The 129,458-nt window shown below is 37.5% G+C and overlaps 19 protein-coding genes across 28 annotated transcripts; 11 read left to right on the top strand and 8 right to left on the bottom strand.

Moving 5' to 3' along the window:
* Window positions 1-8,903: 8,903 nt before the first annotated feature.
* LOC117627984 (mitochondrial phosphate carrier protein 2, mitochondrial-like) lies at window positions 8,904-11,848 on the bottom strand. Its single transcript, XM_034360317.1, has 6 exons — window positions 11,511-11,848; window positions 9,911-10,272; window positions 9,784-9,827; window positions 9,482-9,696; window positions 9,254-9,378; window positions 8,904-9,154 (listed from the first exon to the last, which is right to left on the bottom strand). Exons 1-6 carry the CDS (start codon window positions 11,769-11,771, stop codon window positions 9,103-9,105), a joined length of 1,059 nt encoding a protein of 352 aa, XP_034216208.1. The 5' UTR covers window positions 11,772-11,848; the 3' UTR covers window positions 8,904-9,102.
* A 647-nt stretch (window positions 11,849-12,495) lies between these two features.
* LOC117627985 (acyl carrier protein 1, chloroplastic) lies at window positions 12,496-13,659 on the top strand. Its single transcript, XM_034360318.1, has 4 exons — window positions 12,496-12,648; window positions 12,905-13,003; window positions 13,116-13,238; window positions 13,367-13,659. The coding sequence occupies exons 1-4, from the start codon at window positions 12,574-12,576 to the stop codon at window positions 13,496-13,498; spliced, it is 429 nt and encodes a 142-aa protein (XP_034216209.1). The 5' UTR covers window positions 12,496-12,573; the 3' UTR covers window positions 13,499-13,659.
* An 814-nt stretch (window positions 13,660-14,473) lies between these two features.
* LOC117627075 (coiled-coil domain-containing protein SCD2-like) lies at window positions 14,474-19,947 on the top strand. 3 transcript variants are annotated; one of them, XM_034358980.1, is made up of 17 exons: window positions 14,474-15,087; window positions 15,509-15,678; window positions 15,793-15,868; window positions 16,036-16,077; window positions 16,209-16,271; window positions 16,467-16,516; window positions 16,595-16,622; window positions 16,752-16,826; window positions 16,904-17,014; window positions 17,093-17,153; window positions 17,424-17,540; window positions 17,637-17,755; window positions 17,886-17,955; window positions 18,265-18,386; window positions 18,983-19,023; window positions 19,168-19,294; window positions 19,569-19,947. In XM_034358980.1, exons 1-16 carry the CDS (start codon window positions 14,722-14,724, stop codon window positions 19,250-19,252), a joined length of 1,596 nt encoding a protein of 531 aa, XP_034214871.1. In that variant the 5' UTR covers window positions 14,474-14,721; the 3' UTR covers window positions 19,253-19,294; window positions 19,569-19,947. The 3 variants fall into 3 exon arrangements, with proteins under 3 accessions (XP_034214871.1, XP_034214869.1, XP_034214870.1); XM_034358978.1 differs by having other exon boundaries at window positions 18,345-18,386; window positions 19,569-19,763; XM_034358979.1 differs by lacking the exon at window positions 18,265-18,386.
* Window positions 19,948-24,994: 5,047 nt separating this feature from the next.
* Window positions 24,995-28,281, top strand: LOC117627076 (serine carboxypeptidase-like 45). The gene is made up of 10 exons (XM_034358981.1): window positions 24,995-25,601; window positions 25,719-25,820; window positions 25,931-26,026; window positions 26,377-26,469; window positions 26,573-26,652; window positions 26,741-27,022; window positions 27,118-27,242; window positions 27,401-27,493; window positions 27,612-27,729; window positions 27,924-28,281. The coding sequence occupies exons 1-10, from the start codon at window positions 25,331-25,333 to the stop codon at window positions 28,071-28,073; spliced, it is 1,410 nt and encodes a 469-aa protein (XP_034214872.1). The 5' UTR covers window positions 24,995-25,330; the 3' UTR covers window positions 28,074-28,281.
* Window positions 28,282-29,359: 1,078 nt separating this feature from the next.
* Window positions 29,360-34,430, top strand: LOC117628654 (dual specificity protein phosphatase PHS1). The gene is made up of 11 exons (XM_034361149.1): window positions 29,360-29,719; window positions 29,917-29,994; window positions 30,198-30,340; window positions 30,451-30,655; window positions 30,771-30,947; window positions 31,080-31,240; window positions 31,760-32,834; window positions 32,944-33,090; window positions 33,176-33,403; window positions 33,586-33,743; window positions 33,866-34,430. The coding sequence occupies exons 1-11, from the start codon at window positions 29,666-29,668 to the stop codon at window positions 34,224-34,226; spliced, it is 2,787 nt and encodes a 928-aa protein (XP_034217040.1). The 5' UTR covers window positions 29,360-29,665; the 3' UTR covers window positions 34,227-34,430.
* Window positions 34,431-34,541: 111 nt separating this feature from the next.
* Window positions 34,542-40,441, bottom strand: LOC117628357 (ATP-dependent Clp protease ATP-binding subunit ClpA homolog CD4B, chloroplastic). The gene is made up of 10 exons (XM_034360785.1): window positions 40,063-40,441; window positions 38,716-39,294; window positions 38,099-38,214; window positions 37,889-38,011; window positions 37,597-37,782; window positions 37,198-37,413; window positions 36,800-37,017; window positions 36,439-36,514; window positions 36,256-36,345; window positions 34,542-36,024 (listed from the first exon to the last, which is right to left on the bottom strand). Exons 2-10 carry the CDS (start codon window positions 39,275-39,277, stop codon window positions 34,846-34,848), a joined length of 2,766 nt encoding a protein of 921 aa, XP_034216676.1. The 5' UTR covers window positions 39,278-39,294; window positions 40,063-40,441; the 3' UTR covers window positions 34,542-34,845.
* Window positions 40,442-45,632: 5,191 nt separating this feature from the next.
* On the top strand, window positions 45,633-49,038 carry LOC117628526 (transcription factor ICE1). Its single transcript, XM_034361004.1, has 4 exons — window positions 45,633-47,110; window positions 47,766-47,993; window positions 48,266-48,436; window positions 48,695-49,038. Exons 1-4 carry the CDS (start codon window positions 45,995-45,997, stop codon window positions 48,776-48,778), a joined length of 1,599 nt encoding a protein of 532 aa, XP_034216895.1. The 5' UTR covers window positions 45,633-45,994; the 3' UTR covers window positions 48,779-49,038.
* Window positions 49,039-50,400: 1,362 nt separating this feature from the next.
* On the bottom strand, window positions 50,401-55,658 carry LOC117627136 (auxin response factor 2). 2 transcript variants are annotated; one of them, XR_004585732.1, is made up of 15 exons: window positions 54,979-55,658; window positions 54,754-54,866; window positions 54,331-54,426; window positions 54,134-54,190; window positions 53,883-54,038; window positions 53,702-53,786; window positions 53,371-53,461; window positions 53,120-53,284; window positions 52,864-52,983; window positions 52,705-52,780; window positions 52,458-52,626; window positions 51,485-52,359; window positions 51,185-51,375; window positions 50,881-51,095; window positions 50,401-50,796 (listed from the first exon to the last, which is right to left on the bottom strand). XR_004585732.1 is itself a non-coding variant. In XM_034359064.1 (14 exons), exons 1-14 carry the CDS (start codon window positions 55,121-55,123, stop codon window positions 50,939-50,941), a joined length of 2,496 nt encoding a protein of 831 aa, XP_034214955.1. In that variant the 5' UTR covers window positions 55,124-55,658; the 3' UTR covers window positions 50,401-50,938. The 2 variants fall into 2 exon arrangements, 1 of the variants encoding a protein (XP_034214955.1); XM_034359064.1 differs by having other exon boundaries at window positions 50,401-51,095.
* Window positions 55,659-65,655: 9,997 nt separating this feature from the next.
* LOC117626912 lies at window positions 65,656-68,319 on the bottom strand. Its single transcript, XM_034358712.1, has 3 exons — window positions 67,953-68,319; window positions 67,124-67,312; window positions 65,656-66,197 (listed from the first exon to the last, which is right to left on the bottom strand). The coding sequence occupies exons 1-3, from the start codon at window positions 68,199-68,201 to the stop codon at window positions 66,114-66,116; spliced, it is 522 nt and encodes a 173-aa protein (XP_034214603.1). The 5' UTR covers window positions 68,202-68,319; the 3' UTR covers window positions 65,656-66,113.
* Window positions 68,320-68,509: 190 nt separating this feature from the next.
* LOC117628750 (pentatricopeptide repeat-containing protein At5g61990, mitochondrial) lies at window positions 68,510-72,483 on the top strand. 2 transcript variants are annotated; one of them, XM_034361264.1, is made up of 3 exons: window positions 68,521-68,838; window positions 68,953-71,869; window positions 72,052-72,483. In XM_034361264.1, the coding sequence occupies exons 1-2, from the start codon at window positions 68,584-68,586 to the stop codon at window positions 71,641-71,643; spliced, it is 2,946 nt and encodes a 981-aa protein (XP_034217155.1). In that variant the 5' UTR covers window positions 68,521-68,583; the 3' UTR covers window positions 71,644-71,869; window positions 72,052-72,483. The 2 variants fall into 2 exon arrangements, with proteins under 2 accessions (XP_034217154.1, XP_034217155.1); XM_034361263.1 differs by having other exon boundaries at window positions 68,510-71,869.
* A 330-nt stretch (window positions 72,484-72,813) lies between these two features.
* LOC117627511 (ADP-ribosylation factor GTPase-activating protein AGD1-like) lies at window positions 72,814-79,695 on the bottom strand. The gene is made up of 20 exons (XM_034359632.1): window positions 79,453-79,695; window positions 78,907-78,983; window positions 78,706-78,806; window positions 78,235-78,305; window positions 78,090-78,152; window positions 77,698-77,742; window positions 77,195-77,260; window positions 77,029-77,076; window positions 76,839-76,934; window positions 76,690-76,731; window positions 75,765-75,980; window positions 75,521-75,652; window positions 75,206-75,430; window positions 74,983-75,069; window positions 74,566-74,898; window positions 74,246-74,391; window positions 74,071-74,164; window positions 73,719-73,887; window positions 73,391-73,640; window positions 72,814-73,280 (listed from the first exon to the last, which is right to left on the bottom strand). Exons 1-20 carry the CDS (start codon window positions 79,495-79,497, stop codon window positions 73,166-73,168), a joined length of 2,421 nt encoding a protein of 806 aa, XP_034215523.1. The 5' UTR covers window positions 79,498-79,695; the 3' UTR covers window positions 72,814-73,165.
* Window positions 79,696-80,919: 1,224 nt separating this feature from the next.
* On the bottom strand, window positions 80,920-85,971 carry LOC117628722 (signal recognition particle subunit SRP68). The gene is made up of 14 exons (XM_034361227.1): window positions 85,836-85,971; window positions 85,643-85,746; window positions 85,491-85,557; window positions 85,292-85,402; window positions 84,909-85,104; window positions 84,582-84,667; window positions 84,024-84,219; window positions 83,801-83,912; window positions 83,502-83,629; window positions 83,164-83,370; window positions 82,912-83,021; window positions 82,333-82,462; window positions 81,889-82,038; window positions 80,920-81,345 (listed from the first exon to the last, which is right to left on the bottom strand). Exons 2-14 carry the CDS (start codon window positions 85,734-85,736, stop codon window positions 81,124-81,126), a joined length of 1,809 nt encoding a protein of 602 aa, XP_034217118.1. The 5' UTR covers window positions 85,737-85,746; window positions 85,836-85,971; the 3' UTR covers window positions 80,920-81,123.
* A 1,231-nt stretch (window positions 85,972-87,202) lies between these two features.
* Window positions 87,203-94,493, bottom strand: LOC117627599 (probable alpha-mannosidase At5g13980). 2 transcript variants are annotated; one of them, XM_034359757.1, is made up of 29 exons: window positions 93,988-94,493; window positions 93,828-93,911; window positions 93,628-93,716; window positions 93,281-93,455; window positions 93,029-93,148; window positions 92,792-92,878; window positions 92,620-92,691; window positions 92,364-92,477; window positions 92,144-92,244; window positions 91,960-92,053; window positions 91,682-91,849; window positions 91,523-91,612; window positions 91,336-91,401; window positions 91,191-91,247; window positions 90,721-90,940; window positions 90,460-90,599; window positions 90,276-90,341; window positions 90,113-90,172; window positions 89,951-90,022; window positions 89,729-89,776; window positions 89,504-89,623; window positions 89,273-89,338; window positions 88,895-89,007; window positions 88,615-88,699; window positions 88,409-88,519; window positions 88,233-88,328; window positions 88,018-88,065; window positions 87,860-87,928; window positions 87,203-87,773 (listed from the first exon to the last, which is right to left on the bottom strand). In XM_034359757.1, exons 1-29 carry the CDS (start codon window positions 94,186-94,188, stop codon window positions 87,561-87,563), a joined length of 3,045 nt encoding a protein of 1,014 aa, XP_034215648.1. In that variant the 5' UTR covers window positions 94,189-94,493; the 3' UTR covers window positions 87,203-87,560. The 2 variants fall into 2 exon arrangements, with proteins under 2 accessions (XP_034215648.1, XP_034215647.1); XM_034359756.1 differs by having other exon boundaries at window positions 89,951-90,031; window positions 93,988-94,316.
* Window positions 94,494-95,009: 516 nt separating this feature from the next.
* Window positions 95,010-96,721, top strand: LOC117628795 (magnesium protoporphyrin IX methyltransferase, chloroplastic). The gene is made up of 2 exons (XM_034361319.1): window positions 95,010-95,785; window positions 96,085-96,721. The coding sequence occupies exons 1-2, from the start codon at window positions 95,225-95,227 to the stop codon at window positions 96,493-96,495; spliced, it is 972 nt and encodes a 323-aa protein (XP_034217210.1). The 5' UTR covers window positions 95,010-95,224; the 3' UTR covers window positions 96,496-96,721.
* A 391-nt stretch (window positions 96,722-97,112) lies between these two features.
* On the bottom strand, window positions 97,113-98,367 carry LOC117628796 (trihelix transcription factor ASR3-like). The gene is made up of 2 exons (XM_034361320.1): window positions 97,638-98,367; window positions 97,113-97,399 (listed from the first exon to the last, which is right to left on the bottom strand). Exons 1-2 carry the CDS (start codon window positions 98,365-98,367, stop codon window positions 97,113-97,115), a joined length of 1,017 nt encoding a protein of 338 aa, XP_034217211.1.
* A 1,323-nt stretch (window positions 98,368-99,690) lies between these two features.
* LOC117628270 (protein MHF1 homolog) lies at window positions 99,691-101,318 on the top strand. Its single transcript, XM_034360687.1, has 4 exons — window positions 99,691-99,968; window positions 100,069-100,140; window positions 100,762-100,842; window positions 101,010-101,318. Exons 1-4 carry the CDS (start codon window positions 99,884-99,886, stop codon window positions 101,156-101,158), a joined length of 387 nt encoding a protein of 128 aa, XP_034216578.1. The 5' UTR covers window positions 99,691-99,883; the 3' UTR covers window positions 101,159-101,318.
* Window positions 101,319-108,795: 7,477 nt separating this feature from the next.
* On the top strand, window positions 108,796-117,668 carry LOC117627008 (protein MEI2-like 1). Of its 3 annotated transcripts, XM_034358871.1 has the most exons (15): window positions 108,796-109,622; window positions 110,339-110,526; window positions 110,732-110,777; window positions 111,405-111,740; window positions 112,288-112,712; window positions 112,851-113,009; window positions 113,139-113,255; window positions 113,361-113,512; window positions 113,791-113,873; window positions 113,954-114,376; window positions 115,101-115,752; window positions 116,433-116,517; window positions 116,605-116,673; window positions 116,794-116,973; window positions 117,069-117,668. In XM_034358871.1, the coding sequence occupies exons 2-15, from the start codon at window positions 110,449-110,451 to the stop codon at window positions 117,231-117,233; spliced, it is 2,970 nt and encodes a 989-aa protein (XP_034214762.1). In that variant the 5' UTR covers window positions 108,796-109,622; window positions 110,339-110,448; the 3' UTR covers window positions 117,234-117,668. The 3 variants fall into 3 exon arrangements, with proteins under 3 accessions (XP_034214762.1, XP_034214764.1, XP_034214763.1); XM_034358873.1 differs by lacking the exon at window positions 110,339-110,526 and having other exon boundaries at window positions 108,797-109,622; XM_034358872.1 differs by lacking the exon at window positions 108,796-109,622 and having other exon boundaries at window positions 109,653-110,526.
* Window positions 117,669-119,035: 1,367 nt separating this feature from the next.
* Window positions 119,036-123,356, top strand: LOC117629398. 3 transcript variants are annotated; one of them, XM_034361977.1, is made up of 8 exons: window positions 119,036-119,368; window positions 120,030-120,186; window positions 120,274-120,432; window positions 120,604-120,760; window positions 121,287-121,331; window positions 121,724-121,889; window positions 122,061-122,431; window positions 122,743-123,356. In XM_034361977.1, the coding sequence occupies exons 1-8, from the start codon at window positions 119,144-119,146 to the stop codon at window positions 123,059-123,061; spliced, it is 1,599 nt and encodes a 532-aa protein (XP_034217868.1). In that variant the 5' UTR covers window positions 119,036-119,143; the 3' UTR covers window positions 123,062-123,356. The 3 variants fall into 3 exon arrangements, with proteins under 3 accessions (XP_034217868.1, XP_034217867.1, XP_034217869.1); XM_034361976.1 differs by having other exon boundaries at window positions 120,030-120,432; XM_034361978.1 differs by having other exon boundaries at window positions 119,257-119,368; window positions 120,022-120,432.
* A 2,277-nt stretch (window positions 123,357-125,633) lies between these two features.
* Window positions 125,634-128,786, top strand: LOC117629399. The gene is made up of 5 exons (XM_034361979.1): window positions 125,634-125,733; window positions 126,494-126,921; window positions 127,021-127,140; window positions 127,245-127,798; window positions 128,211-128,786. The coding sequence occupies exons 2-5, from the start codon at window positions 126,502-126,504 to the stop codon at window positions 128,485-128,487; spliced, it is 1,371 nt and encodes a 456-aa protein (XP_034217870.1). The 5' UTR covers window positions 125,634-125,733; window positions 126,494-126,501; the 3' UTR covers window positions 128,488-128,786.
* Window positions 128,787-129,458: the final 672 nt, after the last annotated feature.

Genomic DNA, 129,458 nt, shown 5'->3' with positions numbered 1-129,458 from the left:
CGAAAGCCTTGTCGGTAAGGAGGGGCGTAACCAGTTTTGTTTTTTCCCCCCGGGGGAAAAAAAAAAAAAAAAAAAAAAAGAAAAGAAGAATCTTCTTCCTCCCAGTACTCTAATAATTATGAAGGCAAAAAATCATCTTCGGCTCTTGTGGTTTGTCTGATTTTTCACTTTTGTTTATGCGGTTTTTATTCTGACAATTTAACTCCTGTAGTTCAAAAGTATGTTTAAATTTCTGTTTTATTATGTGACATAATAAGTACATGTCGATGATATTAAAGGGTATTTTGAACGAAATTAAAAGAAATTTGACATAATTTATAAGGTGTCTTTGAATATGCAGAAGATTTATAATTACAATGACAAAATGAACAAAATGAACAAAATTAAAACTAATTGAGAAAACAGACAAACTACATGGATGGATGGTCTAGTTGTTAATTTGTCCCATCTGGCAACTTGTACCTGAATTCCAAGGGCCCACTCATAATTTCCAAGAGTAATGCTATTTAGACACACAACATTGATCACCTTAACTGACCACCTTATGTGGCAACTGATGTGTCATTCCATGTCAATTAATGAATGTCGCCATGTCAATTAAAAAACAAATTAAAAAACCCTAGCATTCTTAGTGAGTGGCCTCATGGCAACATTCATTAATTGACATGGTATGACACATCAGTTTTGGATAATGGTTCACCATCAGATTTGCTAAGCTTGCTAGAATAGGCCATTGGTGTATCAATAGGCTTGATGTCGGCCAAATGGGATCGCTTTAGAAGATCAATGATGTATTTGCGCTGAGAAAGGATTAATCCACCAGAATGTGGTACCACCTCAATGCCCAAAAAATAATGAAGTATACCAAGATCTTTCAAAGCAAATGTGAATCTAAAGCAGAGATGACTTTTCCAATGGCAGCACTATTATTTCCTGTGATGATTATGTCATCAACATACACAAGAACATAAATAATCGTAGTTCGATCATTAAAAACAAACAATGAACTATCCATCTTAGAGCCAACAAATTGAAGTTGTAAAAGGGAAGAACTTAAACACTGAAACCATGCCCGTGGTGCTTGTTTTAAGCCATAGAGGGACCGATGAAGTCTACAAACATGATGCGGTTGAGAGGAATCAAGAAAACCCAGCGATTGAGTCATGTAAACCTCTTCTTTAAGATGACCATGGAGAAAAGCATTACTTACGTCCAACTGACGAGCTTCCCAACCATTGCTGACAGCAAGTGACAAAACTGTGCGAATAGTGGTGGCTTTGACAACGGGACTAAACGTCTCAGTGTAATCAACTCCCTCTTGTTGATGAAATCCCTTTGCAACTAAACGTGCTTTGTACCTATCAAGTGTACCATCAGCCTTGCGCTTGACACAAAACACCCACTTACACCCAACAACATTCATGGAAGGATCATAGGGAACAAGTGACCAGGTGCCATTCTTTATGAGGGCATTCAATTCTTCAGTCATTGCAACATGCCAGTGGTGTTGTTTGTTAGCATCAGAGAAACAAGTTGGCTCATGTTGGGTGTCAGCTTTAGTCAAAAGTGCATGAGGAAGAGTGTATTTGGGATTGGGGGTTGGTCTCGGGCGAAGAGAGTATCTAGCATTTTGACGCCCGACTTGGGTTTTTTCCTTGAGTGCCTGCCAAAACTATAGCTAATTCCTGACCATTGGAGTTAGTAACAGTAGGATCAATATTTTCATGTTGGGAAGGAATCATAGATGAATTATCATTATGAGAGATGTTGTGAGGAGATAATGCAAGATTTGAAGCTGTAGTGGAATTTGAATTTAAATGCACATTTGGTGAGCTAGGAGAAGCATTAGAATTTAATGGAGATGAAAGAGGAGAGGAGGAATTACCAAATGAGGACACCCTTGCTGCACGTGCTGAACTTGGGAACTCTATAGGCAACAAAAAAGGATCAGATGATGGGTCATTTGGAGCTTATAACACAGAAGTTGGAGAAACAGAAAATGAAAAGGTGTGTTCATGAAAATGTGCATGTCTAGAAATATATATCCTGCCTGTTTGGGGATTTAAGCAGTGGTAACCATGGTGATTTGGACTATATCCCAAGAAAATACACAGAAGAGAATGAAAATCAAATTTATTTTTATTGTAAGGATGAAGATATGGGAAAACTAAGCAGCCAAAAACTATGAGAAAACAATAATCAGGAGATTGATTAAAGAGAACTTGGAAAGGAAATTGATCATGAAGGACTGAAGTAGGCATTCTATTTATCAAATAAACAGAAGTGTCAAATGCAAAATGCCAATATTTTTTTGGTATAGATCCATGGGCAAGGAGAGTGAGACCTGTCTCTGTAATATGACGTATTTTTCTTTCAGCAGATCCATTTTGCTCATGAGTGTGTGGACAAGCAATTCGATGAGTGATCCCACATTTTTCAAAGTGAGAAGAGAGCTTACGATACTCTCCCCCCCAATCTGATTGGAAATTGCGGATCTTGGTATTAAACAAGCGTTCTGCTTTGACTTGAAATTTAAGAAATATGTCACACACATCAGATTTACGGACTAAAGGGAAAAACCATACATATTTGGAAAAATCATCAACAAACAAAACGAAGTAACGATGTCCTTCAATGGATGGAATTGGGGAAGGCCCCCATACATCACTGAAAATAAGTTCTAATGGATGAGAGCTAACAGAAGGAGTGGGAGGTAAAGAAAATTTAGGCATCTTTCCCAAACAACAAGTGGTACAAGGAGGTAGGTCATTTGAAAGAGAATGAAGATTATTGCCATTTATTACTTGACGAAGAACACGTGGATGTGGATGACCCAAGCGTGCATGCCAACAAGAGAAATTGGCACGTTCGCTTAAGAAAGCCATGGGACCGTCATTTTTATTGGAGATGGCAATGTTACTAAGCTTATAGAGGCCACCTTCATTCAGCCCGTGAAGTAGAGGTTTCCCCGTGTGCTGGTCCTTCACAACAAAGAAAGTGGGGTGAAACTCAAAAAAACAATTATTAACTTTGGAGAATTGATGAACAGAAAGAAGTTTCTTTGTGATATCAGGAACATGTAAGATATGAGATAGATTAAAAGAACGAGTGGCATTAGAAAAGGTAGATGTCCCAACATGAGAAATATTTAGCCCATTACCATTACCAACTTTCAATTGATCTGGACCATTGTAGTTATTAGCGATGGAGAGATTAGCAAGATCCGGAGTGATGTGATGAGTTGCGCCAGTGTCAGGAAACCATGTGTTAAAATCACTATTTGAATATGCTGGAAGGGATGCAATGTGAGCAGAAGCATCATTAGGCCTATTATAGTGATATCGACATGTAGCAGCCAAATGATTTGTTCGATTACAAATCTAACATCTTGCTGTATTTGAAGGATTTGGTGGGGTTGGGAGTAATCCACGGTGCTAAGAATTGGATCTGGTATGAAAAGACCTGTGGTTGTTTTGATGTGATCTGTTGTTGAAATTTGATTGACTTCGATGATTGTGGAAATTTGGAGATGCTGGAGCCCAAGTGTTATTGGAATTTTGTCCTTTGTACACCATATTAGCAGAAGGAAGAATGGTGGAGTAAGTTGCCTGCTCTTGAAGACGAATTTCATGACTCACAAATAGGCTATGGAGTTCTGAATAAGATATGGGACTGAGTCTGGTAGACATGGCATTGACCATATCATTGTAATCGCTGCCTAGATTGCGGAAGATAATAGCATTGAACTCATTGGTATCAAGGGGTTTTCCTGCTGATGCAAGTTGATCGGCTATGAGTTTGGCCTTTTGAAGATAAGTCGCTACTGGTAGATCTCTTTTGAGAAATTTTGAAGTTGAGTATGTAACTGAAGGAGTCGGTTATTCGTAGGAGATCCAAAAGCTTGTGTGAGAGCTTTCCAGGCTTGAAAGGAGGTGGAGGTGCCTACTATGTGAGGCATAACATCTTCAGTTAAGGATGCAATAATCCAGCTGCGAAGCATTTGGTCACGTTTGCGCTAAGAAATAAACTCTGGGTTGGACTGAGAGGTATTGCCCGCACCTACTGTAGATGATGGTGCAGTGTCAGTTCCATTAATGAGACCTTCAAGGTCATGAGAAATTAGAATTGGCTCAAATTGTGTCTTCCACAAAAGAAAATTGGTGGGGGTGAGCTTAAGGGAAAGAAAGTGTGAAGGATTAGGCATTGGCATTGTTTGATTGAGAGTGAGTGTGGAAGTGGGATTGATGGTTGTATCTTGATTAGGTTGAGATGCAGCATTTGATGTAGCCATAGGAATAGAAAAGAAAAGAAAATAATAATGATAGAGATCAGAAGATAAGAAAAAGGAATAGGATCAGTAAAGCTCTGATACCATATAAAGTTTAGATTTCCTCACAGCAAATAGTGTTGAGATTTTCTATATTTATACACAGTATGAATCAGTTACAGAAATTCAAAAGAGCTGATATCAAGGAGGCGTTACACTTGCTATGATCAAGGAAAGATTACAAAATAATTACAAGATTCTTAGGAAGGAGAGACTACAGCTGGTGCTAATATCATGGGTGATCTGCAGCTGTTACTTACAGCTGCATTTGTAATGGTTGAAGGTGCAAACTAATAAGCGCATACCCGTGATGGGTCCCAGGGGTCGGGCCCATGAGGAGAAATGACAATATTATGCTGGAATGTTCGGGATCTGAGCAACCCACGAACATTCCGTGCTATGAGATTCCTTCTCAGAGATAAAAAGCCTCGTATCATCTTTTTGTCGGGGACCAAAAAGACGATACGCCAGATGGAGGGTGTGCAACGGCAGCTGGGTATGATGGGGTGTTTTAGTGTTGGTAGAAAAGGTTTGTCAGGGGGGTTAGCTTTATTATGGCATCATGGAGTGGAAGTAACTATTCTATCTTTTTCTCCAGGGCATATTGACCTATTTTACAGGGAGTGGATATGGAGACTTTCCGTTTTACTGGGTTTTATGGTAATCCTGAAGTGAGGTTACGTTGGGGCTCTTGGGATTTGATAAGACGAATTAATTGCAGGGACTGTCATGGGCCATGGATTGTAGGAGAGGATTTCAACGAAATACTTGAGGCTCATGAGTACTTTGGTCGACGATTTCGACCCATGTCACAGATGAGGGCCTTTCGGGAAGCTTTGGAGGATTGCGGTTTGACAACTATCGGGTTTAAGGGGTATAAATTTACATGGTCTAACAGATGGCAAGGTGATGGGAATGTAAAGCTTAGGCTGGATAGAATGGTGGCTAATGGTGACTTTTTTAGGACCTTTCCTGAGGTAACAACGCATCATCTGAATTCTATTGTGTCTGACCATCTTCCTTTGTTGTCGTATTTGAGACCAAGTACTTGGGAGAGGAAGCATAAGCGGTTCTTGTTCGAGGAAATGTGGACTACTGTTGAGGGTTGCAAAGACGTCATTATGCATGCTTGGGAGTCTGAGACTGGTACTGTAGTAGAGAAATTGAAGGCATGTCAAGGGACTCTGCGGACGTGGAATAATGACCAAGTTGGCCGAATACCCACAAAGCTCTAAAGCTTGCAGCGGAAATTAGATGACATCCAAAGTAGAAGTTATATATTCTCTAGTAGTTGAGTTTCAACAGAAAAATATATGTAGGGAAATGGATGTGTTACTGGAAAGAGAAGAAATGTTGTGGAGGCAGAGATCGCGGGTCTCATGGATGAAATATGGGGACAAAAACACTAGATTTTTCCATGAACATGCAAAAATGCGGGGACAGCAGAATATGATTAAGGCTATTGTAGAAGATCAGGGAATTTGGCATACATCTACTGAAAGTATTGGCATTGTTTTCTGTGATTATTTTCAAGGCTTGTTTGCTTCCAATGGACTACATGAGGCCGGGGCAGTCACCGAGGTGGTTAAGCCGATACTCACTCCATCTCAAATTTTGTGCCTAAATCAAGTTTTCTTAAGGGAGCAAATCGAAACTTCTTTGGGTCAAATGTTTCCTACCAAGTCCCCAGGAGTGGATGGTATGTCGGCATTGTTTTATCAGAAGTATTGGGGGGTGGTAGGTGATGACGTGGTTGGGTTCTGCCTTAATGTCTTGAATGGGGGTGCCAGTGTAAAAGAAATTAATCACACACTTTTGACGCTCATTCCTAAGGTAGATAAACCAACAAAAGTTACTGAATTCCGGCCGATTAGTTTGTGTACGGTGATCTATAAGATGATTTCCAAGACTATAGTTAACAGGTTGAAGCCTATTATGCCTCTTATCATCTCTGAGTTCCAGAGCGCGTTTGTCCCTACAAGGCTGATTACGGATAACATCATTGCTGCTTTTGAAAGCATACATGCTATTAAACGGCGTGGTGGGAGTAAGCTGAAGAAAATGGTATTAAAGCTTGATATGTCTAAAGCTTATGACAGAGTGGAATGGACCTTTATTGAGGCTATGCTTAAGCGCTTGGGCTTTAACGACAAATGGGTTGAGCTAATCATGGATTGTATATCCACTGTTACATACTCTGTCCAAGTTCGGGGGGTGGCTTCGGGAATGATTGTGCCATCAAGGGGGATGCGCCAAGGAGATCGTCTTTCTCCATATATGTTTTTAATCTGTGCGGAGGGACTGTCTGCTTTGCTTTCTAACGCACTCAGAATCAAGCGTATCAGCGGCATTTCCGTGGCTCAGGGAGCACTTACTATTTCTCATTTATTTTTTGCAGATGATAGTTTACTTTTTTGTAATGCCCATCTAGCTGATTGTGCTCATTTGCTTCAGATTCTGAGCATGTATGAAAGAGCATCTGGTCAGAAATTAATTTTGATAAGTCTGCAGCATGTTTTAGCCCCAACACTGATCCGGTGATGAAGCAACTGATTTCCGAAATGCTTGGAGTGCGAATTGTTACATGTCATGAACGCTACCTTGGTTTGCCTACCTTAGCTCAACGCAGCAAATCCCGGATGTTTAATCATGTGCGAGACCAAGTGTGGCGAAAGCTCAATACTTGGGATACGAAGTTGCTGTCTACGGCGGGCACGGAAGTCTTAGTTAAGGCGGTTGGTCAGGCCCTACCTACTTATACAATGGGTGGGAGTATTTAAATTGCCACAATCTTTGTGCCAGGAATTGTCTGCTATGATTGCAAGGTACTGGTGGGGGAGGAGTGGCAGGAAAGGAATTCATTGGTTGAGTTGGAGGAAATTGTGTAAGCCAAAATGTTTGGGAGGCCTTGGCTTCAGAAACTTTGAAGCTTTTAATAAAGCCATGGTAGCAAAACAGGCTTGGCATATTTTAGAGAAACCCACCTCTCTGGTGGCTAAGATACTTAAAGCCCGATATTTTCCGCATGGTGATTTTATGCAGGCTAGTTTGGGAAGCTCACCTTCAATGATATGGAAATCTATTTTGTGGGGTCGTGTGGTTATTGAGGATGGTCTGATTTGGAGGGTGGGCAATGGAGCTTCTATCCGTGTTTTCCAAGATAGGTGGATTCCAAAACCATTTACTTTCAAGCCGTTGTTGGCTAGAGGGCTGGATTAGAATACTACAGTCTCTGACCTTCTAACTGCTTCTGGTTCATTGGATTTACCTTTGTTAGAGCAACATTTTAGCTTGGAAGATCAAGATATTATTTCTGGCATCGCCTTGGGATCAAGCTCACAGCGGGGGGATAGCAAATATTGGTTTTTCTCAAAGAACGGGAAATATACCGTTAATACTGGGTATCGTGTCGCGGTAAGGCAGTGTGATGAGGATTTTGGAGTGGGGGGATCGGATTAGAGTGCTCAGGAAGGTTTTTGGATGCGAATTTGGAAGCTTGCAGTCCCCAACAAAATTAAAATGCTAATTTGGAGGGCAAGTTCTGAAATTCTATCAACTGCAGTCAATTTATTTAAGAGAAGGGTGCTTACATCTCATGTGTGCTCAAGGTGTGGGAAATATCCTGAATATGCCTACCACGCTCTGTGGTCTTGTAAAATGAGTCAAATTTTTTGGAAGTGTACCTATTTTATCCGGCGAATTACTATGGCTGTTGGCACTTTTGCTGATGTTTTTGAGGCTGTGGCTTCAATGATGTCGAAAGCTGACTTAGAGCGCTTTGCTTGTTGTGTGTGGAGTGCGTGGAAGCTACGTAATGACTCTTTGCATGGGAAACAGATTACACGGTTGGATAACATGGTGGAAAACACGATGGAAATGCTGGCAGTGTTCAAATCTTGTGAGGAGCGGTCCAAGGTCCCCTTTGTACCTCAACAGGTCCATTGGTTGAAACCACGGGTAAATACTTTTACTCTTAACTGTGATAGGACTGTGGGTCGTGGGCAAAGTGGTAGGGGTCTGGGGGGCTGCTGTCGTGATCATGACGGAAACTTTATCTGTGGATTTGCTTCTTTTGGTCCACCTGGTCTGGAGGTTTTGGGCATTGCGTTGGCGGCTGTCCGGGAAGGTTTATTGATGATGGGATACATGGGTTTTACTTGGTTTACCATTGGTCTTGACTCTCAAGAAGCTGTTTCTATTCTCAAAAATGGGTTGGATTGGTGGAGTAATATTGGTAATGTGGTGGAGGATGTTCGTCTGTTAATGGTTGATCGAGAGGTGGCTGGATTGCTCTATCAACATTGGAAAGGCAATGGGGTGGCACATGGCCTAGCCCAGCATGGATTGAGAGCGAGGTCTCGACATTTCTGGACAGACAGTGTTCCTTCTTGGCTAAGCATTCTGTTAGATGAGGATAGAACTATGGAGTAGATCTTTGTTTGCATTTTTGAGTTGCGGTGGTACTCTTTTTTCTTGACCAGATTTTCCTTCATTGGGGGTTTTTGATGGCAAGGTTTTAATGAGGCCACACTAACGCCCTCCGTTCATTTGTAAACTTTTATCGTTTGTCTGGTGCTAGTGATGAATGAAATTTTCTATTTGATCAAAAAAAGATACAAGCAGTTGGAATTTTTTATTTTTATGTTACATATTCCTCCGTGGGGAACTTTACCCCAAACATCGCCCTTTCAATCAAACCGGGCAGAAAATGGCATGAAGAAAAAGTATACAAACAAAATTTGTACGGTATAATATACGAACCATCAGCTTCAATTTCAAGCCTTGGCAAGCTCAGTGGCGGCGGGAGCAGGACCACCGGTAGTTGGCCTGGGAAAACAGAACAGTTTGCAGAACATGGATAAGTATGAAGCTTCCAAGCATAGGATATGGAAAATCACAAGGAAAATGAAGGGAGCATAGACTTACATCCCAAGCAAAACTTTGAAAGCGTCATAGAGAGCCCATTGGCCTCCACTGAGGGTTCCAATCATGAATATTCGAAGAGGAAGACCACGAGTGAAAAGACCTAATAACCCTAGCTTCTTCACAGCCTGCAAGACATCGGCAATGAAAACAAAAAACTGAGCATAGAGAAAGAAAGAAAGAAAGAAAAAAAAGGGTTTATGTTCTGCATGCATATATATAAAAACTCACATCACCAACAGTTGCTCCCTTGGCATTGTTGAGGAAAGAGACCAAGTTGTCAGCTGGGTGTGAGACAACAGCACAGAATACACCAGCAATGTATCCACTGGCAAAGCTCACCCCCAGCTGCAAAGATTTGCTGCATTGCTCTTTAGGTGTTGGGATGACATGCTTGTACATCAGCTCGATTGTATTCTCGAACAACGCAAATTTCATCATAGTATCTGCAGAAATCAAATCCCAAAATGTTAAAATTTGATTTCAGCGCATCAAGATATCCAAATGAGATGAGGAAAACCTTTCAAACTTACAAGGAACCTGACGTCCCCAAAGAGGAACAAGCCCCTTGTACAACCTGCAACACAGTGAAAGTAATCATCAAACCAAAGTTCTTCAAACACAAGAACCAAAAGAATATGAAAGGATTCGAATTCAAACCCGAGACCGCCTTCGGATTTGATGATCTTTGGAAGCCCATCAGCCAAGCCTCTGGCAAAGCCGGGCTGAGTTTGGACACGAACTTTGACAGCTTCCATGGGACAGAGGGCAACATCAGCAATGACTTCAGCTGATGCAGAGCCTGCAAGGTAGATCAAGGTCTTGTACTTGGCTGCATACTCTGGCCCTGCAATGTCTGTGTAGTACTTCTTGAAAAACTCATAGAGGCCATACTTTCCAGCACCCTGGGCGCTGTAGCCGATCAAGGTGGGCGCCCAGCCCTTGAACAAACCTCTGATGCCCTGCTCCTTCAACAGAACTCCAAATCCGGATGTGACGCTCTTGTACTTAATTGGGTCAATCTGAATTGTTAATATCAGCAACATAATTTTTGTCAAGACTTTCTATAGAAAATAAAATGAAGAACAAAACTGGGGCATGATAGATTGAATGAGTTCAGAAACAACATAAGTAATGCTACGACATTTCTACAGACATAACTTGGTAATAGCTTGGTCAATTTAATTGATGTAATAGATACATATTAGGCCTTCTTAGATGTATGTTCAAAACGATTAACTGTCATTGGGTTTAGTCCACTCGTTTTTTGTTTTAGATGTAGGTCCTTTGACATTTATTACTTCTTTTTTTGTGTTGATTTTACCCTTTGATGTAAATAAGCAAAACACATTAAAAATATAAATTAAATGCATTATTTCCTTGTAATTGCATTTCAGAATTTAAATTTTGAATTATATCCTTGATAAATCGTGTTACCTATAAGTTAGGAACATAAATTACAAGACTACCTATAAATTAGGAATATAAATTAGAAGACTACCTATAAGTCAGATACAAAAATAGACAAATAAAATTTTATGTTACCTATAAAAATTACACATTGTCGAAAATATGAAGAAAAAAAAAAACACATATATACCTATGCAATAGGACATTGTAAACAAATGCATTTTTTCCTTTGTCAAAACATTTAGAGTTCGAAGGAGTATGATTGTAGGTAAAAATGTGATTTTTGGGATATGTTTGCTATATTTTCCTTTTCTATTCAATGCCAAATGTTGTAAACAACTAATTATAATGACATAAATGACTATTACCCGATTCAAGTTATAAGGGGCAACATTAGAACAAAAATAATTTTAAAAATAAATAAGAAAAAAAATTATATCAGAAATATATTTAAAAAGGAATGTAATCCTATATGGCACAAAAGTCAAAGAACTTAGATCAAAGTCACAAAATCCGAGGATTAAACCCAACTCCTCAATAGAAATTTGGATCTATATCAACTTTTCTATACATATTAACTACTCAATCATTTGTGTGATCGACTAATGTGATCAGAAAATGTAACACTAAGGTTAGATAAGTTGGCCAAGGGAGTGAGTTTTCGCCCCTTACACACAAGTTTGAATCCCTTTTTTTCGTAGAATAGATGAATTTAGAGTAGTTTATATTATCGCTTGTATGAAAGAAAAATGTATTTAAAAAATATTAAACAACTTCTTTTTTTTTTGGCTGCATATTTTGAAAAAACAAAAAACAAAACAAAACAAAAGGAAAAGAAAGAAAGCTTGACCTGCATATTACACTTGACGACATCCATAGGAGTGACGGCCATATGGGTTGGGCCAGTGGCCAGCATACCTGCAACTCCACACGCAACATAGTACCCAGCAGAGTACATCTCCACCTTCTCTCTAGGCGCGGCAATCACCACCCTTGATGACGGTGCTGATGATGCATAACCTGAAGCCACCATTGAAGAAGATGAAGAGTAGAGGAAGCTTGGGAGGAGAGAGTGGCGAGAGTTTTTGTTGTTGTTGAGTGGATCCGCCATTATCGATTGATTAAAGTCTCTCCCTGTAATTTTGGAATGCTCTGCCTTTTGATGGAATTACACGTCGAAAAATATCTGCGTGGCGCGCTATTTATATTGAAGCTTTTCTTGAGGCCGTCAACTCACGGCGTTGACCAATCATTCAAAACTTATGAATCAAAGACCTTGTCAAATACTCAAGGTAAGACGTAACCGGTTTCGTTTCTTCTTCTGTTTCTACACGTTCAAAGAAGAAGTTTCATCCCCATACTCTAATAAATATGAAGGCAAAAGATCTTCGGCTCCTGTGGTTTGTCGGATTTTTCACTGTAGTTTAAAAGTATATTTAAATTTCTGTTTTATTATGTGACACAATAAGTACGTGTCGATGACAATAAATAATATTTTAAATGAAATTGAAAGAAATTTGATATAATTTTACAACGTGACTTTGAATTGTGAGAGACTTAAAACTATAGAGACAAGATTAACAAAATTAAAACTAATTGAGAAAACAGACAAATTACATGGACAAAAAAATTGACCTTTTGCTAATTATGAAACACATTCCAGACGACATGTCGTTTGTGTAGTAATGGCCGCCGGCCGGTGGGGAGATGGATGGTCTAGTTGTTAATTTGTCCCATCTGGCAACTTGTACCTGAATTCCAAGGGCCCACCCATGGCTTCCAATCTCTGCCACGTAAGTAGAAGATAGGGCAGCTCTGTTCCAATAGGGCACAACTTTACCTCACCCTCACCATATCTCTCTGTTTGTTTTGAGTAACAAAGTTTTTGCGGTTTGGTTTCTTGAGCAGCTTCAATGGCTTCTGCTTCAGCTACTTCTCTTTGCAGGTTCCAGCCCTTTCAAAACCAGCCAACCAAGACTTCTGGCCTGGTACTAGTAACTAGCATGTAACCTAATTTCTCTGTCTTTTTCTTCCTTCTTTTATTCATTTGGGTTGTCTTCTAAATTTTGGGTTTACCTTATCTATGGATTAAATGTTGCCATCATTTGTTTTTTTTTATTTAATTTTTTTAATTGAATTATTGCCCAATTAAAGGTTTTTCAGACCAATAAGTAAATGTGATTAAACTGAAAGTATAAATATGAGCCAATATCTGCTTTTGATGCTTATGAACTAATAATGTAGGTAACAAAAACAAGTTCAAGTTTACAATTGGTTTCTAATGGATGGGCTAAGACTGGCTTCTCTTCTCTGAGAAGCTCTCGTCTCCAAATCTGTTGCGCTGTAAGTTGTTCAACTCGAAAAATTATTGTGTGCATCTGATACACGGCGATATATTTCACCCGTAACAAATTATATATTGAAAACCACATAATGAAAATTGAAAAATGGACAGGCCAAACCTGAGACAGTGCAAAAGGTTGTGGAGATTGTGAGGAAGCAACTGGCTTTGCCTCCAGAGTCTGAGGTCACTCCTGACTCCAAGTTTGCATCCCTTGGCGCCGACTCTCTTGACACAGTATGCCCTGCTGCCATTATTTTCTACTCCAATTGATTATCAAATTCTATTTATGCATATGGTTTTTAAATTAAATATTATATATAATTTATTGGTGGATAAAAATAAGATTGGATGATCTGTTGCAGGTGGAGATAGTGATGGGTTTGGAGGAAGAATTTGACATAAGCGTTGAAGAGGAGAGCTCTCAGAACATAAGCACGGTCCAAGAAGCAGCTGATTTGATAGAGAAGCTCGTTGAGAAGAAAGCAGCTGCTTAATTAGAATTAACTTGAGTTTATAATTAAGTTTGATTGGTTATGTGCCTAATTAAATTGTGACCTTTTCTTGATTTGATTTGGTGAGGTTGGTTGGTTGGTTTTGCAGGTTCTCGAATTTGTATGACTTTGATTTGATTAATGATTTTCGTCAAGTTGCCTTACTTTCTGTGTGATAATATATGCTCTAGTCTAGAGGTGCATGTTATTTGCCCTTCTTTTGTGTGCATTAGATTAGGATATATTTCATGCCTCGTAACAACGGACGTAATGTATCAACAAACAACAATTATTTACACGAACACAGTTGATACAAAACATGCATAATTCTAAATTTTCAAACAATCAAAGATTGTGAATGTAAAAGATAATGTGTACAGTTGATTAAATTACACTTTTCATCCTCATACTTTAGACCATTTTCAGCTTATTAAGGCCACGTTTACAATTTCTGCTCTAACCTTGAGTGTTTTGCATAAATATTAAATTTTGATAGATGCAATTCTCTCGTGTACGATATAATTAAATCACCCGTATGTGTGCGATTGTGAATTAATGGTCGATAAATTTAACGTATCAAATTTTACCCCATTAACAATCTACAAATCATCCATACATCATCATTTTCCTTGAGGCATATTGATACTTCGATATGCAATTCTCTATCTCATGCACCAACTGTTGGCGGGAGAATGCCACAGGGATATAGTAAGAGTAAGAGAAAATTTTACAAAATTTATTTTCTAGGAACTCATTGTCCAAAGCTCTCTGCTACACGAAAATGTCGACGTTTTGTTCATTGACCTCCTCCCTATGTGTATCTGTCTTCGCTCCGCAGCCAATAGTCTACGTGTCCGAAATCACTAACGAAATGAACACGTCGACATAATTTGCCGAAACATTTGGCATCTGCCTGCCGCCACCAAAGTTTCGGGCCCACACCTACTCATTTGACACGTCACGACCCGCTTTCACTCATCCTCTCCCGCGAAACGTGCATCAACGTCAATCCAACCTGGAACGGCACCGTTTGGCCTCAACATTCCATTTCAACCCCCGCACAACCTGTCCTTGACCCAAAACTGAAGGGGAAAAGGCCCCTCTTCTTCTTCCCTCTCCAGTCCTTCTCAGTCCACCCTCCGATTTCACTTCGATTTTGTCGAGAAGAATCTCAGCTCCATTTCAGAGCAACACACATATTTATATACCCGCATACACACATATTGATGGATCGGAGGAGACCTGCGAGTCCGGTGTACTCGCGGCAGTGGAGCGGAGGTTCGAGCAGCCCGGGGTCTTCTCCGGCGATGTCTCCGGCGCACCCTCACTCTCGTCTTAATCCGTCCGTCACCGGAATCTCCACTGTCAAGCGAAATCAAAACGTCGCTGCCAAAGCAGCGGCACAGCGGCTGGCTCAGGTCATGGCTTCTCGGGCCACCGGCGATGACGACGACGACGACGACGATCTCGGGTTTCGGTTTGCTCAGCCGCCTCATGCACCTTCTTCTCTGTCCGGCAATGGTTTTAATAACGGTGCAAAGGCTCTTCCTGCGATTTCGGTGACTCGGCCTAATAGATCTCCGTCTCCTGCGGTAATTCAGAATCTATGCTAATTATTATGCTGTTTTTGAATCTGATGTAGTCTTGTTTTGATGTTATGGGATTGAATTGCTTGGAAACGGACCTTTCTTGAGATTTTTTTTGTTCAGTTTCGGTGCTGTTGTTTTGAGATCTGAATTGTGGCTACTTCGTTGTGTTTTCAGTTCGTTTATGAATGTATTAGAGTGAACCAGCTCAAGTTGACTCATAATTTTATGAGCTTCAGTTAAATTGGAGTCTATTTGATTGAACCTTTATATATATATATATATATATATTTTTTTTTTTGTGCTAGAGTTATTACTGTTGGTTTATTCTTAATTAATGTTACTTTTAGTTAACAGTCTATTGGGAAACTTGTAAATTCTGAACGTGGTGATCTTATGGCTGATTGGATTCTGGTATTTTAATTAGTTAGGTCGGAACTTTGTAGAGCATACAACCTCAGTTCGTTCCACATCAGCAGGAAGACCCTCTATGTCGGTTCGTTCATCGACGGTAGTGCCACCCAGCAAATCCTCGGTTAGAACTCCAGTAGCCATACCTCCAATTGATCCTCCTTCTAATAGAAACAGAGATAAAAGGCAAGTTCATAAGATAGCTGTCTTTTGCTTGCATTCTTGTAGCTTGTTGATGTTATCGAAGCTTATGACGCATGTATGATGTATAGCTATAAATATAATATGTTCTTGGGGCAGGTTTATGCCAGATATTGGACAGTTCAACTCAATAGCCCCAGGAGATGAGCGTGAAGCTTCTGACCTTCGTGATCGAGTATGTCATTTGCAGCCATCAATTTTTGTCTTCATAACAGATGCAGATAACCTTTAAATGTATTTAGGGATATGCTTTATTACTTGAATTTAAGATTGGTATTTGTAAAATCTTAAGTGTAATTTTTGAATCAATAGTCTTGATACTAACATGTACTGTAAATGCAGCTTGATATGCTACAAGAAGATCATGAGATTGCACTTGAGAAGGTGTGCTCTTCTATATTCTAATACAGACATGCACATGCATTTATTATACATACTAGGAGACACACACACACACACAGGTATATGACTGTTATATTTTGTGTGTAATATTTATGCATAAGCATGTATGACAGCTTCGCCTTGCTGAAGAAAGACATGCGCAAGCAGAGGCCAGAGCTAAGGAGCTTGAGAAACAGGTGAATCCTTTTATTCATATTTATTTAGCTGCATAGTTTGAAATCAGGAATCATTGAGGTTCAGAACTTAGTGTCTCTTTTTATCATGCCTTATACATTCCTTCATAGTTCTGACAATATTAGCACAATTTTGTCACCAAGAAGGTAGTGCTGCTTCTTATTCAGCTATTTTTATGTTCAATTCTTCATTCACAGGTTGCTAACCTTGGAGAAGGTGTAAGCATGGAAGCTAAATTGTTAAGCAGGTAAAGTTGAGTCATTTTGCATCTTTTCTACCTTTATTTGGTATCCTGGTTTTGATTATTCAAATGATCCATCTGCAGGAAGGAAGCAGCTTTGCGTTCAAGAGAGGTATGCTGGGAGGGTAAATTAGATGTGGCGTATACATTGACTAATGATAATAGTACTGATTGAAACCTTTTATGTTAAAATGAGATTATCTCTGGCCGTTTTTAGACTGAAAAACATTGATTGTTACAGGCTGCTCTCATCGCTGCGAAACAGAACAAGGATGGGAAAGATGAGGAAATTGCAACTCTTCGTTCAGAAATTGAGGTAAACTCTTTAGATCTCAATCAAGTGTTTCTGATTTATGTGATAGCTTCATGAGTTTATTCTTTTGTAAAAATCAGAACTTAAAAGATGGTGCTGCAGCAGCGGTCGAGCATCTCCGAGAAGCAGAATCTGAAGCAAAGTCTCTTCGCTCAAAGACACAAAGAATGATTTTAACGCAAGAAGAGATGGTTTGTCTTCTGATACTCAAGTGTGATTTACTTTTACCGTTTCACACTCTTAAGTTTACTTCTGTATCTGTCTTTTAGGAGGAAGTTGTTCTGAAGAGATGTTGGCTTGCTCGCTATTGGGGTTTAGCAGTGCAGTATGGTATTCAATTCCCTACCATCTTCCCCTTCTTGAATAAGGATATAGATTGCTGCTTAAATCTGATATCGCAGCTTGATGATTTTCTCTGTATTGGGTATTTGAATTTCAACATTGTGTATCCCGTTTTAGTTATAACATCAAGAAGGTGTCCTATGAAGTATGTTTAGATTTATGTATATCTGAATTTGGATTTGAATGAATGGAGACTTAGATTTATAATTCATTTGCAAACATTTTACTTTATATGCTGTTTGCTTTGCTGCTTTTTAGGCATATGCGCAGATATAGCCTTGTCGAAGCATGAGCATTGGTCATCTTTAGCTCCTCTTCCGTTTGAAGTTGTCATTTCTGCTGGACAAAAGGCAAAGGAAGATTCTTGGGATAGAGGTATATCAAAGACGATGATGTTGTTATCTCTTTATCTGATTTTATTTTTCATTTCATGCACTCAATTAAGCTTTTGTCTTGTTTGACGTCTACCAGGTAGTGACGACCCAGATAGAAGTAAGATAGTTCGGGATTTAAGCGACCTCACTGGCGAAGGAAATATTGAGAGTATGCTTTCAGTGGAGATGGGTTTGAGGGAATTAGCTTCTCTAAAGGTCTGTTCCTAATGTTTGACATATTAATATTTTTATTTCTCTTCAAAATATATATATTTATATGAAATTCTGTTTGACTTTATCCTGTTTTTGACTTCTAATTTTTGCACTGTATCACTGTTCTGTTTAGGTTGAGGATGCTGTTGCGCTTGCATTGGCCCAACATAGACGTCCAAATTCTGTTCGGCAGTCTGGTTTAGGTATTTTTTCTTTATTGTGTCTTGTTATTCTAGAGTTTTCATGCCCGGTAATGTATTTTCGATGTGAAAATCTGCATCGAACTAGATGTTACCTTCTTCATATGATGACTTGAAGATGTTATGGAGGAAATGGCTTTACTTAATTGATTCTCTGTACTTATTTCTTTTCATTTTCTAGATTATAAACTGTAACAATTCCCTGACATTATAATTAATTGGTCTTCAATATCACTATGGTATTTTGGTAAGATCTTATGATAGTTGCATCCATATGCTTACTATCAAACTTTTTCATGCTGGTTATCCTAGAGTTGTGCAAGGTTTTTGTTAAGGACTGGAGCGGAAAGAATTTCACAACAATGCTTACCGTCTCGTTGTTTGAATTTCAGATTCCAAATCACCTGGTGACCCAAAATTTATGGAGGCATTTGGTAAGAGAGATACTTTGATCTGTTAGACGATGTATCGCTAAGATTAAGGAATATCAATGCACACAATCATTAATCATATGAAAAACTAATTGTATTAGTATTCAGAAAGCATCCATCTTTCAGGACAACTTTCCTTGTAACTTGTGATTTGCATAATTGTGTGCATTTTGTTTTTGGGATGGGTTTAGGTCAAGGCATATGGTTGACTAGGAAATGTGACCCTGACTTTAAGTCAAAATTTGTTAGTGGAACTTTTTTTTTCAATTTTTTCTTTTAGAATTCCAATAATTTTTGGTATAGGAAAATAAATGGGGAAAGTTTTCTTACGGAATACTATTGCATGTGAGAATGGTTTATAATATTATGAGACCTTTTATATTATTCAACCTGCCCTACCCAAAAGTGATGTAAAGCACACTGTATTTGGGTGGATATATAGGACCAGACAAATAGTTCAAAAACGTTGTGAAGTTAGTTCATGCAGTAGAATCACACAGTTATGTAGCATTCTTGACACACCAAGTTTTAAGGATAGATTTGAAGCGATGATATAAGTTAATGTGGTAATCTTATATTCCTTTTTTTCTTTCTTACAGATCTTAGTGAAGAAGAGGTTGAAGATATTTCTTTCAAAGTGGTCAGTTGCTTTGCCTCCTTCAATATACAAAAAGCCACATCTTGTCCCTTTCTGTTATGATATCTATTATTTGTACTAAAAGTAGAAACAAGATATTAAACAATGTCAGTCCACATGTTCTTCAACACTCTATTGATATTGCAGGCTTGGCTCACTTACTTTTGGAGAAGAGCTAAAGAACATGGTGTGGAGGAGGACATCGGCGAAGACAGGCTTCATCTTTGGATAAGCCGCGGTGCACAGACACCAACTTGCCACGATGCCGTGGATGGTAAGCTTCATCGTAATCAACAGTGCCACTCATAAGGCCAGCTTGGCCACTATTTGCTTTCAATTGTAGGCACATTCTTCTTAATGTTGGTCTACCAACGAAGCCATTAATTTTGTGCATGCATATGCTACGCCCTTGATAACCTTATCAGTCGGTAGAGAATTGGGTGATGCCATGACCTTGATTGGCAACAGGAGGAGAAATAAAAATAGATTAATTCTGTCCTTAATTTTAAGTTTTCTTTAATGTGGTTACTGGTCTGAACATGTGGCAGTGGAGCGTGGTTTATATGAGCTGAGGAAGCTGGGGATAGAACAGCAACTTTGGGAAGCATCCCGTAAGGAGATCGATCAGCCCATCTCAGTTTCTAGTAATCATAAATCTGCTGCAGATTTTGACACCTCTTCATGATAGATGCTGCCTTCAGATTGTTGCTTACATTATATATCAATTCTTTTTTTCTTTTTTATACTCCATTTCTTTACATGAAATTCTAGTGCAAACTCTAGAATCTCTCTCTCTTCTCTCTCTCTGTGTCTGAAGAACTAGAATCCGCTGTATAATTAAAGTGAGCTGGGATTGTATTACAGATATCACTCCATTTTTTCGTGTAATCAAATCCACTTCTTTTTCTCCTTGTGAGGGTTTGCAAATCGAGAGTTAGTAATTTCCCCTCCTCTGCCCTTATTATTTTGTCATAATTACATTTGCTGTTTCATACCCTTGTCGTGCCAATGAGAGCTTAAATGAGGGGCTATATTGAAGGGTTGATGTGGCCCAACATTGGGCTGAAATGCCGATATTAGTCCATCGTTTGGTTCATAATCTACAAATTAAAATGAAAATAACTGAACTATGGGTTCCTCTCAGTCTCAGTGGGTAGTGTAAAAAATAATAAATTTGTTTGAAAAAGAAAAGAGAAAAGGAAATCGTCAAAGAGAAAACAACATGAGCATCTCCACATGCCAAGCTGCTTTGTAACCCCTAAATTGAGGATCATGAGAGAGAGAGAGAGAGAGAGAGAGAGAGAGAGAGAGAGAGAGATAATGGATAGACAAACAAGAGAAGTAAGTCGTAAGCTTCTCTTCTAGTTAAAGCCAACCTAATTTATGGACGGAGTTTGTGATTTCTCATGCCCTTAAAAAGAAGCTATTTAACTACAAAAAAAGTTGATAAGCTTTTCTCTCCACTATGTATATTAAAATGTTTCACCAAAAGGGAATAACATATAAAAATAAATAAATAAAGTGAAACTTCGCTTTCATGCCAAGGGTTTATGATAATAAAGCCTGCATATCTTTGGCCTTCCTAATCCTACCTGGACACATTTTCCAACTGCGATGCTCCCAACTACTTCACTTCTCTTTTTTTCTTTTTTCCTTTTTCCCTTTTCTTTCCCATTCCTTTGGCTAGTCAGGCTTGGAAACAATGGAATTTTGGAAGGAAAAAAACTAAAATATTTCCAAGAATAATTGTATTTTTTTATTATAAAAAGAGCCTTGAGGTTAGTCCAAGTGACGAGGAATGATCAGATATTGAGTTAGAATTAGGATAAGCGCAGGTTCAACTACCTTTGTATTTCTTATTTAAGGCCAAATTTTGATTTAAAATCCGAGAAAGGGTTCAAGTAATGATGAAGAAGATCAGCCACATTCATGAAATGTATATATCGTTGGGTCCATATTTCTCTGCCATAACCAAAGCATGGGATAGGAATGTGATTTGTCGGTTCGTACCCTGGACCATTGATGACCATTACTAATCCATGATAATTGATATTCTATTTTTGACCTTGGAAATCTGAGAGATGAGATAATATCATAATGCAGCCGCACTCTGCATTCTCTCTCTATATATATTTTTCATATGACCGCATCATCGTCATGTGATTTATTAATATTAATTTTTCGTTCACTCATATTATAACACGCGGCTGTTCATTTAGTTTAGACTAAAAAGTATAAAGGTGAAAATTAGAAGTAGATGGCAAGCTATAAAGAAAGTTTGTGACTGAAGGAAGGGCGGGCGTGACCATTTTAGTCTGTGGTCATTGGATGACCTGCTGCAAATGAGTTGTTAGAAATGGCACGCACTGTTAGGTCTCTGAGTTAGAGAAGAAAGCAGAAAGCAGGCCCCATTAGAAGCAATTACTTGTTCTTCTTGTTCTGAAGCTATGATGGGGAACATGTGTTGCCTTGTGGACCTGCCTCATGAAAATATACATGAAAAAGTGAATGAAAACATTAGAAAAGTTAAAACAATACGATTATTATAAGAGAATCCTTTTGGACAAAAAGGTCAAAGAGAACAAATTCATCTCCAAAAATACATAAACAAAATGCTCAAGAGCTCTTGCGAATTCAATCTCCACTCAAACTTGTCAAAATTTCTGTATCCATCCATCCAACACAGCTTGATTACAGATGATCATGTTGCTGGTGCAAATTTGATCATCTAACAAAATGCAGGGTTTTGTTTTTCTTTCTAATAGTAAACAGTCAGTCTATCAATTTACATAAATGTTCAGCATGTCTTGAATTTAGATGCAAAAGCATTACATTTTCCAGAAGTCGAAGGGATGGGAACACACATGGAACTAAAACGGAAACAGAGACGAAATGAACCATTCAAATACTTGATTTCTTCTTCTTGTTTTGGCTGCTACTTCATGCAAGACAAAAGTTCTCTCTGGGTTCATAATCCTGGCAATGACTGAGACATAATAATAATAAACCATATATATTAGGGTTTTGTTACATACAATATGTAATAGAGTAATTTATGATATTGATTAAAAAAAAAATACAAGAAACGTGAAGGAAACTTACGTTGTGAAGCATAACTGGAGCCGTGAACTAATCATGGCCCTTGATATTTACATAACGAAGTGTTGAATGCAGAGTCTTGATCAAATGTGTTCCTCCTTCTCCAACAACAATTCAAAATGTGGTCATACAAAGATACTGAACCTCGCGTGGTGCAATATTGCAACTTCCAGTCATGATGACATTAAAAAAGTCAAGCTTCCCTAAATTAACCAAATACTCTGTAATAAGATCATAAAATGGCAACGGCGAACGGGCAATCTTTAGGCCTTGCTATTGAAACAATTTGCTTATTGAATATGCAACACCACCGTCATCATCTTTATGCATTCTAAAGGAGTATGCTATAATCTCCTCAATGCTAAGCCCATGTAAAGCATATATAGTCTTGCATGAAATCACTGCCCTCCCTTTGAAAGGAGCATAAGTAGAAGTGTCAACTTTCACTTGATTCCCCTCTTTTCCCTTTCTACTCTCATGAAAAGCAAAGAGTGTGTAATTCTTGGGGTTGCAAAATGAAAACAAAATAACACCATAACAAACGGCATAACCAATTATTTCCATGAAGGAGAGTAGTGTGTCATCATAAAATGGAAATGGAGGCTTTGGCTCCCAAACCTTCTGATTGGAATCATTTTTTGCATGGAGATGCAAGATAATACAATTTGTCATAAGCAGACACAACAGTTGCAAATGCCTTAGATGATACGGGAGGAGGAATGCATGATATGGTGGGTAGGACTGTCGTTCACAGTCATCTTTCTAATAATGCAGGCCAACATAGAAGGGCTGGATTGCTATGGTGCTCAGAATCTAAAACATAAAACTGCAAATAACTGAGCTATGGGGTTCTTCAGTAGGTAATGTAATTATTTTTATATTAAAAAATTAGTAAAATGAATTGAATTATTTGGAAAAAGGAAATCGCCAAAGAGAAAACAACATAAGCAACTCTGCATGCCGACTTGCTTTGTGACCCCCGAAATTGAGGATCATGAATCATGATAGATGGTAGACAGCAAAGAGAAGTAAGTCGTAAGCTTGTTTGCTCTTCAAGTTCAAAGTCAACCTGCTTTATGGATGGAGCTTGTGAGTTGTGGCACTTCCTATTCCTACATACATGATACATGAACTTAAAAGAAGGAAATTAAAAAAATAATTTTTTTTTAAAAAGAAGCTATTTAACTACAAAAAAAAAAAGTTGATGAGCTTTTCTCCACTACGTGTATTAAAAAGTTTCACCAAAAGGGAATAACATATAAAAATAAAATAAAATAAGTGAAACTTTGCTTTCATGCCAAGGGTTTATAAATAATAAAGCCTGCATATCTTAAGCCTTCCTACCTAGGGACACATTTTCCAACTGCGATGCTCCCAACCACTTCCCATTGTTCATTTCTTAGGCTTGGAAAACAATGGAATTTTGGAAGGAAAAAAAAAGAAGAAATATTTCCAAGAATAATTACATTCTTTTAAAAAGACGCTTGAGGTTAGTCCAAGTGACGAGGAATGGTCGAGTATTGGGTCAGGATTAGGTTGTGCAGGTTCGAATTCCTTTGTATTATTTGAGGCTAAATTTTGATTAAAAATGCGAGACAGGGTTCAAGTAATGATGAAGAAGATCAGCCACATTCATGAAATGTATACATCGCTGGGTCCATATTTCTCTTCTGCCATAACCAAAGCATGCGATAGGAATGTGATTTGTCTGGTAGTACCCTGGACCATTCATCAACGGTGTCATCTTGCCATTACCCATTGACCATTACCAATCCATGATAATTGCTCTTTCATTTTTCACCGTGGAAATCTGAGAGATAATGCAGTCGCGCTTTGCATTCTGCATATTTTTTCGTATCTCGTATTATTGTCATGTGATGTTATCGTAATTTATTAATAGTACTCTTCCATTCATTCATATTATAACACATGGAGAGACAAAACTATCAACCAACTCCCTCTTTAGACTAAAAAATATAAAGGTGAAAATGAGAAGTAGATGCCAAGTTATAAAGACTGTCCGTGACTGAAGGGCCTGACCATTTTAGTCTGTGGTGACCTGCTGCAAATCAGTCTTTAGAAATGGCACGCACTGCTAGGTGTCTCTAGGCTTTTACAATTGAGTTAGAGAAGGGAAAGCAGGCCCTATTAGAAGCAATTACTTGTTGTTCTTGTTCTGAAGCTATGATGGGGAACATGTGTTGTGTTGCCTTGTGGACCTGCCTTCTGAGAAATATAAATATCAATATATATGAAAAGTAAATGAAAACATTAGAAAAGTGAAAACAATATGATTATTATAAGAAAACCCTTTTTGACAAAAAGGTCAAAGAGAACAAATTCATCTCCAGATAAATACATAAAGAAAATGTTTAAGAGCTCTTGCTAATTAAATCTCCACTCAAAATTTTTAAAATTTCTGTATCCATCCAACACAGCTTGATTACAGATGATCATGTTGCGGGTGTAAATTTTAAAAAAGATTTGCCAGTCAAAACCAATATGCAGGGTTTTGTTTTCTAATAGTAAACAGTCAGTCTATCAATTTCCAGATCTTCTATGAATTATAAAACTAGATATGGGATTGTACTTGGAGATCAAGAAAAGTTAATCAATCAAGCCATTTTTGGGAAAACCATCAAGCCATTTTTGGGAAAACCAAAAAGGAACTGCAAAGCTCAACTGCCAATACCCCTCATGAATCATGATGATGCTGTCAAAGAAAGACTTATACTAATATCAGGAATATGCAGAAGTGAAATTAGATAAATAAAAATAGATGCCATTTCCACGCAATTTCTGAGATGGAAAGTAATCTTTGTAAAAGCCACTTTCCACGGATCATGTTCAAATTTGTTACTTTGTTGAAAAGGAAGCATACTACAGAAACAACAAAACTGAAATTTCTAAGAATTAATTCAAAGCTCTAATAAAGCAACCCTTGTGCTGTTGACTCAGCCAGCCCAAATAGGCGCACACCAGACTCACTATAGTCATTGTGTCTCTCATCCATATTTTTCAACACCATTTTCAGGCCTGCAAGCAAAAAGCTAGAATGGTAATGATAATAAAAAACAAGGTATGCCATTGATATAGTGCCCTACTCTCTCCCTCTCCATGCCCTCCACTGAGCAACATTTAAGCAAGGCTCTCTTTCTCTCCAAGTGCCTTGTCTAGTTGTATTCATCTTCCCCTCCTCACTTCTGAAACCATGTATTCTTCTCGAACATGGAAGACCATGGCAATGGCTGCAGTAGTTGTGCTTCATCTCTGGTTTTCCATGGAGGTTGAGTCTTCTTCTTCTTCTTCTCATCATCCTGATCACAACATAACTAGGCTTCCAGGCCAACCCCATGTGGGCTTTCAACATTTCTCAGGTTATATTACTGTGGATGATCAGAAGCATAAAGCTCTATTTTACTACTTTGTTGAAGCAGAAATAAATCCAGCTTCAAAGCCTTTGGTCCTCTGGTTGAATGGAGGTCTGTTAACTCCCCTTAATTGCTTCAATGTAAATCAAATAGATATATGTATGTGAGAAATGTAGGAAAGAACTGAGAAGCATCATCAATTGATGTGTAATTTTCTGTTTCATGTAGGACCTGGTTGTTCTTCTCTTGGGGTAGGGGCATTTTCTGAAAATGGACCTTTTAGACCAGATGGTGAGGTCCTGGTTAGGAATGAGTACAGCTGGAACAGAGGTAATGCCATAAATATATTAGCTGTGGTCACTGGCCAGCCAAAAAAGAAAAAGAAAATAGTTGCTGCATGATTTGGCAATTTATATTTTCATTTTCATTTGATATTGCAGAGGCAAATATGTTGTATTTAGAGACACCAGTTGGAGTGGGGTTCTCTTATTCTAAATCAAGCTCCTCCTATGTGTCAGTGGATGATGAAGCAACAGGTATATATATTTATGTTCTCATCAGTTCCAAATACATGTTCATCCTTTTGTTTCTTGCTTTCTACTTTTCTCCCTTTTGAAAAATTATGGTTTGCCCAGTGGACTACATATTAAAGTTTGCTTAGACTTTTCAAGAAGTGACATTTAAGCAGTGTTTCATTTTTCACACTACAACAGTGTAACTTTTGTTTTGCACTTCCAAAGTTCCAATGGAGGGTTCAAAACTATTAACAGTCACCAGTATATTAACAAGCGCTTTTTAATCTCTCTTCTTTTTCTTTTTTTTCCTAAATTCTGAATTTAGAACTTATGGAATATTTGAATTTTGTGTCTGCATTTGATTTCTTAAGCAAGGGACAATCTTGTGTTCTTGCAACGCTGGTTCAACAAGTTCCCCCAGTACAAGCACAGGGATTTGTTTCTAACAGGAGAAAGTTATGCAGGTACCTTTGTAAATATAAGTTGACTGGTTGAGAAATGCTTTTTAATTTCCTGTTTCATCCTTTTTCTTATTATCATTTTGTTGCTGCTTATTATTAATTCCAGGTCACTACATTCCACAACTTGCAAATCTTATGGTTGAAATTAACAGAAAGGAAAAGTTGTTCAGTCTAAAAGGAATTGCTGTGAGTAGAACTTTAATAAAGTTTGGATTTTGACTGACCAAAAAAACATAAAAGGAAAATATTTTATATGTATTCTCTCTCACTGCAGCTGGGAAATCCTGTTCTAGAATTTTCCACTGACTTCAACTCAAGAGCTGAGTTCTTCTGGTCTCATGGACTAATATCAGATTCAACATACAACATGTTCACTTCTGTTTGTAACTATTCGCGATATGTGAGTGAGTACTATAGAGACTCAGTTTCGCCTTCTTGTTCAAAAGTTATGAGCCAAGTGAGCAGAGAAACCAGTAAATTTGTGGACAAGTATGATGTTACACTTGATGTCTGCATTTCATCTGTGCTCTCACAATCAAAGGTTATAAGCCCCAATGTAAGTAAGCCTTCTCTTCCCTTTAACTTATGGTATGCCTTTTCTTTTTTTCGTTTTTTGGTGTTACATATCTGAACTCTTCATATATGTGACAGCAAATGACTGAGAGGATAGATGTATGTGTTGAAGACAAAATTGTGAATTATTTGAACCGGAAAGACGTGCAAAAGGCTCTACATGCTAGGCTTGTCGGAGTTCGCAGATGGGATGTTTGCAGCAAGTAATTATTTTCTTTCTGAAGATTAAATACATATGAAGCAATGCTTGTTTAGAACAATAAGAACCAACTTATCAAAAGTGATATGTGGGTCTATTATTTAAAATTTATAAAATATACAATCTTTTCAGTCACTAACTGAAATTTCATGTTGATACTAGCATTTTGGACTATCAAGTGCTCAACCTGGAAATACCTACAATCTCATTAGTTGGATCACTTGTCAAGGCCGGAATCCCGGTGTTAGTTTACAGGTACTTGTAACTGGAAATACACTTCTTGCATGATCTCAAATCAAATTATTATTCTTGAATGATATATAGATACTTGTAACTGGTATAAAAGTAAAACTCATAAAATTTCTCAATTCAGTGGAGATCAGGATTCTGTAATTCCATTGACGGGAAGCCGCACCTTGGTCTATAGATTGGCAAGGGAGTTGGGATTGAACACCACTGTCCCTTACAGAGTTTGGTTCGAGGGAAAGCAGGTATATTGCAATGCTTAATGATTATGCATAGCACATTCATTTCATATCTTTATCTTTAAATTTCTGATCAGCCTTTTCTTTTCCTTTCTTTTTTTCTCATTCTAAGATTTTATTTGTGATGAGTTTGTCTGCCATTAGATGGAGAGATATAAACTTAAATCTGGTTTCATATGATTTCTATTGGTTCTGTCCAGGTTGGTGGGTGGACCCAAGTGTATGGTAACATACTTTCATTTGCCACCATCAGAGGTGCCTCTCATGAAGCTCCTTTCTCACAGCCTGAGAGATCACTCAGGCTTTTCAAGTCATTTCTGGAAGGCAGGCCTCTGCCTGAAGTTTTCTGATACATTCTTTAGGTCCATAGTGATTGAGTTTGCAAGTAAATATGCTGTGCCATACATGGCTGCTGAAGAGTTTCTTTCAATTTGCAAGAAGAAAAAGAGGGAGTTTTGTGTGTGTGTGTGTGTGTTTTGTTTTCTGGCTTTTGTAAATGTAAAAGACTCTTCGGGTTGGAAATTTTTTGTAAAGTTCAAAGGCTTCTTGTTTCTCCAATTGATTTGACTGAATCATTGATTCACAAAAACTCTTTTCTGACCTTGACTTAGGAGAGGATATACTAAATGCAAGCTCTAATCACTGCCATACAGACAATTTTCAACATGTTTTTCTGGTAAAGATGTTTAACATCAATTTTAACACAACATTAATCATCCGTCCAAACTTGTTTATTGGGTATAACCATTTTTCTTTCTTCTTGTTTGGTCCCAAGACCACCCCACCACTTCAATGACAAGTTTTCCTCAGAAAATTAAACTCATTTCTTTTTCAATTAGTGCTTCCCAAAAAGAAAACACCCGTTGGAGATCTAGACAAACAAAGTACACATAATAATTAAATAGTGCTGTTAAACGAACCTTAAAATTAACTGAGTACATCTTACTATAAAAGTATATATTGAATTACTGATTTACCCTAATATAAAATGACCAAAAAGGATATATGGAATTGTGAAATAAATATAATTTTAATAAGTACACCATACTAACCATATTCAACCCTAATCAAGAGATTCCTTGTCTTATTGTGTTTTTAACGAAAGATGTGGTGATTGCAAGAACTTGGAATTGCAAAAAAAGTGTCAACAGTTTTAGTAGAAGCATAAATCCAAATGAAAAGGCAAAGATTTATAAACACTATTAAAAAAATCAAGCTGAAAATCAACTATAAAATAATGCTACAAGTATTAGGGTATACCAAGAGTATTTTTGGTAGTTTTATAGGGTGTACTTAGTTAATTTTATATTTTAATTAAAATATTATGATGTACTTAAATCATAGAGTGTATTCAGTTAATTTTAAAGTTCGTTTAACAGCACTCTAACTAAATTATCAAACAATCAGTGGATCTCTTCAGGAAAAAAAAATTTAAAATATCAGTGGGTCTCAAGCGTTATACAATTATTATATACTTATATAAACAGAGTCTGATTAAACAAAAGAAAGCCAAAGCAAAAGAGAGTGATTCTCATCCTCATCATCATCATTATAGCTTGAATTGAAGCAACAACAACAACAACCAATTCCCAAAGCCCCATCGTTCAGTTTCAGACCAAAAACCAGCAACCTCCATTTCATAACAAGTTTTAGGCCCGAAAAAAGGACCCCCACTTGCCTACCTACCCACTACTATATCTCTACACCGTATAGTTTTCAGTTTTCAAAAGAGCAAAACTGAATAGGCGCCAACTTCCAACTCTCTCGCACTTTCTTTGTTCCTTAAAAAAGTGAACTGCTTTTTATATTTTTGAGTTTATATACTTAGCCTGTACAGTTTTTTCTCTCTCCCTCCAACTGGCTTTGAGGACAGACAGAGAGTGGTACCCTCCCATTATTTTTATTTTTCTAAAGAAACCCCAACATCCCAAAAATAAACATTATGGCAAAAGAGCAAAGCCAGGAGCCTGCCATCATCAACCCTCTGCAGGTCCAGGTATTGTCCTCCGTTCCCTTTAATTGTTTTTCCTTCTTGTTTAAACCCAAATAATTAAAATCTCATGCATTTTTCAGCTTTTGGGATCTGGGTTTTCTTTGCGTTACATAAATTAAGCAGCTTTTATTGACTTTTGAACAAGTGAAACAGATTGGGGTATCTGATTTCATATTGTTGTTTATATGTTGAAATTGCAGGACAAAGGGGAAGACAAGGAGTTGGACCCTGGATCTGACGAGCCTGAGGCCCCTTTGCCTCTCACAGTCACTTCCCGGGTTAGTAACTTTTATATGATTTTGATTCTTTCTTTAAAACCAGAAAGAGGAAAGAACAAATGGGCATTATGTTTTTGTATAGTTAGGTTCCTTGGAATGCGGGTGTTTTGTATTAATTTTCCACAGAAAGACAGATAGTGACTGTATTTTTTTAGACAAACAAAGATGAAACTAAACATGGATAGGGTGTATTGGCAATGCAGGTCTTGTATATGTTGGGTGACATTGCCGCAGGGCCTGCGTATAGAATCACGCAATGGCTGGAATTGGTTCGTAAGCGGAGTTCCCGATATCATTCCTCTGGCTTCCCCCACAGCCTTCCGAGGTTTAACAGTATGCCTTTTAGGTTTGTTTCAACTTTTTGTTATCTTGTGTTTATGTGCATTGAAATGTGGTTAAATTGCTGTAAGAGGAAATTTTCGATGTTGCATTGTAGTCATCATGGTTGCTATTCAGTGCAGGAGAATCTGTTGGTGACTGGGCAGATCATCTGCCTACCGAGCAAACCACAGAAGTCAATCTCTGGGAAAGACTTGGTAAAGCTGCTACATTGGACATTGAGTCAAGTTCTTTCTCCTGGGATAGACTTTCTTCGCTTCATCACACTGAACATAGTAGCAGCAATGACAATTCTGAGGATGAAATGAATAAAGCACTTGAGGTGTGCAATCTCCTTTAAATATAGTACATGGAATATCATGCAAAGAAGAAATACATGCATCATTGATTATATTCTTATCTGCTGCCTCGTCATCTCTTCAGTTGTGTGCATATAGGTCACTGTGAATTCGGGGGGAGTTGTCTTCTTTGCCCTATTCAACCAGCCAGGGATTGAAGATGCTATTCCTAAGGAAGCGGTAGCTGTTATAAAGATATCGTCGTCAAGGATGGCCACACAATCTGAACGTCTTGGTTATGAATTTGCAAAGTGCCTTGGAGTTCGAATTCCACAGGTTGTAACTTGTCACTCCTGCAATCATATTATAACTTGTCCTGTTCGTTAGGCTTTCTAGCGCTTGATGTGGAGTCATTTTCCACTCTTGCCAACACCATAATATGTATATTTTGTCTGTTGGGTATTGTAGGCCAGAGTCATTCATAATTGTAGCTCGGAGTGGCTCCAGATGAAGGAAGCTGCAGAGAAGGCAAGAGATGTAGCAAGTTCAGAAGGGGATGAATGTGGCGAAATGACATGTTCAGAACTTTTGGAAGCTCTTGAACTTAGCCGATGCCTTTTGCTTATGAGGTCTAACTACAATCTTAGTGTTTCTGTTTTTTCAATGTAAATGAGTTAATCCTGCAGCATAAAATATACTGGCTTCTTTCACCATTTAGTGCCTAATTTTTTTATGGCGTAGGGATAGACTAGTCAATTTTCATATCATCTTTTATATGTTATTCTACTATATCGGCCTGCATAAATGATAAGGGTATTTTGCTGGAGCTTATTTGCCTTATCCACTATTGTTGAGAAGTACATGGTCATTTGACTCAGTATTTCCGTAGGCTCTACCAGATTGTTACCTACATGCACATGACTAGTTAGAGCATGTAAAGAAGTTTCTATTGATTGCTGGTCATAACACATGAAGTTAAAATGTTACCCTGATATTCTAGAACATGTTCAATGGCCCCTTCCACAATACTCATAATAGCAAATTAATGAGCATGATGTTCCATCATGTGCAGCACTAGAAAATGCTTCCCAGTAGATAACTGAATCTTTTATATGGTGTTACTGAAACCAAAACTTTTATCTTTGTAGCTATGTTCATGGATCTCCTTTACTTGAAAGCTCAAATGTATTTGAGTCAAAGGAAACTGCGGAAAAAACAGCAGCTGCTCTTGGTAGGATCCTGATGTTGGATCTTGTCATCAGAAATGAAGATAGGCTTCCTTGCCGTCAGCTCAGATGGCGTGGAAATTCTGCAAATCTATTGTTGGCTGACAAAACGACTTTTGCAAACATGGACAGATTGGAGGAAGCCTTCGATTCTGCAATCAAGCGATACAAACCAAGAGTGATCAGAGGTCTTCATAAGGATAGAAGGGCAACTTCAGTAGATAGCAAACTGAGTGCCCATAATTCAGGACTGGTATCACAGACCTCTGATCTTTCAGATATTATAGAGTCACCAAGATCCATAAAGAGTCAACTATCAGATGATTCAATTTTATCTGATTTTCCAATTGTGGCTATTGACTCTGGTGTTCCCCGTCGGCCTCCTGCTGGAAAACGTGCAAATGACCAGGAAATTTATCCTAGGCTGGTTGAGTTACTACTCAATAGTTCCGAGTACTCCTCTAATGTGTTACATGACATAACATTAGGGAAACTAGGACGTCCTCCTTTACAAGACATTGATGCATCTGATACACGAGCAGTTTATGAAAGGACTTCAGTTGTTCAAGAGTTCCGTAATGGATTCCGAACTGCTCTTAGGGACCTACAAGGCTTCCATATATTCTTACTCACGCTTCACCAAAAACTGGAGAACTTGCTACGAATATTTTTTAATATTATAGATAAAATATCTTCAGGGGAGTCTGACAAAGAGGATTTGGCAGTTCCTGAGTCGCCCTCGCTTGCTTCTGGAAGTGTTAATTTCTCTTTTTCACCAAGCAAGGACCGACTTATCAATGAGAACCATCCAGATAGTGATTCTGAATTGCAGAGAACTGCTCCAAGGTCTTCATATTCGGGAAATAAAGAAAGCTCCGACTTGTGCTCTCCCATGTCACGGGATAGTTGGCATGGGAGGTTCTCTAAAGGGAGTGCAGAGCCCCTCCGTAGTCTGCGTTTGACAGCAAAGCTCCGGGACTTCCATAAATATGCCAAGGTTAGAAATTTACTTAAACAAAAACTTTGTGTTATACTGCAGATGATGAGACAGAAAGTCCTTTTTTTAATGCATAATTCTTCTTAAACTTTAACATTACAATGCTCAGGTCGATGCAGAATCAAACAAAGAATTGGAACAGTGGAATGAAATGTTAAAGAGCGATGCTATCAAACTCTGCCAGGAGAACAATTTTAATGCTGGGTTTTTTGAGGGTAGTGACAATAACGGTGTTGTTGATGCTTATGAATTGAAGGTAATCTTTGCATTCCACTCTCTGTGTGTGTCTGTCTCCTTTCCTTTTCTCTTCCTTTAACCATCATTGTATCTACAAATAACAGGTCAGACTTGAGCACATACTTGAGAGGATTGCATTGATATCTGGGGCTGCAAACACAGAGAGGCCATCTCCAATCACAAGTTGCCTGTTCATCGGCGGGGCCCTGGCTGCACGATCTGTATTCACCCTGCAACGCTTAGGAATTACTCATATATTGTGTTTGTGTTCCAATGAAATTGGACAATCAGATTCACAGTTTCCTGATCTATTCGAGTACAAAAACTTTTCTGTGAGTTTCTTTCTCATATGTGAACATATTTCATCTATGTTCTTAATGCACGCATCTCCAACCACCTCCATTAAGATGAAAGTCTTTGTTGAACATGGATCCCCAACTCTCCATGTATTGTTTTCGTCATATTTTTTTGCACCTGCATTGTCCTGATTAAACTACCCATTCCCTTTGAACAGATATGCGACAATGACGATTCAAACATCAGCGGCATCTTTGATGAAGCTATCAGTTTTATTGATCATGTTGAACAAATAGGAGGGAAGGTTCTGGTCCATTGCTTCGAGGGGAGAAGCAGAAGTGCCACGCTGGTGCTTGCATACCTAATGCTCAGAAAGTAAGTAGAATCCACAACCTCTGGCATCAGCCAACCTTGGATATTCTTTTTCTTCTGTGAAATGTGATTTCAACAAGATTACTTTAGGAAATATTTTGGTAAATAATCTTTCTATGGTGCAGGAACCGCACTCTATTAGAAGCATGGAATTCTCTAAAACAAGTTCATCGCCGAGCGCAACCCAATGATGGTTTTGCAAAAGTCCTATTGGATCTGGACAAGAAACTTCATGGGAAAGTTTCCATGGAATGGCAACAGCGGAAGCCAACGATGAAAGTTTGCCCTATCTGTGGGGTGAATGCAGGTCTGAGTAGCAGTTCACTTAAGCTTCATTTGCAGAAATCACACAAGAAACTATCATCAGGTAGCGTGGATAGTGCAATGACAATGGAAATACAAAAGGCTTTGACTGCATTAAAAATGAGTCGAGGTGGAAGCGTCAGCCCTAAACAGAGGCATTCTCATTCAGATGTGGAAGATTAGAGATGTCCAAGCTGCTTTTTTATTTCTATAAGGTGGACTATTAGTTTCAGAATGTGGTCGATCAATCTTGTAGATACATAGAGAGATTGTAGAAGTGTCTTGTAATCAAGGAATTGTGCGGTGGGTTTTTGCACATCCGGGCTTCAAGTTTAAATGTATCATAAATAGATTCTCAGAATTTAGAGATATAAAGTTAATTTGCCATGCCCTTTTTGTCAAAAATGACTTCGTTAATAACTGATGTTAAACATGAGCTACTATATGACTAATGAACAGCATAGAACTTAAGAACAACCCAAGGATAAAATTATAGAGTTAAAACAACATGAATGTGTTAAAATTCTTTATTAGAAATACTAGCATTCCCAACACTAATTTCACCACAGGAGGGATCTAAAAGAAAAAAGTACTAACCCTACCATTTGTGACTGAACTATGCATGCTATTCTTCTGTATAAACTGGTACAGCCTTGAACAGTCAAGTCAACCATTAAACAAACAGCTTTCAATTACCGCTACCAACTAGTCCTTTTTGGAGTAGACTGTTCAATTGCAAAGCGCAAATGAAAAAAATACAAACATATTGGCAGAAGATTAACAAAAGCGGCTATGTTAACTTTCAAACTGGGATTGCCTCGGGCAAAGACTCGGGAGAACCACTGCTACCATTGAGCACAGTCACATTGCCATCAGAATCGACATCCACGATAACCGAGTCGCCTTCTTTGATCTCCCTTGCAAGCATCTTCTCAGCCATGCTGTCCTCCAAAAGTCTCATTATGGCTCTTCTTAGAGGCCTTGCTCCATAACTTGGGTTGTATCCTTCGTCAACCACTCTATCCCTAAACCTCTCTGTCACTTGAAGCTCTATCTCTTTAACCCTCAACCTCTCAAAAACCTCCTTGAGCATTATATCTGCTATTTCCTTTACCTCCAGCTTAGTGAGCTGTCGGAAGACAATCATTTCGTCCAACCTATTCAAGAACTCTGGTCTAAAGTACTGTTTCAGTTCCTCTGTCACCAAGCTCTTAATTCTATTGTAACTGCTATCCTTCTCATCGTAATCAAGGTCAAATCCTATACGACGGCCTCCTTTCTCAATTACACTGCTTCCAACATTAGACGTCATTATCAGAAGTGTATTCTTGAAATCCACAGTTCTGCCCTTGCTGTCAGTCAATCTTCCATCCTCAAGTATTTGAAGCATCATGTTGAAGACATCGGGATGAGCCTTCTCAATCTCATCAAAAAGCACCACTGTGTAAGGACGTCGTCGAACGGCTTCAGTCAGCTGACCTCCCTCAGTGTAACCAACATAACCTGGGGGAGAACCAATGAGCTTGGAAACAGTGTGTCTTTCCATGAACTCACTCATATCAAGCCGAATCATGGCTTCTTCAGAACCAAAGTAGTAAGCAGCCAAAGCTTTTGCAAGCTCAGATTTCCCAACACCAGTTGGACCAGAAAAGATGAAACTAGCAATAGGACGATTAGGATTCTTCAGTCCAACACGAGCGCGGCGAATAGCACGACTAATAGCCTTGACTGCTTCATCCTGACCAATGACTCGCGTATGGAGGGTTTCTTCCATCTTGAGGAGGCGGTCCGATTCATCAGTTGACACCTTCTCAACTGGAATGCCAGTCCAGGAGGACACAATATGTTGAATATCCACTTCAGTCACGAGAGGACCTACATCTCCTGCCTCACTCTCTGCCTTACTCATCTCCTTGCCTTTATCAACAACAGCTGAGATCTGTGCCGAAAGGTCCTTTTCTCTGTCACGTAATTCCCCAGCCTGTCCAAAATTTTCTGTTAGCTTAATTGATGAAAGCTTTCATACTAACATAAGACATTATTTGACAGTCTACTCATTAACTCTGATATCAATTTCACTCTAGAAAGCACCTGAAATTTTATAAAATATTTCTAGTAGCAACTTCTATTGACAACCCTAACATTTGATTTGGTTGTTTAGAAATCTAGCATGCATACCAATGCAAAGCGCTTCAGCAACAGAATTGTGTACCTTTTCAAAGTCTTGGCTTCTAACAGCCTCATCCTTCTCCTTAGTGATCTGCCTCCGTTCTTTCTCAAGCTCTCTAGCTTCTTCAGGTAGCTGCATAGAACATAAAGTATTCCCCAGTCAACACCAGAAATCCCAGGGATTAAAAAGACAAGTGGCTATCCAAACCAGAAAGTGAGGTCATACCTGTGCATGACGAAGACGAACTCGAGAACCAGCTTCATCAATCAAGTCAATTGCTTTATCAGGCAGAAAGCGATCACTGAAGTATACACAGCCATCAATGAGAACAACATTATTCAATTATAACGCATAAGGAAACAAACAGGTCGCCAGCACCATTAGAAAAACAAAAACAAAAAATTTATAATAAAAAAAGTAAAAAGTAAATAATTTCCATAAATGGACATCAGCCATTATCCAGAGGAAGGAAAGCAATAACCAAAGGACATTTTCATTCATCAAAACACTACCAACATTTAACCATTTTGAATAAACAGCAGCATCCATCCAGCATTACATTGAACACAGAAGGAGGGATGCCTACCTGATATACTGGTATGATAGCTGTGCAGCAGATACCAGGGCTTCATCAGTGTAGCGGAGCTTGTGGTGAATCTCGTATCGCTCTCGAAGTCCTCTCAAAATCTGAATGGTTTCATCCACAGTTGGTTCAGGAACTTTGACTGGTTGGAAACGCCTTTCCAAGGCTGGATCTTTCTCTATGTGCTTTCTGTATTCATCAAGAGTTGTGGCACCAATGCACTACACCAATAAAAATTAAACTAACTAGTTGGATCCAAATGTAAAGAGCAGTAAGCTATTCTAATGTGGCTCCACATATATAATATTTTATAATTTACAATAGCGCAGCCAAATTGATTTCAGTTCATAACAAAAATAGAAACAATGGTTATATTCTTTCTATCACTTTTTCAAAATTACCTGCAGTTCACCTCTTGCAAGAGCTGGTTTTAATATATTTGCGGCATCAATTGCCCCTTCTGCTGCTCCCGCTCCAATTAAAGTGTGCACCTCATCAATAAACAAAATTATCTCGTCACTTTGTTTAATTTCCTCCATGAGCTTCTTTAATCTTTCCTCAAACTCTCCACGGTACTTTGTACCAGCAACAAGAAGACCCATATCCAGTGTTATAACCTAAAGAGTGGCAAGGTGGGGAAAAGGTCAAATGTATTATTGCATTGTTTTCCAAAATGTAACTAGAGGCATTGAAATAGAGGAAACTTTCCAAACAAGGCGACCATATTAAGCCTGGATGTTATGCACACACATAATGTTACATATAATATTGCTGAAAATTACAAATAAACTCTCACGCACCTTCTTTCCCTCTATGGTTTCAGGAACATCACCAGTTGCAATCCGTTGAGCAAGGCCTTCTGCAATTGCAGTCTTCCCAACACCAGGTTCTCCAATAAGGCAGGGATTATTCTTAGTCCGCCTACCCAAAATTTGCACAACACGTTCAATTTGTGGTTGTCTTCCAACAACGGGATCCAACTTACCCTGTGAATTTAAGAAAAAATATCTTAAAAACAGGCCTTCAAACAAAAAAAAAATCGGAGCACATGCTACTACATAAAATAAGGGATCTCGGGAAGTTCAAACTCACCTCCTCTGCTAGCTTAGTTAAATTGGTCCCATATTCTTCTAGAGTCGGCATCTTATTACCACTGCTTCCTCCTCCAACACCGGCACCAACAGCCTCTGTGCTCTCACCCACCATACGGATAACCTGCCCACACCAACAAAGTTTTTCATGGTTACTTTCTGATGATGAATTTATTCAAGAAGAATAACCAAAGAAGGATGACATGCTTGCCTGTGTGCGAATGTTACTAGGGTCAGCACCTAAATTTTCAAGAACACGAGCTGCTACACCCTCACCCTCCCGAAGTAAGCCCAGAAGCAAGTGCTCGGATCCAATATAGTTATGGCCTGAAATTTATCATTTATTGTCCCTTTAGTTAACACAAAAATGAATGTAAACTGTTACAGAGAAGTAAACACTTATCAATTTGCATAGAGATAAAAAAGGGTGACCAAGAAACAGGGAATACATAGGAAAGAAAGAAAAGAACCTAAACGCACAATGAATTCAAAAGGGGTTGCATGGATTCATCCAGTCAACCAAGTCTATGCTACTAATATTCAAATGTATTCATATCTTGCAATGTTTCTTTCAATAACACTACATTTGTCTTCAATTTCATGCAAGGACCCTTTAAATATTGGTTAACTCCACAAGGATATTAATGTTTAATACCAAACAGTCCATATACATTGCCACATCTACTAAGGTATACACGTCAGAGTTACCCCACAAACCCAGTACATAAAAATAAGATGCCTTTCAACGAGAAAATAGATGTTTTCTTATTAGTTTCTATCTATGTTCTCAAGGCATTTAGAGAATATGAGAAGGAGAAAGAAAGTTACCAAGTTGGCGAGCTTCCTCCAGTGACAGCTCCAAAACTCGCTTCGCACGAGGAGTGAATGGAATTTCAACTGCAACAAATCCACTACCCCTTCCAATTATCTTCTCCACTTCAACACGTGCATCTTTAAGATTAATTCCCATGGACTTAAGGACCTTGGCAGCAATGCCAGTTCCTTCACCGATAAGACCCAAAAGTATCTGCTCTGTGCCAACAAAATTGTGACCAAGTCGCCTTGCTTCCTCTTGTGCAAGCATAATTACTTTAATTGCTTTTTCTGTGAAGCGCTCAAACATGGCTTTAGGCACACATCTGCTAGCCTTTCGACGGGAAGTGATTGCAACTCCCATCCTGGAATAAAAGTCTTGCCCAGGTTTCGCCATAATATCTAAAGCATTAACACTACGGAGTCCTGAGAAACTGCTTATTCTCAATCCAGGTGCTCGTAAAGTACAACACATCTTGACTGTCCTTTTGGCATTTCCCGACCCTTTAGATTGACCAAGCCTTCTCCCAGCAACCACACCAGGAATATTAGTTGACTGAACCAGAACTCTAGCCATGATATCAACTTAGCAGTCTGCATTCAGCAACAATCAAACTTATTTAGTTGCCAATTCGAATATTCAGAGTGATAAAAAATCAAGAAAAAAAATTCACCAATAACTTAGCAGTTAGTTTCAATACAAACATCATGGTACTCAAATGTATACATCAATATTCAGCCAGCAACAAGTGTATGACTCCCATCAACATAGAACATACAGTACAAACTTCCTCAATAATAATTATAAAAATGTGAAATCCTTTCCCACTCTTATCTCTCGCTATCAAGAAAACATAAATTGTGTTTTTTGCCTCCCAAAACCAGCATAGAAATGATTAAGCAAGCACAAAAATCAATCCAACAACAGTTAGAAGTAGTTATCGAAGAGCTTATATTGGCAAACTACGTAACTTAGAAAATTTCAGAAACAAAGCAACCATTAAATATCAAATAAACTACAAGCCCTATATAGACCACCAAAAACACAGATTAAACCAGACCAACAAAGCTCTGAGACACAACCTTTAACATTAGATACCCAGATTATAGGGAGCAAAGAGTTAAACGCAAGCTCAAAGTCAAAATAACATATCAATTTTATAAACCCAGCAATCATCACAATAACATCAACAAATTCGAAACTTGCGAATCAATAACAATTCCATTCGATAAAGGTAAGAACAACCGATTAGAAAGGGGAAAACCCAGAATCCAAAAAGGCAGAAGCAAAAGTAAAAACCCTAACTTTTGTACGCAGAAGCAACCAAATCAAAAGGGTGACAAATTGAAATGAAAGCTCACCTAAAACCCCTTATTTGGATAAACTTTCAATTAAATAAAATGAAATTTTCAGAAAGAGAGACAGGGTCTTTCTTCAGAGAGAAGAGAGAGACCCTATTCTTAGTATTCTATGGTCGGCCGAAGAGGAAGAGATAGGTGTGGTCTTAAGAGAAGCTCTCTCTCTCTCTCTCTCTCTCTTTCTTTCTCGCCCTCTCTATAAATCGATAAATCTATCTCTTAGCCTTTTCTCTTCCGTATGAGGCTCCATCACCGTTCATGCACCGTCCCGTACATGATTAGCTACAAGACACCGCTTCCTACATCCGCGATTGATCAACGGCAATATATTACGACACGTAGTCTAAAGTGTGAGATTATGGCTCCGACCGGACCCACCGGTCTTATCTGTATGTCAATGTGAATGTTAGCGCAGTCCATATCTTGCCCCGGAGATATTTCGCTGGATGACAATTTTACCCCTACTACGCTGCCTCTTCATTCGCCATAAATATTGCGGGTGCGTGAATATGTTTTATGAATACGTCTCTATTGTAAGTTGCAACACAGCCGTACACGAGAACAATTGCTCAAATGTTTTTCTCTCTTTCTTTTTTTCTTTTTGTCGCAATGTAATTTACACTCCAATTTTTTTTTTAATGTAATATGGTTTTTTATTTTTTTATTTTTAATATTGGGAATTAAGTAGGGAGGTTTACACAAATATTCACTCGGTGTTTAGGAGGTTCATACCTCTGTCTAAATAGACGAAAATGAAAGAGCTCAACCAACTAAGCTTTATACCTCACTGACAATATAATTTTCTTTAATAAACATTCAAAATTGAGTCTAAATTACTCTAATTAATCTACAAATAAGGGGGGATTTGAACATGGATGTAAGGGGACAACCCACTGCCTTGACTAACTAGATTCAAACTTGAGATATCTTTTAATTTCGAAGAGAAAAAGTTCAAATGTCAAGAGTTAGATGGTGTTAGACAAATCTCATATTCATGTAGGTTGTGACAAATCGATATCAAAATTGCAAGTGTAATGTTTGAAATTGAGTTTAAAGTTGAGAATGTTTGAAAACTTTATTATTTTCTATGAATTTAAATATAAATAGGGTAAATATTGCAATGGAAAATTAGAATTTTTAAATTTAAAAGGGGGAATTTGGAGGGCCTCTCTTTGACAAAGTCCTATGATTAGGATGGGTTTGATTGTTTGTACATGTAAAAATATCAGGCAGTGCAGTGTTAGGCCTTTTGGGTCGGCAGCCTTTAGTTTTGGCCTTGTTGTCAATCCAATGACCATAATTTTAATTTGTTTTTCCAGTTTATTTCTTCCTTTTGTTTTACTAACTTCTCCTTCATGGACAAAATTTCTTCTTTGCTCTTCTTTTGTAGGCTTTTATGGGTGGAGTATTTTGGGCTAATTGGACTTTCGAATCTTCTCCAGCCCAAGATTTAAAAAGGCTTTTATTGAGGACTTAAATCAATTCATATGATTGAACAAAGGAGGGTCGGCCCACTTTGTCATTCATGGACTGCATTAATAGGTTTTTCTTACTTCTCCAATGTCAAATTATAGTTCATATAAAATTCATAAATTTATATTCAAACAAAAATTCATCTAGTAAAGGTTTCAAAGTAACGGTCTTGCTACAACATAACGTGTCAGATTGTTTTACAAAAAATTACTTCATTTGTAGTAGTAATAGGTCTTTATCATGTGAAAGTTTATCTTCGTTTATTCGGATTAGCTTATTTGAGCTTGGGCCTTTGTCAATGGGCTTCAACATTTTCAAGATCCCCAAAGTAGTTGTTCGACACTTTGAAGGAAGGCCAGGCTGGGTGGCTCAGCCCATTTCAACCTTCAGAGCCTCATATAACACACAACGCGCAAAAGATAAAAAATAAAAAACAAAATAATAAAGGGAACTTCTACAATGAGAAGTTTAGAGTGGGGAGCTTATTTGAGGGGTTCAATCCAACCATCAAACTATTTTAAAATGTTTAAATCCATTGATTTCCTCACATTTGTTGATGGTGAGATTGAACCCCTCAAATAAGCTTCTCATTCTAAACTCCTCATTATGCCTTTCCGAAGAAGGGATGGAAGCAACACAATACAACATGTCAATTAACAATCGAAGGAAGGCCGGGATGAGTGGCTCAGCCCATTTCAACCTTCGGAGCCCCGTGTAACACACAACGCGCAAAAGACCAAAAAAACATAAAGCAAAAGAATGGAAGCAACACAATACAATCAATTAACAATCTTCAACTGCAGCAAAAGTTGATTATTTTTCCATCTTTAAAGGAATAGGACATGGAGCGTCCGTGTAAATGTAATTTTAAGCCAAGGGGTACACAAAAAAGTTGATAATGTTCTGAGTTGTTGTGATGTGATAGTAAAAAAGAACTTTTCCCTTGCAAGTAATAAGAGTGTGGGGTAACCTAAAACTCAAGGGCAGCCTTTTATTTTATGCCAATATGACAATATGTCCATTGCTCACGGGGATAGTCCAGGAATATTAAAGGCAGCTTTCCTTTCCAAATGCCATAGGAGCCAGCCAGCTGAGCTGCAACTTAATTAAAATTCTTGTCGCCCTTTCTTTGCACTTTGGCATCTGTTTACATTTAACATTGATTACACTTTCAATGTGGTCCATATTTCCCACTAGCCCTATGTTTATTTGTATAGATTTAGTGGGTCCCCATGATAAATAAGGTTCCAGTTTTGGTACATTTGTGTATATGTGTGGTATTCTTTCACTCGGGGGGCCATGGGAAATGAATATAGCCTATGCTATGCTATTACTTCACAAGTATTTGGATCTAAGATTCAAAATATAGAGCTCGATTGTATGAATTTGAAGTATCAAGTTATAAATTCAAGTTTGGGATTAGAGTTGGAGTCTAAGATGAGAATTCGGACAAATTCAGGTGAATTTCAACAACGTAATTTTCAAATTAAACTCAACTTTGATTTGATCGAATTAGTAGTTTCTTAACTCGGGTCAAACATGTTCAAATTGATCCATCCAATCCAGGTTACACCTCTCATGAGTTTTAAGTAGGAAAATGTAAATGGATGAGATTTTCCTAAACTAATATTCATAACATTTGAGCCATATTGGAAAGAGTTTGGTTTGGTTAGGGCACACACACACTAGACGAAGGGGCAAGGGCAAAGAGAAATGAGAGATGGGGGAAGTAACCGTTGAGCAACCACAGATCTTTGAAAAGGAAAAAAGGTGAAAGAGAAAGAGAGGTTTCATTGGGTAGTAGGTGCGGTGAATAGAAAGAGCCTCACGAGATGCTTGGGGTTTCCTTCTATTACATCAATTATCAATATTCAATATCAATCCATCCCCTCTGAATATTATTCCCTCCCTGTCTCTCTCTGCCCTGCCAGAACTCCTTCCTGGCTACTTTCTCTATATGCAAATCCCATCCCATCTCTCTTTACTCTTTACTTTTTGAATCAAACTCCTGTTGGCGAGTACTCCTACACTCCTACTCTTCCTATTTAATTGTGTTTCAACCATAATACTTGAACTTTGTAGAACTTTGAAGTTCAAGGTCAAATAAGGCTGCCTCTTGGGAGTTTTGATTATCATTAATACTTCAACGACTGTGATCTAGTGATGAAAGAATGAGTATGAGACAAGTTGTAAACTTAAACAAACACTTGAGCGGTAAATGAATGAGCATGAGACGAGCGGTAAACTTAAACAAATAGTTGAGCCGCAAAGAATGAGCATGAGATGAGTTGTAAATTTAAAGATACATCAAACTTTTGAAAGGATAAAAACATCGTCTGAGTGGTAAAAGAATAAGCATGAGTAAAGATATTCGAATTTACCAATATGGATGTACATGTTAAAAGGATATTACGAGTAAAAGATGAAAGGAAACAAATAGTTGGTGAAATTGCACCATCTTCATTACCATTTGTGATTACACTCAAGACACCCTATTTTTGGTTATAATAGTTCCCTTGTTGAAGTAGAGGGGAATTACAAGGCAGCACAGTGAAAAAAAGGGCTCTGCTTTTCTGTGATTAGCTTACCAAATCAGCTTGCAGACACTGCAATTAAAATTTCTGAAATCTGCAATGCTCATTCTAATTTTATTTTTTCAATACTTTTAAAGCACATTTCGTGCAACATGTAGTGTTCATATATACTGGGGCCTGTAGCTCCCAACAACACGTTCTTTGCTCATGGCCAAATGCAAGAAAAGAAAAAACCCCAGAAAAAAAAAACAACTGGAAAAATTGTTGAAGAAAAACAGCTTATCATCATGTTGTGAATGAGACAGGTAGCCCATTGGGACCACTGACCACACAGTACACACCTTAAATATCATTCAGTCTATCCTCCAATTGCTCATACCAGGACATTGGCTTTTATTGACACATAAATTTTGAAGTAAAGGGATAGAAACTATGAATATTTTCCTTTAATTGACTGCAATAATGCCCTTCCATTACATGCTTTCAGTAATTTATACTTGAAAACAAGATGCTTATAAAACCCTAATTGGTTTCTGGACTAGTTTGAATCCAAAATCATTTTGACATCTATGTTGATCAGATTTAACATGTATGTCTTATGAACACTTTCGGGATAAGTACCTAAATGAATTCTTACACTCATTACATTATGAACCTCCAAGGGATTTGAAGCACTAACGTTTTAAGAATTAGGGTCTATCGAATCATAAGATGCAATTGGAAGGTATGGTTAGTAAAATCTACTAATGACCTTGGCTTAATACACGTGCAAGGCGTGTGTAACGTATAAGAATTAAAGGTAGAAAAGTATTATGAATTACTTAAGAGATAAGTGATTTGGATGGAAAAAGAGGTACCATTGGGAAGGATAGTGCAAGATGTAGTCAATATCAAGTTAAGGAAACTACGTTAATAGCCATGACTAGAAGTCCAACGCTCTAACGACATGGCCTTAACCCACATGTAAGGCGTGTGTAACGTAAAAGAGTCAAGTGTACAAAAATATTATAAATTACTTAAAAGCAAGAAATTTATATGAAACAATAATAAATAAATAACAAACAATTGTAAAGGATAGTGTAAGATGTAGCCAATATAAAGTTTAGGAAACAATGTTAGTAACCATGATAGTTTGAACACATTAATGACGTAATTTAACACACATGGAAAGCGTGCGTAATGCATAAGAGAATATCATGAATTGAATAAATTAAACACTAAAAAAACTGAAATTACTCAGAAAATGGTTGAAGTGCATCAACATTTCATTTCTTCCAGCAAAAATAAAATATCCTGAAATTGAATACACCCTTAATAAATCTTTTATATTATTAGTGTGTGTTTCAAAGTTTCAAATGTGTGACAAGAAGGAAGCAATATTCATCTTTGAAAAAAACAAAAACTGCATTGAAGCACTAAAAACAAAATTTAAATTGGGAACCCCCTTTCTCCCTTACACGTGTAAATTACGTTAATCTGTAATTATGGTTTCATAATTTTCCTGTAGTATTAGATGCTGGGATTAGAGGGCTCATATAAATCTCATATGAACCTCACATTATCCACAGCCCAAAACCAGCTGAGATTTATTCTGCAAGATTTACAGGAATGCAGAAAAACCATGTTCTCAAATGCAGCAGAGGCACTGTGTAAGAAAAGCGAAGTTCGGTTACTAAACGCAATCATCATATAAATCCAAATGGTGATAAGGTGGATTAGTCTGTAACGTTTTCAAGGCTAGCGTGTCAAGAAATTGCCATAAAGCTCTGCCCTTTTTCTTCTGCAACGTCCATTTCTTCCTCCCTTAAAAGCTCTCTCTCTCTCTCTCTCTCGCTTTTCTTAGCTCAGCAGCTCAATTAACCCATTCAGTTTCTGCTGAGTCAGTCACTTTCCTTCAGTTCCCCGAGAAAAAATCCAGAAAAGAGAAAATGCTGCCTAGGCTGAACGGTGCCGTTTGGATGGGTGATAGAGAGGACAGAGACTCTGCTTCATGGAATAGAACCGCCGCCGCCGCCACCAACAACAGCAATTGTGGTGTTGTGGAGAGCAAGGACGAGTTGGGCTCTCTGTCTACCTTCAAATCCATGCTTGATGTTGATGATGATTGGTATCTGCCCAATAATAGCATTCAGAGCCATTCAGATGTCCGAGACATAGCCTTCTCGCCGAGCTTTGCTGACCCAGAAAGCTTGCTGCTCAACCCAGTGGACTCTTCCTCTTCTTGCTCACCGTCTTCCTCGGTTTTCAACAATCTTGACCCAAATCAGGTTCATTACTATTTGCCTCAAAATTCCACCTTGTCTTCTCTCCTTAATGTTGTTCCTAATAACCCTTTGGAGCATGGCTTCGATTTGGGCTGTGATATTGGGTTTCTTGACACTCAAGCATCGAGTGGTTCAAGTTTAATGAACAGGGGAGGTGGGGTTTTAACTGGGTTCAGTGGTTTGAGCTCAAATAACCCGATGAATGCTCAGGATTTGTGTTCAAATTTGCAATTTTCAACTACCCGTCTGCCTCAATTGCTTGAAAATAGTTCAAATTTTTCGGGCTTTCGGGGTTTTGAGGATACTTCAGCGAATGCTTTGTTTCCCAATAGGCCTAAATTATTGAGACCCCTTGACTCCGTTCCTGATGTGGGAGCACCGCCCACTCTTTTTCAGAAAAGAGTTCAGAAGAACTTAGCTGATAATGGAGGAAATTTGGGTGTTTTAGGCTCAGAAGGGGGCCTGGTTTTGAATCATATGGGTGAGGAGAATGAGAGGAAGAGGAAATTGAGCGGGGGAGATGATTTTGAAGATGTGAGTATCGATGGTTCGGGTTTGAACTATGATTCAGATGACTTTACTGAAAACACTAAGATGGATGACGGTGCTAAGAATGGTGGTAATAGCTCGAATGCGAATAGTACTGTTACTGGCGGAGGGGATCATAAGGGGAAGAAGAAAGGGTTGCCTGCTAAGAATTTGATGGCTGAGAGGCGCCGCCGGAAGAAGCTCAATGATAGGCTGTATATGCTTAGATCCGTTGTTCCAAAGATCAGCAAAGTAAGAATTTATTTTACAGTACACCATTTTCTCGTGAATTTGAGTATGCACTGATGGTATGTTTTAGGTGATTAGGTCCTCAAGATACATAAGAAATTTGTTTTTAGGCTTTTGTTGAAAGAATTGCACCTTTTACCGGGTTCCAAAATGCTTCAGTTCAATTGAAGATGGTATTGATTTCTCTCACATGGACTCTGGTAGCATGCCCTTAAATTTTCTACATTTCAAAATACTACCTTGTTGTTCAACATCAAACAGTTAGTGCAGACTAAAACACTTTTTTATAAAGGATTTTTGTTTCTTTAACAGGTGAGTTCAAAATTGAATTTCATTTCTCACTACAATTGACATCAAAGTTACAGGAAATATGTAGTTGGAAGTTGGAAAGAAATAACCACCACTCTCAGTTATTGTTTATGTCCAATTGCTTTGAAGTTCATTTAGTGAAGTTATAGTAACTCAAGTAATATTTACTGTTATTTGCTATTTGAATTTTGAAGTGCAATACGTACTTGTTCAAACTTTTAACCAACTAAAATGAAAGATAAGTCAGTAAGTCACCATTGGGAGGAGCTACAAAAAAAGCTCTTAAAGCTTTGTTTTGTGCTTCATGAAAATCATATGATTCAAATGACATTCCGTTTTGTGATATCAGATGGACAGGGCATCAATCCTTGGGGATGCAATTGAGTACTTGAAGGAACTTCTGCAGAAGATCAACAACCTCCATAATGAATTGGAGTCAATCCCTCCTGGGTCTTCATTGACGCCTACCGGAAGTACTTTCCACCCTTTGACACCCACTCCAGCTACCCTGCCAAGTCGTATCAAGGAAGAACTTTGCCCCAGCTCATTACCTAGCCCAAACGGCCAACCTGCAAGGGTACACCCTCTATGCTTGAAAATTGATTTTTGAGCATCTTCAATCCAGTAGTCTACTTTAGATTTTCCTCTTATAATCCTGAAACTTTTCTAGTGAGAAATAAATGATTGATGCATTCTCTTCTTTAACTTCAAGTGATTTTACTTTTTTCTAAAAAGCAAAAGGGAGTTATTCACTCTGTTAGTTTAGATCTTTCTTTATCCTAGAACCTTTGTGCCACTGTCTTAGCAAATGTTTCACTATAGTGTTCTGATGTTGATGATTATGCATAGGTTGAAGTTAGGCTACGAGAAGGAAGAGCAGTGAATATCCACATGTTTTGTGGGCGCAGACCTGGTCTCTTGCTCTCGACCATGAGAACTTTAGATAGCCTTGGGCTAGACATCCAGCAAGCTGTCATTAGCTGTTTCAATGGTTTTGCTATGGATGTCTTCCGTGCTGAGGTATTATTCCCTACAGTCATCAGTTCTTTACATATACAACGTTGGACTAATGTTATCATTGATATACGTTTTGTTATCAGAGATTTGTCTCACACATTCAAATAAGAATCCACGCAATCTATGTTTAGATTGACAGTCAATGTAAACATGTTAAGACTGTTTGACGAAGAAATATGGAAATATTTCGTTGTCGAGGACTGCTTGTACTTATACTATTACTAAAAACCAATGCTACAGCTAACTTCCCTCTATTTTCAGCAATGCAAGGAAGGTCAAGACGTCCACCCGGATCAGATAAAAGCAGTACTTTTGGAGTCAGTCGGGTTCCATGGCTTGATATAGATTGCAGCAAAACAACAAACTGAAGTTGCTTTAACCAAAGACAGGAGCCGTCATGCAATTTGTATATGTTTTGCTTTGCCATAGCTCAATTGTGTCGTGCATCAAATTTGAATTAGCAGCTTTTGAAGAAACTTTGTAGGTTTGCTTTGTGTCATCAGAAAATTCAGCGTCAGTCAGACCTGGATTGACTGAAAGAAAAAAAATTTAATTCTCACCCCTTATCTTTTCAAGTTCTTAAATAAATTGGCCCTTTAGAACAACCATTGTTTTTATCTAGTGGTGATTGTGTTTCATTTCCTCTCTGGGGTGATTGATTGAACCCAAAAACTATGTTCCATACTAACGAGCTTCTATAATGAGGGGGCTAAGTTGAGGGGTTCCAGTCCAGTCATCCAATAATAGCTATGTCATTGATTGGATGGCTATTAAAAAGAATCCCTCGTTACAGTGTTTTTTGTACTGGAATTGCAAATGTTTGTAAAACTTGGAAAGCGATTCCAAGTTCGAATCTCTTAAAATTAAAATTAATATAATAAATAAAAAAAACTGGATTTGAAAGGAAATTAGTAGACTTGGGCTTCATCCTGGGCTTGCCCATAACATAATGCATTTGTGATTTATGAGAAGAAAATGAAAGCAGAAAGAAAGGGACCCAATGGTCCCAACCTAAATATCCAGATCCCTGTGGGGTGTGTGGTGTGTGGTGTGTGGTGTTGGAGAGGTGCTTCTGTTGTTTGCATATGCTTTTGCCTGTCGTGGGTCATCGTGAATATTAGAATTCCACGACTTGCAGTTCACGAAAACGGTATCGTATAGTATATATGGCTTGCATCGTCTTATTATGTGCTGATGAGAATTTTCGTAGAGTGGAGAGTCCTTTTTAACATCACAGTCAACACACTGACTTTGGGACACCCGGGAGAAAACGTTGTCGGTGACAACGTCATGTGTCCAGTGTCTCTCAACTGTTCCAAGTTTGTTCACGTTCAGTTGAGGCCTAAAAAGTCTGCCAAAAAGATCAGTTGATGTCTAAACAGCACTATCAATGAAACCAACACCCCCAACAAGGAAATAAACCCTAGCATTGGAACTCTGTATTTTAGTAAATATTCCTAATTTTCGTCAACGGGTCAATTAAATTACATAAATTGACAGGTTCATTTATATACCAATTCAAGGGAACTTGTGGTTCAGAAATTTTCTGTTTGGGCCAGTTTTGAGTCTATAAGATGTGGTCAGGAGGCGGCTTCCTCTTCTCTAATAAACAATGACATCTTATTTTCAGGCTAGAAATCAATGATCAGAAACAATTAATTTTTAGGTTATCTTCCAAGAATTATTCATGCAAAAAATCAGCTACATCAGAAATTGTTTAGCCGTTTGATGATGTTTGATGACCCAAGACGTATACGATCCTGATCATTGAACACCATACGTGACTTTTCAGCAACAAGACGTATACGTATACGATTCTGATCATTGAACACCATACATCCGACTTTTTGAGCAACAAAATCCAATGGTTACTTGCAAATTACAATCATTCATTGCACAAATATCTACAACAATGCCAGACAATGCTCAATATTTTATGATTTTGAAAAAGAAGAGCAGCAAAACAATAAACTAAAATCATTAAGTAATTTCCTTCTTAACCCAAAACGCATAACATTAGGCAATCTGTGCACTTACATTACAAGGTCGGGAAAAACAGGTAAAACAGGTATGTACAAGGTGGAATTGTTTGAAAGAGCTTAGGCCACATCGCCTTACTCGAAACAAAGGGTAGTATATATATATCTATATCTATATATAACCGGACACTTGAAAATAAACTAACTCCAGAACATGTCCAAAACTGAATAAAACCACATGTGCCGTCATCTATCTTGGACTTCTCAGATGAAGTTAAAAGTCCAACGGAGAAACAGCTTACATCCATCTCTGTTACTCCATATATCCGAATAGCTTAATAGAACACTCACAAATGCACCGTCACTAATCTTCCCCCCCAAACTCTACAGATTTCCAGTAAGAAAGCATGATCAAAATGGCTAAAACGGGCATAAATGGCCAACAAAAGCATCTTTAATTATATATACCTAGTCATATACCTACAAATCTTCGGACCCAGGCCTAACATTTTCTGGGAGTAGATGCTTAAGTAAGTAGCTGAGACTTCCCCTCTCTTGCATCTGCACCCTCCGCAACCAATGATAAATTCTCCTCCCCATGTGAATTTAGAGTCCCAGGGTTCATCTTTTGAACCTCCTCTCTGGTGTAGATGAAAATCTTCCGGACTATGCCACAAAATTCCCTGAAACACACATATAAGCAATGTAACTTTATTAGACTTGCAAATACGAAGAGAATCAGTTTTCAGATTAAAAAAAGATAAATACTTACTGCCAGGGATCATCTCCAACAAGCATCATATCACCCTCATCATCAGTGTACACAATCAACCAATTCTTTTTCGGGGCCACCAGCTCACCGTCAAATTCAAACAATTGATCCAATGCAGCAATCAGTTCCTCGTAGTTATTGAACTTCGTAAGATCAACAGACCTACCAAGTGCAATACCTTGTTTGTGAACCTGAAACCAAAAGCAACAATTAAGTACTGCTTCCGATACACTTTCATATTGTCAACAGAGTTCCAAATAAAGCCTAAGAAAACACAATGTCAGGACGAGGAATACATACCTTGGTACAACTCCTAGTTGAACCTCCCTGTGGTTTACCCTGACCATCTCTGACATGTTGCTGAGAAGTTTGTAACAGTTTATCCGGCTCACCAACAGCTAAGGGATTCTCCACTGATTTTGAGCCCCTTGATTTATCAGACTTCTGGTCAGACTCAAAAGTATGAACTTGGTTATGGTGAGGCGACCCAATCATCGCATTTCTGTGTGACAATGCAGCCTCTGGTGCTATGAGAGGAATACCAAAGAGCTTGTACTCCTGTTTCTGTAGTGACGCATGTTGTGGCATGGCCTCCCTTGCATTCGCAGGATTCTCGAAATGTGATGGGGGTGGAGGCATTAACCAATTTCCTTGTGGGTGGTCAACTCTATGACCGTTCAGAACAGAATAGTCACTAAATCCACCATATCTAGCATTCCCGTGCGCTTGGTAAGCCATATTGGCAATGGGAGGACCCTTAAGATTAGAGTCCAAGCTAAGGGACAGAGATGAGGGCAACATGGACCATGACTGCAAGTTAAACTTGCCTTCCTGATCTAATGAATGCTTTCTCATTGAATTACCAACAGCTTGATCAACAAAAGGTGGACAGATACCACGCGAAGAATCAACATTAGTCCCAAAGCCTGACAACAGATCTGTGTAAGTCGGTTCATGCCTCCCTGAGGGCATCCAGTTCTCTGAACCATATCTTCTTGAAGCAGAAACCACGTCAATCTTCTCATCATCTACCGAAGGCGTCCATGCAAGAGACTTTTCAGCAGTATCAGACTCGCTATCCACAAAATTGCCTCTCAAGGTCGAGAATTCTTGACCTTGCAAGACCCTTGAAAACCCACCTGGCATTGCAGGGTCTGCAGTTACTTTTGAGGCACCTATGAAAGAAACAAAGAAGGATAATTTTAGTTCCTTTGGGTAGCAAGAACACTACAAATCTTCTGGATAAAAAACTTTCAGGTTTCTAAAACTGTACCTTCCCTGGTGAGAATAGAGTCTGGAGACGAGGGTACCATGTTTGACCGAGGCCTTTTTGGCCGAGGCATCGGGAGGGGATTCAGTGCTGGAGGAGCAAGAGCAGGCTCTATTTTCCAAGGTGAAACTCTGTCTGGACGAGGTATGGTTGAAGTCTCATCCCATCTCACCTTTATGAAACATAAGAATGTTAGCTTTAGCATACAAAATAACTAACAGCACATGGCGTCATAAGGAACTGATACTACCTTAAGGGATCTCCATTTGGAATCTCGCCATCTGTTGGTGTCAGCGTCTTCAATTCCAATTATGGTACCAGTAAACCTACAAAAAGATAAAAGTCTTTACAAACTTTCTGGTTGAAGGGAGAGGAAGCATAACATAAAATCAGCATCCATCAACCATACCTCTGCTCCGGAGCTTCTTCACCTTCGAACCTCATCTTGAACCTCATACCTATAGAATAGTTGTTCTTAACAGACTCCATGTACTGGTCAAATGGAACAATGAATTCAGCAGGGCTTGTTCTGTAAACAAACATTTACACAAGCAATTAGAAAAAATTCAAGCCTGAACAAATCATCAGGAGCAAATGTTTCAAATATCATCTCATAATAAGAGCTCAAACCAAATGCTTAAAAATTCAAAGAAAACAAACCACACCTTGGCTTGTAGTACACAGTGAACATCGTCCCTGTTAAGATGGCGTGCCATGCGGTAGCAAGGACACCTAGGTGCATACTGTGACTAGATATCACTGAAGATGGGGCGCTGCCTTGCTGTCTCATTGCACGTCTAACACCAACACGGAGCTCCCCGTTTTCACCCCTAGATGTTTACATGATGGTCCCATATAACACAAGAAATCCAATTTAAAAAACCAATACATGGAAGCTCAAGTATGTAAGACTAACCTTAAAAATATAAATGCATCTCCTGCAACAAGCCTCTTGGAGCTAACGAAAACACTCCAACCACTTTGAAGCAAATGCCTCCGGGGTTGACCTGCCATTCCCAATATAATGTTAATTAAACGATACAAAGCTATAAAACATGTACAACTTACTAGTCGCCAACAAAGCAAACCAAACTAAAACACAAAAAAATCACCCAAATATTAGTACAATCATCAACCTTGTTTCACCAGTATCATTAACAATGGTCCCCAGACAGAGATTGGGTAACACAGCAAATCCACAGGAGAGTGATGAACTTAATAGTTAATATCAAATACATAGAAGTTACCTCGGAAGATATGGCGAAAGCGCCACTCATTTGCATGCAAATCTTTTGCAACCAACTCCTGGGTTGGAGGCTGGCGAGACATGTCCTACCAAAGAACAAGCCAAAAACAGCCACAAATAAGCTAATTTCCAGGGGGGGAAAACAAGGGAATGCATCAAACTACAAGGTCACAAAAACCAACCAGTTGTGGAAGGCATTCATCTGCGTGCCGCCTCAGCACTGAAAATCCACCATGAGTGCTTGTATCCGAAGCAGTTAGAGTCTTACAAAATGAATGTACTTGAAATCGCGGTGGTGGAGGGGGAGGAGGTTCCTTCTCTACCGCATTCTCATCTTGCTAAAATTTTAAAAGAACATCAAACCATCAGAATCTCAACCATAATCAATTTCCCTCAAATAGTCATAAACTATTAACCTTGAGAGGAAACTTACACTTGGCTCGGGAAGTAAAGTGACTTGTGCAAATACCTCATCAGTGTCCGGTTCAGCCTACAATTCAATAGCAAGAAACTTATCAATTTGTTTCAAAGCTAAAGGTCTGACGTACATAAGAAGTTGCAAATGAATTAAAATTCATAGACTTCAAAGCCTAAATTCTTAATTTCTTTATGAGATCGGACAGTCACTACCTTCAGTTGTACATGGATAACCCGGCAAAGGATCTTTGAGGGAAGATTATACACAGGCATCTGTTGGTCAGCCACCTGATTAGTTGACGCCTCCACCTAATCAGGACCCAGAAAACACCATTGATTATTAGTAACGAACAAATATTCAAAAACAGAAACACTCCAGAAATGCTAGTTTAAAAAAAAAAAATCTCAAATGCCTAAACAAACAAAATTCCCCTTCGAAATCGCATCAGTTTACATCTATAATGAATGAACATGTATTGAACAAAAAAAAAAAAACAATTGATTACTCATCAACCTCATTAAAAGCACCAGCACTCTAAGGAAGAGCCATGAAAAATGGAAGAAAATGAAAGAATTTGAAACTATGTGAGCTGAAGCCAAAACATCGTTGGTAGAATAAAGAATTTGAAAGCCAACCTGCTCGATGTGTCCCTGAGGGAAGTAAAAGACACGTTCCCGTTCACGCGGCACAGTCACGAGCGGCCCAGCGCAGGCGTGCCAAAGCTCCGTGTAAAGTGCAGTCTCAGCATCTACATATAAATCAAAAGAATAGAAAACCACAACAATCAGAACCAATAGCACATGGAAACTCGAGAATCCACAACTTGTCGGCAGAAATGAAACCAAATTCGCCGGAATTACCTCTACCGGCGGCGGAAACAGTGGGATGACTGTTTTGCCCCTCTAAGTTATTCCTAGCATCGTTATGGTCACTGAAACCGGACGAGAAGCTATCTCCCCTCTGGTTCCCGCAATTGTCCTTTATCGAAACCTCCGATGACGTCATTTCTACAAAAGCTCAGAGCAGATCTCTCATCTGAAACTCTCAGCTGTGCAATTTCTAAACTTTCACCCCCACCCCAAGATCCAAACACCCAAAACCCCTAGTCTTCAAACCACCACAAAAATCTATATATTCACCTCTGTTTCTCTCTCTCTCGTATACCTCAATTGAAACCCTAACTCAAAGCTCAAACCAGAAGCTGTATCTACCAATCTCCACCTATAGACCACTCTCTATCGCTCTGCTCGTACACTGGCTCGATGAAACCCCTCGGTTTCAGACCTCACAGCGAAGCTCTCTCAATTCTCAACCAATTCTATCGATTCGACCATCAATGTCCGGCTCTTCCTCTTCTCTATCTCTCTCTGCAGCTCACGGTCTCTCTCTCTGCTTATCTCCCTCTCTTCACCTTGGCTCTGCATGCAGTAAGCAGCTCCAAGCTTTTGTTCTCTCTCTCTCTCTCTCTTTCCCTTTCTCTGAGTCTCTGAGTGTCTGAAAAAATGGAAGAGGCTTAACCCTGAGTGGTCAAAACAGCGTGCAATGATTTCAACCGCGGTCAATTTCTAACCAAGTCTACCGCGACTCTCATTCGCCGGTCACCGAGCCCTTTTGCAACCGGTTATACCCGGTGGACAGGTCACCAAGCCCCATACAGCGACCGCCCGCTTACGTGTCCATTAGTAAAGGCGGCTCGGAGACAGTAGAAACGACGCTCCACTCCGCCGTTCGTAGGTGTCGTTTCCTGATTCGCGCGCCCCAGTGGGTAGCGTGTAACGGCATCCATGACGGCTTCCAGGTGTCGCAGCGTGAGTGTGCAGTAGGTGGGAGGAGCAGGTAACGGCGTTAAGTGGGAAAAGTTGTTGAGTTTTTATTGGGAAGTGGCGTTGTCGTGCTATTAACGGGCAGGCTTGGATGGATGTAGGAGAGTAGGAGGGGTCGTACTTAATACACTCCCTTTTCGAGTGTGCGAATCGTAACCATGGTTACTTTTTTATTATTTTTTTTTTCTTTTTCTTTTTTTTCTTGGCTTTGTGCCCTTCAACTGAACTCCTACATTATATAATTTATTTATTTTTTATTTAATGATGTACAAATTGACATGTAAATAATTGTATATACTTTTTTAGAATATTCATTTTGTTTTTAAAGTGGAAAATATTATAGACAACAAAGTTTTGAATTTAATATTTCCTTTCAACAATATTCATAATCTCGGGTCCATACAATTAGGTTAATTTGGGATTAGTCTATTGATTTGCCCCTCCTGCCTTGCGTTCATATAAGGACTTGCAACCATTTTTCCTTATTTAAGGAGGTAGCCCATAGATTAGGAAGACACCAAATTTGGATTAGGATCAACACGTACCTATTTATAGCTAACTAACCCTTTTGATAAACTTCTTATTGTGGTCTCCTACTCAAATGGAATCAACAAAACTTGGTACCCAAGCTTGAACTTGAATGACAGTAACTTTTAAATAATGTTAGGCATTGACTGTGACATTCTAAGCTTGTATTTAAAGATAATTTAAGTGTTTGACGTATGAAATCAAATGCGATACATCTTAACTCTTCGTCACACTCTAATGTCAAACCCGTAAGTTCTCAAGTTAAGTTATTTCAACTTAAAAATTGATGGGAAAATAAAACCTAACGATAAAATTCATATAAACTTAGTTTGCGTAACGCAATTCCTAATGACCTACAAGTTGTATTACCAAATGACAGCGTTGATTTAGAAGTAATCCTAATTGTTGTCACATCATGTGCTAACATTTCCATATATGTTTGGACCATCTAGAACATTAGCCTTTCTATTTGTTCATTAGTTTTCGCTTGTTGCAATAAATTCAAGCAAAGGTCCTTTTTTATTTATAGGTTATACTTTTACATTCATATCACTTCTTAAAATTTACAGCCACAAAAATCATCAACTATAAGGGTAAATATAAATAATTTCAGCATAAAAGTCGCATAACTAAACAAACCAAACATGAATCGCAACGCCTAAATCTACCAATACAACAACTTTTAACTCTCACAAATACAAAATACAAATAGAGACTATAAAACAATCAAATACATAACTCACAATAAATTAAAAACAATTAAAGTTTCTTATTTCAACAACCCTCGCAAACAAAATTAGGTTCCACTAGTATAAAACTTGGTGTAGACCCTTAGAAATGAGGGGTAAAATGAAGAAACTATTTCCTATCTAGGGTACCCTAGTTAGTAGGCTAGTAATTGGACCAAAATAAATACCTCATTTTAAACGTGCCATATATGTATCCCATTTGTCAAGATACTAAGATAAGGACTGTGTGAAAAGACCAACAACAAAAAAAGAAAAAGAAAAAGAAAAAAAAGGGACAATGTGATATTGAATGTAAGTAAAATTAAATTAAGGGTTGTTTAGCTCAATAATTAATTTGTATAATCTTATTCTGGGTTGAAAATGAAAGGGGAAATAAAATGAAACTAGGGAGGGCAAGTCACGTGTGTTGTCCAATAGCAGGTGTGTATGGTCTAAAGCAACAAATGGAGGAATCTCAATCTCTGTCCCGGAAAAAGGTAATATCCTCGTAATCCTGTTTAATATTAATTAATTAAAAATTAAACAATTTTTACTCTTTATTTTAACTTTACACTGTTAAAGTATCTCTCTTTTCAAACATGAAACTGTTGTTTTCCGCACAATTCACAAATGCTGAAAGACACAAGAAGCTCACAAAGCAAAGGTTCTTCTTGACATTCCCTCCCTTCACCCTTTTTTATGGAACATAAATTTTGGGCTATTTAGGTGTGGCCACTAGGTGTGGACTCGATAGGTTAACAAAACTTCCTTATTTTCGTTGACATATTTTCTCTTTATATTTAAGTTGTTCAAGTATTTCGTAGTATTGATTAGGTATAATCTTTCGATGTACACTCGATAAGTCTTTTTTTTTTTTTTTTCCTTGTTTTGTCACCTTTTTTCTTTGTCTCTATCATCACGTGACCGTTACATGAGGATCAAAAACCCAAGAGATATGAATGCCATGAAAGAAATGCAAGATCCGAATTATGTTGTCCTTGTAGTGAAAAAAAGTTTGCATGATTTGAGAACCTTGCTTGTTTTGTATACTAACCTATTAAAACAACCACACACGGTTTTTATATAGTCACATATAATAAAAACAAAACAAGGTACAAGTTTTTTCTGGTGTATTGTCTCTTCGATTATCTTTTCGTATTTTCTTTTTATTTTATACCTAAATAAAATAATTGCAACTCACATAAAACTCAACTGGTCTCCATTTTACTTATGAATTTGTTTAAAATGTTATTTTCATTGCTTCTATTTATCAAATCAAATGCTAACTATATAAATCGTACCGAAAATAATAGAATATATATTTCTAGGACACAAAATAAAACAAAATATTGTTAATATAATATCAATTTTTTATACCATGAAATTGAAAAAAAAAAGGATGAGAAAATATAAAGTTGCAATAATTTTTTTTTTTAAAAAAAACTTAACTCAAATTTATACGCGTGACATACTATTAGAACCTTAATGTGCGTATGTTCGAGGACCCAACCTTGTATAATTGTGGAGAGCACTGTGACAAGTCACCCTTCGAAATAAAAAGCAAGAAAAGTGAATAAAACGTGCGTATTTTGGTTCCCACTAAAAACCAAGCAAAGCCTCCTTTACCTAACTTGCAGTGAGGCTATTTTGGGACCAACATATACCATAGTGAAGTGGTGGTTCACTTGCCCATTTGAAATTGATGTACCATTATTTTGTGTGGTGTCATCGGACTCAATTTGTATTGGATCATCCCAAAACTTATCACATAAGGTTGTTCAATCAAGACATGGGTGTATCGTGAAAGAGAATGGCCTTATCTTCTTTGCGATATTTTCTAGAATTGTATTATAGTTGTTCACGAGTGATTTTCAATCGTTTATACATGCATTGTATATGTCTCATCACTCGTGATAATTCATCAATGCATACGCGGTGAGTTAATTTTAGCAAAATCTCCTTTCCTGTGTAAAGGACACATGATATTTTCATCTCAACAAAACCTATATAAATTACTACAAAAGTAGTTTTATGAATTATGCTGCAATTTCCCATATAGTTTTGATTATTTAATGGGACGTAGAGTGAGAGATGTTTGACTGACTGGTGAAGCTGGAGAAATCGGCCTGCTGTTTTTTATTTTTTAACAGTAAATAAAGTGGGTCCCGCAGCACAAGGTGTCTCCTAATTAGCTTGCAATTAATCCAACGGGTGGGCCCAGGCTTCCTCTGCCTCCTCCCCGCTTAGCAGTTTGGGCACTCCCCTAATCCCTCTCTCCTGACCCCTAACCCACAGACCAAACCCAGTCATGTCTTTCTCAGCTCAATTAACCTTTTTAAGTTTTTTCATGTAAAAGTTTTTCCTTATTTATTTCGAATTTTTTTGCTTAATTTGCTAATCTCACCGGGGAGAGTTCAATCGTCTGTGTCACAGCCAACGTCAGCATTACGGATCACACATCCAATGACAGGTTACGGGCCTGAAACGGTGGTTTGCGGAACTCAATTCGGTATTGAATTCAGTTAGGAAATTCATGGGACAACTGACCTCTTTTTAAGAGCTAATAAGGATTCGCCACGTGGAATTGATGTCATCTTGGTGACGCGTGGACCTCGCTGATAAATCCTATAACGAACAAACGTTTATACGGTATCTGAGAATTTGGTTGCGTCCTAGGACCTGCACGGGGTTTGTGTGACTATGGTTAGGTAGTGATGGAACACGTTACGGGGTGACGTCATAATTCCAGTGCAACCCATATTACAAATTAAAAATAGTCAAAATGAGTTTGAACAGAAGTAGTACTAGCCCCTTGGCCCGTAAGCGTGTGCCAATTGATTTTATTTTTTTTATTTTTTTATTTAAAAAATAAAATGGATAATTGTATTATATAAAAATAAGATTAAATTTTTTAAATAAATATGAAAATATATAAATTTATCATATTATTTTTATTTAATTAATAATTTTACTTCTTAATATTTGCTTTAATTAATGGGCAGTTTCCAGCTTACATATAAAATATAAAATTCTAATTTAATAAGACAAGTGCTTGAATGTTTCACATGAATTTGGAAAGAAAAAAATAAATTGTTTCACATGAAAAATGTAAGCTTAGGTTGTAAATCGGTCAACTCTACTTGGTAAATTATAAAATGCGCTGATTCTTCCACTCCTCTTTTGTTTATAAATACTTTAATTATTATTAAAAAAAAAAAAAAAAAGAGGAGTGTAAATGAACAAAAAATGAGTGAGAACATATAATTTTGTTATAAAAAAAATGTAAGTAGACAAAAAAGAAGAAGGGAAAATAAGCTCTCATTATAAAAACCCTACGAGAGCAACATGGATCAATATGAGGATTTCAATTCCCATTGTGTTTGCTTTTTGTGTGCTCAGCAGCATTGTTGTTCAATGTAGGGTTCGGGAGACTCAACCCTGCCAATGAGATTATGAGACACCCAAAACCCATGTGATCATGTGCCACACCCAAAGACTGTCTCACGACTTTGGTTTTTCCTTGGGCAGTCTTTGACACCAGCACCAGCACCAACAGTCCCGAAACCGTCGTCGCAACCACAAGTTATGACACCGCCAAAATACAAAGATTATGAAAAACGATGGTCATCACTAACTGCCATAGACTGATTATTGCGCTACCATTATATGAATATTAGACCAATTCAGCAAAAGATATTATGTTCTCACCGCTCTCCGCCCAAGGCCCCTTCCAAAGCTTAATTATTATTTATTTGAATTAGTTGATCATAGATCATCTGGCTAGATATTTTTAATAATTCTTTTATGTTTTAGGTAGGTTTTAAGGTTTTGTTGTGGGTAGATTTTTTTGTTTGTCTTCTTCATTTGGAGGCATGTTTTTTTCGTTTCTTCATTTGGGTGTCTGAGACTATGAGTATTAAATATTTACTCACATGAGTGGAGGTAGAAGAATTCAACTGGGTGAACTATACCTTACTGTCAATTATGAAATTAATTTGTTAACGTAATTGATGGGAGTGAAAAGTCAGACATGTAGGGTTAATTACTAAATTCAACAAAATTGACAAGCAGAAGTTTGGACTTAGCGACAAAACAATGTGAAAAAATGGAGAAAGTCCAAGTGAAATTTTGGAGAATCAAATTCAACCCTAGTTGGTGGTGAGGAAAAGCAACAGAAACAAAACAAGAGGACCAGAGGAGGAGGGCCATGGGCCTGATGGGGGATAGATAGAGGACAAGGCACTAATCTTAATTAATTATATCATGATCTGGGGTCCACTTACTAATTATTCCTTAGTTCTCATGTGATCAGGAGGAGATAAACATTAAGCAACAAATAATTATAAAAATGGAAAGCTTGTACCTCTAGTTTTATGTTGTAGGAGGATAATAAAATGAAACTTGATGCATATCCCTTTCTCTTCTAGTGGGTGGTCACTGCCACTGGTCTAGTGGGGAAGGACTATGCCACAAAGATTTGAGGAAATTCTGTGCCATGGACCCTACATGCCCTTCTGGCTTATCTTGTGGGGCTTCAGCTTAAATGAAGGGTGTGTTTGGAAGTATATTTCTATTAGCAATGTTAAAAGTGCTTTCAAACATCCAAAAACTAGTACTTTTGTTAGGGCTTCCTAGATTAGCATAGCATGGGCACTTCTTTAAAGAAATTGTGTGTTTTAATAAAAACGTTTCATATAGAAGCACTCAATAGATCTGGATTTTCTAACTTCTTTTGTTCTCATGCGCAAGATATTTGTGTGTGGGTAATGCTATAGAGAGTCGTACATATGCTATTCATGTAAGTTAATTTACCATATATTAATGACTGACAACGGCCGAAATGTGTGTGGATAATTTTCACTAGGACAATTCATTCATGTACATATACCAACCAACTCCTATGTTGTTCATATTCCATCTTTGACATTATGTCACAGTAAGTGTGACAGTTTTTTCTTGGTCACCATTGGGTCTAAGTCAATTGCCGAACTTGGGTAAATATCACTATTGAATTCCAAAACTGCCCTTCAGGTTGTCAGAAACATTAAAGTTAAAAATGTAGAGACTAAATATTAAAAGAAAGGGAAACTTTTGACCCAAAAAAAAAAGAGGAAAAAAAAAGGTGCCAATATAAAAACCACCGCCCATGAAAGCAGGTGGCAAGAAAAACTGGGATTGATGGTTTTTGTCTTGCCCTTATTTTTTATTATCATTAACCTCTAAACCCCCATTATTATACAAATGGTCTGTGATTAGCGGCACAATACCCCAACTAATTAAATACAAATTAGCAAGAAAAAAAATCCATTAACCACTACAAGGTGTGCTGGTACAAAACCAACATAATTGAGTTCAACATTTGAAACAAATAATTTAAAATATTAATATGTAATTCATATCGTGCTAATGTTTAAGTCGGGGCGGTTTGTTTCTAAATCGCTGTCTTTCATGGATAAAAACTTGTTTATTAATTTTGCTGATAAAATAATGTGCAGATAGATATTTGAACAATCGACTTTGAGACTAATATAATATAATTAGAGATTAGATAATATAAAAACAAGGTGCAAGAGTTCCAATAATTCTTCAAGTTTTTCTTGCTTGCACGTACGGATGCAACAGCTCAAATATTTGACACCATAGGGTTAAATTCAACTAAGTATTTTTGTTTAAGGGTATAAAGTATTAATATTTTGTATTAGACGTATACGCTTTCTTCTCATAATTACTCAATCAAACAAACAAGACGTATACAATAGTTTTACTTTATAATTTTTTTCTCACGAGACGTGATGATGTGTATAGTAGTAAATTATTTGTTTTCAAACTTGTTGACTGAAAAATCAAATTATTACATATTGAATTGGACCCATTAAAAAGTGAACAATAAGATTTGACATATCGCATGTATATGCGTGGAATATACTAATAGCTTAGATGCAATGCATATACATGCTTGGAAAATCTTAGCAAGAAATGGATTTAAAAAACCAAAAACGTGGTTGGGAAAAGTAAAACCAGACCACACGTGGATGCATCCCTAGTCAACAATATTGTAACTTTGTTTCTTATTTTAGAACATTGGATTTTTCCCAGAAGAAAAGAAAACAAATCAGCTAGGATTATTCTTCACAGTTATGACCTCTATCTATGGTTTTAAGTAACATGGAGATGGAGGCCAAGGTCAAAGAAGAAAAGCATCAAATTGCAGGCTTTTTGTTTGTTCATATTTGAAGTGTTAAACGTGCCTTGACCCTTTCTAATTCAACATGGGGACATACTGCATACACTGAATGATGCTTTCCAACATTCAATCAATTCCATTTCTGGATTAACATTTTGGTTAGCATAGTCAATTTTGAATCTTAATTTAGCAAAATGCAACCCAAGTCAAGGTTACGGGCTTTAAAACGTGGTTACACGTTGTGTTGAACTCTAATATGATGATGAGTGTATAAAGACAAAATGGAAATGTGAATTACTACCCAAATACGATGAAATTTACCCGCTTTGTGATTGTGTCACATTGACAAGGTTTAAAATGCATTTACACGTTGCGTTGAACCTTAATTTGATGATGATTGCGTAAAGACAAAATGAAAATGTGAACATTACTACTCAAATACGATGAATTTTACCCGCGTTGTGTTATGTCATATTTTTTTATGTGTTGATTTATTTCTATATATTTTGTCTCATATGTTAAAGTACTTATTAGGGCTGGTGGTTGAATAACCTCACCCATTCAATCTCCAACCCCAACTGTAAAGACTAGACCTACAAATATTGAAGAAATGTGAAAAGCGAAAAGAAAAGTGTTAAGAAATTTGCATAAGAAAACAAAATAAAACTTGGTGCTGCTTCGTCGTAGTCTACACAAAAGACCAAAAATCAGATATCCATTGGAAATTCATGGGCAAAGGGAACAATATTTTTGGCATGAGATAAGCTTAAATAATATGGAGCAACAAATGCCATATGTCATCCCTTACAAAGGCTCCATACAGCTTGGGGAGACATTGAATTAATTTTCCATTGATAAACTCCGATTACTTATTCATCCTTGTAAAAACCATTTTAATACTCTGCTTAGTTACAATATTTGAAAAAAGAGGTAATAATTTACGTAGCAGTCACAATTGTCTCTACTAGCAAGAACAATAAAATAGAAAATTAATAACCTGACCAGAAAAAAGAGAGAGAAATATAATGCTCTATATGTACTGAAACATTAGATTACATTTTCTTACATGAAAAAAAAGTATTATTTCACCACCGCCTGTTTTATGTCTGATTACATATTAAAAATGGAGGTAGGCGCCGGCTTGACCTCCCTCTTGTTTTTTACACACCAGTAATACCACACAACGCAGGTGAATTACATCAATGACTTTGTTAGGAACAGTCCTTTACTTGCAATTGGATGATTCTTTTTTATGATGTTTAACTATAAGTTTCACATTGCTCAATCGCGTGTGAACTACTAACTCAGCCATTAAATTTGTATACTAAATATGTGGCCGTGTTTTATTTATTCTTTGAACTTTGTCGATTTCTAAATGATAAAAGTGAGACACGAACTTGTGTTAATGTGAATGTAAAGGAAAATTTGACGAACAAATTTAATAAATATAGCATTCTCTTGTTGGAAAAACATAATTTGAAAGTGTATAACACCTCTAGCATGGGTAATAGCTTTCATCGGGCAATCAACTTTTTAGTCATGGTGGATGATGATCATGATATAGTGGAGGCTCTCTCCCACGTGGGAAGGCTAAGACGGTGGATAAGTTTTAGATGTGCTGTGTTGTTGGCTGTGAGTCTGTGACTGAGAGGAGATTTCATGGTTGAATAGTTTCTGATCCAATATCTGGCCCCAAACAACAGTTGGGATGGCAGATGATCTGATGATGGCCATTATAACCCAAGCTCAATTGCCTCACTGTATTTGACACTGTAGCTAATACAATTTCACGGCAACACACCTGCTTACGTGATTAGTGTTGTAGACATAGTGAATTTTATGTCCACGTGATTAGTGTTGTAGACACAAGGGATTTTATCTCCGGTTATAGGTAAGATTATCTCCATAAGGAGGCTTTTGATGAAGAGCAAGTTCTTATGGTAAAGTGGGCATAAATGCTAAAAACTGAATAAAATCATTTCTTTTATTGGAACCCATTGGACTCAGTGAAGACATTGCAAACTGACATTATTGTCTTTCGGATCCCACATGACTCAGTTGGGCATATTGCTTTAGGAAGTTGGTAGCCCCATGGCTCCAATTTTGCATTAAGATATGGATCATTTTGAAAAGCCAGTTAGAAAGGCCGTGCTTAACCTTAATAATGAAAACTTCAAGGGGCATCCCATAATTTAAATATATAAAATGGGTGAAAACAGAGATCTTAATAAGGGTGGTACTAAGTTTCTTTTTGACCATGAAGATGGCAAGGGAGATAATAAACTCAAACCAGTTGCAGCCCAAAGATATCACAGTTTGCCTTTGGAAAGCCATCATCATAACATGTAGGCCCAACAATTGAACAAAATAGTAGACACGCTTTAGCTAGCATCAAATGGAGTGGCCAAGCTGATTGCTTTACTATTTGCTCTGTGATGGATTACAAGTGTATTCTACGCGAATGTACAAAGTTCTAGATGTTAGCAACCACCACAACCATGTGGTTTATAACAACAAGAAGAAATTGAATCAGAAGACTGCAAGATATTATTTCAGAAGATTCTCATAGATGCTACGTCCAGTAGGCTGGTAAGTAATTTGATGCAATGGCAACCGATCTGCAGAATTTCGCCTAAGCAGGCATTGTATAGGGTTGTTGATATTATGGATAATCAATATCTCCATGAAATCAATCCTCACCATGTAACATCACTCTGAAGATGGGGAACAAGTCACTTGGAACCGTGCCTAACACTCTCCTCAACCCGAGCAAATGCATCTGTGAGCACATCAATTGTCCAATCCTTCAAATCCTCCTGGAAAAAAATACGTGGAGAAGCATAAGTCTTCACTTCTTGGAAGTAAAACATAAAGGTAAGGGGAAATATATGTACGAACACATCAATCAAAACAATGGAATATATCCTTCCTACTTTATGTTCTTTCAAGGGAATCCATCAAAATCAAATGTTTTAAGTTTAAGATCCATGGTTGTCTGATTCTAGCACAGTATATGTGCCATGTGCCATAGGAGTCATTAATAATAGGCGATTAGGCTTTAAAGAGTTAAAATTGTTTCTTAACTGATGCGAAGCTAAAGACACTACCCCTTAGGTTATAGAACAAAATCATGAAACAAGAAGCGCCAAAATAAATTATCGGAGAGATTGTCCACTGCATGAAACTGGCCACAGCAGTTATGCGTAACACAAAATTTTAAGCGGTCCGGAAGCTGCTTAAGTACTATGAGTATACTAAATTGATGCATCCAGGACTGCCGTGAAAGCAAACACAGGATATAACTCCTAAGAACAAGAGGGAAAATATATAGTTCAGAAGAACTTGACAAAAGGTCAGTAAGCTAGTTATTACCAGCAGTAACCTAACATTCAGCAGATTAGCCAAGAATGCAAGTTTTGATATGGAAAATATCCAACGTAAAGCCACAGAAAAGAAGAAAAAAAGAAATCAAAGATGTGGATTTTTTCTTTTACACAATTAGATGTCTCAATTACTGTATATGGAAGCTTGGGGGAAGAAGTTCGGTGTTTCAAGTGGTGCCACTAGTTTTAGAATTTGAGAGGTTATACAATTTTTTATATATAATATAGTTCCAAAACGACACCACAATTTAATGTGGGAAAAAACAACACTTATCCTACACTATTATCCAATCATCAGCAAGACTGCGAAAACGTATTAACTTGTATTGTTTACGAGTAAAAGGTAACTTGTCCCTCACCATGCGTACTGGTTCTCCAGTTCTTATCCGTGCATTTGGACGAGCCAGCTTGGATTCAAATGGAGTCCTTGGCCTCACTTCTCGAATTTCTTCCCATTCCTCACGAGTGAGCATCCTAACAGTGCCTTGCTCAGCAGGAGCATTCTTTATTTTGCGTTCAATCAATTCTTGTGATCTTGAGTCATCATACTGCCAGCATGAAAGACCAGTTACTTTAATCACTCAATAGACTAACCAACGGAAGCCAAAACACTATCCACATAAAAGGAGCAAGCCATTCCCTTTATTTCCAGGAAAACATAAAATAAAACCTTTACAAGAAGCGTTCTATACTTTCAACAAGGTATAATCTATTTATTTACCTTCCTTTGCAAAATCAAACATGAAAAGCAGCAGGTTACTTTAAAGAAGACAACACTTTTGAACTTCCAAGATCTAATCTTTTTATTCTTACCTTTTGGCCTTGGTCTAATCTTTTTTCATCAGTCGGAGCAACTTACATCTCCATTCAACTGAATGAAATTAAATTCTTAAACCCAAAAAATTACAACTTGCAAAGAAGTAGAAAACCATGGTTGACATGATCATCTGAGACCCTTCTGCAAGCAATGCATGCAACGATTGTTTATTACAAAACACAAGCAGCATCAATAGGCAGAACAACTCTTAGTGCAAAACACAGATACGAATAGCAATAGTTTCGAATTTTCAATGAGACTGCAAATTCTATTAAGAATTATGATAAAGGAACAAAATTTAGGAAATAGAGAGCAAACAAACAAATGGGGTTGTCGAAATAGTGAAGGATAAATAGTTAAGTTAATTTTACCATCATGAGGAGCTTGGCGAAGAGGGCTATTCCAACAGCAGTGAGAATCTGGGGCATAGTGGCTGTGTCTAGGTAGGTCATAGGCTCCGGAACCTCAACGAACACTGTTTGTTTATCTTTCTTTGAGCTTTTTCTCTTCCTCATTTTCCCCAACTGGGCAATCTTTGTCTTCAAGCTTTCACTTGGCCCATCATAAGTATGCATCTGCCTCCCAAAAGAAACCAACACTCCCTGCCTCACCCAATTCATGGCTTCTGTCACTTTTCTCAGGAACAGTTCAAACGAGGAAGAAGGAATCCAGAAGCCAACTCCATTCGCATCACGGATGAGGAGAGGTGAAATTGGAGCTCAAAAAGTACATGGCCATATGGGTTTTTGGCTCTATTGGGCAATGAGGTTTCATACAAGTTTTGGTTGGGCCTCAAAGTTTCAAACTTTTAAGCTAGTCCAGCCCAACTCTCTCTCTCTCTCTCTCTCTCTCTCTCTCTCTCTCAGAGTCTCTCTCACACACACACACACACACACACACACACACACACACACACACACACTCTTTCATTTTGGTCAGATGTTTTTGTGTTTCTCTGACGCCATAGCTTGGTAGCTCACCGTTTGGGGCATTAGAGAAGAAATGGGTTTATTTTCACATGGACACCTCCTTGCATTTCAGCTAAACAATCGAATTGGTATTGCAAAAGCAAGACTTGTAATTTCAATCAAATATTGCACCTCGCAATCAGAGACCTGTAAACAGGACGAGGACACAGTGAGAGAAATCTCTACCATTCTCAAACACAACGACTGGCACATCGCTTTGAACTCCTTAGACCTCCCCAAGAAGCTAAACCCTCATGTCGTCCGAGCCGTTCTGCAACAAAACCATCAGGTTGGTGACCCCAAACGCCTTCTCAGTTTCTTCATTTGGACTGATACCCACATTGGTGTTCCTCAAAATTTACATTCTTTTTCGATTCTTGCTGTTGCTTTATGCAATTCCAAGCTGTTTGAGCAAGCTCATGCTGTGCTAGAGAGAATGGTTAAGAGCCGCAAGCCGCCTTTGGAAGTTGTGAATTCTCTTGTCATGTGTTTTAGAGAGTTTGATGGGTCAGATAGAGTGGTTTTTGAGATTTTGATTAATGCTTTCAAGATGGCGGGACACTTGAATGAGGCTGCTGATGCATTTTTGGCAGTTAAGAAAGTTGGGATTTTCCCAAGATTGGATTGCTGCAATTCTCTGTTGAAGGACTTGTTGAAATGTAATAGGTTAGAGTTGTTCTGGAAGGTGTATAATGCGATGTTAGAGGCTAAGGTAAACCCTGATTTTTATACTTATACCAATGTGATCAATGCATATTGTAAGGCTGGGAATGCTGGGCAGGGTAAGAGATGTCTCCACGAGATGGAGGAGAAGGGCTGCAATCCAAATTTAAGTACCTACAATGTGGTGATTGGTGCGTTGTGTAGAACTGGGGGGGTTGATGAAGCTTTAGAGGTAAAGAAGGCTATGGTTGAGAAGGGGTTGGTTCCAGATAGGTATACTTATTCGGCGCTTCTTGATGGGTTGTGCAGACATAAGAGATCAGAAGAAGCAAAATTGATATTGAAAGACATGTATGATATGGGTTTGAATCCTGAAAACACCTGCTACATTGCGTTGATTGATGGGTTCATAAAAGAAGGTAACATGGAAGAGGCCCTGAGTATCAAAGGCGAGATGATTGCTAGAGGAGTTAAGTTGTGCGATGCCTCATATAATGCAATTTTGGCTGGGGTCTGTAGAAATGGTACGATGGAGAAGGCGGAAGCTGTCCTGAATGAGATGAATGTTATGGGCATTAAACCTAACGCCCAGACATTTAAGTTTTTAATTGATGGGTATTGTCGGGAGCAAAGTATGGTAAAGGCTTATGAGATACTTAATGAAATGAAGAAGAGGAACTTGGCACCCAATGTGTACACTTATGGAGTGATAATCAATGGCCTAAGCCGGTGTGGAGATCTGCAAAGGGCTAATAAAGTTTTGAAGGAAATGATTACCAGGGGTTTAAAACCAGGTGCTGTTATCTACACAACTGTAATTAGAGGTCATGTTCAGGAAGGAAAATTTGAAGAGGCAATCAAACTATTTAAAGGAATGAATGAAAAGGGGGTCATGCCCGATGTCTTTTGCTACAATTCTCTTATAATTGGACTGTGCAAAGCCAGGAAAATGGAAGAAGCCAGGACTTACTTCTTGGAAATGGTTGAGAGAGGATTAAGGCCTAATGCATATACTTATGGAGCTTTTGTTCATGGGCACTGTAAGGATGGGGAAATGCAACTTGCGAATAGATATTTCCAGGAGATGCTAGGTTGTGGTATAGCTCCTAATGATGTTATCTACACAGCCCTGATTGAAGGACACTGCAAAGAGGGTAACTTAACAGAAGCATATTCCGCATTTAGGTGTATGCTTGGACGAGGGGTGCTCCCAGACATCAAAACTTACAGTGTCATTATTCATGGTCTCTCTAAGAATGGAAAACTTCAAGAAGCAATGGGGGTTTTCTCTGAGCTCCTTGGCAAGGATCTGGTTCCAGATGTTTTTACTTACAGCTCTCTCATTTCTGGCTTTTGTAAGCAAGGAAATGTAGATAAGGCTTTCCAACTTCTTGAACTGATGTGTCAGAGAGGCATCGATCCCAACATTGTTACTTATAACGCCTTGATTAATGGACTGTGCAAGTCAGGTGACGTTGATAAAGCCAGAGAACTGTTTGATGGAATCTCAGGAAAGGGTTTGACTCCTAATGCCGTGACTTATGCTACAATGATGGGCGGATACAGCAAAGCTGGAAAATTAACCGAGGCATTTCGATTATTAGATGAGATGCTACTACATGGGTTTCCTACTGATAGTTTCATCTACTGCACCCTCATTGATGGGTGCTGCAAGGCAGGTGATACGGAGAAGGGCCTGTCTTTATTCGAGGATATGGTGGAGAAGGGCTTTGCTGCTACTGCGTCTTTCAATGCATTGATTAATGGCTTCTGCAAATTAGGGAAGATGATGGAAGCTATTCGGTTGTTTGAAGATATGGTGGATAAGCATGTGACACCAAATCATGTGTCCTACACGATTTTGATTGTTTCTCTCAGCAAAGAGGGATTGATGAACGAATCAGAACAGCTCTTTCTGGAAATGCAGAAAAGGAATCTGACACCAACTATTGTAACCTATACTTCACTTTTACACGGCTACAATATCACAGGAAGCAGATTTAAGATGTTTGCTCTTTTTGAGGAGATGATGGCAAGGGGACTCAAGCCTGATGAAGTTAACTATGGTATGATGGTTGATGCTTATTGCAAAGAAGGCGACTGGGTAAAATGTTTAAAGCTGGTGGATGAAGTTTTGGTCAATGGTACAATCATGAACAGTATTGTGGTAGATGCACTGACAATTAACCTATTCCAAAAGGAAGAATTTTCTGAAGTGATGAAGTCACTTGATGAAATGGGAGAACAAGGATTTGCGCTCAGTCTTGCTACATGTAGCACATTAGTTCGTGGGTTTTACAGATTAGGGAATGTGGAGAAAGCAGCAAGGATTCTGGAGAGCATGCTTAGCTTTGGATGGGTTTCACAGTCCACTAGCTTAAGTGACTTAATAAATGAAGACCGAAATGAGGCTAGTTCCGGAATATGTTGAAGCAAGGAACACTGGGAGTTGCTTGTCTAGTTGATTGAGGTAGAATTTCTGGTTCTCTCCTATTCTTGGCTCCGGTGAAAACAAATCCAAATGCTGGCCCGAGAAGGGTGGCCTTAGCAAGTTGTGGTGGTGGAAAAGCTTTGCCTTTGCCATGAGCACCTACCTCATTGTGAACCAGTGATTGAGTACTCCTAAAACAAAAATGGTGGATTCAATGCTTAGAAAGGTAACTTTTTTTTATCTGTTCCACTTGACGTCATTGAAAAATGATATTTTGTTACATACTTGCCCAAGACAAAAGAAAACAGAAAACAATAATATAATTTACTGCAGATTGGCTTTGAAAGTTTCTTTTTATTTAGTTTTTGCATCCTATGAAAATTTGATCCAACTACTTTCTGTCAACAGACATTTATGTAAAGAGGATGGGGAAGGGACAACAGGGGGAGGATACAAAGTAGTCAATATTCTTAAAGACGGTGTAGTGGGTTGATTCCGATGATATGGAGACGGGTGACGAAGCATGACCAGGTAGCAATGATGAGAGGTGGGGGTGCAGGTAAGAGATCTATACGTCAGCGGCCGAGCCCGAGTCCCTTGCAATTTTTGATTGTGAAAGAAACCACCTGGTTGGCTGATTTTTTCATGCTAGACCACTCTGCTTCTTAATGCTCATTTGTTTATAACGTCGTAGTTTATGCCTCGTAACTTGCTAAGAGTAGCAAGCGCTCTTCTATGGTATGGAATGCATGTAGATTTGATTGACTAAGCTTGTAGGGCAAGCGTTGATTTTTAAATGGACAAATGTCATCGAATCAAATAAATCTGTCCTTATTTTTCTATGGTTATGTTAAACCCTTGTGATGTGATGCTCTTGTTAAATTCAAAAAATGAAAAAAAAAAAAAAATCATTATAACAATAATTTGTTCAATCTATAATAAAAAACCATCACATCGGCATCCCCTCTTTTATGTTCTATTTTTCGCACATTTTATACGGGCAATTTAAATTAAATGGTCAACTATAAATCCCTCATTTTAAAATTACAAAATAATTTGAAATCTTATATACACCAACAAAATAATTTGCTAATGACCTCCCAAAAATTATGTACAGGATAGCAAAACGAATTGAACTTAAAAGTACGTACTGATACAAAACAAGTCAAATTGCCCAAGTTTATCTCCACCCACAAAACTAAACTGATCTACATACACCAACAAAATATTCTGCTAAAACTTCCTAAAGTTTTGTACAGAAAATCAAATCATATAGAACAAAAAAAGTACATAAACAGATACAAAGCAAATCAAACTGCCTCTATTTACCTCAACTCACAAAACTAAACTGATCCACATTTATTGAAGAGATAAGCCGGTCCGGCGCAGCAAACAAACCTGCAAGCTCTGTTAATCCAAATACATTTTGGCTCTTCCTACCATAACATAGGGATATTAATTCCCATATTTTCAGTCTGTTCTGGTATTCATAAGTATGCAATCAAGTTTCGATCTTAAACCATCATCTGCCTGAGTTTGTTAAAAGAGCAAGCATCCCATTGTCATTGGAGGCTGATTCTGATACAAGCTCACTTGGTGTTTTACCTTCTCTGTCAATGGCTTGAGGATCAGCTCCCCTGCAATTAAATAGGTAGAACAATGGGAAGCCTTTTATAATTATGAAAAAGAATAATAAAGAACACGATATAAAACAGATTTAAAACATGATATACAAACAAAGGCTGACCTCATAAGAAGCATCTTTGCAATAGAAGTATTGCCTCTGATGACGGAACAATGCAGTGGTGTTTGACCTTTTAAATCAGCAGTGTTTACATTTGCACCGTACTGTAAAAGTAGCTCCACCATGCCAATATCAGCACTTTGGCAGGCTAGGTGAAGCAGGGAAGAGCCCTTAGGGATGTGCTCCAGTGGCTGAACTTCACTTTTATTGAGTGAGTTTGAATTACTTGAGGAAGGCTTGTCTTCAGAAATATCTGCAATTCAACCAAATTGGTGTCAAGTATTTTTCTTCTCGTCCAACTGCATTACATTTCCAGACTTTAAGGGCGTACCATCTAATGCTTGCCCACATATAGCATTAACATCTGCTTCAGAGCTGATAATATGGCGGTAAACTGCTTTCTTGTCATTAGCACGGACACTTTTGCACAACTGTTGTTGCTCCATTGAGTGGAACTTCTGATTGTTTTTCGTACGACGAACAAAAAGTTTTTCTTCATACTGAAATCAGTGGGAAATCTCAGTTCCAGGTCCCAACCAACAAAGCAAACCCCATTATTTCTACTCAAGAAATTCGAAAAATATAATAAAATAAAATATTCTTCTATCTCCATCTGCATCGAGTAACGTGAAATGTTAACAGAACATGGGCAAAGGGAGTAAGCGGAGCGTTTAGAAGAATACCTTTGCGTGAATAAACCTCTCCTTTATCGAAATAAGATCATCATAACAGGGCTTTATCATAAGAAATGGCTCATTTCTATCTGCCTTGGGAAAACTACATCGCACAAACTGACAAGTTATTAGCACAAAAAGAATACTAGTTTCAATCATATAGGCATACGGGTTTCTTAATTACCCTATAGGCATGGTATCAGCCTGCAAAGTACTTTTTGAATACAATGTCTCCTCCCAAACCGAGTTTACGAAAGTATTGCCCAGTGATTGAAACAAGGTTAAGACAGAAGGTTCCCATACTTTCACATCAAGTGTCAGTGATCTGACCTGCATCAGAAGTATTAAAAGAACTTCCTCACTGAGCAAATTGAAGAAAGCAGAAAAACAAAGTCATGCTATCATTTAGTTCCAGATAATTGATACCCGAGGAAGAATTAGTTCTAGATAAGTAATACATGCCATAACCATTTCACAATATAAATCTTAAACTAGACAACTTGCCTTTGATACATGTACACCAAGATTACGATGAACACCAGAACATTCAATGCAAATAAGAATGCCAAGGTTCAAGGATGCCCAATCTGGTTCAGGCGCACCACAATCAGCACATTTGTCATTACCGCATACTCTTCTCAGTATGTCAATTGGCTTCTCACTTTTCATTTTGTTCTTGTGTGATTGCAAACTTTTAGAGGTTCGCAAATAATTATAAGCACTGATCTTAGGTGAATACTCCTGAATTGTCTGATCAGCATCAAAAGCACATTCTAATAAATTACTCTCACTTCCAGAGATCTGATCATCACTTTCCGTAGGGCTAGTCGAGAGACGCTGCCAAATAGTTGATTATAAGCATTATAACAACTATAGAACCAAAGGTTGTATATTTTTAAGAATTCCCAATTGAACAATTACCCTCTCAGGTGTCTGGAAACTCAATAATGAAGCAATTACTCCAGTGATTTTCTCAATCCAATCCATTTGGTCGAGTGCATTCTCTGCCTGCATCACCAAAAAATATTAGAATCTACCGTTATACATTTGATGTGTTCAAGAACAGCAAACTTTCCCTGACAATCACTAACTTAGCGAATAATTGCACATTACACATCCAAGAATTTTTTAGAAAAAGCAATACCTGCAAAGTGTAGATTTTCATAGGTGATATAATCCTGAAGCAGAATCTTAAATCTGTCTGGTCAGCATCAACCTTTATTGTTGATGTCAGCAAGTTCACAGTGTGACGTGCAACGGTTTTTTCATCATGTACACCGCCATGGTAGTGAGATGAAAGCCAACGACTCAAAAGCCCAGAGCCATTTTCAGAGGAACTATGCTTATGTGGAGAAGATTGACCCCCATGCTGAAACAATGTAAATGTAATTAACATCAAGTAAGCAGTGGTAAAGACATAAAATAAGCTTTTTAACTTATGCTCCAGCTAAAGACTTACAGATGGCCGATTCCATGGTTTGCGATAGTAGTACAGCATCCCTCGACTATCAAGAATGAAATACCTTCTTTTCCAGTCACCTCTTAAATTGGACGAACGTTTTGAGAGATATCCTTGCCGAATAGTTTGTATCTGAAAATATATTCATAGCTATAATGCAACTTAGAAATTTATAGAGCTTGGTTTCAGTAGGAAAGTCATGCAGAAAGGAAAGGGGGGAATTCATATCTGCAACAGCAAGTACCTTCCCCTTTGCAGCAGATTGCATCACTTCCTCTATCACTTTATGTGATTTCCTAGAGAAAGGCTGCACACCATCTCCATTGGGAGAACTCTGGACACCACTCAAGGACTGATTACTTTGGCGATCAATCTGCCTTTTATACTCTTGTATCCTTTCATTGAGAGATACCTGTTCCTGGTTGCAACTTTCTCTTGTCTGTTGTGCATAAGCCAACACCTACACCAAAGAAAAAGAGCTAAGCTCTTATAATTTAACAATTAAGAGAAATTAATTTGACAAGGAAACCATAAAGTTTCCAAAGAGAACATGATGCTGCTAGCCAACTATGCGACAGTACCCAGCCTCGTGTGGAAAAGTACCACAGGATGCAGAAGGCAAGGTTGCTAGCCCTGATAGGATCTTTGGCCAGCAGAAGAGAGTCTCCCACATTAAGGTAACTTATTGCATTAATGAGAGGGAAAATCTAAAGTTAAATTTCAGGAAGACAACTCAGAAAAGAAGGGGATAATGACTTGACAGTTAGATCCTATAAAACCCAGCTGATTGGTAGTGCAGGTTAAGCAACAACTCACGAGACTACTTTCCATGCTTTTGCATGACCAGGGGGAAATTCTACATCTAATGCTTTCTGAGAAATGGTAAGCATCATACTACCTGCTGATTTCAATTACACATTAAAAGGAAAAAAAAAAATGCAAGACATAATTTGAGAATATCTTAATCAAATATTGGAGGATGGAAAATTCAAATAGATGCCTGGTTGAACATATCTCTCTTCATACATCTAAAATTCAGGGGGACTGGTCCCCCAATTACATACTATGTAAGAACAATGGAAATAAATTATGTATCAAATTAATTTCCAGATAATCAAGAATTGAACTATTCACTACCAAGTTATGAAGAAAAGTTTATAATTACAAACCTGATGAATATAGGGTTCCATTGTGTGCAGTAACTCATATCCCTGCAAAAGAGAAGGGGGGGGGGAGAGAGAAGAGAGGGAGAATATCAGAATCAGCTTATATGCAACGCATTGCTTCGCACAAATTATCCCATGATTGTGCCATGTACCTGTTTGAAGTAACGAAGATGAGCATCCATCACCCCACTAACAGATTCCAGAAACTCAAACCTCTTTCTCGCCTCAATATCAGAGAGAGCAGTAACCTGGATGCATAAGTACAATATATGTTTTAAGCCTAAATGCTTCAGTATTGTGCCTTTATTTGAACTGAAAGATCTTCTTGTTGACTAATCTTACCAGGTTGAAGCGGGCCTGCTCAAATGAGGATCTTGCATTGTGCAGTTCCTGGAATGTCTCTCTACCAAATTAGATTTAAAAGGATAATGGTCACCCATGGAAAACTATCTTAGTTCAACCAATACAAACAGTACTTCAATGGGGAGATAAACAATTTTGCATATACCTCCTCTATACTAGCAGCTATATCCATCCTAGTGCTCTTCCTCAATGATAGAAACTTCTCGCGTGCCTGTGCACATAATAGGCATTTACCTTATAAGTCACAATCAGAAGGATTGATCAATTCATAATATAAGCATTGTCAGTTTCTTATTCTTTTTTTATTATCAATTAAATTAAGCCACAAAATAAATTAATAAAATAATGATCCTAATTGATGGATAATCTTACTAATGAAACTACTTAGCATGAGAAAGGCACATACATAGACACTGGCACTAAAAGATGCAAATATTGCTACTATGAAAGATGAAAAAGGCACCATGAATAAATACAGATATTCAAATCTAACAAAAATAAATATGATTGCTGCACAAGAAACCATATTTTTAATGAAGAAAAAAATCTGAAATTTGTCCAAGAAATTATCTGGAAATGAAAAAAAAAAAAAAAATTTCTTGTGCAAACTTCAATGTGATGTATGAAATTTTCAGAACTGAAAACCACCTGATCATATACAAGAGAAGCCTTGTCAAAACGCTTTCTGTCTTCCTGCATCAATAAGATACTTTAGCGAAAAAAGGAATTTGTTAGACAATGAAAAGGAAGAAAGGAAGAAAGGAAGCAGAGTTGATAATATCAAAACCAATGCCATGTAAAGTGATTACCAGAAAATGGGCATGCTACTAAATGAAATGTGATTCCTAAAATTACAAAATGATGAAATGCCTTGGCAAAAAGAACAAATAAACCGAGAAACTGAGAAAGGAAAGGGAAAAGCTTCAGTGAATTTGCAAAGTCCACTGATAAAACAGAAACGCAACTACTGATGATACTATTTGGGAATCGCCTTCATATATGTGCAAACAAGCATATTCAAAACTCGCAAGACATTGTACCTTGACATCATGGAGATCAACATGGACTAAGTGCAACAGCTTATCATTTAGCATGTGCTCTATCTGAGAACAAATTAAGAAACTTCAGCTCAGAAAAATCGATTAGAACAAAGTAAGCAACATGACATGCAAAACAAATTACCACCTGTGACCGGAAAACTTCTTTGTACGTTGCAATTTCTCTTAATGCAATTGTGAATTTGGTCATAACATGGCCTGCGAAAATCATTGTGGAATTTATAAGTACTGACAGAAAATACACAGACACAACATATAAGTTATAATGTAACTACGAAGCCATGAACTATGTTTACAAAGTCAAACACATAGCAGCAGTACAACATTTCCATGAACTTCGGTGTTGAGAGTGCTAGCTTAATATACATTGTTAGTCCGCTCCCTAAAAGTTTTAGTTGTGGTCAGTTTCGAGAATGGGGCTGAACGTGAATTTTAAGTTTTTGGGGTCTCGTGGTTGCCTAACAAGGAGCTCAAAAGGTTATTTAGTTCCTAAACATAAGAAGCACAAGTGTGAGTATGGTGACCCTTGCGTATTATTCTCTTCAAGTAGATTATATAGCCCATATTTCAAGGGAATGAAAGAGATAAAAAGACCTACCTCCCAAAGCTGAAAAGATAGGATCATTATGCCCTCCCCCAAAAGTTTCAAGGGCAGTTGCAAAAGCAATTTCCTCGTCATACGCTTCTCCAAGCCATTCTCTGAAAATTAAATTGTATAAAAATTATAAGACATTTCAAAGATAATAAACAAAAGAAGATAGCGCGAGGTGAAAGTGCCAAATATATTTGAAGATCATACGTGTACTTTCGACATCCTTTGAAAAACTTGTTACATCTTCCCCTCAATGACTCTGCACCTTCTTCCAAGCCCTGTATCTGTTTCAAAGAAAGAATACACATCAATAAGCCAACTTCAAGTGTCCAGATTGTGCAGAGGAAGGAATATCGAATTCGAAACAAATAAACTACAAATTCATAGAAAAAGCACTGCCTTTCTGCATCTTAAGGAACGAACCATCAACTACATGAGTTCAAATATCATTAAAATATCAAGATTGATCAAAGCCTCTTTTTTTTCTCTCTCTTTTTTGTTTTTTCCCCCCTCTCCAATGATGGTTCATTATATGCGTTTATTCAAAAAGGAGGCAAAGGAACGTTAATGGAAGCTAAAATGTCACACCATATTAACCAGAAATTCAGCAAAAGATATGAAATTTGTAAACCGACACGATATAACCAGCTACCAAAACCAACAATTTGAATTTTGAGCTCCTAAATTCATCGCATTTATAACTGAATAATCACAGAAACAGTAGAATAACAAAAAGAAAAATAAAATAAAAACCTGTTGGCGGAACATAGGCGAATCATCAAGCTTTGCGAAATGCATATTTAGAACGAAACAGAGATCACCTTTGTCTTGAATTCGTGCAGAGAGAGAGATAGAGAGCTTTGGCGGCAATGTGGTGCCAAAAGCTTCTGCTTTTTTTTTTCTTTTTTTTTGGAAATTAAAAAAGAAAAAGAAGAATAATTATGAAACGGGGATCGAAAGTGAAGGAGGTTTGTGGTACAGTTGAAGACGAAGGTGTCCGCGATTTTTCATGGCAGTCACTAAAAAAGAAATTGTATGTCACAAAATCTTACGCGCCTTTTTCCTTTTTACTCTCTAACTGTCTCTCTCTCTTTCCTCATTGTTTGTGTGTAATAATAACTAGTATTTTGGACCACTTCCCACCACAACGCAACGCTTTAGGTTCCGCAAATTTACAATTAACCTCACTAATACAAAAGTTTGAGCCTAATTATGATTTATCCTTATCCAACAAAACTTGTGTGTGTCCGTACATGTAAAATTCACAGCAAAAGTTTCGCATGTTGTCTGTAAATGTCAAATTTTACATTGATTACTTTTCGTTTTTATATACAAGCGATATTAGGAAAACCGAACTCAAAACTTGGGATGTAAAGAGTAAATGCTCTTACAATTTTATGATTTGTTTGGTTGTTCAACTCATTTAACCTTTCCAACTTGTATTTATACATAAGAAATCTGATAATTAAGAATTTTGGAATGTTCCCTAGTTCTTTTTTTCTTCATCCTCCAAAGCTTCTTAGGGATCTTGCATGAAACAGAGATACCAACCTTGTTTTTGTTTGTAAGTTGCGATGAAATCTTCAACCTCTTTGTCCTTTTGCCTTAAAAGGCGAACTTTGACAAAACGGGCTTATTCTCACTAAACACAATTATTTGATCCTAAACCTTTTGTTCCCAAGTGGCAAGACATGAAATTTCTTTTTCCTTTTGGACGGTGCTACTTTGAAATATTTTTCCGACTTTTCTTAGATTTAGAAGAAATGAAAGTTCGAATCCCCTTGTGGGTGCCCCCCTCCCTTAAAATAGAATTCCACCTCCCCTTAGAATAGACTATCGATGGAATAAATTTAAAAAAAAGAAAAGAAAAAAAAAGAGTTCATATCCTAAATTGATTTTAAAAAAATATCATGGGGCAAATGAAAAATTAAGTATAAGTTCAGGGGGCAAATCAAAAATTAAGTACAAATCAATAGTTTACTCTTATAGACAATAACTTATCCCTAATTGTATCTAATCCAGGGTTGCTAAGATACATGCTTCCTTGGTGAAGAAAGATACTCGCCCAACAGCTTTTTTCAGCGCTTCATGACACTGATTGAAACTTCATTGTTAGGTACCAATAATAAGTTGAAAACCAAGTTTTGCTAGACCCACAGACAAGGGAAGGGCCGCATATTCAATGAGAAAAATAAATTCCAAAACGGCCAAAAATTCCAATGAGAATAACCGCAACAATTTCCACTCTGAAATTTCAAGTTCTGTTAATATTTTCTATCATTCCACATCAAAAATAAAAGTTGCATCTCCATATTCCCTTTTTTCTAATTTCAAAATTGGCTTCTATGAGGCCAAGGACAGAGTACAATTAACAGTAAAATCCTCAAATTCTTCAGCGTATAAAATGAACCTACTGTGTAGAACTCATCCCCAAAACCTACTAAGGAAGCCACTTTTGTCTTTCCTCATCCTATGTTGAAGAGATGGGAAATCAATGTGGTTATAGGCAAGGTCCAGAACAATGGGATTGCGAGTTATTGATTGAAACGAAGGAGGGAAAGCTTCAATCCGCGGAGCACTTTTCACATTGGATTCACCAACTGCAGACTCATAGACATCGAGTTTCTCAAGGAGGAATTTCTCCACCTGAAAAAGATCCAAATCAGCAAATCACAGAAACGTAATAATAGACTCAGGCACATTCTACTACATCTTCCAAAATGAGCATAATCGCAGAGATGCTAATAGGCAATTTTGTCAGAAAAAACTTATCCAAAAGAAGGAAATTTAGCAAATTATCACTAGTTTGGAGTCTCAGTTTCTCACAACCTAGATAACACATAATAGTTTGAACATCTATAGAAAAGCCTAACTAATACACAATGAAAAGGCCAGTTCTTGAATCTGGACGGTCTAAGGTCTGGGCAAGCCTAGACAGGCCAAAGACCACCTTAATTGTCCAGATTCAAGTACACCTCTTCATTTCTGCACCCAAATGGAGAGGAGCCTGATCTGGTACGCAAAACTATCATGGCTGACACATTTATACATTAACCAAATAAAATGCTGAACATTTGTTAACTAAATAGTTTAGATCTCATTAGCCAGCAATTTTTTCTTGCAAAAATTACAGAGTTTCTGCACAACATTGGTTTATTCTTTGAGGATGAGGAAAAGACTAATTTGTACCTTCTTATCAACGCCAGTTAAATTGATACTGGATATCTTTTTTGAAAGATTCTCAGGAGCCTTCAGCTCCTCCATGATCCCGGTGGCATGCTCTATACAACTGTTAGATCTGCATTCATCATACAATATCTTCAACTCTTCGATGATCATCTGCTAAAAGGAAAAAGATAGAACCAATCCGAGTTAAATACTAGTTCATCTTAGAGCTTATTCATGAAAGTTGGTATCTGCTATGATAAGATGTCAACTAAATGAAAGCTTTAACTCAAGAAGACCTTTGTTTTTCCCAGTTGCAATGGGAACCAAAGGTCAGACTAAAATAGCCTAGCTACACAAGATATATCTGAAAAAAGAGTATTTAATCATAGTAAAGAGGTCAATCATATTTATTCAATATTTATGCAAATATACTGCCAAAAATAAGAAGCATACACTAGTACGCACCTGATCACCATTATTCACAGCTTGGAATTTCTGTAGGGCAGTCTCGGCAAGAGAGCGGGCATGGCAGTACAATGCATATGCTTCTACCCTCTTACCAGCCAAGCTGTATGATCTTCCCAAAAAGAAACACCTGACAAAAAGTTGGGATGCCTATAAATTGATAGAATGGAATAATATCTCTTGACACCCAAATACCAAATGATAAAAGCAGAACCTTGGTTATTTGTTTAAGAAGCAAAGGAAATTTAACAAGCATGAACAGAGATATAGCGCATCCTCGACATTATATGCCACAACTTTTTCTAAGGAGTGAAACAAGAAGAAAGAGGATACATAAATTGGTAGCTATTCCTAAAAGTCAATTGAAATGCAAGAAAACCACTTGTGATGTTTACATAAATAGTCCTACAAGGGCAAGAGAAAGATCATAAGAGATTAATGTACTATGGCCAATGATTTTATGGAAGATAAAGGTGTCCTGATATCAAGATTCAATGAGAAAAGACAAATACAGAAGCAATCCCCAAAACATAGCATTTATGTACAGCAGTAAGCCAAAAAAGAAATGAAAAGAAAAACCTTTCTGCTCGGAAAGCCAAACTTTTAAGTTCACAATCTTCCGTGAATGCTACTTCTTCGGGTTTTCTATCCCTTCCAGAACTGACTAAATCTGAAAGATCGGATGTATTCTGCCAATCATAGCAACAATTACATAAGGTATTCAATTTTTAGCCTCAGATATCAGCCTCTAACAAAGTCAGCAATCAACGGGAAAGCATCTCCACAAAAAGAAAGGCAAGAAAGAAACAATGCAAAACAGAGACATCCAACCTGTAATAAGAGATCATATAACCGAACGAGCTCTTCAGGCTTAGTAGCTTTCTCGTTTTTGTCATCACGTCGTTTGGTGAGTTTACTCTTTGCATTGTTAACTAACAGTTGGTTGCGCTCAATAGTTCGTTGTCCTAAAACAGCACTAACAGCTTTGTCGAGGCCATTAAGGTCATCCTTTACATTTTCAGAATTACCTGCACTGGCCTATATACAACGCTTCAGGAACAGCAGCATGAAGAATACAGAGTAATGCTGAAGCACGGGACAAAAACAAATGTCCCTCTTGGGGTAGGCATCAAAAACAGAAATGTTCTAATATTGAGCAACTTCCATACCAAGTCATTGCGAATGCAGCTCCTTGCCTCATGGTATGCAGTAAAGATTTTGTCAAAAATGCCTAGTTTTTTCTCTGGTGGGAGTGAATTAGCTGATGAACCAAGTACATCTTTCTCCAATTCTTGAGCTGAACATGGTTATCACATCAAAACAAAACATGGCACTTTATTAGGATTATAAACGTGAAAAAAGAAAGAAAGAAAAATTATATGATGAATCAGACACTATATTTGCACAACAATTTATTTATGTCGGAGCCCTTATATTAAGAAACAACGAAATTAAACAAATTACTTACCTTTTAAAATGGAAACTCGAGTTTTTGGATTCGATATTGGAAATCTATGACCAAGCCAATGAAACTCTGTCATGGAGGCAGCCTGTTGAGATCTTGCCTCAGCCATAACAGCCTATATCCAAGTTTCTTCAAGTCATCAGTAGAATAAAAAGAAGCCTCTGAGGGATAAAGGAATGAAAAAGCATCACATGTTTGGTTTACTTTTAATAACAATCAAACTTACCTCCAACTTAGCCTTGAAGAGGTCAAGAGCAGGTCCTTCCATCTCACCAATTTGTAGAAGTTCGGAGGCTTGTAGATTTGACTCTCCAACCTTGTGCAGGCAGTATCGAATACTAGGTTCTAATTCTTCAACACGCTCACGGCACAAAACTTGACTCTCCAGGTCTCCATATTTCGCAAGTTCCTCATAAACAGCCCTATAACGTATTAACAAAGTTAGCCATACACTACTCATTAAACCAACAATACTCGACTCCATACATGCATATCCATCTCAACTCAAATGTTGTATCTGTTCCATAAGAATTGATTTGCAACAAAAAGCAATTAGAGAAATTATGTTTCATATTTCGCATGCACTTTAATAGTTTAATGCTTCTGATTGTTGATAATGAAGACTTTTGGGGCAAACAAAAACTAAAGGCATCACATTATTTGAAATGGGATTCTTTATAAATGTTTTTAAGGTGGACTTATCGATCAAGGGGAGACAGTGCCCATGCATTTCTAATATAAAAGCAGCATTAAAGAATATATATAGTTTGAGAGAAGAATGAACCTGGCACTTTTGAAATTCATTAATGCTGTGTCCCAATTTTGATCTTGTTCAAACAGCAAGCTCCCTTTCATAAAGGAGGCATAAGCCTGCATAAATTAAAACGAGCAAGGTGAGAAGAAAAGCAATCATGCCACTTGATACAAAAGTTCTCCTAATGAATGTAAATCGCATGTTAAGCATACCATATGATTATAAAGAATACTGCTGGCAATTACACATCTGGAACACATCATATTATGACCCAAAGATAATTATAAATTTAGAACAGGACATAATATGCAAGAGCCAAAGAACATGCAACTCAAAACAAGGCAATGTCAGACGCACCTCAGCTTCTAAAGAAGTTCTGGAATCTCCTTTGATTGCACACAACTGTGCAAAGAGAGTAGCCCATTTTACCGCCTTCCTCAGCCTACCAATTAGATAGATCCGTTGACGAGCATTTGGACCATCCAGAACCTGTCTTTTTTCCATGGCATGGCTCCAAGCTCTCTCCGCCGTATAAAGAACAACATGAAGAAACCTATCACAAAGCCACAAAATTTAAACTGTCAAGCATGAAACTATTGTTTCTCCATACTTCAAACTTCATGCATTCAGCTAATCAAGCAATAAAACCAGAAAACCCAAATAAACCAAATGAGAATGCAAGTGTTTGAAACATGCAATTCAATCCCACAAACAAAAGGCATAGAAAAAAGAAAACCCACCTCACTTCAGTGACAGTAGATTCAGTTATGGCTCTGCGGGTGTATTTACCACGGCCATGAGTGAACTTCAATGACTTATACAACCTCCTCAACCGAGCAGTGCAATACCTCCTGCAAAAAAAAAAAAAAAACCAAAACTTCAGAAAGAGAAAAAGGAAAACAATAAAACAGAAATTAAACTAAATGACGATGAATGTACCGATAGCGAGTGTAATCGCCGTGGCGCAAACCATGCTGCATCTGAGCAGATTTCAAGAGCTGCAACACTGTAAAAATCAACATTTTAAATAAATAAATAAAAGGACGGAAATGATGTAATGATTTGAAAAACGAAGGGATCAGAGAACGAACCGTTAATGGAGAATTTAGGGGCGATCTGATCGGAGCTATTTGACTTGAGGTCGTCGATTTCCATAGCCGACGACGCCTGGCTATCTTTCCCCATCTCAAAAGGCCTTGTTTGAAGAAGAATGACACAAATCAACTGATTAGCAGAATGAATTTCGCACCGAAACGACGACGTTCGGTTGCCGAGAAAACCTACCTTGGATAAGGTGATGTATCGGGTATTGTAATTGGATTGATTTCTCCGGCGGCTGCCTCGCAGTGATCTCTCTCTCTCTCTGTGGCTCGTACTAGTTTGTGTATTGCCTTTGGCGCTGTTACGGCACGTGCACACGTGAAGGGGCATAATTTGTAATTGTAATTGTAATTCTATAATGGGTAATTCAACTTTACGACCTTAAAAAAAGAATGGGTCATTCAACTTTAAATTGTAATTCCATTTCAATTCTAAAATGGGTAATTCAATTATAATTTTATTTGAATTTCCAAAATGGACTCTTTATTATTTTTTTTAAAAATTCAAAATTCAAAATTACCATTTTACCTCTTATTACATTCTCTTTTCCTTTTCACTAGCCCCTTGGCACATGCGTTGGTTTTTTTATTTATTTTTAGAATTAAGAAAATATAACATAGGTACTTATGTTTCATAAAAGTAGGACATAATATCTGATTTTGTTTTTAATTTTAATTTTTTTAATATAAAAAAATGTGAATGTACCACATTATCCTCATTTAATTAATAATTTCAATTCTTAATATTTACATTAACCAATGACATTTTCTGGCATTTTGAATGTTTCATCATTCTGTGTCTTTTGCTTTATATATATATATATTAACCTTTATTTAACTGGGAATAAAAATGGCCATCATAATATGACTGAATTGTCATGGTAGGGATGAATCAGAGCTGGAGTGTTGCCATATGATTATGTAACCTCTACAGAGTGACTTTTCAATACCAACTTAGATTAGATGCTGTAACATTTATGCCCATGCTTTAGTATTTCATGCTAAAAGGACAAGTGTTATAATTTTGCAAAGAAGAAAACTGATTTCTATTGAGAGAAGCTGGGTTACTGATCCACATGATCATATTGTCTTATATAACAAGCAACAACATAAAGGCCTTTCAATTTCAATCCTAAATTTCTGTTGGAATAGTCTTTTGAGTTGTCACCCTCACCATCTTGTTTAATGACAGTTTTCCCTGTACTTATGATTCATCCGACTACCCACAAACCTAAACCTTTTGACCCAAGCACCTATAACCAATGACTCTGAAGGATTGTTTTCATACTCCTCTTTGATTTGGTAAAAGCAGCATTAAAAAATCTATATAGTTTGAGAGAAGAATGAACCTGCCACTTGAAAAATTATAGAATGGTACGGTATTAATGCCGTGCCGTTTCCCAATTTTGATATTTTTCAAAGAGCAAGCTCCCTTTCATAAAGGAGGCATAAGCCTACATATTATAACTAAAACGAGTAAGGATGAACATCTGATAATCAGAACTGGAATTTTCAATACCAACTTAGACGTTGTACCATTTATGCTCATGCTTTAGCTAGAACTGCTCTTTCATTTTTACCAAATTTAATCTCATCAAGTTGACACAGGTTAATGTTGATGATACAGATCAATTTCAGTATTTCATGCTAAAAACACACGTGTTACAAGTTTCCAAAGAAGAAAACTGATTTTTATTGAGAAAAGATAGGTTAAGCAATAACATTAAACGCCTTTGAATTTCATACTACTTGGTCCCTCATCTCCGTGCCTGGCCATACATGTCCATTCAGTGACTGCTAAATTGAAGAACTCCAAGCGCCCTTGACGAACTCATTGCGATAGCAAAGTCTATTGTTGAAAAACGTGGCCTACCAAATGTTGAAAATCGCATCCATACATGTCGGCAGTCTAATGCTTGGAATAGAAGTCGATGATGAATGTTCGAATTTCCATTGGAGCAACATCCACCACCAGCTTTGTTGGATCAACAGGCCCTCCCCTCATCACTTTGGCCGCATCTTCTTCTTCAGAGGAGCCTTCCACTTTCCACGTCAGTCTCTTCTTCTCCATCTCTGCTCTTTCTTGGTTAGCAGATAAACTCATTTCTGCCACTTTGTTTATCTGAATGTTATGGAAAGGAAAAATATTACCATAAGGATTTAGATGGTTAGTATTACAGACCAGTAAAGTTTTGTCATTTCTGCTACCTTCTTATCTGCAAACACCTTTTTGAGCTCTACACTTGCCATAACTGAAAGATCCTTATCCTCTTCAATCTAGCATTTGATATACACCATACAAGTATCAGAGCCTTATTAGAGTACATAGCTGAATTGGTGAGTATATATAAGTTAGAAACTAAAACCTCGTATAAATGTGCGAGACGAAACAGAAGTTTCCCATCCTCCAGCTCCTACAGAGTTCAAGAAACGGGATCAACAATGTTCTTTATTTTTATTTTTTGGACGAAAGATCAACAATGTTCATGATAGAGAAAATTCTATCATTTATATAGGGTGTTGCTCTGGAATTCATGACAAGGGAAATCTTCTGTTCTACTTCTGGATGAGAAATACGAACCTGGAGGGTTATTATTGCAACATTATCAGGTAAAACGTAGGAAGGATCCATCCATGAAAAGGTTGTCACATGAGAACTTGTCCAGGTATCTCCTTCCTGAAAGAAAATCAGCCATTAGAGTTACAGATGAGCCCTCTAGGCAGCTACAAGAACACCGCAACTTCGTTCATTTTTACCTGTTCTGTAAAGGCTAAAAGAAATGGAGAATATATCTCCTGACCAAATGATCGACGCCATTTAGCGCCCTCTCCTAGAGGATCGAGTCTGAGATAGTACTTTCCCGTGATCTGTCAAAGTGTTTTAATCAAGCAAGCATATCAAACGTGAAAATTCTGGTATTTGTGAACAGTAAGAACCGCAAGGTTGATTTTTATGATCATACTGTTAGTCCTTTGCAAACATCTTGAATGCACACAGTTTCATTTAGTGGTTCTTCAACACCTCTGTCATCATCATGGAGCAACCTCCTAATAAAAGGGGAAATTCCATGTCACTTATTCCGAAAGTACATTATGTTAGGAAATAATTATTCTCTGCAGACCCAGTGTGAAGTGAAATGAAGCTGGTTAGATTCAAGACTGAGGAGGGGAAGATCAATACTAAAAAATAGACATAATTAGGCAGAGTAAAAATGCAAATCTAAAGTAAAGTACAACACAAACCTGTGAACCATCAGTTCCAATTGCCCATCCACAATGCTGGATCCACCTACAGATCTATCTACTAGTACTGACATCTCTGTGTTGTTATCTTTCGCATAGATTCCGAGGTTAATCTGAAACGAAAATAAATTAGAATTTGTTAAAGAAACTAATCACTTCATAATTACAGTAGTTTAGATGGATAATTAAACTTCTTATACATTTATAAGTACATACTGATAGGTGTGAAACCAATGATTAATTTAAAAATTCTTGGTCAACTTTTCTTTTTTCCATTTTTTCCATTTACAGGCTACTTTAAGGTGAAAGATACATAAGTGTAGTAAAGCGTGAGACAATAAAACCCATTGATTGTAGTAATTAAACATACATACATACCGGATAATAATTTCCTGCAACAGGTTGATTCACTTGCAAGTCCCAGTCTTTTCTATAGTCTCGAATCTGCAAAATGATAATTTGTTTAAGACAATGTCCAACTACAGCTTAGACTCACTTGTTGCTTTCTTGCAACTTGTAGAGGCTGAACAAGTCTATTCAGATCTTGGCTAGCCAACATGTTCTATTTATGATGATTTAACCGCCAATGAAAGCAAGCACACAACATACTCTTTCAATAAAATCACGCCCGTTGGAATCTGTATAGAATGTTTTGTTAGTTTCCATGCTGGTTGTAATCTTAGTTACAATCTCTTTTCCAATTCCATCACCAATTGGTATAGGCCCAACCTGAAATGAGAACATTGTTGTACAAGGAAAATTCTCCAAATAGCAATTCTTTATATTCGCATGACAAATGCAATGGAAATATGCAATAGAGTGCAGTTAACTCACTGTAAATTCAATCTCAGCATGCTCTTTTTCCTTGTACACTCTAGTGACCTGCTTAACCATGCAACAAGTATATACTATTGTTAGTATCGATAATGGAATCTTGATGCCGTGAAAAAACATATGTATATATCGTATTCTCCAATATTTTTATCATGTTCTTTAACAGAGGAAGAAAGTTAGACAAGATGGCTGATACATTGTTCAACTGACAGGGATAACCACCTGATATATCCAAGAGTTGATCCTCTGATGTACTTCATCTAGCAATGGTCCCCTCAGAACAGTTAAATGATCCTGCAATTTCTGATGATAAATCCACTATTTCTTATTGTGATTGCATATGATAGAAGTTGAATCAGTGCATCAAAGATATTATGTAAGTACCTGTCCTTCAGACTGGATGGGATATGTACCATTAGGGCGGAAGATGTATGCTCCATCAGCCTTCAGAAAATTGAAATATTTCGTTTTCAATCTTTACTATATATGATAACATTTAAAATGTGTAACAACCACAACAAAAGACTTCAATATATCTCTGCATTACCTGTTTATCCACACTTCCATCATCTCCAGCGTAGTAGCTGAATGATTGTTCTATTGACTCTTTGACCTTCAGTTGTAAACTAAATACTAAATCAGACGCATGCAACATAACTATAAAGGAAAATAAAGTTATATATCAAGCAAAGTTTGGAAACAAGTATATTACAATTGTGTGAATTACATACCGAGCTTCTACTGTTAAAGTATTGAGTAAGTTTCCCTTTATTTCCAGAATAAATAAGTTTCAAGTTTCCTGGCCCAACTTCTATGGTATCATTTTGACTTGCTTCTGACTTGTATACTGTTCGTCTCGCTGAACTAGTAGCTGCACATGTAAGGTGGCATATGAAACAAAATCTGAGTCATTAAATTTATAGAGAACTAATCCAGTTGCTTTATTTTATGTTGCATGAGTATTATAATGCATAGGAATTCACATGGTTAACCTGTCTGTGTGGCACTTGAGACAATGTAAGTGCTAAAACCAAGAGGTGGTACAGTTGCTGAAAATGTAAGCCAATAACTTGGGGTCACACTTGGAGATATTCCCAGATATGCCCTAACATGGTCATTTCTTATGCCGACTGACGCATTAAGCAGAGGTAGGAGTTGTGATTCAATTTCTTTTCCTGTAAAGTCCCTTACAGTGACATTTGCACTGACAACCTGTACCAGAACGTAAAATAAGTATTCAAAACAAATAAATCAACATGCATGCACAAATTGTATGCATACAGAAAACACATTGCTCATGTTATACGCAAAGCGACAAACAGATTGCTTATTGTTGGTTTTGGAAAGTACATCTATAAGCTAAAAACACTTCATGCACGAATGGAAGAAATAACTGAATTACTGCTTTCCATCTAAAAACAAAGGTAAGGATTACAACATGGAACAGGAAATAATTACTCACAGGAATCTTGATGATATCCTCTCTCTTCCATCCAAGAGAGTTATAGACAACAATAACCTACAAAAAAGAATACATCATGGAATTCGTACTTCTTAATCAACACTTACATGCCGGAGTTCAAATGTCATCATCAAACTATCCTCACCAGCGATTTCCCATTTGACAGATCAGCTTCTGATGGGGGGCAATAGCTAATATTCAGAAGTGGACACTGAAATAAGAATATAATTGCAAATTTGAAAAGAAAAGATAGACGTAATTTCAGTTTGTTAGTCCAGTTGCGAACTCAAACAGCTGAAAATTGTAGGACAAAGGGTCAAACTTTAATTTGCCTGTTGAAACTTAGTTGATGGACTATTGCAGCCAGCTTCTGATCTCGACTCTGTCATGCAAGCAAGTGATTCTGCAACAACCTTCTCAGCCTGCAAGAACAGTTTCATGAAGTAAAAATTAAGAAACTACTGAGAATGTCTGGAGAGGTCAAGTTTTACCTCATTGTAACCTATTGAAAGTCGTTTTGCATAGTCATCAGCCACATGCTGTTTCTCTGTGCCACTAACTGCATCATGATGTTGAGCAATTGCTAATGCATCAGCCAAAGAATCTGTGTTAGGCCTCGATTTACTCATTCCCTTAAAAAACTCAAATTGTCTTGCTGCCTGTTCATAAATTGAACCACAGTTACCATAATAGTATGGACTGGACACTTTTCTAAGAGCCTAACGTGTAATACTTAGCAAGAGAAACTAAAATGTTCATAAGAGTTTACCAAAAAGTAGCCGCTCAAAGCTCTAACATAGCCTTTTATGGCTGGCCTGCTTGTAAAATATCCAGTCCAGTAAGCATTCACTTTGTCAGCATATCTGATAAAAACACATAACAACAGGTCAACAGACGAGAAAAGGAATAGAAAAAGTGAAAAAGTGAAATTGAATTTCAAAAATTTAGCTCACGGAAAGAAGTCGTCACTCTTGATCGGCCAGGATTCATTTGCTGCATACTTGGCATCAGTGTATATTGATGGGGTTGAGTATAGGGCATTGACACGTCCATCCTGCAAGCATTAATACAAGTACTTCCATTAACATACAAAATTATTAAGTATTTAGATACAATGCCATTAAAAGGGCAGAAAAGGCAAAATGGCAACAATGTTTACAGCCTTGGACTAACTTGATTCACATAATGAATGAACTTATCCATCTGCCTGAACCATGAATTAGCATACTGATACTTGAAGTCCGTTCCCATGGTCCACATGATATGATTTGTACGAGTAATGTTTGCCTGGATAAGAAAAGCAAGTAATTTATATAAACCTTAACAGATTTTTTACTCTTTCTTAAAGTAAAGTTTGGCTGGCTGACAGCCTAAACAGATGAAAAAGTGATTATCTTGCTGAGTGCCAATATCAGATTATGCATCTTACTTGTGATATTGCAGCAGATACAAACTCATTAACGCGATCGGGCACATTGTAGTCAAACAGATCCATATCATCCTTCACACAAGGAAGGACAAAGTGAAAAAATATTTCCATAACTACTGAGCACATAGGTAGATGTCAATATCCTGTCAGCTTCACTTGACTGTGAACTTACTTGCACAATAGGGGATTCGTCATTAACTTCAAAGTAGAAATTATCAGTAGGAGGTTCATAATTCTTAGGGAATGCACCAGCAAAAATCTACACACACAAAGAATTTGATCCATAAAACATTTCCAATATTCAAATGTAAGCAATCAGAAAAACATAGTTTCAAAGCAGAACATTGATATTTGAATTAGTTCAACTAGAACATCAGAACTACATAAACTTTGTGGCAGTGGCACACACCTGTGCAGATGAACCGAGACTCTTAGAACCCCTCCAGACAACCTCAAGGCTTTTCTCATTTTTCCGTTTCTCTCTGTCTTGGTAGTCGATTCGCGCAAAGAAAAGAGAGTCAAATCCAGCCTATGCCAACAAAAGGGCTGATGTTTAATAAATGGTTTCGCAAAATCACTCACTAATGCATGATACAAATCGGGTAACTGATAAACCAACTAACAGTTTCAGTAACAAATAAAGCTGAATAAAAAAGCATACCTCGGCCCCCAAAAGGTAAGCCTGCACTGCAGAATGTCCAAATGGGTCGATTTGCCAGCCAATTCTTGGAGTCATATTGAATTCTTCTTTAATAAATTGATGCCCGAGGGTCGTCTGATCGATCATATCGATGTAATGAGGAGCAGCCTCATCATGCATGCACATCCCCCCATTTCTGCCACACAAAATTTAAGCAACCCAAAACCCAAATGAAAAAAACACAACAAAAATATGTACTCTTTCAAACTCATAGCAGCCTACTTGAACAGACTCAAAACAAAAAGATTAAAACTTTGACTAAAATTGCAGCCCTATAGCTAATGCCAAAGACATTGCAGGTTTTGTACATGAGTTCCAGTTGACCATTGTTGACTAGCCGCCTGACCGTGTTCTGGGTTCCCTCACTCTGCTCTCTCCACCAACGTTGAAAAAACGCCTGCATTTACAAAGCACTTTAATTTCATTCACCGCTACCCAAAAAATCCAATTCAAAATTCCAACTTTATTTATACCCAGAAAAGAAAAAGTGAAAAAGACTAATGATTGCCTGCTCAACATATATGAACTTGCGGTTCTTATCGGCCAGCAATGCGGGAACCAAAGAATCCAGCACGTTTTGAACACAAGCTCCCTGCGATTTTTAAAAGCAGAAATTAATTAAAAAGCAGAAACAAATATTGAGATTAAAATTATTAGAAGATAACGACCTGAATGGAATTGTTGGAGCCAACATAGTACTGGTCAACGGTCTTCAACCATCCGACGTCGTCGTGGGTGTGAGGGACTAAATGAACGTTGAGCTTCCCGGGGACGAGGCGCGACGTCGTATTGTACTGCACATACTTGGGTTCTGCAATTAGAAACAGAAGCAGTAGCAAGAGCAGCCGAAAGCAAGCTTCAAGCGCCATTTTTGACAGAGTGAGAGAGAAAACCAAACCCAGAAAGTGTTTATATATATAGAATTGAGAGGTGGGTCGAGAGTGATCGAGCGAAAAGATCAATGAAGAAGACGTACCAATCTAGTTGGTTTTGTCTTGTAGTTAAGAGTTGGTTTTCAATATACTAAAGTTGGTCTGTCTTTGCTTAAACTTTCCTACCAAAAGAGAAAATTATACCGAGTCTTGGTCTTTTGGTTTTTGGCTTTTGGCCGTTGGCTCTTGGCGCTGTGAAGTCACTGTTCTATAGGACTGTGTGTTGTAAATATGGTTTTTTGAAAATTAGTCACCGCGTAGCGCAGGGGTTGTTAAAGCATTACCAATGGTCGCATGTAATTCCAGATGTGTGCTAAACATACAGTAGAAAACGTATATATATCCCTTAGAGATATAAAAGGGAAGTAAAAGTGGCTCTATACTTTCAAAAATGCACTCCCTCCCTCACTGGTGATGCTCTTAGGGCCTGTTTGAGTGATTTAAATTGTATTTTGACTTGGGCTGTCAAGTTCGGAACTTTCGATTTGACCAAAAGAAACCTTTGTACTACATTTACGAAATACATATACGCAAAGTTCATTTACAACTTCATATAAGGAATAAGCACTTATTTCTGTTTCCTCGTTCCCTTCTCATTTCTTAGCAAAAATGAGTTTGTAGTAATTTTGAATGATAAAGATTTCCATAAATTTCAAATACTATTTATTGATGTATCGGGAATTTGTGTTCGATTCCTATTCCTCTAGAATAAATAAAAAGGATACTATTTCAAATAAAATGAGGATCATTGGTTCTTGTTTCTCTAGAATGAGAATGACATTCATCATTGGTTTCAGAACAACCAAACACAACCTTAAAAGAAAAGAAAAAAGGCGGGACCCACGGAAATCGAGGAAACCCGAACTCTTATCCTATCAGGATAGCTCATCAACTACCCAACTTCCATACAGTCTCTACACCCCACTCTCTCTCTCGCCGGTCGGAGAACCAAAGAAGCTAATCAAAAACAAAAATGGCATCTTCAGCCTCACTATCTTCCCCACTCCACTTCCACAACCCACACCCCAGATTCTCCCCAAAACCCTCTACCACCCTAAGACCCACCACCACCGCCACCAAGCCCCTCTTCGCCATCCCGCCGCCCCTCACAGCCGTCGCCGACGTCGACAGCGCCACCATCGCCGCTATCGGAGGCGGCTCGGTAGCCGCACTCGCCGCCGCGCTCTCCTTAGCCGACCCAGAGAGGCGCCGTCGCCTCCAAGCCGAGGAGGTCGGCGGCGGCGATAAGGAGGTGGTGAAGGACTACTTCAACAAGTCCGGGTTCGAGCGGTGGAAGAAGATATATGGCGAGACGGATGACGTCAACAGGGTTCAGAGAGATATCAGGCTTGGGCACTCCAAGACCGTTGAAAATGTGATGAAGATGCTGACCGATGAAGGAAAGCTTGAAGGGGTTACTGTGTGTGACGCTGGGTGCGGGACGGGCTGTTTGGCGATTCCGCTGGCGAAGGAAGGTGCCGTTGTCACTGCTGCTGATATTTCAGCTGCCATGGTTGCTGAGGCTGAGAAGCAGGTGAGTTTTTATGAAGTAAAAAGACTGCTTCTTTGGTGGGTTTTGGAGGGAAATCTCAAATTTGATGGGATTGGGCCGATTGGCAATGTGGGTTTTGGTGGAAATGGAATTTGCTTATCTGGGTTGGTATTGGTGATATTTTTGCTTGAATGTGAATTGTTGATGACTGGGTTGATTTGCCCATTTGAGCTTTTTCTTAACTGAAAAGCACACTGATTTTGAGCTTTTTGGCAATTGAAAAGCAAATTGATTTTGAGCTTTTGATAATCATAAACCTCAAATTTTGGTTTTTTATGCAGGCAAGAGAGCAGCTTCAGTTGAGCAATCGTGGGTTCTCAGGAGGGCCAGTAATGCCAAAATTTGAAGTGAAGGATTTAGAGAGCTTGGATGGGAAGTATGACACAGTGGTCTGTCTAGATGTTTTGATTCATTACCCACAGAGCAAGGCTGATGCGATGATTGCCCATCTTGCTTCATTGGCTGAAAATAGATTACTTATCAGTTTTGCACCAAAGACATTGTATTATGATTTGCTAAAGAGGATAGGAGAGTTGTTCCCGGGGCCTTCGAAGGCAACGAGGGCATATCTACACGCGGAGGCAGATGTTGAGAGGGCTTTAAAGAAGGTTGGGTGGAGGATAAGGAAGAGAGGACTAACCACTACACAATTTTATTTTTCGAGGCTGGTTGAGGCTGTTCCTGCTAAATAAGGAAGAGAGGCCATATTTGAGTTCTTCCTTTGCTCTGATTCCTAAAAATGCTTAGGATCTTCCTCTAACAGTTTGTAAAGCTCGTTTGCATGTACGTTCTCATGAATCTCATCCTCTACGTGTATGTATGGCATGTATTATTTATACAAGATGTTGATGTATCAAACTTTTGATGTTAATGACAATTTTGTGTTATTTATATGACATTTGAATTGGTTGACTTTGATGCCAAGTTCATTGCAAGTTTATGTATGCCTTCCTGTTTCACTCTGGTTGGTTGGATGGCGAGAAACTTTTCTGAAATTTGTTTCTCCTGGTTTCCATTTTAGTAGGTAGATGGCAAGAAATTTTGTTTTGTTTTTGTTTTTGTTTTTCTTAGGAGAAGAGATGGCCAGAAATTCATCACCAGAATGGTAACTAGTTCCAAACAGATCAACGATCAAACCCCTAAGCTAAAAAGACTCTGTGTGATCTCTGTATAGAGTCGGTGACTGGTAGAAGAAGAAAGAAGAAATGAGCTTAAGATGCACTAAACAAAAACTCTAAGAGGATCCCTCCTACATGGTACACTCTAACATGCAGCTTCTTAGGGTCTTTCACTTTACCATGAAGTTTGATCATAATTTATCTGCGATTCTCACTAGAGCATCTGTGACCTTGCTGATGGCACCAAGTAAGCTGTTACTTTGCTCCTTCCTCTGTTCCCTATCCAAATGGCAATTTATGTTACGAGCTTCAAGTTGGGCATTCAGCAGGGCGTTGTTCCTCTCAAGTACTCTGATCAACTGGTCACTGTAGTTGGCTTCACATCCGTCTACTGCCAACCGTCTCTGCTTCCGTTTCTCCTGAGAGATATGCTCTCCACATGTATTTGAGTCTAAACCCCGTTTCTCTTTTATTGTGCCTGTATGATAGAAGAACAACAAAATACAAGTTCTTAGTTTGCTCCAAGCCCAATGTATTATGTTATGACTATCTATTTAGATATATCTTTTGCATTCATATGAGGAGCCTCCGCAAGCCTTTTGCAAAAACCATAGCCCGAAAGCTTATATGGTTGGACGATTATGATAGTCGAATGTTAGAGTCATTTGGCCATGTTCGTGATGAAATGATTTGAATGCAAAGAAAATCAATATCACCTGAAGAAGGCATTGGAGTTGTGACTGTTGTTGCAGGACTGTCTTGCATCAGGTTTTCCTTCTTGGACTCTGTCTCCTCTTGCTCTGACTCCTCAGAATCTGAACATAAACCATCTTCTGCCATATCCTGTTGAAGGCCATTGGCAGCTTTTCCAGGTTCCTCCTCCTCTTCTTCTTCTGCAGCTGCCTCTTCTGCCCCATCACCACTCTGTGCATCTGTTTGTACTGGGATAAACAATGCCAGTGGACATGCTGCTGTTGCAGTCACAGCATTTCCATCCAAGATGTTGTAAACTTCCCGATCGAAGAAACCGGGAAGCTTCCTCTCCTTCCTCACATCATTTCTCATCACCCAAAAAGACTCAGCCGCTCCTTTTATCTGTGACTCCCAGTTCCTGATTTTCTTGAAATCAACAAGAAGATTGCTCCATCTTTTCCTGCACTGAACTGGCTCTCTGCTCACACCTCGCTGCTTACAGTATGATGAGACCAGATCCCACTTTGGTTCAAAATGGTCGGACCCCAAGGCTGAAGAAGATCTGCTGCGGCCCTTCTGAACCGCATTCTCCACGACCTTCTTACCCTCTATGAGGACAAACGTCTCGTGCCTGGTCCATCGAGGGTGTCGTTTGGCTCTGTCGTCACTGCTCCCATTCGGCACCTGCTGTCTGTCAACCTGGTCAGATGTAGTAGAGCTAGCACCTTCATGTTTGATTGAGTCTAATGCCATGAAGAGCCAAAAGGGTGCTCTTATTAGACTAAGTTTTGGTTAGATCAGAGGACTGTTCCAACAAGGGGATGTAAACTTTTGTGACGATGGCTACTCCTTCCTATATGTAATTCAGTGTCCACTGTCCTCCATTTATTGGAAACAATCCTATTTTTTAAGTAAATTTACAGCCTATTCTTCCATTGTTCTTTCCTGTGGTCACTGGTGAATTAATATTCTTCCATGTAGGGCATCATCCCTCCTTATAGGTCACAGGTGCATCACTTGTTTAGGCACTGCTAATTGAATTTTTGTGACAAGTTTTTCGATATGATTGTAGCACCGCTACATAACGTTCTCAATCCGTCCATTTTCTAACATGGATTAGTTAGCCGCCACTTAAATTTTTTGTAACTCATGTAATTCATATAGGGTATCTTGTGCGTTTTGGCGTTACCTAATCAGTTTTCCAAGTCCTAAGGAAATGCCTTACGAGCTCAGATGTGCCTGGTCAATCCTGAGTTAAGGAAACTAAAAATTATTATTATTTTTCTGTCAAACAAGGAAACTACAGATTTTATTGAATACATATTGACAAATCATTGATTTCGTGATAAAGGAGAAATCATGTTTAGAGACAACGGCATTATCTTCAAATCATCATAATAGAAGAAAAAAAATAAAATAATTATGGAAATATTAGCAGCTGTCATAACATCATCAAGTTAATTTGCAATAGGACATTCATACCACATAGTTATCCATACAGACAATACCACGTATTGAAAAGGAAAAAAGTTTTTTCTATTTTAATACTTTTTTTTTTATCCTCGAAGAATGAAGGTTGTAACCTAAAATCTCTTATAAAGTTCAAATGAAAAATGCTTTTAAATTAAGAGTTAGTATCCGTTTGGCATTACTTATTTGGGGTGATAAGTAGTTTTTTTTTTTTTTAAAATTTGGGAAACCCAGCCCATTTGATAAACTATGAAAAAATCACTTATTATTAAAAAAAATTTGTAAGAAAAAGTTACAAGGGAAAACAGTTAATGAGGTGCTTTTATTTTCTGATTATGCGAGAATTAGTACAAATTTCATTGTTTACCAAACACCAAACTACTTTCTTTCACAACAAATCTGACAACGATTATTTTTACAATACAGTAATGCCAAAATGACCCTTAATCAGTTTGTTATACTTGAATATTAAGTTTATTTGTTTTGTTATAGGATGTGAATATTAAAAAACCCTTGTCATTTTATAATGGGTCTATTCAGAAAAAGCCCTTTAAAGTCAGAAAATGAATAATAAATAAATAAATAGGACCCGACCCGCTTAGCGCCTAGGCGGCCGCCTAGGCCGATTTTTCCTTCTTTTTTTCTTTTGGTTCGAAACCTAAGTTTTCAAACACTACTTTAAACCATTTCACTTTGCAAAACAATGCGTTGAACTCCATTTTCCCGCGCGTAATTGTATCAGTAAATAACTAGTTTGGAACCCTAGTTTTTTTTTTTTTTTTTTTCAGAGCAAAAGAAAATGGGGAGGGAAGAAGAAGACTCGGTGAGCGAGCTTTTGAGAGATCGATTCAGAGTCTCCACCATCTCTATCGCCGAAGCCGAAGGTACCACATTCTTCAATCTGCGTAGTTTCATTAATTGGATCGTCTTGATTTTGTTTCTGGTTCTCACTTCTCACTTGTCAAATGCCATTTCACTGAACAGCGAAGAGAAACGACATGGAAATTTCGGGACCCGTGATGACTTGCATTGCCGATTTGGCCTTCAAATTTACTGGTATTTGCCTATAACTTCGATATTTGCCATGCAATTAAGAATGTAAGATAAATTGCGATAATCTATTTCTTTTTTGGGTCATAAATTCCAAATTGCGATAATCATACAATTCGACTGGTGCATTCAACTGACAGAAACAGAATGGTATGGTTATTGTGCTTAAACATTCCAAATGAAATGCCTCTTTTACTAGAAAGTGAGAAATTGTTGTTTCAGAATTGGGTTCTTAGAGTTTGATAGACGAACGAAATGTCTGATTAGGAAGTGGGTCTACTTTCGTAAATGCGGATCGAAACAATTCCGGTTAGATTTGTTAGTAAGAGGGTTGTTGAGAGATAATTGTGGGATGTTTTGAATATTTTGATCTGTGAAACACGTTCTGCATGTCTAATTTGAGCATCAAGTCTAAGAATATTGCTCATGAAGTAAAGAATTGTGACATCATACAACTCACCCTAAGAAATTTGTATGTCATAAATTTGTTCAGCCTAACAATTGTAGTGAAAGTCTACTCTAGAGTGATACAATATCCTGTATGAAAAATGTCAATAATGGGTTCCAATCATCATTAGGAAAAGGCTGAATTGAAACTAATGGAAGCCTTGCAATTTTGCAAAACAGAACAGTTGGCAAAGGACCTGGAGTTATTTGCCCAACACGCTGGTCGTAAAACTGCAAACATGGAAGATGTCATACTTTCTGGTGAGTGTTCAACCCTTCGAGTTTGAATGGATATCAACTTCAACGAAATTGAATGATATACCAATTTGCCACAAGCTCTTATGAACCTAGTTGTTCTGTTCTGTCTTCCGTTTTTGTATGTTTGAACTCTGGATGTACTAATTCTTCTTGGAAAAACATGGTTTCAGCACATAGAAATGAACATCTGGCTGCCTTATTGAGGTCCTTCAGCAATGATCTGAAAGCCAGAGAGCCCCAATCTGAGAGGAAGAGAAAGAAATCATCAAAAAAGGAAGACCAAGCAACTACCAGCGTAGTCCATATTCCAGATTCTTAGCTGGGTACGTCTCTACCTTAACTTGATTACTAAAGCACACCAAAGAATTGGATATCTCATGTAAGAAAGCTGCGACTTGTTTGACCTTTTAACTTCTGCATCATGTGACTTGCTGAAGAATTCCGAGTAAATACATATGAAAACTTAGCTTGAGTTCAAACACCGTTTCAGATTATACTACTACCATTATCCTGTGTCATTCAATATATGACTTAGATTTCTCTCCTGTTTAATTTTCTGGTCACTGAAATGATTGGAAAGTATCAAAATGGAAAGCATTACTATGGAGAAGCTTTTGCCCATACTTGCCCCAAATTTGGAGAAAGGGATATCACTATTTTGTTATTCCCAACCAATAATGCTACGACACGAGTGATAACACTTTCACTTGGTATGTCATTATTGGACGGAGATAGCTGCTATGCCGCTATGCCCCTTCCAACTAAGTTTTTCTCCCAAATTTGGTTATTAGCGGGTCATGCCAAACAGAATTCTGGGTACTTTTCCACTGGCCCAACTGAAAAGCACCTTATCCACAGGCCCCACACTAAAAGGGTTTTTGTCTAGTATGAGTAAATGGCCCATTGAACCAACCAATTCTCAATTTTGTAATGCAAGAACTTCCATATGTGAACAGTTTGTAGCAAAAACATAAGAATGTGTACTTGGATAAATCGTAGGAAAAGCTGGAAGATGTTCAATAGTTCATTGCTTGGATTGTTGTTTCAAAGTTGTGTAAAAATTCTAGTTTTTGTCGTTGCTGGTGGAGGAGAGGTGACGAGATTGAGTTACTTTTTGTCAGAATCACAGGTATATATTTTCTTTTTGGGTACAAAAGGACCGGAGATATTTTCAAAGCCAAAAAGACGTCAGTTTTTTAGTCAGGGAGAGTGCCATGAAAAAGAGTGCTGTTGAGTTTCAGAGTTTCTTTAAAGGTTAAAAGCCTTGATGGCCAAGGAAAAAAATAAAAGCCTTTGTCCTTCCAGTTCGAGTTGTCCTACGCGCCATTTCAATGTGCACAGTTTCTTCCTCTGGGATTCTGGTACCTCTGCAAATACAATCCAATCTCATTTTAATAATGATTTTTCCTCTTTTACAAAATAATAAAAACTGTTATTAATTTTTGCAATAGCTGATTGGTGGACGTATGTTTGTGCTGTGCAATAATAATCCCAACCTTATCCTTGAGTCAGCATCCGTACATATAAATCAGAATGAACGGTGTCATAAATAGTGCGTTTGCATCCCAGGCCGTTGTTAAATTTGTTACATCACAAATCACGGACCACCCTGGACCCGTCTGTTTAGGTTTAGTATCCTCAATTATAGTTGGTTCGGATCATTAAAATACTGATGAATCTTACAATGTGTCGTAAGCTTATTTGAGAAATCCTTCAATTGAAACTTTTATATACTCTATATATTATATAGTTCCACTTTTTCTCCAAACTTTCGTAATTATTTCAAGAAAATTAATGATTCTAAAAGCGTTTGAGTTGTGTTAACAACAGTCGTCCACGTATACAATTACTCGGTTGTTGTTTTCTTCACAAAACTAGTAGTTGTACGCATCAATTACTTCATGTAAACTTGGACAGAGCTAATGTCCTTGGCAATGTCATAAAGAGAGACCTTTCATTCATTTAAGCAATAAAAAAAAAATGCAGCATAATAGTCGACTTCCCCAAATTGTTTCCATCACGACTTCTCTCTTCCCATCGCGTAATCAAATGTTTTGAAGTGCTGTGAACAAAAGCAACCCAAAATCAAAAGCACTTGTTCTTTTCATCCAATTTTTGTGAACCACAGCCACAAGCAAGCTCGAGAGAGTGGTCCTAACACCCACAAACAAACCCACAAGATGAAAGAAACAAGCTTCGAGTATGGAAACCCATGCTTAATAATATCATAAAACTTTGTAAGTAACAGGAATCAGCATTCATCTGCCACGTGTCCATCTAATTGGCTTTTCCCCTTCATATTTTATTTATTTCCGATATTCCACCATAAATAATGCCCCATTTGGGTGTCGCTTTCATGCAAACAACACAACAGGCTGGAGATCTAACGGCCACGAGGCCACCCATACCACGTGAACCTTTTATCTTTAACCGTTTCCTCTGCGTCCCTCTTTTCGCTTTCACAAGTCACAACAACCGTCCGGTTCGCCGGAAACTTGTTAGAAGCTGCTGCGTTATTTGAAAAAAAATCAAAGAGCCCGTCCTGCCCCTCCTCTCTGCCTGCCATGTGTGCGTGCCCCAAATAAGGACAAGACCCTTTAATTTTTGGCTTCTGGTCTCATGCATTTGCTATGAATTTGAGTATTAACAGATAATTAGGGGCACTTAAGCACTCGAGTTAATTAATTAACAAAGACAGTTAACCGAAACACAGTTGGTCAAATTCTGCCTAACAATCTGTGCCACGTTCAAATTGGATCTTAAAACCAAGCACAAAACCTTTGACCTTTTAAATAGGGGTAGTTTTCTAACATGAAAAATTACCAAATTAGGGTTCACATCTACTTCACACAAGCTCATAATAAACAAAGCGAATCTAAACTTTCAAATTTTCACACTATAAACTTGTTCAATTAATACACACTAGCCTCTCTGCACGCGTATTCACGCTTGTAAGAGATTTTTTTTAAATAAATTTAAATTTATTTTAAAATTAAAAAATATAAAGAGTAGTTGTGTTTCATATCATTATCTGATTTTTCTTTTTCTTTTAATTTTTTTAATATGAAAAAGTGTGAATTTATCATATTATCATCATTTAATTAATAATTTTAATTCTTAATGTTTGGATTGACCAATGACATTTTTTGGTATTTTGAATGTTTCACTATTCTTTGCCTTTTGCTTTATATATACTTTGCCTTTTACTATATATATCTACAGTCCTGATCTCTTGAACCCCTGTAGTCCAAGAGATTTATGGTCACTCACCGTTGGATGTAAATTCAACGGTTGACTTGAATCGGGTAATAATCATTTATGTCATATTGCATTTATATATATCATTTTGAACCATTGGATTAATATCCAACGGTGGGTGACCACAATCTCTTGGACTCCTGTGGTCCAAGAGATCGGGACTGTATATATCTATATATATAAAGCAAAAGGCAGAGAATGGTGAAACATTCAAAATACCAGAAAATGCCCTTGGTTAATGCAAACATTACAAATTGAAATTATTAATTAAATGAGGATAATATGGTAAATTCAAAATTTTTCGTATTAAAAAAATTTTAAAAAAAAGAAAATTCAGATAATGGATCCTATTTTTATGGAACACAACTATCCATTATCTTTTTTAATTCTAAAATAAATTTAATTTTTTTAAAAAAAAGCCTCTTGCAGGCGCGGAAGCGCGTTCAGAGAGGCTAGTATATATAGTACTGATCTCTTGGACCCCTGTAGTCCAAGAGATTTATGGTCACTCACCGTTGGATGTAAATTCAACGGTTCACTCATTTATGACTTGAATCGGGTAATAATCATTTATATCATATTGCATTTATATATATCATTTTGAACCATTGGATTAATATCCAACGGTGGGTGACCACAATCTCTTGGACTCCTGTGGTCCAAGAAATCGGGATATATATATATATAGATCTAGATAAAGAAAAATGATTAATTTTCCGCATTCAAATGTTAGTATCTAGTCATATTATAAGGTTACTATTTATGATATTCCCGATATTATGATCGAAACATTAATTTAGATTCAGAACTAAACTTTAAATTTATATGTCATAATTCATGTGCATAGTATTAGATTGACAGTATTGATGAAACGTATCGAAGTAACATTGATTGACATTTAAACCATACAAAATTGAAGCAACGTTATATGACTGGATCTGGATTGTCATCATATTTTCAAAATACAAAAAATAAAGGCCAGTAATGTTAGCCAAGAAAGAAACTAAGAAGTGTTAATAATATCGCTAACCAAAAAAAAAAAAAAAGTGCACCCGTCCTTTATTGTTCCATTTGTGCAGTGCAGATACGGATTGGATTGTCGTGTACATTATTGTCACATGTATCATTATGCATGTGCTCCTCCTGTGGGACCCACCCAGCTCCGTTTATTTGTGCCTATTCGTTAAAATGTTATCCACGTGTCATACCCAAGGTGTAGTTTGTTTAAATAATCCATTTTTGGTTGTTAGATAGAGCTATTGCCTATTGGGCGAAGAAATGAAGAATTATAAAAAATAAAAGAAAACCTTGTCAGTTAGGGAAATAATAATTAGAAAATCATATTTGCTAGCCTGCCAATATATTTTTTCTGGTTTTTATTTATTTATATTCAAAATTCTCATTTTTCAATATTGCTTGTGTAAAAAAAAATTTATAAAAAACTAAGATAAGATTATAGGCGAAAAAAATAGAACCAAAGTTATCACATTATAACGAAGGAGACTGAGCCAAGCAGTCTAGTAAGCGAGACCCTTAAAAAGGATTGCGTATCACATTAAAATTGTAGAAAATTTTCAATTTCATTGAGTACTATAATTGAAAATTAAGGGCCCATTTGATAATCATTTTAATTTTAATTTATAGTTTTTATTTTTTGTGCTAGAGTAGAGGAAAAAGTAGGAAATGAAAGTGAGAATCAGAATGGATATGAGATTGAAAGGGGAAATGAAATGGAGGAATAACAAAAGTGAAAACAAAAACTAAAAACAGAAATTTATTTCAAATTGTTTTCACTTTCAATATTTTGTTCTCACTCTTATTTTTCTCCATACTTTAGCACAAAAATTAAAAATTAAAAATTAAAAATTAAAATTAAAATAATTATCAAACGGATACTAAGATTATCCTCTTTATTTTCTTATTACATTTGTTTGGGTTATGTGGCACACAAGTCTTTTTGGTATGCCAATATCTGTGATGTTACTTCCCAACCTTGGTTAAGGACGTGACACCTTGATATTCTCGAAATATGGGGAATATTGGCTTTTTTGAATAAAAATTTCGTTAATGATTATGACTTTGATTCTTTTTTTCTTGTACCACACATTTTTCTCTATAGTTTTAGTATATTTTATGCAAAACTTATTAATAATCTTCCCTTTACAAGTGAGAATAAAGGTGAATAATGAGATTGGAATTGAGAGGCTTTTAAATAAATAAACACGTATTAATAAATAAACCAATGTATAATGATGAATTAAATTAAACTCGCTTCATCGGTATTGGGAAGGTGATTTTATATAAACTAACTATTTTAAGAATTTAATTTTAAATATTTTTTATAATTTTTTTAAAAAAAATTACTGTAGTTTTAAGGCAAATTGAAAGCAAAAGTAAAAGTATAAAAAACAATATGACCTTTTTTTAACTTTAAAAATGAATGAGTGAAAAAAGAAGAAAAAAAGTGTGGAGTGTTGGGGCACGACATCATATACTCATTCATAGCTCTGAATTTTTTATATTTTTATATTATTTTATTTTTGAAGCAGCTTTCGAACTGGTTCGAGGACACGTGGCTGCGCATTCTAAATGCCGGTCCCTCCCGGGTTGACAATCCACTTGGTCTTTCATTCGGCTCGGCTCGGCTCGGCTCGGCTGACTTATAGTATGCAGCCATTATGTTGTGACACTTGTTTTTTTATATATTATTTTTTAAACAATAATACTAGCAGATAATTTATTTTATTTGTTGGATGGATGAGGATGGGACTAGGTTTGATCATGATTAAAAGTTGGATACAAGGTGTGAAAAATCACATTAAGGCTTTTAAATGTAGGGTCCAACTTTGTCCCTTACATTCTTCCCTCATTTTCAAGAACAAAAAGTTTTTCATATTTATCTTCGTTTTGTTACAATTTTCTTTCAACTATTATAGGTAGCTGCGTTTTAGGATTGAATCTCTACCTGCATTTTGAAGTCAGATCTCCATCACAATCTTTTTTGCGATTTCTTTAAGTATGAAATAAATTACAGAGACTCTTTGGGTTTTCTGTATAATTTTCGCCTCTCATTTTGTGAGAGATTTTCACCTCTTCTTGTGAGAGCTTTTCATCTCTCCTTGTGAGAGTTTTTTTGGTATTATCATGGCTTAGTTTTTTCAAGCTTTATCTCATTTTAATTATTCTGAGCTTGCAATCTTAGTTAGGATGTCTATGCCATAATTTCTTTGATCCTGCGTGATCATTAGTGAATGGGCACCAAATTGTCTTAATTTTTATGTTTGATTGCTTCGTTATTATAATGGTCATTTGTGGCTAGTTTGTATTGATCCTTTATGACTAATGGCTTGTTTAGTTAAATTATGAATGTAATACTATAATTTTCATATATATAAAAAAAAAAAAAAAAAGGAAAAAAAAAGGAAATTGCAGCTGTTAATCACAATTTACACCTCAAATGTAGCTAAGCTACAATGGCACTATAAAGTAATAAACAATATAAAAGGAAAAAGACAAAAAGAGGCAGAAAATAAATGATTGGCATTAGGCCATGTGATTAGGTTAGTATTTGTCAAAAAAAGTAAACATTGATTGGCTGCTAATCTGTATTTTTGTCGATAAAGATAAGGAGCATTGTGACATGCACAGCAAATGCTATTATTCTTGGAGTAATTTGTAGACAAAACTTAGGATAATTTTAAAAATATTTATATTTTTTGCAATAAATACGTAGGACAGCTTATTAGGTGAGTTTTGTAATTGTTCTTGAAATCAAAACATTTCGTACACGACACCTCACTTCGAGCTATTCGGAAGAGAGATTAGAGAAGAGAGAAGAATATTATGCCTTTTTTTTTTTTCCTTCTTTCTCATGAAACTTTCCTAATAAACATTAACAAACCAAGCCAAAACTCGTCATGTTGTTTGACTACTTAGTAGTGTAGTAGAAAATAACCCTAGGGTTCAATATGAAGAGGAATGTGATTGGCTACTTGTTCATATGGTCATACTTTCAACTTCACAAATATTAGCTTATGTGGTAAAGCATTGACAAATGTTGGACTTGCAGTTGCATTCTTACCATCCATGAAAGAAGAACTTTACATTTGTAAAAAAAAATTGTAATATTCGCGCTTTAAACTCCATTTATATAAGTCCAAGCATGACACCGAAGTAATAATTGATCTTCATACCTTTGTTATCCGCTTTTTAGTTACGAAGTCCTAATTGTAGTGGCAACAACTATTTATTTCTAGTTAATGCATTTTAAAACTGTTAAATAACTTATTCACCATGCACTAACTTGATCATGTAATCGTACTTCAAACTCTATTTCCATAACTCATGGCATGATAACGTGGCCTTTGATTGAGTACTAGCTCTCATACCGAAGTACGCTCGGTCATGTATGGTACAAACACATCCATAAAGGAAAAACCAGACAAGTTTGAAGATAAAATGTGGTTAAGTTAAACCCAAGGGGAAACAATTTTTCCAACAAATACAAATGCCCCAAAACAGTATAGGGATATAATTATTAAAACAAAGAAAAAGAAGCCAAGCCGGCAAAGCCAAGTAGATAGGGAAGTAGTATCCAAGTACCCGAGTAAAGTGGATGTGGAAACGGGTCGGGCAAGAAGGTCAAAACTCAGAACTCAGAACTCAAAACTCAAAACTCAAAAATCAAAACAAACTGAAAGGTCAGTGGTGGTTGAGAAAGAAAGAAGAAAAGACTGTGACGGGTTTTTTTTTTGTCCTTCTCCAGTCCAAGCCAACCCCACTCTGGCACTCCACCGAATTTAAAGGGCCTCGTGTGTGTAGGATTTTTGCTTCTCCTCCTCCTCCTCCTCCTCTTCCCTGTTTTATTGAGTTTTGAGTTGTTCAAGTTTGTGTTTCCATTTTCGTTCACAAAATTTTATCCACAGCATACAACACACAAAGAAACCCGCGCCCCATTTCTTTTTCTCTTTTGTCCTTGTCTTCTTCTTCTTCCTCTTTTTTCCTTTTCTTTTCTTTTTTATTTCAAACCAACAAAAGCCAGCCAACCAACTAAACATCTCTCTCTTTCTCTCTCTCTCTGACGCTCTCAGATTAAACAAATCACAAAAACAGCTTCCTCTATATATTCTTTCTCTACAGTACTGACCCACCAGCAGGACCCCTCTCTCTCGCCGGAATTCCCCTCCTTTTTCTCATTTTCCGGCTCCAACTCTGTTTTTTTAATATACAAAAATCATATCTTTCGTTATTTTTTTTTTAAAAAAAGGTTAGGTAGAAGCAACCCAGAAAAAAAGAAGAAGAGAATTTTGGATTTTTGTTTTGATATTCTCTCTCTAGTTTTGTGGCGAGTGATAACTTGCAATGCTGCAAAAGGAGAAGGCGGTTCAGATGCAGATATGCTGAGATCCATTGCTGTGTCATAAGTTTCATTTTTTTTTTGGGATCTTTCTCTGAGTCTTCTGAATTATTGAGCTGAATTTTGGACATGGTTGTCAATTATGTTGATGAGCCTTCTCTTGTACTAGGTCAGACCTTGTTCTTATTTTTTTTGTGTGTAAATTTTATCATTTTTTGGGTGATGATTTGTTGTTTAATTTCCTTTCCCCTTTGTAAATTTTGAAACTTTGAGTTCATTTTTATCGACTTTCTTAAAATTTTCAAGGGTTAAACTTCAACTACTTGCATGTTCTTCTTTGATCTTTTGCTCTTAGCCTCGTACTATTTTGAAGGGTTAAGTTTCAATTCTGATGCATTTTAGGTTGCTTAGGAACTTTGGAAAACAAAATGATTAAGTTTGATTTTGTTTCCCTACCTTTTCTCTACAACCAAATGGGGCAATTGTGTTTGGTTGTTGGTAGGTAAACAAACATTTTCACTTTCATACTATTTTACCATTTCTATTCTCTCTCTCAGCCTCTTTGGTTGTAACTTAACACACACACACACAGGCACCAAAAAGCAAAATTAACAAAAATCTTCAACATTTTCCAATTGGAGAGCCTGATGAGTAACCTTTAAAGCTTTATATGAATTGATTTGTATTTTCTTTGAAATTTCTAAATGCACTTCTTCTCAATTTTGCTGTAGAATTTTATATATGGTTGTGTAATATCTGAAGTGGATCATCTTTATTTTTAAATGCCCTTCTCAATTTTTCTTTAGAATTTTGTGTATGGTTGTGTAATATCTGGAGTGGATCATCTTTATTTTTTTAATTTTTGTTATTCACATTAATTTTCAGGCAAGGAGCCATGTAACATAGACAGATTCAGCAAGTGAGAAAATTTGAGCTCTTACAATTTTTTTTTTTTTTTGTTTGGTTATATTTTTCTGGTTTCTGAGTGCTGCACGATGCCATTTGAAATAATGGATCAAAGGGGTGTATCTGTCTCTTCCCACTTCTTTGATGAAATTCCTTTTCCTTCTGAGGTACTTATTGTCCTTTTAAAATGAAAATGTTCTAATTTTAGTATTTCGTGAAGTTTCGATGGATAAATGGCACTGGTGTTTAGGTGCCTGTAAGGCTTTCATACCCTGTTTAACTCTATCATAAATTTTTAGTCCCTTTTTAGCACATCATACCTTTTTTCAGTTGTTATTTCTATTTACCAATTTGCCAAATTTGATGCACCAGAGACAAGTTGGATTTCAGAAGCTGAAAACCATGCCTGATTACCAAGGTGAGCATTTGTACATTTTCCTGATACAGTCTATCAGCTAATTAGTCGTAGTGGGTTATAGAAGTTATACAACATTACCAGTTGAAAGATTTTCCCAACCAAACAGACGGCCCTAACATAATGACAACCGTCGGGACGTGTGGTGTGGTAGTAAGTTCACCTGCTTCTCTCGCTCGATACTTGGGTCTGAGTCGCCACACTGGTGGTATATTGCCTTGCAAAGAGGGAAAATAAACATAAATAGTTGTCATGATAAAATAATTTCAAACATTTAGAAGTATTTTGCATTCATTTTGGTCAAACATATGACAATTGGCTGTCCCAATTCCCAACTTTGTAATAAAAGTTCTTATTGCTCTATAAAGTAATCGGTTTTATGCTCTAATCTCAGAAGCGTTTAAATTGAAATTGAGAATTAACTTGATCCGTCTTGTAGAAAATAAATGTTAGTTTGTCTGACAGAAGTTTTGAATGCTAACCTTTTAATGGAAACTGTAATTTTGTCTTGATTCAACAGACTATACCCTTCCCCTATGGGCATACTCTAAATTTGAACAAATAAATTCTATGCTAAAAAAGGCTGCGTGATAACTTTTACTACCCTCTTGTGTAAATTTTGTCCTTCAGTGGGAGTGGATGGAACGGTAGCCACACCTGGCAGCATGTTCAGTCATTCTTTACCCTCAAGAAAGCTTTTACCAATTGGGGCACAATCAGCAGATTACTTGGATGTGCCACGATCCAATCTAGCTGGGGAACAAACAGAAAGGCTAAGCATTGGCGGAGTTGCCAACATCTCCAAGGCCTCGTGGAAACCTATGGATCACCAACCAAAATTGTGGTCAGACTTGTCCACAAAGCCAACACCTTATAGCTCGGCTGGCAGCAAAACTGTTCTTCACGGCGCCGAGCATGAAAGTAGTCTGTTCTCAAGTTCATTGTCTGAAATTTTTAGTAGAAAGTGTAAGCTTTCCTTTTAAATTATATTAAATGTTTGCTCATATGTTGCTTGTGGGTAATAATAATATTACCTTCTATATTTCTCAAATCAGCAACGTCTGTTGACTAGACACTCTTTAGTTTCGTTGATAGATATAAAAATTTGCAGTTCTATCATTCCTTAACAAGCATGCAAAAGAAGCTGCAAACTTTAATTTTCTCACAAAAAGATTTTCTTCAATTTCATGTCTAACAAGTTCTAATCTCGAACTTTATCTTGCATAAAATTACCGCATTTCAATTAACTCGGCCCAGAATCTTTCTAAAACCTATTTTTGTCCATGCATAAGACATGTTCTAGTTTGTTTTCTACTTCTGTGTACTATTATTTAATCAGTTACATTTGCATTTGTTGGAATTAAGTCTTTGTTGAATTGAATTAAGCTGACTATATTTTCCTTGATACTACTTGATTGATGTATAACTCTGTGCATTTTCCACAAATGTGCATATTTATTAACTTAACATCTCCTGTTTTGTTTTGTTTTGTTTTGCTTTCTTTAATATGCAGTGAGATTACTAAAGAATGATTTAATACCTCATCAAGCTACTAATAATGTTGCTTCCCAACATGAGGAAGAACCCTTTGAATCTCTTGAAGAAATTGAGGCACAAACGATTGGGAATCTCCTTCCTGATGAAAATGACTTGTTTTCCGGCGTGATAGATGGGCTGGGTTATAATACTCATGCTATTATTGGTGATGGATTTGAAGATTTTGATCTCTTTAGCAGTGGTGGCGGCATGGAACTAGAAGGAGAAATCTGTGCAGGACTCTCTGATTCTGATTTTAGTGGGGGAGTTTCCAATGGTCTAGGGGGTTGTAATGGCTCAATTGTGGGTGAACACCCTAATGGTGAACACCCTTCTAGAACACTTTTTGTCCGGAATATTAATAGCAATGTTGAAGATTTGGAGTTGAAGTCTCTTTTTGAGGTGGTTATAACCTCCTTTATAAGTTTTTTTTCTTCTTTATTTTCTTTGTTTTAAAATTTCTAATTTGCAAGTGCATGCAAGCCAGTTGAAGTAGTTTACCTTGCTAGTTAAATTGACAATTGTATTTTGTTCTGTTAGCGATTTGGAGATATCCGGGCACTTTACACAGCCTGCAAACATCGTGGGTTCGTTATGATTTCTTATTATGATATAAGGGCAGCCCAAAATGCACTAAGAGCACTTCAAAGTAAGCCACTGAGGCGTAGGAAGCTTGACATACATTATTCGATACCTAAGGTATGGTGGTCACTTGTTATTCACTGTTTTTGTATGCGCTAGATTCACCGCCTTTTTCTTCCCCATTCTTGTTTATACATTATCATGTTGCTTTGTTCCTTCATGATTTTGTACATGCCAATATGTCAGGACAATCCTTCTGATAAAGATATTAACCAAGGAACGCTGGTGTTATTCAACCTTGATTCTTCTGTTTCTAATGATGAGCTTTCTAAAACTTTTGGATCTTATGGAGAAATTAAAGAAGTAAGTCATTCAAATTGTTCAAGTTTTTCCTTCTATTATTTTGCTTTGCTTCTAAGAGGATGAAAGAACTTTCCATATGATGTGGTTGCTATGTTTTGTTTCTAGATCCGTGAGACTCCACACAAGCCTCATAACAAGTTCATAGAATTTTATGATGTTAGAGCTGCAGAAGCTGCTCTTCATGCGTTGAATAGGAGTGAAATTGGTGGGAAGCAGATCAAGCTTGAACCAAGCCGTCCAGGGGGTGTAAGGAGGGGGTACTGATAATTTACTCTTCCTATTGATTATCTATAGCTCTTATTAAAAAGGAGTCCTTGTTAGATTCTGAGGGGGATTGTGACTTTCTATAAATTCTCTTCTTTGTGGGGTTTTGATCTTAAAAGAGGCAATTTTTGGCTTTGTTGCCTAATGTATTGATATTCTCCTGGATGTTCTCTTAGCATGTTACTGTTCCATTTTACTTGTTCATTGTGTCCCGCTTTAATTTGAAATTCTTAAATTTCTCCTTTGTAAGAAAAAAACATTCCTTTTGCAGTTTGGTTCAAGTTTCTGAGCAGGAGCAAGATGAATATAAATTTGGTCATAGCCCGAGTGAATCTTTATCAACAGGATGCAAGGGTATGAATCTGCTTGTTAAGAATTCTTGCTTCAATTTGTGTGTATCTTTTTATAAAAAATTTACCTTGCTTTTATTACAGCGATGCTTCGTCCCGGAATGGTTGAATCAAGCTGCATGGTTAATGGATCTAACCTGGGCTTACATTCTGCAGTCCGATCACCTGTGAGCGCATTAATTGAAAATGCTTTACTTCATCAGAGTTCAAGTGTTCCAGATACCTTGCCCTCTCCGGCGACAGTTGCGTCTGCAGGGAGAAAATTTAGCCTTTGTGAGCCCGATCACTCTCTGGATGACGTGAAGTTTGGTAACCAGTGCATTCCCAGTTTACATCCTCATTCCTTGCCTGAGTATCATGACATAGCCCATGGTATTCCGTGCAACTCTTCTGGTGCTATTGCAAACATGACTGGCAATGTGGGCCTTAGAATGTCAGAAGGAACAGACAGAAGGCCCACTTGTGGAGTCAATGCAAATGGTCACCTAATGGAACTGAATGGAGGAGGTACATTCATTATATTACTTTATGTCATTCTTTAGTAGAGTTCTAATGGACAGATAATTTGTACAGCAGGCTAATGCGTCTCAATGCATCCTAGTCATCCTTATATGATTTAACGACTGAGATGATTTTATTGAAGGACCTTACCAGAGAACTTTTGTTTTATCTAGTATGTATTACGTGTTGCAATGTTTGATATCTGAAACATAACTTTGTTGAATTTGCTAATTGTTTTCTCCGTTCTTCCTAGCCTATCCCCCCATTATCCTTTCTCAGAGTAAATTTTGGTTCTATATTTGGTTCCCGTTTTAGCACCCAGCATTTTGCACTCCTAGATTTCTACAGTATTAGTCGTACTTTTTTTTAGTTTTCCTGGGCTGTAAAGAGGAATAATGCAAAGAGGGTGGACCCATCACTTCTTACATCTCTGCTTCTTTTGTTTTATTGTGTGCTATCTGTTTCTCTTATTTTTACATTATATTGTTCATGTTAAACTAGATAGGGGATGTAGGAATCATATTAGTGTTACTGATTGAGTGGTGGTTCTCATAGTGCCTTTCTGTGGTCCTTGTTTCCATATAGTTTAGATGAAGTCTAGAGTTTGTCTCTCATCATCACTAACTCAGTGTACCTTTATTTCATTGCATTTTGGATTGAGGTTAATGACATTTTAAAATCTAGTCACTATTCTGGTGAATTTGTTGTTTACAAGTCTATTCTCATACAGCTTTTGGATCTCCTGGAAATGGGAGCTGCCCTGTTCATGCACATCCTTATTTGTGGAATAACTCCAACTCATACCAGAAGCATCCTTCAAGTCCCATGATGTGGCAGAATTCACCATCATTTATCAATGGTCCTAATGCACATCGCTTTCCACAAATGCCTGGATTCCACAGAACACCACCTCATATGCTGAACAGTACATCACCTGTGCAGCACCATGTAGGATCAGCTCCGGCTGTTAACCCTTCCCTTTGGAAAAGGCACGCCTATTCAGGGGAGTCTCCTGACACTTCTAGTCTTCACTTGGGTTCTCTTGGCATTGCACATTTTCCCAGCAGTCCCCAGATGCATCCTATGGAAATTCCTTCACACAACATATTTTCTCTTGTTGGTGGAAATTTCTTGGATATGACTACAAGTGCCCGACAACGCTCTTCACAGGAGATCTGCCACATGTTTCCTGGAAGGAATTCGATGAGTTCAATGCCTACCTCTTTTGATTCTCCGAATGAACGTGTTAGACACCTGTCTCACCGAAGAAATGAAGCAAATTCTAACATTGCTGATAAGAAACAATATGAGCTTGATATTGAACGTATATTGCGCGGGGAAGACAGAAGAACCACATTGATGATAAAGAACATTCCCAACAAGTATGTATATCATTTACTCTATACTCAACCTGCCATCTTTTCTTTTTACTCTATACTCAACATGCTGGAAGATTTTTCTGGATGAACATTTTCCCATTCTTGCTTTTGTACTTCCAGTATCTGTTCACATCTCATTTGTCCATCCAGAGTTGTCTTATCGCTTTTTGGGCTGCTCATGATTGTCTGCTTGGGAAAGACTAGTTATACATACAGGATGTCATACGTGGAAAAATATTAGGTAGTTGGATGTCCTCGGGTCTTGATAATCTTATGTGATCATGTTCATTTGTAATGTTATAGCATATCTGAAAGATGTGGTTAATGCCACATTGCAGTCGACCGTTATTATATTGAAAATCATAAGAAGTCAACCTAACATGGTAGCTTCATTACCTTCCAATTTCATAAGATACTAACCCAACTACCATATTAAATAGGCATTAACTGTAGCACTTACTGCTTGGTTAGTGCTTAACATAATTGCATAAAATTGAGAAAGAAAGAAAATGACGATCTGTCTATAACTTAAAGTGCAACAGCACAGTCCTGAAGTACCTGCTACAGTACTATGATAACCATGCATTCTTTTAACTGCAATAATCATATTTTTGTATAAATTGTTATCTAGTTGTACATAGTAATTCTCCTGATTTGCTAAACTAATTAAATGATTGTTACAGGTATACTTCAAAGATGCTTCTTGCTGCAATTGATGAGCAGTGCCGAGGAATTTATGACTTTCTTTATTTGCCAATTGACTTCAAGGCAAGGAAATTGTATAGTATATCATCTTTCATTGAGTAGAGACCATATATTTTTCTAATTCAACTTTTGCGTGTCTACCTTTCACAGAACAAATGCAATGTGGGATATGCATTCATCAACATGGTTGATCCTCATCAGATTGTTCCCTTCTTTAAGGTTTGCTGGACTTAGATGTGTCATTTACTTGCTGAAAAAAGTCATCTGCTGTGTGACATTTTCCTTTGTTTCGGATTTTTCATTGCACTAGCAAGTGACAGTATATTACTTCTGTTGCAGGCGTTCAATGGTAAAAAATGGGAGAAGTTTAACAGTGAAAAGGTGGCATCACTTGCATATGCTCGTATTCAGGGGAAATCTGCTCTTATTGCCCATTTCCAGAATTCAAGTTTGATGAACGAAGACAAACGCTGTCGTCCCATTCTCTTTCACACAGAGGGTCCAAATGCTGGGGATCCAGTAAGATATCATGAGATGAACTGTCCAGACTCTGAAATTCCCCCTTCCTTACATATACTCCATGACTGACCCCCTCCTTTTCCTTCTCTCTATAGGAACCCTTCCCCATGGGTACCAACATCCGATCAAGACCAGGAAAGCCTCGAACGGCTGGCTATGAGGATAACCATAATCAAGGGAGTCCTTCTGCAAACGGAGAGGAAAGTTCCAAGGTCCTCGGACTTGGTGGCAGTTTCAATTCTTCAAAGGAATCTGATTGAAAGACTTGGTCTACCCAGGTTACTAACCAATTGAACCTAATATTGGAGGACAACTAAAACCATTCCAATTCTCTACATCAGGGGTGGTCTATTGACTTCATTTTTGACTATAGAGGAGTTGCTTCTATGAGGTTTTGGGTTACCTAGACCAAGAGAGTTACTTCACCACATTTTCTATTTCTCTGATGTTTCATATTAAGCCAACACAGAGACTGGCTTGACAACCTTAAAATTTTGGAGTCTTTGTTTGTGAACAATATCTCAGTGTATAGGCACTCACAGAACATTGTGCGAAGATTACCTTGTCTCTTTTTTTCTCCTTACCCATGTGGGCCCTTTTTCTGGTTGGCCAAGGGTATAGACCCTCAGCACATTTGAGTGTTCTTCCAGTTGCAATTTTTGAAATGCTAATATGAATTGGTAATGCCCTGAGTCTCTTGTATCTTTTTTGGCCTAATGTTATATCTTGTAGCTTGATAGGATATTTTTTGACCCCTAGAGACAAAAAAAAAAAATAAAAAAAATGGGAGAATAAATCCTATTTATTTTATTCTTTTAACAAATGAGTATTTCTTATTCAATAGTTAATCAATATTGTCAATGATACCATAATATCTAAAACCAGAAATTTTAGATAGCTGACCTTCATTTATCGTATTGCCAGTGAGGATGGACGACATGGTTAACACATATACAAGATGTACCACGTGACCATCTTAACGTAGTATCACTTCTTAATATTGGAAGTCTAATCATTACCCAAAAAAAATGAAGTCTTAACCATAGGATATTAAAAGATGATGTTTAGCATTCTCTCATACTGCCAAGTAAGAGTGCTAATCACACAACGTTACATACGTGTACATGCGTAATTTTGTCTGTAATGCTAAAATATCTAATGATAGAAAACTTTAATAATGTTATTTATTTATTTAATTTATTTTCATTTTCTAAAGTAAAAATCATAAACAATAAAAAGCAAAGAAAGTTTATGAAGTGATTAAATTGTGGGCTTATTATCACAAAACATCCCTGAGGTTTACGAAACTATCAGATTGCATCCTTAATGTTTTTTTGTGTCACTTATGGTCCTCAAAGTTAGTATGTGGAATCACAAATGGTCCCTGACGTTAGGGTCTGTCAAAAACTCTGTTAGTTTGCTATCGTGGCATACATATATATCACAAAACATCCCTGAGGTTTACACACTTATCACAAATGGTCCTTACGAATTTTTTTTAAAAAAATTTAAAATTCATAAAATTTTGGTTTTCTTTTTAAAATTATTTATAAATGAAAAAACAATTTATAGAAGGATTTTAATCTTGAGGACCATTTATGAACCCTAAACCTTTAGTTTTTTTTTCATTTTTAAATTTTATGAATTTTAAATTATTTTTTAAAAACTTCATTAGTTTGTTGATGTGGCATATATATGGAGCCCACATCTACAATAATATAGTGTCACATGTATTTAAAATTTAATATATATTTTAAAATAATTATAATTCATAAATTTTAAAAAGAAAACAAAAATTTTATGAATTTTAAATTAAAAAAATTTCGTAAGGACCATTTGTGATAGGTGTGTGAACCTTAAGGATGTTTTGTGATATACATATATGCCACGTCAGCAAACTAACGGAGTTTTTGACGGAACCTAACGGCAGGGACCATTTGTGATCATACATGCTAACTTTGAGGACCACGAATGACAAAAAAAAACATTAAGGATGCAATCTGATAATTTCGTAAACTTTAGGGACGTTTTGTGATAATAAGCCTTAAATTGTGATTGGGGTTTTGTTTTGCAACTTCCACAGTTCCATCCAGGCCGCCTAAAATCCGAATCAAAGGTTCCATTGTCTCGGTCTCGCCGAGAAAAACTGGAGAGTGCCCAAAAGATTAGAATGAGCGCTCTACTGAAGAAGCCCAAGACAGAGAACGTAGAAGTCATAGACGACGACGACGACGACGAACAAGCAGCAGCCGCAGCAGCAGCAAACAAGATGACAGAAGAGAACGGCGACCCAGATAGCAGACAAGAGCAAGAAGAAGCCCTCGTCGCTTTGATTGAGCATCGTACGCGCGAAGTTCATCACCTTCGCCAGCGCGTCTCCTATTACAAATCTCAGGTTGCGTCCCCACCATTCATATTTGACGTTTCATACTTCTCTCTCTCTCTCTCTCTCTCTCTCTCTCTCTCTCTCTCTCTCTCTCTCTCTCTTGTTTTTGGTCCTTTTCGATGATGACATTTTGGGGTTTATTGGAATGGTCTTTGTTTGTTCTTATTTCATGTGCTGCTGCTGCTATAAACTGTCCATCATGGGCTTTCGATAAGCTTAAGTTTAACTTTTTGCTAATTCTTACTTACCCAATTGGAAACAATTTAGCAAGTTTGATTTAAACTACTCCTTTATCAATCAGACATATTGGTTTCGTGTCCTAAACTAGTTTGGGTGATAAGACTCCAAAATTTCTTTTCTGGGGTTCTTAAGATGAAAGCTAGAAATCAATAACTCACGCTCGAAAGTTGTTGGTTTTGAGTCTGACCATAAACACTGCTATTTATGACTTGCTTTACTGTGTGGAGTTGTTCCCCATTGTTCATTTATTAGTCAATTGGTCTTGTTTGAACCCATTGTGTAGTGGCTACAAAGTGAAAATCACCTAGTCAAGATACTTATCACATTTTCTTTATGCCCGGAAAGGATGAATGTTTCTATGTGCTTTAACCCATCGGATGCCTTCTGAAGGAAACTATCCACTAATTGTTTATATGGAAAAGGCATGCAGCTTGAGGAAGCAGCAAAGAGGTTAAATGATTCCGAAACTAAGTTGGCACGACTTCGACGCCAAGACAAAGTAGGGTCAACCAAGAGTTCCCCGGGTAGTGGAACTAAAAGTGCGAAGGTGGAACCCAGATCAACGAGTCCTATCCATTTAAGTCAAGGTTCTACTAGAAACCAGCCTCATTCTAAAACAGAACTTTTAATTCCTGCTGTCATTCCAAAAGTTTCCCAACCTACAAAATTGGCAGGGTCTAGTGGGAAGGCTCCAGTTAGTTCTAGTGCTCATACCAGTCCCTCAGTTTCAAGTCAGTCTATTAGTGCTACCAAAGAAAAAGGGGACAAATCTTATAGAACTTCTTCAAAGCAGGAAGTTGAAATTCAAGATAGAGGGACAAAGCGGAAATTTGGTAAGACTCTAGTCTGTTGATTGGCCTTACGGTCTCCATCTTCAGTTTCCTCTTGACTGTCGATCTCTGGGTTACATTTGCAATTTTGATTTGTATAATGTTTACTCAACTCCATGTATGTGTGGTTCCTTGATTTCTTTATTTGTGATGGGAAAGTTGTTTGTATTTCAGAACAGAAAGAACATAAAGAATTAATTCCGTTGGTTCATACTAGCTCTTCACCAAGTATAATCCGGTGCTATGCAAGCAATCACATATCAAGTCAGCACAAGAGAAAGTTGAGAAGTCTTTCTTTGTGCCCAGTGAATGATCAGCTTTTTGTGACCAGGTAATTAACATGTTTGCTGTATCTGGAAGAAGTATATGTCCCTAATTAGAATAGTTGCATTTTTGGCTTATCATCAAAATCCAATGATATCTGGGTGAGAATAGGCCTCTAACTTTAACTCTTTAAGTAACATATCCAATTCTCAAAATATCTCGTACCTTTCTTCCGCCTTTGCCTTTCAGTTCAAGAAACTGCACACATAAATGTTTGTCAAGTAGATATGCCACTGCTTTGGAATTATGCATCTGTCTTTCTTAGTCATAAGTTGGTAAGATTTTTGTGTGCTCTGTTAAACGACATTATCCTAAAATTTTAAAGTTATTAAGAGAAAGAAAGGAATGACTGTTCTTTTTGGTAACATGATTTGGTAAGCAGCTGAAAAAGAGGCAATGACACTTTACTTGAACTTGACGTGTAAAAGAAAGCTTGGAATTTCTTATTTTTTCCTACAACTAGTAACTATAAAATGCATCAAATGCTAGCAAACATATGATTAATTTTGACAAGTGTTTTGGAATTTTTGCAGTGCGTTGGATGGAATAGTCAACTTGTGGCAAGTTCAGGCCAAGGGGTAAAGTCCAAATCTCTTCCTGTTACATTATTAATTTCTTAACTTCACATTGTGTGCTCGGTAGCATTATAAGGGGGAGAAAATTATGTTGCTCAATCTCCAAGCCTATTACAGTCCATTTTTCAACCTTTTATTTTTCTTTGAGTGGGTTCAAAAACTGGTGTTGGTATCTGTGTGGCTGCTATTCGTTGGTGTGTTTAGAAAGGCAAAACTATGATTATATTATGACCTTTGGTTGTATTAATTGTTGCAGTTTCAATTTTTCATCTCCAGTTCTGAAATATAAAGTTGCTTATCCACTTCTGCTGTTCACTATTGTTCTTGAATTTTTAGGCCTGGGCTTCTACTTTGCATAACTGATTGATGTATCCGTTTGTTTCTTGTAATTGCAGGTCAGGTGCTTCTCTACTTAGTAGTACTGATTGTGCATCCCCAAAACAAAGGAGATGGCCAGAAGATATAGCCTGGCACCCTGAGGGAAACAGCCTATTTTCGGTCTATAGTGCTGATAGTGGTGATTCTCAAGTATCAGTTTTAAATCTAAATAGGACACAAGGGGTAAGGGCCGCTTTTGAAATTAATTGTTGCAATTGTGTGTGGGTTACACTGAGGCTTGAGCAGCATTTCTTGTGCTCCTGGGTACACAAATATAGAACAGGCATATATAGAAGTGCGGTACCGCTTTTAGATAATTTCACCTCTGATTCTTGTCTTTTTGTGCATTGACAGAAAGCTCGTGTTACTTTCTTAGAAGATAAACCTCATGTGAAAGGGATCATTAACAGCATAGTTTTCCCACCCTGGGAGAATACCTGTTTTGTCACTGGTGGAAGCGATCATGCTGTTATAATCTGGAAAGAGACTGATGCTGAGAATGTATGGAAACCAAAGGCATTGCATAGGAATATGCATTCATCTGCTGTCATGGGAGTCGCTGGGATGTGCCAAAAGCAGATAATACTATCCGCTGGAGCAGACAAGAGAATTGTTGGGTTTGATGCTAACGTGGGAAGAGCAGAGTTCAAGCATCAGATAGAAAGTAAATGCATGAGTGTCTTGCCAAATCCCTGTGACTTTAATCTCTTCATGGTTCAAGCAGGGTGAGAAACACTGATTTTTGCAGCTAGAATGTTCTTTTCATCGACGCGTGCTCTCTGGATAGTTGCCTTGTTAGCACTCCTGGAATTGAATCCCGTTTTGTTCACCTTATGCATTTGCATGCTGAATCATATTATTTGTTAAGATGCCTCATGGTTTTTGACGTGTATTATTAACCATCATAGCATTTTGTAAAACCCTTGGCTAGTTGAGCTAATCATACATTTACGTTGAAGGGATTTTCTTCGGTTACGATTTCTAATATCCTTAATACTATTTTGAAGATTGTAATGTTAACATGTTTTATATGCAGGACCCATGAGAAGCAGCTCCGACTATTTGATATCAGACTGAGGCAAACAGAAATACATGCTTTTGGGTGGAAGCAAGAAAGCAGTGAATCTCAGTCAGCTCTGATAAATCAGGCTTGGTCTCCAGATGGTTTATACATCTCATCCGGTACCGCAGATCCCATGATTCACATATTTGATATCAGATATCACGCCCATAAGCCTTCTCAATCTATAAGAGCTCATCAGAAACGGGTTTTTAAAGCTGTATGGCTCCACTCTTGCCCCCTTCTCATTTCTATATCTTCTGATCTGAACATTGGTTTACACAAAACCACGTAGCCGATTGAACGTCGAGCCAAACAGCTGCTAGCCCTTAGAAAGAAAATGGTACATTTTGTGTTCCTCATTTCAGGTCGGCTTAAGAAGATCTGTTACTTGTTTTCAAGAGTAACAACTCTTTGTAGGGCATTTTTGTAAGAATCAAGCAGGAAAATGCGGATGAGATGTTGGGAATTGTATGTAATTTTTTGAGGAAAACGATATTACTATGGGGGATATATTGAATGAAATTTTGTTTTGGGGAAATGAAAGATTTGCAGCTGGTGGATTAAGTAAAGCTGTTGCCTTCATCTTTGATCTGGTGGTTTCTGCTTCTTGGTCAAAATTAACTACTTTATAATATTATTTTTAGTCAATAATATGTGAATTTGATTTGTATTATTGAAAATTTTGTAAAAAATGTGTATTAAACATGAAAAATATATACGTACGTGTACAATATGTGTATTGTATGTTTGCTTTTTAAAAAGGGAGATTCACTATAATATCCAATATAGGAGCCCAAATTATTTATTAAAAAAAAAAAAATTTATATGAAATGGACTTTAGAAACATATTCAAAATCCATTTACAACATAACAAAAGGACTTTTAACTTTTTTTAAATTACAAAACTGCCATTGATTTCTTAAACCAAATCCAACCCAAAAACCTCATAAAAAAGCTCAAAACACTCAATGGAGCATCAAAGTAATTTAATAATTAAAATTAAAATACATATGATCAGTTATTATTTTTTGGGTTTTCTTTTGGTTTGTTTATATAAATTAAATGGTGTAGGATTTATTTATAGTTTTAGTGCTAAGAATGGGTATATGACTAAATATCTCTTTTAAAAAATGTGAGTCTTTAAGACGTGAACAGAAAACAGAAATATTATTGAAAAATACGTACCTATGTATATAATACGAGTATTAAACGGAAAAAATGCTAAATTCTTTATATAAGTAATAACTCTAGAAAAGTAAAAAATCAAAAGAGGACAATAGAGACTTGCGTAATTACCAGTACAGAATAATGCTATAAATTACTCTTATGAATAAACAAAAATCAAGGATTTTAAAAAGAAAAAAAAAAAGGGACCCCAATATAGCCGCGCGGGAGTATAGCCACGGCTATACTATTTATTTTGAAAAGAAAAGGGATCCGCCTAGCGGGGCCTAGACGCCTAATTTTAAAAGGTGCAGCATGACCGGAATGAGGGAGGCGGGGAAGACACCAAAATTCCGATCATCGTACAAGTAATATTTATGAATCATCCAACTGAACTAGCTGTGCCTGTCTCTCAACAGCCTTCTTTCTTATGAATACGCCCCATCTAAGGGCTGCCTTGAGAGCTTGAGCCAGCCAACAACAGCTTTTCCAGATGAAGGACACTGCGATCATCATCAATACTGTAATTCACGAATCACTGGTGTATTGGGGATGTATTCAGTAACGTTCATGGAGATGGAGAGGCATGTCCATAACCATATATAACCACCCATGTTAAAGATACGAAGTAGATGCTGCATATCTTCATTTGCAAGCATCTCATGGCTCCTCGTACGAATTTCTTCCTCTGGGAAGAGGTCCCCCCAAATAAAACTTTGAGTGATCACGGCTAATTACTACTTTGCATCATTTCAGATACATTAACCATGTCAATCTCCTCTGGTTGGTAGTAAATAAAATAGACTGGATTCTTCAGTGAGAAAGAATTGCCCATTTGGACAAAACGAATTGAGTGTAGCGGTTTACGACATTGCATTTGTAGTATCAATGATTATAAAAGGAGCACAAAACTATAAAATATATCAAATCCAGGCAGTATGAAGTATACATGAAAAAAATGTTCGAAAAATCGCTAGAGGAGTAATCGGGCCCTGCTAGGCGTTTCTTTTTTTTTAATAATTATTTTGTATTATAAATTATAAATTTATACTAAAATCATGCAAAATAAAAGGATATATAAATTATAAAATATCATAATTGATATAAAACATGAGGAAAAAGTTAAGCATAAAGCAAATAATATATAGTGTTGCAAAGAAAAATACTTGAAATGCAAGTCGCTGGTGGGCGAGGAGGTCGCAGGTCGCGGCTTGGTGGTGGTGGTGGTCCTGGGTGGATGCCAATGAAAAATCATTAACTCAGCTGAATGTCATTTTCTGATAAATTTTTCAACGAAATTTTGCTCTTTTCCAAATCTAACATTTCGAAACTCTAGCACAGTATTACATAATCTCTCATGGGTCTCACCAATTGCCACGTTGAATGTCACTTTCTCATCAATTTTTGTCACGTATATGAAATTACTCGACTATCCCTGCCACATCAGTTGAGTTAACGATTTTTCGTTGAAAACTATCGAAATAGGGCAACCTTAGTTGCATAATAGAAGTTCAAGACGTTCAAAGAGAAATTGAGCCATTATAAACGTTAGGAAATAAACTGAGACAATTTATAAACCACTCATCTTACTTACTATAATTACAATTTCCACAGGAAAATAAAATAAAATATTGGTGGGAAGCCCATAAATGATATTTAACCGACGACGTGACACGTAACCTACTGTGGACTGTAGTGGCTTGTTTAGTCTCGCAACTTGGCCTTTCTCGTCTCTCCTCACACAGGCAAATTTTGTGACTTACAGAGACGCTTTAAGCTTCGTCCTCTCCTTGGGATTTGGTGAGTGTCATTTTTCAGTTCAATGAGGTTTATCGTACAATTTTTGTGTCGCTCTTCGATTTGACTTTGTTGTTAATAATTGTTTGATTTACCAACTAGGCCGGTGCTCTTTTTTTCCTTTCCTTTTTGGCCTTTCGAAATGCCATTTTGTTCTGGATTTTGAAGTTCTGTTGAAAAAGAGAATGCTTTGGGTTCATATTGTTTATGTTTTTTTGGTGAAAATGGTTTTTATTTTTATTTTTTCAGTTGTGAACTTGTGATGATCAACGAAAAGGGTGCATTTTTTGAAATGGGTTTTTGGCCATCACCATGTAAATGTTGTTTAGACAGTCGTCCATGAGCTCTAGCTAACATAAATAAGGAAAATAAAAGTTTAAAAAAATGGGCTTGGAGATACTTCACACCATGATATTGTTAAAAATAGGTGCTTGGTTGAAGGGAAGGTGCAAGCGAAATTTCTGAAGAAAAAAAAAAACCATGATAAGATCTTCCTTACCTTATTCAGAAGATTGTACTGCAGCTAAGAGTGAAATGTGACACAATTTAGTACTCTAGGTGAAGGGTAGGAAGTATTTTAGAAATTTAGAGAGTTGTAAGATTTTGAAATGTGTGCCACTGCCAATTTAGTTTGTCCCTCCAGCATTCATTCTAGGCGTTTGCAATGACTTTTGTTAATTTGGTTTTTTCATTCAGCTTCTTTGACTCTGTTTCTTTGTTTGACATAACCTAATGGTGGCTTACTACATAATATTTCTGTTAGTCTTCAACATGACCAGGGTAAGAGATGAAGCGTTTGAAGACAAAGGACCGGCTGTGAACTACTTAGATGCCAACTATTTTCATGCTCCTGCCTCTGAAAATCGTGCATATGACCGCGTTTCTTCTCCTGCTGATAACATAAGGAGAGATGCTGCTGAGGATCAAGGGTTGCGTAAGGACCATCTGGGTCTGGAAGAATTTTCTGGTTATATATTTATGTGTAATGGAAGAACAAAACCAGAATGCCACCTGCACCGTGTTTTTGGACTTCCCGCTGGAAGAAAGGAAGTTATAGAGAAGATTAGGCCAGGCATGAAGCTGTTTCTATTTGATTATAATGTGAAGTTTCTTTATGGGGTATATGAAGCAACCACTGCTGGAAAGTTGAACTTGGAAAGAACGGCTTTTGGTGGAAACTTTCCTGCACAGGTGAGTTTAGTTTTCTCTCCTTCACTTGATACCTTACTTCCTTCTTGATTAGCTTTTAGGTTGCTTTTTAAATTTTTTTCACTTGAGTTTTGTATATAGGTGAGATTCAAAATTTACAGGGAATGCCTCCCCTTGCCAGAGAGTGATTTTAAACATGCTATTCAAGACAACTACAAGAGAGGTTCCAATAAGTTTAATACAATTCTCAATAGCCAACAAGTAAGTTTCTCCTCTAAGTGGAATCAGTTCAATTTCATCCTTACCAATTGGATTGTTGTCATTTGGTTGACTGTACTCACTTTCCAGTTTATCTTATGGTGCAGGTAAGCCATTTGTTATCACTGTTTCATCCTATTACCATGCAATCATCCACCCAAAACGACAGTTCCTATATGAAGGATCAATTTCAGACCGGTGCAAGGCTGCCTTCCTCAGGCAGTACATACTTCAGTTCAATGCATTCCAGTTCCACTCCACAAGTGTTAGTGCCTCAACATGTTCCACAGGGAGTCCATCAGCAGTGGGATAGTAGTGGATCCACAGGAAACATGGGTATTGTCCATTATTCTGTGGGTTCACAACCAATAGTGCCGGCACAACCTATGAAGGATCAGTTTCAGTCCTCAGTAAGCCTGCCTTCCATGAAGGATCCAAATGCAGCCTGGGCTTCACCAATGTTGGAGCCTCAGTATATTCAACCGAGCGTCCTACACCCACAATACCCTAGTTATGGATACACAATGAACATGAGCTACTTTTATCCTGCTGTGCAGCCACAAGCTATGCCAGCTTCAAGTCAGACGTATTATTCTGCTGAATTTGGGCAGCATCACTTGGCTGAAGTAACTGCCCAGCCAGCACCCAAATCATATGAAAGGTACTCTTCCCGTGGTAGCTTGATTTTGATTATTTTAGCTTCATTTTTGGCAACTTGGAATTTTCCATGCTCCACCAAGCAACTGCCTTCCTAAACCAAAATGCTAGGCAAAGAGTACTCTTCTGGGAAGCCACATTAACTGAAGAAGTGAAGATTTGGGTGACTCTCCCTAGAAAGAAATAAAAATAAATTAGGTAATTTGGGAAATGTTATATTTGATTGGTTAAATGGAAGTTGCATATGATCATGTTAAGAACAGCAGCCTGGACTGGAAAAAACTATGCCACAGCCCCCTTTCTAGCTGAACTGTGCAATATCTTTTAAATTTGTTTAATTTGACTTATCTTTGTTATTTATTGGACTTATCTTTGTTATTTATTGGACTTAAATAATCAAGGTCTTTGTGTTGCAGCTATTACAGGTATGAGGCTGCACAGGATATGGTTCTTACTGATCAACACACGGGCTTCGGGCATGGTTACAGTCAGTCATCTCTGCAGACGGATGGGGAAACTATTTTACAGCAGGAGAATGCTGCTGAACACCACAATCTCCACCAAGTGCCTACAGCCTCACATGCTCCACCATCTATGCAACAACATACGTTCACATCAGAACAGCCTGGGCTTGCAGCAGGGACAGTTCCGATGCTGTCATCAAATTCCTGGACAGGGGCCAGCCCAACATAGAGCTGATGGACAAATTGTGGATCTCAAACATGCTGGAAATTGAGCATGAATCTTTTGCAATGAAATGCTTGGTCTTTTTATGACTTCCCCTATACTTAGTTTATGTTGTGAGTTTAAAACAATATTCTAGTCAGTTATAAATAGTTACTAGGTAGGTAGGAATGATACATTGGTAGTATTGTAGCTCAGTGTAAAATGGGCAAGGGCAGCTGTGGCCTTGCTTGCAGAATGGTCTTTTAAAAATAGAGCATTATTTCGTATCATTTTCAATTAGCATGAGGGAGAGTCATATTCAATCACTTTTGATTGCTTCATTTATATGATTATGTATTATTCCATTGCTATGATACGTGGGTGGGTCATAAGATAGATCAATAAAGTTGTAAGCATGGGTCAGTTAGAATTGTGGGAAGTTGACCTTGACCTTGACCTTGACCAAGACTCATCCAATTGTATTGCCATGATTGTTGTCAAGCGAGCAAGCAAGTGTTCAAGGCTGGGACCTGCTCGCCTCATTCTAGGCTGTCTCAAGGGAACCAAAACAAAATGAACCCTGCTGTAGCTAGAGGAAGAAGTGTGTTCACATGCATCTCTCTCTCTCTCTCTCTCTCTCTCTCTCTCTCTCTCTCTCTCTCTCCACCATCCATGGCATGAATATGATCTATATCTAGTGGTTGACCTCAATGCTCGTTGACTCCAAGAAATTCTAGCTCAGCTAGGAATGTCACCACCACGCTTTGTTATGACAATTGACGGGGATTTCCCACTTATTCTTTTTTGTTAAATTAGTGACACAACTCATAGATATGAAATTCATGTCTATTTATCTTTAATGAGAGAGACCTACAAAATAATATATATATCACGACGCATAAAATAATACATATATTATGAAACGTGAGAGAATATATCACGACGTATAAAATGATACATATATTATGAAATGAAACGAGAGAGATAAACTATAAAGA

Source organism: Prunus dulcis, chromosome 5, assembly GCF_902201215.1.
Source record: "Prunus dulcis chromosome 5, ALMONDv2, whole genome shotgun sequence".
NCBI lineage: Eukaryota > Viridiplantae > Streptophyta > Magnoliopsida > Rosales > Rosaceae > Prunus > Prunus dulcis.
The sequence above is the reverse complement of the archived record's forward strand: the minus strand, read 5'-3'. Positions and strand labels throughout refer to the sequence as shown.

Bases quoted from the DNA above. Each gene is read 5' to 3' on its own strand.
- LOC117627076 (XM_034358981.1), top strand. From the start codon at position 25,331: ATGTATTCTTCTCGAACATGGAAGACCATGGCAATGGCTGCAGTAGTT. The intron at 27,494-27,611 runs GTACTTGTAACT...TTCTCAATTCAG, and splicing joins ATCCCGGTGTTAGTTTACAG to TGGAGATCAGGATTCTGTAA. The intron at 27,730-27,923 runs GTATATTGCAAT...GGTTCTGTCCAG, and splicing joins TTTGGTTCGAGGGAAAGCAG to GTTGGTGGGTGGACCCAAGT.
- LOC117628357 (XM_034360785.1), bottom strand. From the start codon at position 39,277: ATGGCTAGAGTTCTGGTTCAGTCAACTAATATTCCTGGTGTGGTTGCT. The intron at 38,215-38,715 runs GTAACTTTCTTT...GATAAATTTCAG, and splicing joins GGAGGAAGCTCGCCAACTTG to GCCATAACTATATTGGATCC. The intron at 36,515-36,799 runs GTAGGCATCCCT...TGTATACTTCAG, and splicing joins CTATCATACCAGTATATCAG to TGATCGCTTTCTGCCTGATA.
- LOC117629398 (XM_034361976.1), top strand. From the start codon at position 119,144: ATGAGCGCTCTACTGAAGAAGCCCAAGACAGAGAACGTAGAAGTCATA. The intron at 120,761-121,286 runs GTAATTAACATG...GAATTTTTGCAG, and splicing joins GATCAGCTTTTTGTGACCAG to TGCGTTGGATGGAATAGTCA. The intron at 122,432-122,742 runs GTGAGAAACACT...TTTTATATGCAG, and splicing joins CTCTTCATGGTTCAAGCAGG to GACCCATGAGAAGCAGCTCC.
- LOC117628750 (XM_034361263.1), top strand. From the start codon at position 68,584: ATGGGTTTATTTTCACATGGACACCTCCTTGCATTTCAGCTAAACAAT.
- LOC117627075 (XM_034358978.1), top strand. From the start codon at position 14,722: ATGGATCGGAGGAGACCTGCGAGTCCGGTGTACTCGCGGCAGTGGAGC. The intron at 16,827-16,903 runs GTAAACTCTTTA...TGTAAAAATCAG, and splicing joins CTCTTCGTTCAGAAATTGAG to AACTTAAAAGATGGTGCTGC. The intron at 17,756-17,885 runs GTCTGTTCCTAA...TGTTCTGTTTAG, and splicing joins GGGAATTAGCTTCTCTAAAG to GTTGAGGATGCTGTTGCGCT.
- LOC117628795 (XM_034361319.1), top strand. From the start codon at position 95,225: ATGGCATCTTCAGCCTCACTATCTTCCCCACTCCACTTCCACAACCCA. The intron at 95,786-96,084 runs GTGAGTTTTTAT...TTTTTTATGCAG, and splicing joins TTGCTGAGGCTGAGAAGCAG to GCAAGAGAGCAGCTTCAGTT.
- LOC117629399 (XM_034361979.1), top strand. From the start codon at position 126,502: ATGACCAGGGTAAGAGATGAAGCGTTTGAAGACAAAGGACCGGCTGTG. The intron at 126,922-127,020 runs GTGAGTTTAGTT...TTTTGTATATAG, and splicing joins GTGGAAACTTTCCTGCACAG to GTGAGATTCAAAATTTACAG. The intron at 127,141-127,244 runs GTAAGTTTCTCC...CTTATGGTGCAG, and splicing joins CAATTCTCAATAGCCAACAA to GTAAGCCATTTGTTATCACT.
- LOC117627985 (XM_034360318.1), top strand. From the start codon at position 12,574: ATGGCTTCTGCTTCAGCTACTTCTCTTTGCAGGTTCCAGCCCTTTCAA. The intron at 12,649-12,904 runs GTACTAGTAACT...CTAATAATGTAG, and splicing joins CAACCAAGACTTCTGGCCTG to GTAACAAAAACAAGTTCAAG. The intron at 13,004-13,115 runs GTAAGTTGTTCA...AAAAATGGACAG, and splicing joins GTCTCCAAATCTGTTGCGCT to GCCAAACCTGAGACAGTGCA.
- LOC117628654 (XM_034361149.1), top strand. From the start codon at position 29,666: ATGGCAAAAGAGCAAAGCCAGGAGCCTGCCATCATCAACCCTCTGCAG. The intron at 31,241-31,759 runs GTCTAACTACAA...TTATCTTTGTAG, and splicing joins CGATGCCTTTTGCTTATGAG to CTATGTTCATGGATCTCCTT. The intron at 33,091-33,175 runs GTAATCTTTGCA...TACAAATAACAG, and splicing joins TTGATGCTTATGAATTGAAG to GTCAGACTTGAGCACATACT.
- LOC117627008 (XM_034358871.1), top strand. From the start codon at position 110,449: ATGCCATTTGAAATAATGGATCAAAGGGGTGTATCTGTCTCTTCCCAC. The intron at 112,713-112,850 runs GTGGTTATAACC...TTGTTCTGTTAG, and splicing joins AGTTGAAGTCTCTTTTTGAG to CGATTTGGAGATATCCGGGC. The intron at 116,518-116,604 runs GCAAGGAAATTG...TACCTTTCACAG, and splicing joins ATTTGCCAATTGACTTCAAG to AACAAATGCAATGTGGGATA.
- LOC117628722 (XM_034361227.1), bottom strand. From the start codon at position 85,736: ATGGGGAAAGATAGCCAGGCGTCGTCGGCTATGGAAATCGACGACCTC. The intron at 84,220-84,581 runs GTTCATTCTTCT...AATACGTTATAG, and splicing joins ATGAATTTCAAAAGTGCCAG to GGCTGTTTATGAGGAACTTG. The intron at 81,346-81,888 runs GTACAAATTAGT...GATCTTTTTCAG, and splicing joins TAACTGGCGTTGATAAGAAG to GTGGAGAAATTCCTCCTTGA.
- LOC117627511 (XM_034359632.1), bottom strand. From the start codon at position 79,497: ATGCATTTCGCAAAGCTTGATGATTCGCCTATGTTCCGCCAACAG. The intron at 78,807-78,906 runs GTATGATCTTCA...TTTAATTTTCAG, and splicing joins AAAGGATGTCGAAAGTACAC to AGAATGGCTTGGAGAAGCGT. The intron at 75,981-76,689 runs GTTTGTAATTAT...TCTTTGGTGTAG, and splicing joins TGGAACCCTATATTCATCAG to GTGTTGGCTTATGCACAACA.
- LOC117628526 (XM_034361004.1), top strand. From the start codon at position 45,995: ATGCTGCCTAGGCTGAACGGTGCCGTTTGGATGGGTGATAGAGAGGAC. The intron at 47,111-47,765 runs GTAAGAATTTAT...TTGTGATATCAG, and splicing joins TTGTTCCAAAGATCAGCAAA to ATGGACAGGGCATCAATCCT. The intron at 47,994-48,265 runs GTACACCCTCTA...GATTATGCATAG, and splicing joins CAAACGGCCAACCTGCAAGG to GTTGAAGTTAGGCTACGAGA.
- LOC117628796 (XM_034361320.1), bottom strand. From the start codon at position 98,367: ATGGCATTAGACTCAATCAAACATGAAGGTGCTAGCTCTACTACATCT. The intron at 97,400-97,637 runs GTGATATTGATT...TCTATCATACAG, and splicing joins AACTCCAATGCCTTCTTCAG to GCACAATAAAAGAGAAACGG.
- LOC117627984 (XM_034360317.1), bottom strand. From the start codon at position 11,771: ATGGCGGATCCACTCAACAACAACAAAAACTCTCGCCACTCTCTCCTC. The intron at 9,828-9,910 runs GTTTGAATTCGA...ACTGTGTTGCAG, and splicing joins AAATCCGAAGGCGGTCTCGG to GTTGTACAAGGGGCTTGTTC. The intron at 9,155-9,253 runs GTAAGTCTATGC...CTGTTTTCCCAG, and splicing joins TTCAAAGTTTTGCTTGGGAT to GCCAACTACCGGTGGTCCTG.
- LOC117626912 (XM_034358712.1), bottom strand. From the start codon at position 68,201: ATGAATTGGGTGAGGCAGGGAGTGTTGGTTTCTTTTGGGAGGCAGATG. The intron at 67,313-67,952 runs GTAAAATTAACT...TCATGCTGGCAG, and splicing joins TCGCCAAGCTCCTCATGATG to TATGATGACTCAAGATCACA. The intron at 66,198-67,123 runs GTGAGGGACAAG...ATTTTTTTCCAG, and splicing joins CTGGAGAACCAGTACGCATG to GAGGATTTGAAGGATTGGAC.
- LOC117628270 (XM_034360687.1), top strand. From the start codon at position 99,884: ATGGGGAGGGAAGAAGAAGACTCGGTGAGCGAGCTTTTGAGAGATCGA. The intron at 99,969-100,068 runs GTACCACATTCT...TTCACTGAACAG, and splicing joins CTCTATCGCCGAAGCCGAAG to CGAAGAGAAACGACATGGAA. The intron at 100,843-101,009 runs GTGAGTGTTCAA...ACATGGTTTCAG, and splicing joins GGAAGATGTCATACTTTCTG to CACATAGAAATGAACATCTG.
- LOC117627599 (XM_034359756.1), bottom strand. From the start codon at position 94,188: ATGGCGCTTGAAGCTTGCTTTCGGCTGCTCTTGCTACTGCTTCTGTTT. The intron at 89,008-89,272 runs GTATGTATGTAT...TTTTCGTTTCAG, and splicing joins TTGCAGGAAATTATTATCCG to ATTAACCTCGGAATCTATGC. The intron at 88,700-88,894 runs GTTTGTGTTGTA...CCCTTTTATTAG, and splicing joins TTGGAACTGATGGTTCACAG to GAGGTTGCTCCATGATGATG.
- LOC117627136 (XM_034359064.1), bottom strand. From the start codon at position 55,123: ATGACGTCATCGGAGGTTTCGATAAAGGACAATTGCGGGAACCAGAGG. The intron at 52,360-52,457 runs GTACAGTTTTAG...TTTCTTTCATAG, and splicing joins CTCTATTCTCACCAGGGAAG to GTGCCTCAAAAGTAACTGCA. The intron at 51,096-51,184 runs GTAAGTATTTAT...TGTGTGTTTCAG, and splicing joins GTTGGAGATGATCCCTGGCA to GGAATTTTGTGGCATAGTCC.